The sequence below is a fragment of the Mytilus californianus genome, unplaced genomic scaffold (genome assembly GCF_021869535.1).
Source record: "Mytilus californianus isolate M0D057914Y unplaced genomic scaffold, xbMytCali1.0.p SCAF_11, whole genome shotgun sequence".
Taxonomy (NCBI): Eukaryota; Metazoa; Mollusca; class Bivalvia; order Mytilida; family Mytilidae; genus Mytilus; species Mytilus californianus.
Window position 1 is genome coordinate 1181671 of NW_026262593.1, and position 144179 is coordinate 1325849.

Here is a 144179-nt window from a genome sequence, read left to right on the forward strand (position 1 = left end):
TGCGTACTGACGTTGTTTATCATCTAAACGTGTTATAGTGTTCTTTTATTTGTCTTTATTGATATTACTTTTACTGTTAAGTCTGTTTTGTTGTGATATTCATTTGACGTGACTCTGTACTTTGAACGGCACAATTATTTTATATCTACCTGTGTGACGTCAAACGCGCGATTCTATGTCAGGGTTAATGCTAATCCAAATGAAAGTTAATGTCCTTGTTTTTCTTTCTTTTTTTAGAAACTATATAATATGAAAAGTAGATATAGAGAAAGCACAAACAGAAAGCACGATCATCAAAGTAAGTTGAAAAATGTAAATGACCAAAATCGGCAGTTTACTTATCAAGGCATAGTTGACTTTCAAAGACAATTTTAATCGATTTTTGTTATTGTTTGAGTAAACTACGGTAGACAGAGAGACTATAATGTTTACTTACCATCTGAAGCCTTTTCGTTGTTTTCGATTGAAATGTTCAAAATAATATGTCAACACAATGCACTGCAATTCTCACGGGTGTAATCTTGGATATCAAAATGATGATATCTTTCTCTAGTACACGATGAACCATTGATTTTGATGGAGTTTGCCGAAATAATTATGCCCGTAATGTTTTGTAAATAGAACCTCAACTATTCCAGTAATCATTTGATGAAAATTTAACCACAAAACGAGATTTACTATCACTTCTTCCTTACAAGATATTATCTCCCAATAGCTACGCATACATTATATACATTGTTATAAATATTAAATAGTAATACTGATTAAAGTTTCCATTTCATCACCATTACAGCTGAAATATGACTTCAAAAGAACGAGAGAATTTCCTACGGAATGCCATATTAGTTGTTGATCATTCTAAAGCTGCTCTAGTGTCTTTAGTAGAACTAGATGTGCAAAAAAAAGGTCAGACGTTTGAACAGTTTGTTAACACAAATCAACATGAAATATATCATTTATATAACCGTTCAAGGTGTTGTCAATGTCCACAGGGACATTATCCGCCCCGTACATCTCGTATTCTGCATCAATCACAAATGGAATTGTTGTTCGACCTATCATCAATAAAGTTACCATGTCATAATACAGTCAGGCGGTCAGATGACTTCTGTTGCAGCATGGCTAGGTCAGGTCTTTGCACTGATGTTCTCGATCTAACCTTAGCCAGATGTTTGTTAGTCCATTTGTGCAGCGATGTATTCTGGTTTAGCTGTCTTCAGTTACAATCCATAACATTGGAAGATTTTCTCAACCACAACAAGCATGAACTGTATCATCTATGGCAGTACAATGCACCATGTTGTCAATGTCCACCAGGGTATACATTTCCAACTAACCATTCCGTGTTGTATCAAAATGACTGGACGCAGATGTTTAATACCGTCCTGCTGCCTTGCACTAATCATAGAAAGAGATCCAGTCCAGGGAGTATGCAAAGTATCTGCTCCGTTGCAGCGGCACATGGTAGAACATTGATGAATCTTGACCCATCCGTAAGCAAAATCATATTACAGCATATCTGTACTCTACGGATGGCTGTTGAAACTTTGGTTCAGATCAGGAACCAGGACTACGGTCATGCTAAAGAAGGTATGATGTCTGATAAAGATTATAACACATCAATTATCAAGATAGAACGTTGTATTTTAGAAATTGCTAAAGTGTGTAATAAGGAAACACATTTTAAGCAGAAATTACGCGAAGCAAAAGATGGTGCACTCGATCAAACTCTTTTCACACAGTATCAAAACAATTTGATGGAAACACTTACCAGACAAGCAGACATTCATCAGGTAATTGGAAATATAATATGTATCACTTATCAATAATAATATTCCAAATATTTAAACTTATTGGATTTGTTTAACCTTGAATTGTTAGTATGATACATTAGAAAGTTTGGTTCTGTAAAAGACATATTGATTGTCACATTGAATTTCATTCTTTATTGATTTTCAATGTAGAAAGAAAAATGAAAATTTTGAAATAAAACCGGATTATGTTTACAAACAAAGAATGCATAATTTAAAGTGAATTGAAGGGTTTCCGTACCGTTAGTATGCTGTGTCTATAATTATGTCTATGAAAAAGGAAAAATATTCTGACCTACATTACAATATCGTCGTGTGAATCTTATAATAATTGATTTCCCATTTGGTAATAGTGGTAAACATTTGAATAAAAGTTTAAAAGCGCAATATCAAAAATATTTGACTGAGATATAAAGTAATCTAGAAATCAAATAGATGTACATCTAACATCTTACATCTAGAAATTGACAATGAGGGTCGGTTGAAAACAAAACTTTACGACAAAAGAGATGATTTTAGCTTCCCAATTGTGAACTTTCCATTTCTAAGTAGCAACATTCCAGCAGCGCCTGCATACGGAGTATATATCTCCCAATTGATACGATATTCCCGGGCTTGTATTTCCTATCATGATTTCCTTGATAGAGGGTTCCTGCTCACAAGAAAGCTATTAAACAAAGATTTCCAAATGGTGAAGTTGAAATCATCCCTTCGTTAATTTTACGGACGCCATCACGAGTTGGTTGACCGTTATGGAATAACCGTTTCACAGATGATATCGGATATTTTCCTTATGTCGTAATTGCAATCAACTTCCTTTTTCACCACGAATGTGACCTACCGAATTAGACTATTTACCGGATTTGTAATAACATGAGCAACACGGTGGGTGCCACATGTGGAGCAGGATCTGCTTACCCTTCCGAAGTACCTGAGATCACCCCCAGTTTTTGGTGGGGTTCGTGTTGTTTAGTCTTTAGTTTTCTATGTGGTGTCTTGTGTACCATTATTTGTCTGTTTGTCTTTTTATTTTTTAGCCATGGCGTTGTCAGTTTTTTTTCGATCTATGAGTATCTGGTATCTTTCGCCCCTCTTTTTTGAGTAACTCGTTGTATGATTTTTGTTTTAAAGAAAAGCACCTTCGATTAAGTATACCTTTTCTGGAGGTAGAACGCTGCTCAGCAAACAATGTAGATTAAAAAAACTTTATACCTACATTTCTATTGGAGAAAGACCCTGAATTGTTTTACACGGTAATATCCCCAATCCTGAATTGCTGGATTTGCTAAGAACTGCTCATAGATTGAGTTCAAACCATGCAGTCAATTTAAGCATAGTACTACAAACTAATGATAATTATGATAACAATTATTTTAAGGCAAAATTTGCTGACAAAAGTGGAGATACAACACTATAGAAATATTATTCCATGAACTAATTAGAGCTATGGTGTAGTTCTGATAAAATCGCTTAGAGTGCAGAAATCTCTTATTATACTTGATAATGAGAAAGACCATTGAATTTAATATCAAATATATAGCTATCTCGATTTTTATCAAAAGTGGACATATAAAACTATAACATTCAAACTACGATTTTTCATAAAAACATCACTTATGTATAAAAGACAATTGGTCAATAAAAACTCTCTAAATATACTATGAGACACAAATTTCAACGACGGCATTGATTTTATGAATGGATTTTTATTTAACTGCACCATTGTCATGATCAGTTCGACTTTATATTATAAATTGATTTTATAAGTCCAAATTAAATGTATAAAAACTGAAAATATTCATTTTAGAGTGTTGCAGAAATAGGACCTTGTCTCAACAAGATAGGTAAAAAAATCGCAGAAAAAGCAGGAAAATTTCCAAAACTTATGGATGAATGTGTTATGAAAGGCTATGATTATCAAGAACAACTCATGGAAAGGTTTAACCAAACGTTAGTTAAAGTCAAAAGTGAGTAGACATATTTTAACAATTGTGTCAAAGTCGGCAATGCTACCACAACCAAAATATTAAATCAAAATGCACGTGAATGTCCACAAATATTCCCGTGCAATGCCAGGTAATTACCAACCTGCTTCAGATTTTTTAATGATAATACTGTTAGGTCAACAGTAAACGCTTTCATTTTCCTGTGACATTACATGAACTTAAAGCCACATTTATCTAATCAGTCGAACAAAGCCAAAGTGTGGTTTACAATATGTAGGACAAACAGGACGGGAAGTTCTTAGACGATCACAGGAACATAACTTTATACCACTTCCGAAACCCTAAGGCATCCAAAAGTATAATTTACCAACATTTAGGTAAACACAATCAAAACATTAAATTTATAAGATTCCAATCATTGGAAACAATCCAGAAACCTTTTGCCACCATAGGCTGTTACCACGTATCGATAAACCTGAAGATCATAAACGCCACTTTCTGAAAATGAAATGTTTAAACAGAGGTATTGATTTCATCAACTAATCGAGTACATTTCATGACTCTACCATTCAAAACCTTACACCTCCCTATTTTGATAATACAGAACCACCTATGATTTTGGATACATACAAAAAACCCGACAGAAGAGTTTTTTTAATTATACGTCAGTAACATCAGACGTCAATGTAGATAATAACACTCCTCTAACTTAAGACTGTGAATCGTCGAATTTTAGATATGATCCCTATGACCATGTTATCACGGGGATCCCTATATCGTTCAAGACCGAGTGGTTAAAACCTTTTTGAAAAAAAGGTCAAAATATCGTCCTCCATCTAAAATAAATTGGAAACAGTGTCTTCAGGTCACAAAAGACGCTCTTAATTGTATTGTAAAAATTGGTGTAAACGGGGAAAAATCTGATAACAAATCTCTTGATTCTTACTTAAATAAATGTATTCATATTGTGGATATTCGAATATCACATTTTAAAAATAAAGGGTCCCTACTATGTATTGAGAGGGTATCACCAGCCCAGTAGTCAGCACTACTGTGTTGACATGAATTATCATTGATATGGTCGACCCTAACCCTAACCCTAACCCTCACTATTTACAAAACTTTGAATTTTTGAAATACTAAGGCTTTTCTACCTCAGGAATAGATTACCTTAGCTGTATTTGGCAAAACTTTTAGGAATTTTTAGTTCTTAATGCTCTTTAACTTCGTACTTTATTTGGCCTTCAACATTTTTTTATTCTAGCGTCACTGACGAGTCTTTTGTAGACAAATCGCGCGTCGGGCGTAAATATAAAATTGCAATCCTGGTATCTATGATGAGTTTATTTATTGGTTACCTAAACTACGCAAAAACCAGTCATATATCGTTTCATCTAGTCCACGAGTAAGTGTTCTAAACCAATCTTTCAGTGCTCTTAACTAGTTCCTTAACTACAATCAAAGAACTTATCTTAAACTTTTATAATAAAATATATGAAAATCGTGCAATTAACTATTTTTGGAGTGTTTTTGATGCTCCTTTTGCTTCTGTTGACAGTTTTGACTTTTCAAATGTTACAGAACCTTTTTCGTTTTAAATAAATGGTCGTTTGGTAAAGTTGAATGCAAATTTGTTTGCTGCAACTCATTTTAAGCCTTCTTCTCTCTCCAATGAGAAAGGTAAGTCGTTTGTTGAAATTGTTCATAAGTGTTTCTCGATTCTCGTTTTTTATAAAGTTTAGACCGTTTTTTTTCCTGTTTGAATTGTTTAACACTAGTCATGATTATTTACAGTTATACTTACTCGAGGTGTGGTGAGATGATTGCAGTTGTTTATTTTTTCCCTGATAATATTGACGTACGTTTTGTCAATAAAATTTATCGACAGGTTGTAGATGTTACTATGGTCACCAATTGTGCACCTTTAATAGCAGACTTGTTTCTTTACTGTTCTGTATCCCAGTGTATGTCCTAATTCGGTAAAGACTCGTCTAAATTACATTTCATTGATAAATTCAACGACACTTAACGTTGTCTCGATCATATATTTTTTTAGTTAAATAACCCAGCTTAAGAATTTTCTAAATATACTACCGAAAAGGAACTTACTTTACATAAATCAAATATAAACGGTAATAACTGTGCTTCCTAGATTTAGATAATTCAGTTTTACACGGAAGACTCTTTACTACATTTTATGACAAAAGGGACGATTTTTAGTTCCCTATTGTTAATTTTCTATTTTTGAAAGGTGATGTTTTCTGGGCACCATCTTACAGTGTTTATTTATAAACTCTCCCGCTATGCCCGTGTCTGTAGTAACGCTTGGGATTTCAACGAACGTAGTCTATGTATTACTGGTTAATTATAAAGACAGGGATTTCGTTACCACAAATTACTTAAAACTTGACTCAATTCTTCCATAGATATAACGATTTGGTTTTGAAGTTTGGTTGTACCTGAATAAAACTTGATTCAAACGGGATAGCACATCCTTATTTTTTAAGTAATGTTGTTCACCGAGTTCGAAAACTTAGAAACGATCCTTTAAATAATCTCATTCTTAAAAGATTCCCAATTCAACACTGTAATTAGATCTTTGAATATTGTTTTTATTTGCACTAATATTGATTTTGTTATCAGTATACTAAAATAAAAAAACAAAATATTATTTCATACACATATGCACATTCAAGGCTACAATATGTCGATACATGTGTCTTGGCATTGCACCAGGTCATGTATTTTCTTTGCTGTTTATGACATCTTTACATTAAATCCATTGAATGCTTGATGTGTTCTGATTGATATTTTATTGTCTTTGAACTAGCTGTCAGTAAATGCGAGTACGCGAAGATCTATACTTAGTGTCTTTTTGTTGTGGGGATGTATGAGTACCCATCCACGTCCACTCTGTGTTTTTGTTAGATTCATTTCTATTTGTATTTATCTGATGAGTTAAGCCTTTTTTAACTGATTTTTATCATTTGTTCTTATGTTGTACTGTTACACTACTATCCTAGGTTAAGGGAGGTTAGAGCCTTCAAACTAGTTTAACCCTACCACATTCTGGGTGTCCCGGTCCCAAATCAGGAGCCTGTAATTCAGTGGTTGTCGTTTGTTGCTGTGTAACCTATTATTTTTCGTTCATTATTTTGTAAATAAGTTAGGCCGTAAGTTTTTTCATTTGAATTGTTTTACATTTGTAATTTCGAGGCCTTTTATAGCTGATTGTATGGTATGTGACTTGCTCATTGTTGAAGGCCGTACGGTGACCTATTCTTGGTAATTTCTGTGTCATTTGGTCTCTTATGGAGAGTTGTCTCATCGGCAATCATACCATATCTTCTTTTTTTATACTCACAAATCTTGTGTTTGGTAAACAGTAAATGATATGATATTGAGTAATCATGGCGACAAGTGGTGCTGTCTTATGTCATTTGATGCTAGTATAGTATTTAGATCTGTAAATTGTTTCCTTTTTCCGATTGTGTCGTTTTTGCATGAGTTTGGAAATGTATGAAGATGAAGGGTGGTGCATGCTTAGCAAGATACAATTTTTCTGTATATATCGCGAGCTTGCTGATTTAAAAGTTAAAACCGAGACTATGAGATAGAAACCAGTACAGTTCCTATTTTTTGCGCGTAGTGACTTTGTGTCATGAATTAATACACTTTGCCCTTAATTTACATATAAACGTATTTGAGTATACGACATCAGTTTATATTATTTTTATAGCTATATATCAAATGATCTGTGACGTAAAAGTCAGCGAGACAATTGTCCGAGTGTATTTATATGCCGAACTGTTGAGAATAATGAATTATATTATGATGTCCTTTCTTCCATAGAAATTCATGCAAAAAAGTGACGTTTGTAGATAAGTTCTTTCGTTAAACAAATAGAGCTTTGCGGCTTGTAATGTCGCCAACGGAACATTCTCGGTATCAAGTGGGATTTGTGTGGTGTTTTCTCTGTTTTAAAAAAAGAGCTTATTCTATCAAGTAAAACATTCCTTTTATATGTTTCAACCAGTTTCTTAGAGCTAAAATCCATAGCTTTGTACAGAAGATAACTGTATGTAAGCTGTGTGTTGTACAAAACCAAACTATTTTTCTATCTATGTAGATCAAACACACATGGAAATCGATTGTCATGTGGAGGAACAAACATTTGTCGAAACTAATGCTGTCAGGAAATGTAAGGAATGGATATACAAAAAGGATGTCTTCGTCATCATTGGTAATGAAGGATCAGGGAAGTCTAGAAATGGGTTGGAAATACTTAGGCAGTTTGGTCTAATAGATGAAGACTTTGACTTATTGAAAGTAACAAATATCAAACAGGTAAAGGACATAATTACCGATAGAAGAAAAACTGCTTTATTAATAGATGATGGATTTTCGTCTAAAGAATACTCTAATACTAGATCAAATAGTTATAATATATTAGATCTGTTAAATGCAAGGAAATTTAAAGGGAATATGAAGATAGTCTTTACAGTGGACTCTACAAAAATTAATTCATTCAAATATTTTCTTGTTTCTCATAGGTTGTTTCAAAATTATTCTAAAATTGATCTTAACTCTCCCAGCTTTTGCATGAGCGAAGACGAAAAAGTGAAATTATTGTCTAATTTTTGCAAAAAACATAAGATTGATATTGCATGGTATTCATACGATGGTAACGAAGATTTTAGTTTAGACGGGAGAACAGTTTATGAAATCGCCAAAACGGACCCGTTTATAGGATATCCCAAAGTATGCTTTATGTTTACCTCGAACAAAAGATTTTTACGTTTAGGTATTAACTTTTTCACACATCCAGATCAATCCCTTATGACTGAAATAAATTCACTAAGAGATTCTACCGACACAAATCTTGAAATGAATATTTCTTATGCTTTGTTGGTATCCACACTTTTAAATACTGGTTGCTTAGAAATAGACGAAATAGACATATCAAAACTAGAGACAATCATGGAATCATGTGGAAACTGTCAACGGAAACGTTTATTCAACTGTAAAATCAAAAAAATTGCAGAGCAAATGGAAGATCACTTTTTGAAACAAAACACTCAAACATTGGTTTATCATTTCAAACATCCAATGATATATGAAGCATTAGCAATATCATATTTTGAGGTCAATCCGTCAGCTGTTATTTCAGTGTTAAAGTTTGATTTTATAATCGATTTAATACGATTAGAGAAGGATGATTGGGGACAAAAGGAGATCAGTTTGATCATTACAAAAGAATTGTTTGTATATTTAACAAAGCGACTTTTCACCATATTTGAGAAAGATTATAAAATGAGATCCGCTGAGTTTATAAAGACACTTTGTAGTTCATCAATCATACTTCAGAATAACCCAGATTTTATAGGTCCTTTATTTAAGCAATTTGACAACTGTACATCACAAGATACGATAGACATACACATTGAGGGTAGACGTGATACGATGTCATTCAACTTTCCAAGAGCCCTATTATGGTTCCTTATACAGAAACATAACGTAGATAAACCAATTGCAACAGTTCTTCATTTCATTGAAAATGACATGAAAGACGAGCAAAATATGGAAAAAGTTAAAGCGAGTAAAAGAGTAGTAGTGGCATGTTTCTATTATTTGTGTGAAACAGACAACTCAGATATGAAGTTGGAACTAATATATGGATTGATAAAGGAGTATGGAATAGAGTGTAGTTACGATTATAGCATACAAATAGCATTGAAAAATGGTAATGATACAGCCGTTAGCTTCCTTTTATGCCAGGTATCGAAAGAAATTGATATTGTGAAATTGGTTCTTGAAGTAGAACATGTAGAAGATATTAGAAGATTGTGCGAGTTAATATCAACAAATCTTTCCATAGAATGTATTGACACATATAACAAAACCGATATTCTGAATATTTTGATAAGGTCGTTCCCACAGAATTTCTTCAACTTAAGAGAATCCATCAATACTGCCTGCAGCAAACTTTGTAAGAATCTTGTAACAGGAATTTTGAGTGATGCTCGGAATTTGACATTTGATACAGGTAATATTGTAAATACAGCCTGTGAGAATGGCTGGGAGGATGCATTAAAGATTTTGTTAAACAAAAAGTTATGTAATCAGAGTGAAAAGAATCAAATCTTAACTGCTTCTTGTAAAGATGGCATGGAAACATTTCTGAAGTGGATGTTTTTAACAGTCGACACAGATGAGCTAGACGTTCAACAATTTGTCCTTCATGAGTTCAGATGCGAACATTTCGAGACTGTACAAAATTTTATTTTGAAATTACAAGACCATAAGGAAATGGAAATAATGATAAAGAATTTAGTTACACAATTCAGTTTGCCGATTTTACGTTTCATTCAATGGGTTTTAGAAGATACTGAAAAACAAATAGTTACTGGTAATAAAAACGATTTACAAAGTTTATACATAGTTCAGTGGATATATCAGAGATTCCCAAACTTACAAACAGATGTAAGAAACACTGTATATAAAACAATCAACGACACATGTGATGATTCTGATGAGATATTACAATGGTTAAATGAGAATACCAAAGTAATTGATCACCCTGTAACATCGTTACTTGAGTTTTCTTGTAAAAATGGTCTTCAGAAAATAGTCAAATGGATTCTGCAAACATTTGACCACAATACACTGAATATAAATGAAATGATAATTGCGGCATATAACGCAGGATATACCAAAATAGCTGAAGTCATCATCAGGAAAGTTGATTTGAACAAAGTTGACGTAACTTCAATGATTACTGCAATGCTTTCAACATGTCAAAGTAATAGTTCAAAAGATCTTTTTCTTTTCTTGATACAAAATTTTGACCAGACATATTGCAGGTGGATGGAGATCGTCACAATAATCATTGATTTAGAGTTGTATAATTACATTGAACTTATTTTACAACACGTAGATAATTCAAAGATTGATATGATGAAAATAGTCAAGAACAAAATGAATGTCCTTTCGGAAAAAAAATTAAAGGAGTTGATACAAAGCATCAAGCAGGAATTACTTGATATCAATTACATTGTCTGGGCTGCTTTCAAAATCGGATATCATAACATTGTAGCTTGGTCAATAATTAATGATGACCAAAATGCTTTTAATAAATCAGAACTATTTGATGCAGCTGTGTTTAATGGTAATACCGATGTTATGCGTTATCTACTAGAAAATATTGACCACAAATTGTTAGATATAGAAGAAGCTGTGGATATTGCTTGTAGACGAGGAAAGTTTGATATAGTTGAAATGTTGTTGTTGAATGTTGACGATATAGCGTTTGATGTAAAAGCGGCAATAGATAAAGTTTTTAGTGGTATCACATTCGATACGGTAAAGACCTTGTCAGATAATGATAATCTTTTAGAAATTAACATAGATAAAGTTTCAGAATGTGAACGTATTAAGGTTGTAAAGTTGATGTTAAAATCATTTGACCATGAATCGTTTGATTTGACCACAATCATAAATACAGCATATGAACAACGATGGTTTGACTTAATTAAATGGGTGATAGAGGAAGTTGATGATTCGCTGCTCGATTTAAATGAGATATTAAGTATGTCTTGTCAATTGGAACGCTTAGACATTGTCATACTATTAGCAGGGAAAATTGTAAATTCAAATGCGGATATAGGAACTGTTATGAGAACTGTGTTCATCCACGGTTCGTTCAACTTTATTAAGCTTTTAATAGCTAATATTGATATATCATTAATGGATCTGGGGGAAGCAATGAATGACGCATGCCGTGATGGTAAAAGTGAACTAGTTAGGCGGTTAATAGAAAGTGATAATGATATGACAGACTTAAATCGTCTCATAAAGATAGCTTGTGACAGAAATTGGCTTGACGTAATCAAATCTATCGGACAAGCTAAAGGAATTACAATACTTGATTTAAAGACAGCAATGAAAGAAGCCTGTCGTTATCAAAGAATGAATATTGTAAGGTGGTTGATACAACATAATGATAATACAATGTTTGGTTTTAAAACGGGTTTTGAAGATGCTTGTAGAGACAGACACATTGATATAATTGAGACATTGATACAATATGTTGATCATAATTTACTTGGAATTGATAATGTAATTTACTTTGCATGTGACTCAGATAACTTTGAGCAACTTAAATGGTTGATAGAGAATGTTGACAATAAATTATTTGTTATGAAGAAAGCAATGAATGTAGTTTGTCTTTATGGACGTCTAAACATAATGAAATGGTTGATAGAAAATATTGACAATAAATTATTTGATATGAAGAACGCAATGAATGTAGCTTGTTTTTATGGTCGTCTTGACAAAATGAAATGGTTGATAGAGAATGTTGACAATAAATTATTTGATATGAAGCAAGCAATGAATTATGCTTGTATTCAAGGAAATCTTGACACAGTGAAATGGTTGATAGAAAATATTGACAATGAATTATTTGATATGAAGCAAGCAATGAATAATGCTTGTAAGATTAGAAATCTTGACACAGTGAAATGGTTGATAGAAAATATTGACAATGAACTATTTGATATGAAGCAAGCAATAAATAATGCTTGTATGAATGGAAATCTTGACACAGTGAAATGGTTGATAGAAAATATTGACAATGAACTATTTGATATGAAGCAAGCAATGAATGAAGCTTGTAATGCAAATGAGGAGGACATGGTGAAATGGTTGTTTAAGAATGTTGACAATACATCATTTGATATAAAGCGAGTTATTAGTCATGCTTGTGAGTGGGGAGACCATGACTTAATGAAAATGTTAATAGAGAATATTGCCAAATTTGATCATACGTGTTTCCATTTACAGTCATTATTATACACGATATTTGATTGTTGTAATGACGAGGAATCAATGTGCTACAAAAGCAGTCTTCAGGAAATGTTATTGGTGATTTGTAAACAAGGACAAAAGAAAGAAATCTTTTGGACAGACGTGTTGAATAAAGCATGTGTCTTCGGATTTCTTGAAGTTGTAGAATGGCTTTTAACTAATGTCCCAAGTAATATTTTTGATTTTGATACAGCAATTGCAAATGCATTGTCGTCGAAATCGGATAGCATTATCAGATTCATTATTGAAAGGAACTGTCATACTGTTACGGATATACGATTCTTGACGAACTTGTTATGCCACCATGGGTATACCGATATAGCATTATGGCTTTTGCAAAACAATAAACATTCGTTGTTTGACTTACAAACTATGATGAACGAAGCATGTCTGCACGACGATTTGTCTTTAGTAAAGTATCTATGGGAAAAGGTCAATCACAACTTATTTGACATGAAAACAGCAATGACAAAAGCTTGTAGAGGTGAACAGAGTACCATTACAATAGAATGGTTGTGGAGAAATAACGATCAGCAGTTGTTCGACATGAACGTTTCAATGAATAATGCTTGCAGATATGGAAGACAAAACGTCGTGGAATGGCTTTGGGAAAATATTGATCAGTCAAATTTCAGATTGAATGAAGCGTTTTACAATGCATGTAGGAATGAACAATATGATGTCGTTAGATGGATGTTAGAAAAAGTGCCAAGAGAATTACTAGATATTTCGAATGCCCTACACACTGCATGTCCTGGAAATACCAAAGACGGTATTGTAAAGATTCTTTTACAAAATATAAATATTTCTAGCATAAATGTCAATTTGATCATACGTGAAGCATGTAATCATGGCAAAACATCAATTATTCAATATTTACTGAACATGACAGATGTCAAAATGATTGACATGAATCAAGCAATGACGAATATTCTTTCTATTGATGTCAATTCCGATTCATATGCAGACCAAGACAAACTGCTGATAGATGAAAAGAAACAACAATTGGCTACGACAATTATACAGAAGACCACATTGTCTATGTTAAAGACTGACGAATTGATAATAGAAATTTGCAAGAATGGTTGGCTCGAATTGCTTCAGTTGATATGGTCAAATAAGGATCATAGCAATATAAATATCGATCAATCAAAAATTGATATAGCTTGTGAATACGGAAGAGAAAACATTGTTCATTGGGCGGTTAGTAATCTTGACCCCAATATGATTAATGTAAAAGCCTTGATGACTCAATCTTGTAGTTTAGGGTGGCTTGAGATTGTGAAGAAAATATGGACAACTGAAGAAAACGGCAACTTCGATATAAAATCTGCAATGAATGAAGGCTGTTCGTATGCGCGAGTTGAAGTAGTAACATGGCTCATACAAAATGCAGACAATAACCTTTTTGACATGAATGTTGTTATGGAAATATCCTGTAGAAACGGCTGGATCGATATCATAAAGAATATTCTACCCTTGGACTTAAGTACATGTAATGCAACAGTCGCTATAACGGCGGCATGCACTACCGGTAGTGTTGAGCTTGTTCAATTATTACTAAATCAATTTGGGAAAGAAATTATTGATTTTGATCAAATATCGAAATCGATATTAACATCTTCAAAAAACGCTGATCTGGTGATTTCGTTACTGCAAAATATCGATTTTGATAAGTTTGATATTCGTAAAATTTTCACGGCTGCATGCGGGTTTGGATGGATCGATGTTCTTAAGTATATCAAAGCCAAAGCGAGTACCAACTGCAATGTCAGCGGCGGGATGATAAAAGCCTGTAATCAAGGTGAGGATAAAATCGTTACTTATTTGCTCCAAGAATTTCCACATTATCGATTTGATTTCCAATCTTCGCTACTTGCAGCTTGTACAAAGGGCTGGGATGAAATAGCAGAAATCCTCTTAGATACTGTTGACCACAATATACTACATATTGAAAATAACTTCATGAATATATGTCGAAGCGGTGAGGCTGACATTGTGAGCATAATATTAAAAAAAGTGGATCACAATCTTTTAAATTTGAACGAGACTATAAACACACTGAGTAAAGATAAGAAAAATGAACAGGTGGTACTAAACATAATAAAAAACGCACACAAAGCAAAATGGGACAAACAAAATTTGATTGAGAAAGCGAGAGAACACAGTTGGTGGAAAGTTTTAGTTTTTCTAAATATATGATTTTTACGTACCAATAGAAATATTTTAACTGTTTAGATACTTCTGTAAAAAGATTTTGATTAAATTAGGTATACCTGATCACTTACTTTTTGTTCCGAAAAAATGGACAAATTCAGCTTATTCAAAATGAAAGACGGAAAAAAATGTGTTTTAAAGAACCGTTTGTACTGACAGTACAACTTAACTGGATACACAAATAAAAAAGTACTTATAAGATATGTCAAGCAGAACGTACCATCAAACCCATAAGTCTGGCTTTCTAAGTCGTAGATGTGTTAAAAGCATTGATATTCAATTTTCCAATGTACAAATAGAGTTTTATTCTGGTATTATGTAGATAAATTACAAAAAACGCTCTGCACATATTGGTTTCGCTTTAGAAAATGTTTTTTTTTTAATTAACTCTGTAGAGATATCCCATTAAAAATTATTGAATTATTAAGGTGGCTGGGGTGTCTTCTTCAATCTTGGATTTTGAAATAGCAGATAACAATTGGTCTAGATCTTTAAGGAAATGTGCAAATTTTGAGAGTAGTATGTTATTCAAGTGTAAGACTTTTCATGTTAATAAAGAAAATTATGTGTTTTATCATATTTACGTCTGTATTTTCAAAAAAACACAATATTTTAGTTTGGTTAATTTTTTTCAACTTTGCCACATAAGGGGAGATAACTCACATAGAAGGGGAGATAACTCAGATAAATTTATTTTTATAATAGAAAGTGTTGTGAATTTACCTATTTTATTATGTAGCAAGAAAAAAAATCGGTGACCCCATTTTTTCTGTTTCTTATCTGAAAGCATGTTATAAGAGCTATCATCTCACATTTTATCTTAAAATTCTATGGTGTAGTTTTCTTTTTATCACTCAATTTTGGATTTTCCATGCATAGTCTATGCAAAAGCTGACAATTGTGCACACCCTATAGCGTGAAAAAAGTCATGTGACCCATACTTTTTATTATATTTTAGAAAAAAACATGATAAAAATTACATTTTGACAAATTATTAAAAAATTCTATGGATTTTAATAAAGACCCCCATCCACCTTAAATGAATTTACGGGTTTGTGATCTGCATGGGGTCGTTTAAAAATAAATGAAAACAAAGCTATTTTTTAATTTTGTTGATTTGAGTATATTTGTATAAGATGTTTACTTTTGCACAAACAAATTTGGAGATGCATATATTTCTTTGTATATGAGTGGTTTTTTTTTTAATTTTGTTGATTTGAGTACATTTGTGTAAGATATTTACTTTTGTATAAAGGAATTTGGAGTTGCATTTATTCCTTTATGTGTAATTTAGAATTATGAGTGCTTTTTGTGATTATCATGACCTATTTGAAGAAAAACTAAAATCAGTTTATTGCTGAAGTGTTTCTTTTTGCACGGATCCTTAAATTTATTATAAAAGTGCATGTGTTGTATAGTGATATGGACTAATTGCAGGATTGTAATTTTGTGTATCTAAATATATCAAGATATGATCAATAGTTTTTCTTATCAATATTCATACTATTTAAATTAGAATAATATTTAAACTTACTTTTTATTTTCCTAAAAGCCAAAAATAAAACGTGATTTTTCTATGCAATATGTTTTTTGGTGATTGTTTTACACTTTTGAAATCCCTGTTTTTATTTGGTCAATAAACCTTTAAACACTAAAGCTGTAAATATAGCATATATTTGAAAACTGTCCAACAGATTTTAAGAAGGTGAATTTTCAAAATGATATTACTTACTAGTACTTGATATATTCCATCATTTTGTACAATGTTTTATAAAAGAATGTTTATGGGTTTCTGTCATGTATTTTCAGGTAACACAGGATAATGTTTTTAATTCCGAGATGTGACATAGATTTAATTTTGTTTTGAATGTACTTTCTCACCCTTTTCGAGATATTTGTCATGCATCTTTATCACCTGGTATTATTTTTGATGAACAGATAAATGTGCAACTGATCAAAACACCTCTAATTTTTTTTCTAATTTTTTTTCCGTTTTTTTTTTGTACATTAATTTATTGTCAAAGAGTATATTCATCTGGGAATTTTTCTCAAGTTTACAGCAGAAATGTCATATGCATATATTTAGATGTAATTTTTTTATTGATATCTTTTTTTTAAATTTCAACCTAAGTTATGCCTTTGTATTACGTTGCATTAGTTTAACTCTTTGATTTTTGTTATAAATGCTGACAGTATTTTTAGCCATCATAATCAGTCTTCAAAAATACCGAACTCCCAGAAAAATTCTAAACGGAAATTCCCTAAGCAAATGGCACAATCAAAAGCTCATCAAGCGTATGGATAACAACTGTCATATTCCTGACTTGGTACAAGCATTTTCTTATGTAGAAAATGGTGGATTAAACCTGGTTTTATAGCTAGCTAAACCTCTCACTTGTATGACAGTCGCATAAAAATTCCATTATATTGACAATGATAAGTGAACAAAAAAACCAGACATAATAGGTAAAAATGTCAAAAATAGGGGTACAGCAGCTAATATTTTGTTATAATTTTAATTACTATAAATACAAACAAATATTTCAACAATGAAAAAGAAAAAGGCCTATAGACAAAACACTTAGGCAAAAACGAAAGACAAGAATACAATTATTTAACATAGCACAATAACACAATGCTGGGCCACGTCAAATGGATATTACTAAAAATAGACTAAACAGTAAAAGTAATAACTTACAAAGACAAATAAAATAAAAAAATAAGATAAAGTATGTATCATTATTTTCAACATTTACAATTATTTACTTCCATGTCGCTCCTTTATTTCCTGTACAAAATACATTCCAATGGAATAGATATATTTAAGTATATGATCTAATTTTACATTAAATAATTCATTATTTGCAAAATGATTTGTCCTATTCGTTCGTTCTTTGTAATTTCTTTTGAAACACATATCTTAATCTGGTCCAGGGTTGCTGAAATGTTTGTATTTAAAAGATTATGTTATCTCTTTCTATAATTCAATTTTTTATGTATAAATGTAATTAAATTCATTTATATATTGTCTTAGTTTTTTTTTTATTTGCTTTTTATTTATCTATATCAATAAAATGAACTTTTCTGTATTTCTTCTGATAATTGTTTTTTATTGTTTTTTGCTGCGCAATCTTTTGATTTTTTTTTTTGGCTGTTGTTAGTATTTTTGTTTTATTTATGTCATTTCTTGAATAATGACTGCTCCTTGGTGCGTTTTTACGTTTGTTATGTTGATCACGTAAATCAGATTTTCTTTCAGGAAACAAAAGTAACAAAGATTTGGTTCTCCTTGTCATAAAATTTTACTTTCAAATTGGTAAATCCCTCTACGGTTTGAACTATTAATACATCTTTTATTTTTCAACATTTTGGTTCTGAACAAGCCAGATGATGTTAAATACAGGAATTGGGTAGTATCCCTGCTGATGGAGTATTCATTTAATTATGCCACGTTATTGCCATTATTTGATACATATGTGAGTAGTATTCTATGTTATGGTTCTGAAATATGGGGCTTCCATAAAGCTCAAGACGCAGGAAAAATACATATTGATTTTTGTAAAAGAATTTTGATTGTTAAAACAAGTACACCGAATGTCATGGTTTATTATGAACTTGGCAGATTTCCGATGTTAGTAACCAGGAAATTGCATATATCTAAATATTGGATAACAACAATTGTATATTACTTGGTTGTTACAATTATTTATATGATATGTGTTTGAAGAATCCAAAATGACAAAAATAACTGAGTTTGTAATATACGAAAGGAATTGTTCCATTTTGGTTTAAATGATTTGTGGTATTCACAAAATTCTTTATGTAAAGATCATATTATGGTTATTAAACAAAGACTATGTGATATTGTCAAACAAGAGTTTGATGCTACTTTAGATAGTTCATCAAAATGTTTTTTGTATAGATATATGATATCAAATTTTTATTTGCAGACATATTAATGTAAACCAATACCAGAAATTTACAAAAAGTGTATTGTTAAATTTAGATTGTCATCACATAATCTAGCTATAGAGTAGGGAAGGTATTCTAATGTAAATAGAAACCTTTAAGTTAGAACCTGTATATTGTGTATTGATGATATTGAGGATGAAATGCATTTTACTTTATCATGTCCTTTAGGTGTCAGACCACCAATTACTCACTCCATTTTAGAACGTATGTAAAAGAAGCCCTACTCTGACACAAAATAGTGCTTTTGATGTCATTGTTTACTTAAACTAACCAACAAATTTGCAGAAATGAAACTTTTAGTGAAAGATAAATATATTTAGACCATTTTGAGCCAAAATTCACTTGTTTATCAGTTTGCATTAAACATTCAGGATTAATGCGCTCCATAGTTAACTAATTAAAGATTTCCAGACAAACAGGGGTTATTTTTGGAGTACCTCTGTTCGAAGGTCAGTTTTTTTCTTAGAAGGCTTTAAAGGTATATTGAAAATTGGCATGTTGAAAGCTGATACATGTACAATTCAGGATATACCTGGTTTCTATGAAGTTAAACTTAAGGTAAAATATTTAGAAAGCTGTGAAAATTGCAAAATTTGGTTGAACAGATAGCCTTTATATTCAAATTTGCGTGAATGTTTGATAAAACCATATTATTGGCGTAAGCCATCTGTTTATAAACTTTTATAATTATTAAGCACTACTAATGTAAAAGACTTGTGCAACTTATGAAAATATATACTTGGAGCACTGAAGCTCAGAAATGACTGTTTTCAGTAAGTTGATTTGTAATTCATTTGTTACATATATTTGCTCTTTGTAATATATTTATATGTACTTATTTTTATGTGAATTTAATACTTCTGTCTGTTTTGTCATGATCGTATATTTTTGTAATCTATATTTAGTATATATTAATTATACATGAAACTATATGTTGGAAAACATTTGGTTAATAAAGAATTGAATTAATTGTTGAGGATTATCACTTAAACAATACAAATGTTGTTTATTAGGAATAGACAATTATATCTTTACCACAAAATAATGTGTATGATTTCTAATGAGACCAACAATTATTCATCATTAATCAACAGACAAAGATGCAAACGAATATCTTGTTAGTTGAAGAATTTTGAATTTCAACAAAAACTATTTTGATTGAGACAAAAAGTCTTCGATGTAAATATGCAGCAATCGTTATTGTCTTTGTGGGGAAAAAAGGTGAATAAAATGATAAACAACACAACTACAAACAAAATCTATAGGATATTATACGGACTTATATCAACTATGCTAAGCTCTGAACTGGTTTAATGGACAGGCACATTGATACGTTAGCAGGTTACTGAATATCTGAGCCGTAAGCCATACCCTCCAATAATACCGAAACCGTCGATATAGCAGCAAAATATAAAATATCTAAAATGGAAAATGGAAATGGGGAATGTGTCAAAGAGACAACAACCCGACCAAAGAGCAAAAGCAGCACAAGGCAACCAACGCAGCGAGAAAATCCCGCACTCGGAGGCGGCCTTTAGCTGGCCCTAAACAAAAATGTGTAATAATTACTTTAATATACTGTTAAAAAGCGACAACAACACCTGCTTGTATTTCCTATCATCATTTCCTTGATAGAGGGTTGCTGCTCACAAGGAAACTATTAAAACCAAGAGTTCCAATTGGTGAATTTGAGATCATCCCTTCTTAAATACGGACGCCATCACGAGTTAGTTGGCCGCTATAGAATATCTATTTCACGACGGATATGTTCCAATTTTCGTAACTACAGTTTCGTCCTCTTCCCCCGAATGTGACTTACCGAATCACACATACACCGGGTTTGTACTTACGTAAGCAAAACGACAGGTGCCACATTTGCAGCAGGATCTGATTACCCTTCCGGAGCACCTGAGATTATCCCAAGTTCTGGTGGTGTTCTTGTTTTTCAGTCTTTGGTTTTCTATGTCGTTTTGTGTACTGTTGTTTATCTGTTTTGTTTATTCATTCTTTTTTAGCCTTGGCGTTGTCAGTTTATTTTTGATTTTCGACTTGGGTGGATAGTCGCTCATTGGAAATTATATCACATCACCGTATTTTTTATAATGTAACGATTGAAAAGCAGTATAATGCTAATCTTTATCATGAATTAATTAAGGGAGAAGATGACAAGGGGTAATCGACAATGAATAGTCGCCTGAACCAGAAAGAATTATTATTTGAGAGACAACTACAAGTTGTCCGTCGGTTTTGACCAAATCAACAAGGTATGTTCAACTGTGTGAATTGTTTACCGGTTACCAATACCATTTTATTAATTCTAAATATGATATACGTTGCCCTTTAGATATCTTTTGTTTATACTTATCTTTGGGTTTCTGACTCATTGACGCAAATCCCACTTTTCCTGATATTCAACGAAAAGAAAAAAATCCGCAGTAAAACCTTTTCTAAATTGGTGTGTCCGTTTGGCTTGTAGGATGTATAAATATTAACCCACGTCCGGTCGGAATGCATATATGGGGACGATAAATCAAATTCCCCGTTTAGGATTAGTACTACCCTCTCTGTAGGTTTAAATGTTCTACTGTCCGACAGGAGAAGTTTAATGATGCCAATATATCTAGATCCCATTCATCAATTGGGGTCAAATAGACGGAAGTTGTTCATGGGGTCAATATTCCTATATCCAAATCATCCATTGGGGTCAAACAGACGAAAGAAATTCGGGGGTCCATATTTTTATATCCCATTCATCCGTTGGAGTCAAATAGACGGGAGACGCTTTTGAAATAGATAACCTACAAAACGGAAATAGTAAGAGTTTAAAGATGCATTAATTTTGAGCACACATTGGTCGTAAAATTTGGACATATAAGATACACATATAACAACTAAGGAATATATTATAATGTTTTTTATTGTTCTATTTTTAAAGGTATTTCTAATTTTCTAAGTATCATAAAATTTATAATACCCCATTGTTTTATGCGTCATAAAAGTCAATTGTTTATATTAAAGGGGCATTAGCTTTCAAATTCATATTCACCGATTTGACTCAAATATTCTCATATTCGACTTATAACAAATCAAAACGTATATCCAAATTAAAAAAATATATAAAGTAAATAATTTTCTATGCATAAACTCGTTTAAATTGTTTTACATTTGTGATTTCGGCGCCTTTTAAAGCTGACTATGCGGCATGGGCTTAGTTCATTGTTGAAGGCCGTACGGTGACCTATAGCTGTTAATTTCTGTGTCATTTTGTCTCTTGTGGAGAGTTGTCTCATTGGCAATCATACCACATCTTCTTTGATATATATATCGATAGTATGTTTCCGTACATTGTATTTCATGTGTATTTTAGTCTAGACGCCATCTAATTAACAATCGAGGTGACCTTCCGAAGACTGCCGACGGTCAAATAACCAAATATAAACATAAACATAGCTATAAATAAATAACGAACTCGTGCAATTGGATTTTCTATATTATAGGTTAAAACAATATGTTAATAATCGTTTTACTTGTACACAGATATAAGAAGATGTGGTATGAGTGCCAATGAGACAACTCTCCATCCTAGTCACAATTTGTAAAAGTAAACCATTATAGGTCAGAGTACGGTATTCAACACGGAGCCTTGGCTCACACCAAACAGCAAGCTATAAAGGGCCCCAATAAATGACTAGTGTAAAACCATTCAAACAGGAAAACCAACGGTCTAATCTATATAAAAAAAACGAGAAACACTTATGAACCACATCAACAAACGACAACCACTGAACATCAGGTTCCTGACTTAGGACAGGTGCAAACAATGCAGCAGATTTAAAGGTTTTAAAAGGTACCAACCTTCACCCTTACCTGAAACAATAGTGTAACATCACAACATAGAAAGACACACTATAAAATATCAATTGAAATGGCTTAATTCAATCAAAAGACATATTAACACAAACAGGTAAACAAACATACACTGAACGAATAAATTTGATCTATGACACAATGTAAATACAAAATCAATAAAATAAGGGGTGAGATGTTAAACGATATCAGAAAGACAACCATAACCTTGGACAACATGCCGCCAAATAAAATAATATAAATAATTTTGTTGTAAGGTATACAGTAATGAAATACGGAAATATTTTTTACAAAATTAATAATTTTGTTGTTCATAGTACGAGAACAGAAGTGAAAATTTATAGTCATACCAAACACTTATCAAAGCTGGTATATATTGAAGACCGTACTATGACCTATAATGATTTACTTTTACAAATTGTGACGTGGATGGAGAGTTGTCTCATTGGCACTCGTACCACATCTTCTTATATCTATATATTAAAAACAGAGAGACGAGAATTAAATATTAAGTAAACATTAAATAATAAAAAAGCATTACAAATTGTATCAACAGGTCAAATTATCACGAAAGTACGATTAGAGAGTACTCGCAGTTACAAAAAGCTAGTTAAAAGCCAAAAACAATTAATAATAAAAAATCATGCATCAGAGACTAAAATCAACTAAAACACATCCCAGGGATTTAGTATCTAAACGTCATGGACATTCAAAGAAGACATGAAGAATAAGTTTTAGTAGTTTGAATCAACCAAATGGTTCACCCTTGTTTCACTCCCAATTTTGACATTCTTTTCCTTTTAATAGCTGAACACGCCTAGTTCATGCGTAACCCATCTCTAGCTAAGTGGTTCAATTGAAGTTCACAGGAATATACGGATTTAATGAGGTCGAATTATTCGCTTGCTAGTGAATAATTTGTTAACGATGTTTCTTTGCTTATTTTGACAAAACTGAACGAAACTGGCTTGCTAAAAGCGAATTATTATTGCACTATATCACGTTCATGTATGATTGAGAAAAAAAAATCATAATTTTATTTTTTGTTTTATTAATCGTAGCTAATGCCCCTTTAACGAAATGTATTTGCGTTTTTTATTTGATATCAGTATCGCGTTCGTCATGACCTCATTTTTTGTTACGTACTTATATATTGAGCAGTATCAAAACATCATTAAGTTATGTCAAAATCATATTACGTAATAACAAAATATCATCAAGTAATGATCAAACCACATCACGTAATGTCAGAGCACCACATAAGACAGCTGTGGCGTTCCATATAAATTGGTAAACAAACATGCAGTATCAAATACCTTTATTAAACAAATAATTGATTTTCATTTAAAAAGAACATATTCTTTGAAAAGGGAATAAAATTGAACTTTTTTTATGTAAACACATCTTCATCAGATTGTTATAAAGTGTGAGTCGATAAAATTGCATTTTCATTTATTTCAAGTTTGAAAAATTGTTTTAACCCATTCACGGACCATTAATTGAAAACATAAAGATATTTAACCAAAGGAGAATAAAAACTTAAAGATTAAAGAAAGGCAGATAAAACAACTACAAAAAAAAAAAAGGAAAAACTGACAAACAAACGTTAAAAAACAACTTAACTAAAGATTGAGCAACTTGAGCAATGACTGAAACTGTGGATGAGAGCATGTACTCCGGAAGAGTAATTTAAAAGCAGTTCATTTCCAATTACTACGCTATGGACAGAGTGTAGTAGTCTATTAAGAACCAGCTTAGAAGCTGGGCGATTTGACGTTTGTCTTCCTCAGTCTGTAGATAGTAATATAAAAAATAGTATCAGTCTGTTAGCTGGGCGATTTGAAGCTTGACATTTGTCTATAATATTGAAAATCGTATGTTGGCCTGTTAATGTCTTTCGGTTATTGTGTCATAAGGTTACTGTTAAATTTAGTAATCTTTTTCTTTATAGTTTTTTGTTCTTTCAAAATCATATAGTAAATTAAACTCTGAAATTATCACATAATAAATGACTTTTAATTTTACTATGCATTTACCATGAGTGAGATATTATAGATGGCCAATTGTCAAAATGAATATAATATGCATTAAATATTTGCCACTGTAAGTTAAATAAGGAACAATTAATCAATGATATAATATTGTCATTTGTATTATTATTGGTCTTTTTTATCTTTTTTTTTTCAATGAAGTCTGATGAAAAAAAATCAAAACAATTCTATGTTTATTGTGGAAGTCAGATTGCATATAACAACTGTAAGACGTTCCTGTCAGAAGTATCTACTAAAGTATGAAATAGCTAGAACTACAATCCTAGCCTTGTCCATATGTGTCACTTATATTGAACTAAACGTTATAGTTTGTAAGTATAAACGAGGACATTTAAAACCCTTTGTTGTATTTCCATTCATACATTATGCAAAGTCAAATGAAGACCATTCTTATTTAACGTGAATGTCATTATTCAGAACATTAGGAAGATCTATATTCAGTATATACCCTCTTTAGAGAGTTGATATTTAGAACAAAACCTCATATATATTAGTCTTTAGATTGTTTCCACAACAGATCTATTATAAACATACTATTCGCATTATAAATACCACGATCGCCCAAGACTGTAATATTTTAAGGCTTACATTTCAATCATGGGGTCAGGTGCAAGGTAAATATTTTACTGAACTAACGGAACATTGTACGCATCAGTATATGGTTAAGGTTTTCGGTTATAAAACAATCATTGGATTGATAAAAAAAAGTTTAAAAAAAATCTAACTTCCGTTAATTATATCACAATCATTTATTTTATTTATTTAAGTTATGTTCATGGCATCGTTCATAAAATAGTTTTTTTGGGGGTATAATTTGTTGATTGTTATTTGCTGCTAACAAAGTACCTTCTGCACCAAAATTTATTCCGATAAAGTAGCATGCAATTTGAAAGATTTAAGTTTATCGACTTTATACTTAACAACTCAGGAACCTGAATGTTTTACGTTTTTCGAATTGATTTCTTGAAAAGACCGGAAAGAAAATGAAAGTTTTAATGTTTAAAGATTTGAAATGTTGACAAGTCAGGAACCTGGAATTTGTTGATTAATATATAGTGAGACTTAGATAGAGAGTGTTTCCGTTGGAGGTGTACTGAATGATATCTTAGTCTCGGAGAACATGGTTTATTCTTTAGTTGAAAATGGGCGTCAAACTAGCTTTTAGTAACTTCAAGTACTCTTAGATCGGTACCTTCTATGTTCTTTCTGTTAGTTATTTGTTATATCAATTACAGTTCCTATACAATAATTGTTTGCTTTATTCACAACCTTTGAAGTCTCACGACGATTCAGAGCTTGATAAGCTGTATGAGGAGGGTGACACGGGGGTGCTCATTTCCAAAATCCCGCATTTTTTTTTTTCATTTTTTTTCCAACATCCCACTTTTAAGTTATTTGTGTCGTTATGTTACTGTTTGATTGAAGTATACACATTTCCCGCTTTTTTTGTATTTTTTTCCAACATCCCACTTTTTAGTTATTTGTGTCGTTGAGTTACTGTCTTTTGATTGACGTATACACAATATCTCCTTTTATTCATATAAACAATCGTGCGTTAAAGAAAACTACACAGCAACACAGTCACTATTCTTACTTTATTAAAAGTAAAAACAAATAATTATGTTTTCAGTAAAGGTGGTTCATATAAACTAACATATTTCAATGGGAAAGGACGAGGAGAAGTTGCCCGTCTTTGCTTTGCTGCTGCGGGGGTCAAGTATGAAGATATTCGAGTAGAGCAATCCGACTGGCCAGCATTAAAACCAAGTAAGTAAGATAAAATAATCTGACTGACCAGCATTAAAACCAAATAAGTGAAATAAATTAATCTGACTGGACGTCATTAAAAGCGGGTAAGCATAAAAGAACAGAAAAAGAGAGCTGGAAGGGATAAAACAACAAAAGCAATATGACAAAGTTGTTATTATCATACAGTTCTTTTAGCTGTTATCAATGTTATCAACCAATATATATAGACATACTTTGAGCTATTATCATTATAGTTTGACAGTCATTATCATCTCACATGATTGACACCTTAATTTAAAAATCATGTCTATCGAAATACGAATGGAAATGTTTCTAGAAACGTTTTTTTATTAATCGTACATTGCCTTTTTTTCACATGCTGTATATAATATTCTTGTAATAGCTGTACTTGTCTTTTAATTTTATTGTCTTATAAGATATCATGATACTGAACATGAAGACAATACAAGTGATTGTATTCAGGTTCAATTGTTTTAATTCTAATGTTTAATATTTGTATGTATCTCATTATTGTAATATCAATATTATCAATACGTGACACTTTAATAAAATAAATTTATCTTTTATCTCTCATTATTATACTGACTTTATCCATGATTGGTCATGTAATGGAAATATTTTTACATGATCATCACATTTTTAATATTCAGACAATACTTATCAATATGTATTTTTTTTCAATTTTAAATGTTTATTTTGAAAATTGATTATGATATTTAACTCAATATTGTTATGCTACCTTAATTTAAGACAATGTTTCGTAAGCCGATTCACTGCTTTAAGAGCAATATGATAAATATTATATAAATCCTATTAAAAGGCGTAGTACGTGTCACTACATTATTACCTCTCTGGTATTTGGTCAAGACCTCTAGTTTTACAGATCAATCAAATCATTATCTAATTTAAGATCTTTGTTTGTATTGTAATTTTATATTGATAAACATAAAGTAGAACATTAAATATATAAGTGGATGTAGATCAATAATAAAGTACGTGTTTAAAATTATTTGAAATGGGATTTAAATCGTGATCACATTCTTGTAAATCAACTGGCCCATTAAATATGAATAAACATAGGGGACACTCAAAAGTCATCGTGACTAACAATAATGCAACCGCAAGAGGTCACTAAATGGTGTCCTTTTCAATCTGAAAGCGACATAAATACATTACAAGTATATTTTTTCATTGGAATACTATCAAGCAATCTCGATTGGCTGACAACCATCGTGAGGCACCCCGATATTATACAATTATTGACTTTTGGTGAGGTTTATATAATGATTTATCAACCCCAGAGATATGATACTCATCGAAGCAAACGGCCGAGGGTGAATGTCTTATATCTGGTTTTGATAAACTATTGTATCTATTGATACCAAAAGTCAACTATTGTTTTCTTATACGACTTTTTATATTTCTCCAATTTTCTAGCTCAAAAAACTTTTAAAACTGCTAATTGTTTTAAACTAAATATATCATCTGCGTTTGCATTTGCTTACTTTTATAAGTTAAAATATTCAATAAAGGTTATTTTAAAAAAAAGAATACATTGAAAACATCATGAAAAAGAAGAGAAAAAAAAATACACCCCCCAAAAAAGAAAAGAAAATACGAAAATTTGGATGATGTCATAAACCTACGTCATTGACATTGCCTTGGAATATCTATATTTGGGTACACGTCAGCTGTTCCAAATCTTATATTATCTTCTGATGATTTTCCCGCGGTGTATATAATGTTTTATAATGTAATAATCATTCCTGCTAAGAAACTATTAAAGAGATTCATAATGCATAAAACGATATCATAGGAATCGCCAAAAATAGCGCACAGTACACCATACAACATTTTTAAATTGGATTGTCGAGCCACCGATTAACCCACTCCAATTTAGAACATATGTAAAATAAGCCCGACTCTGACAAAAAGAGTGCTTTTGATGTCATTGTTTACTTAAACTTACAAACTTACAAACAAATTTTGGAGAAATGAAACTTTTGGTGACATATATAGAAATATATAAAGACCATTTTGATCCAAAATTTACTTGTCCATGAGTTTGCAAATTTAACGGCGTGCACAAAGCTGAGTCCACAAACGTAACGTCTTCAAATTACTTAAACCATTTACGACGTCGACATTTTTTCTCCAGAAAACAAACGCGTAACAAAAACACTGGACACTTAGTTTATCACATAGCTTTAAACATAAACGTTCAACATATCACTTTTTTTCGAACAACAAAGTGCAGCAATTGCACATTCTGGAAATATAAATAAATATATGCTAAGAGCAGTGTAATGGAAATCATAAGCGACTATGTCGACTATGTCGTGGACCCTCTCAAAAAAATAGCGTTAAAACGCCATTTCTTTAAATTGTAACATAATAGTTGGACATTAAAAAAAAATCAGGTGTTCAGCCTAGACTATCGAATCATTCATATTTTGCAGATTTTTGTAAACCTCTTGTTATGCACATTTGAAATATCAAGTTATTTTGAAATAAAAAAATAGCAATTACATATCTTTTTTTACAGATTCTTCATTTTCGAATATTAATCCTTCCAAATAACTACTTCTTACACATAACGAATGACATTCCAAACTCATCCACCATGGCCGTTTCTGGGTTTTTTTGCGGTGAATTTCGTATGACGTCATAGTCCGAATCCGAAAAATTCTATTATACGAAAATGCGGGAAAATCTGTTGAATTTGTATAAATTTTAGGTAAAAAACTCGATTTTATGCTTATTTAATGTTACTAGTTTCACATATTTTTTGCCGTTCTCTCAGTGTTCGTTTCATACTTTATAGATTTAATTTTGATAACCTTACTAGTAATGTGGATTTTAATTGGTAGCATTCATAATTTTATCATAAGAAAAACTTCTTTTTTAAAAGATATTTTAATCACGATTGTATAAAACTACTTTCAAAAGCGCATTTTCTAGTTGCCGTCAACTTTGTGCACGCCGTCTGAAGGATTAATGCGCTCCATAATGTACTTATTCAAGATTTCCAGAAAAGCAGGGGTTATTTTAGTAGTAGTTGACTTCCGAATGGTCGTATTTCACTATAAGACTTTAAACATTGGTTGAAAATTGTCATGTAGAAAGGTGATTCATGTACAATTCAGGATATACCTGGTTTCTATGAAGTTTCACTTAAGGTTAAATATTAAGAAATCTGTAAAAATTGACGCATTTGGTTGATTATACAGGCTGTTTTGAATTGGTTCTGATACCTTTACACAAACACCCGACTGTAGGCACAACATGAGGAGGTATTGAACATAGACCTATATATATGTACCTAGAACAGATGTCGTAAATATATATAATATACAATAAAAAACTACAGTGCAACTAATCACTTTGAATTATGAGCTATTAGATTAGATTACAGGACATCAAATAAATGAGTGGTATTTATTTCAGAAACTCCATTAGGATTTTTACCAGTGTTAGAAGTAAATGGAAAAGAGCTGACACAGAAATTAGTCGTCGACAGATTTCTTGCAGGACAATTTGGTATGTCAATATAATTTAATATAAAATGATTTCCATCAAGTATAAACATAATGATATTAATTTTGTTTTCTAATTCGTTTCTCCCAACCTCTCTAGCCCCGAAAAATTATTTAAATAATATGTATGACCCTGGGCTGATATGCATATAACTACTTATGTTTAGATTTGTTCCGAACGGACGGATTTACGATACATGTATACTACAATAGGATATCTTAAGTAGGTTTTATGCATAATAAAGTTTCGGGAAAAAAAATAATTCCGAACGTACTTACAGTTATATTTGGGATATTACAATTATAGCTCTATTTTTATAATAAATATAGAAAAATGACTAAAAAACGCTACCGGATGCGCTTTTAAACTAATTATGCAAAAATAATCATTTAAGAATCATACAATAACGTGAAAAGAGTTCAGGTTTTGAAAATGAGTAAGACGAAACAATATTTATAGTTCATGTTATTTTTAAGGTCTTTTTGGAAGTAATGACATGGAAAAAGCTAAGATAGATGAAGTCATGACGACAATAGCAGATTTCACTGTAGATTGTACAAACCCTTTATTTATCAAGGAAGAGTCTGCGAAGGTTAGTTTAATCCCTTTATGCGATTTTTTCGCCAAAAATATAAAATTATTGAAAATTAACAACTTTAAGGATTTCTTTCAATCACAATAATGCAGCATACACTATTCAATTTTGGTCAAGTTGCACGAATGTTTGGTTCTAATTTTGATTTTGTGTAATAAACTCCTCTTATAGACGGAAACCCAGTTGAAATAAAAAGAAAAGAAAAGAAATGGAACTCTTTATTAGAGAAGGTAAAAAAAGGCCAAGTTGGTGAATTTGAATTGTTTACGTCTGTTTCTATTGGGATTAAGCTTAATGAATGTGCATAATCTAGAATTTTATGCATCATACGTATGATTTTTTCTTAAATTATGGTATGAACCTTCGAGATGTTTTAACTTAAAAATTATATTCACATTTTCACAAAAAAGGCCGATAGGGGAAGGTGCTAAGTATAAATTCAGCCGAGGAAAAAATCTAAAGAAAGAAAATAGTTTGATCTTTTAAAAGCATTAATTGTCATCTCTGCCCCGGCGACAGTTTTTTCTTCTTGATAAAAAAAAAAATTCATCGAAAAGAGAGAGTCGAGTGCATCTTTTTTTTATGTTCAGGCGTGTTGAAGTTGACTATTCTGTCTTGAAAACGTATAAAAGAAAAAAATATTTGATACATCATCTCGCTTCAGATTTTTTTTATACATTTATATATTTAGGTTGTAGGTTGATAAAATAATATTAAAAACTTACAGTTCTAAGAAATAAAATATATGGGTCAATATATCTTTCTAATGAGTCACAACAACAGAGTAGGCGTGTTCGAATAACAATTTTTACTAAAAGTACTTGACGACAGACTTTACAAGTGGATCTTAAAAATGCATAACTTAATAAAAAAAAGTCATCTTTTGTCTATGCTATCTAGGATGATAAGTCCTCAACTGTAATGCATAAAAGTACATAAAATGATGCTCAATAGCTAGTAGATACATTTGTCTTTTAAGATACCGCTTGTAAATAAGGGTCGTTATGATGCTGTGTGGATAAATTGATTGGTTTTCAATTAGCTAAATTGACAGCGCGTCATCGCTACGGTTTTCATTTCTACGATTTTTCCCCATGTTTACTGACTTTGCGCTTAGTGATTTTTTTTTAGAAAATTTTAAAAATATGATAACTATTTTAGTGTTATTATTGACATTTACAGTCAGGATTCTACTTCGTCAAAAACATCTCCCAATTACGCCAGTTAATTTTAACAATCGTAAAAATGGAAGCCATTGTAAGGATGACGCGCTGTCAATTTTGCTCTTGAAAACCGATAAAGGTATCCACATAGCAACATTATGATCCGTATACGTCAGTTGTATTCTAAAAGACTAATGTATCTACTAGCTATTGAAATTTCAGAGGTTGAAGACTATAAACCCTAGCATTTTATCCAACACAATGATTTGTGTCTTTGATCAATAGCGTATGAATAATAAGAGATATAACTTATAAGGTATAAAGACCTCATCAAAACAGTAAATCAAATACACGGGAACCAAACAAATCTCTCTTTTAGGTTGAAGCCGTTAAGTCTATAGTGAATACTAAACTGCCAGCCATAATGGCCTACCTAGAAAATACATTGGATGCCAATCTTACAAACAGTGGATTTATTGTAGGAGGGAAGGTATGTACTCAATATAAAAAAGAAGATGTGGTATTGTTGCCAATGAGACAACTCTCCACGAGAGACCAACTGACACAGAAATTAACAACTATAGGTCACCTTACGGCCTTAAACAATAAGCAAAACCCATATCCCATAGTCAGCTATAAAAGGCCCCGAAATGACAAATGTAAAACAATTCAAACGAGCAAACTAACGGCCTAATTTATGTACAAAAAATGAACGAAAAACAAATATGTAACACATCAACAAACGACAACCACTGGATTAAAGGCTCCTGACTTGGGACAGGCACATACATACAGAATGTGGCGGGGTTAAACATGTTAGCGGAATCCCAACCCTCCCCTAACCTGGGACAGTGGTGTAACACTACAACATAAGAACGAACTAATAAAATCAGTTGAAAAAGGCTTAACTCATCAGATGGATACAAACAGAAATACTACACAGAGTGGACGTGGCCGGGTACTTGTATATCTCAACAACAGAAAGACAATAAGTACATATCTGAGAGTACTCGCAGTTACTGAAAGCTAGTTCAAAGCCACTAACAACTAATTAAAAAAATCATGCATCTAAGACTAAATTATCAATCCGTACACGTCCAACATCCAATGGATTTAGTGTAAGACGGGTTTTAACATTCTAATATCAGATATGCAATAAAGCATTAAATGATCCGACTATAAATGGCGGAGCACGGAGGCCGTAATCCAGAAGCTTTTCTCAGTCAGATAAGAATAAAAATCACAGAGCACGGAGGCCGTAATCCAGGAGCTTTACTCGGTGAGAGAAGAATAGAAATCGCGGAGCACGGAGGCCGTAATCTAGTAGCTTTTCTCAGTCAGACAAAAATAGAAATCACAGAGCACGGAGGCCGTAATCCAGGAGCTTTTCTCAGTGAGATAAGAATAGAAATCGTGGAGCACGGAGGCCGTAATCTAGAAGCTTTTCTCAGTCTGATATGAATAGAAATTACAGAGCACGGAGGCCGTAATCCAGGAGCTTATCTCAGTGAGATAAGAAAAGAAATCGTGGCGCACGGAGGCCGTAATCTAGAAGCTTGTCTCAGTCTGATAGGAATAGAAATTACAGAGCACGGAGGCCGTAATCCAGGAACTTTTCTCAGTGAGATAAGAATAGAAATCGCGGAGCACGGAGGCCGTAATCTAGAAGCTTGTCTCAGTCTGATATGAATAGAAATTACAGAGCACGGAGGCCGTAATCCAGGAGCTTATCTCAGTGAGATAAGAAAAGAAATCGTGGCGCACGGAGGCCGTAATCTAGAAGCTTGTCTCAGTCTGATAGGAATAGAAATTACAGAGCACGGAGGCCGTAATCCAGGAGCTTTTCTTAGTGAGATAAGAATAGAAATCGCGGAGCACGGAGGCCGTTATCCAGAAGCTTTTCTCAGTGAGATAAGAGGTTTTTTTTAATATATCATTGTATGCAAACGAGCCTTTTTTCCTAATTGCGGATACAAATCCAGAGAAAAGTAATATCATTTGTCTTTTATTTTTCAGCTATCCGTGGCAGATTTGACAATTTTCTTCTTTGTGGACACACTCGGCAATCTCTCATCAACGGCAATAGATAAATATACAAAAATAAAAGATCTGAGTGCAAAAGTAGGTGCCATCAACAGTATAGCAACATATGTAGCTAATCGGAAGAAAACTCCATTTTAAAGACACAAACGAAAAGAAAAGTAATTAACAAGATATTAGCGGGATAAATGGACTGTGGACTTTTAGTCAGAGTACCCAATCAATAACAATTCGACAAGTGATATTGGTAAACCATTTTATTATGACTACCTCAAAAGCTCCAAACTTTGTTTAAGAAAATATGATCAACGATTTTCAAAGGGAAGTGATTTGGCAAGGCTTCCGTAAAAATCGCTTCATAGGGGAGGAGTAAAATTTAAAAAATGATAAAAAATAGTCTACTCTCAGGGCAATTATATTTCTGTTACTATTGAGTTCTAATCATTTAGGGCCATAGCTTTATAATATATTTCTGTTTTGGTTGGATTTTTTTTTTAACCTTTTTGATTGAGGTACTACAAAATTGAAACATTTCTTTAAAAATAACTTAATGTCTATAACAATATTTACGCGTGAATATGTGCATAACGATACGTGTCGATGTTTTGAATACGTGTATATATGAGAGTGCGTGAGAGGGAGAGAAGATGGAAAATTTTATTTGTATTGAAAATGATTATATCGTTTAAAAATGTATTTATATTTATTAAATAACTTAAAAACAAGTTTTTGATTTTACCATTGTCTTAATATGTTCTGCACCAAAAAAGGGGTATACTGTTTTACCCCCATGAAATTACCGTCGCCTTTTGTCATGCTGGAACTATAAATCAGAGCGTCCTGAAATTTGCTATCATACTTTATTTGAACATGTTAAACTGTGTGATGCGTTTAAAATTCACCACTCATCAACTTCCTAATAATTGAACACCTATGTATTCTAACATATAGTAGCCGTGTATGAAATTTTAGTCGATTTTCTTTAGAGAACCACAAGTAAAGACTGACCTTCAAATGTTTATGAGGTAACATGTGAGTATGGGTTGTTGAAGGCCGTACAGTTGCCTATAATTGCTGATATCCACTTTTTTTTAACTAGCTAGTTGTTATACGACCGCAAAAAATTTTGCGGTCGTATATTGGTATCACGACGACGACGTGGCTTTGGGGGGGGGGGGGGGGGGGGGGTTATGGCTCAAACCGTTTAGGAATTAGGGGCAAAAAAGGGGGAAAACAAGGGTGTCCTGGTTAATGGACAATTACTTAAGTACAGAACATAATTTAAAAGCAGTGTAAGGGAAGTAATTCAAACACAACATTTTCAATTACCTCCCTTACTCTGCTTTTAAATTATGTATAAAGAAATGTTGTATTGTCTTGAGGTGATTAGCTGTCATTTTATTTTTAGAAGTTACTATTTTAAAAATGCTGATGAAGGTAATTTAATTTTAGCCATGATTATGTATGTCATTTTCTATTTTAAGACTTTTATGATGTATTTAAATGGGTTATTATGGTTGCAAACTCCATTGGGAATTTGAATTGAGATTATGACCATATTCTGAGGGAAAGAATTTTTTTTTGGAAAAGGGGGGAGGGGGGTGGGGACAATTTGTTCTCAAGATTTCAGAAATTAAAAAGAAAATTTCTTCAAATATTTTTTTTTTTTTGGCAAAAGAAGGGGGGGGGGGTAAAAACTATTTTTTGGGGGAGGGGGTCAATTCGCAACAGCATAGTGTATTGCACAAAAGCAAAAAAAAAAATGAATACAAATTCAAATCACATAACCAATTCAAGTTCTTTGACTACAGTTATTCTGTGTCAGAAACCTATTATGTGTCAAATATTTAATTACAATCCAAATGCAGACCTGTACCAGTTGCGAATATTGTGTCCATTTTTGCCCCAACTGTTTAGGGTTGGACCTCTGCGGTCGTATCCTGCTGCGTTCGGCGAAGCAATTTATCTCATAATCATATTCATACCACATCTCCTTATTTTTATGAAGAGGGCATTATGTCTTACCCTTGTTCGCTATTACGTCCGCCCGTAGGTCCATATGTACCCACGTACTAACATTAGTTTCCGTACTCTAACTTTAGTTTGCCTCAACCAAATGTTATGATCCTTATACACAATGCTAATTACCTGAAAACTCAGACCAAGTTCAAATTTTGGTGGCGTCACTTTTACAGTTCTCTAGTTATGTCCCTTTATAACGTTATTTGCAAGCAGGGGCATCATCTCTATCCATGGACACATTCTCCGTTTATTTTTATATGCGATATACCATGTAATGCATTTTCATATCCACTGCTCTTGAACTTCCTGTTTATCGAATTCTTAAAGCCGGGAGTATAAGTGAACAACTATGGACGCGTTTTAGCGCCACACATTTTTTTTTATATTTCTTCCTATGTTTGCGTTATAAAGCAAACAATTGCGAAATAACGCAAACTTTTGCGTTACAATGCAAGCATACAGGAAGAAATAAAGAAAAAAATGTGTGGCGCTTATACGCTTCCGTAAACAACATCAGAATACAAATAATTTTTGAATTATTTGTCTGTTACATCATACGTAAGTAGAAGTTTTTTTTCTATATGACCACCTCAATATTGTCGAAGAACGATTGGTTAAAAACATTCTAAAAATTAAAATAAAGCGACGTTTTTTCGTCCTATTGTAAAAATTAGCGTAAACGGGAGAATTCAGATAAAAAAATTTCTTGACCGTTATGGAATAACCGTTTCACAGATGATATCGGATATGTTCATTATGTCGTAACTACAATAACCTTCCCTTTTCACGAATATGACCTACCGAATTAGACTATTTACCGGATTTGTAACAACATAAGCAACACGACGGGTGCCACATGTGGAGCAGGATCTGCTTACCCTTCCAGAGCACCTAAGATCACCCCCAGTTTTAGAGGGGATTCGTGTTGCTTAGTCTTTAGTTTTCTATGTTGTGTCATCTGTACTATTATTTATCTGTTTGTCTTTTTATTTTTGGCCATGGCGTTGTCAGTTTGTTTTCGATCTACGAGTTTGACTGTCCCTCTGGTATCTTTCGTCCCTCTTTTAATTGAAAAAAATGTATAAATATTGTTTACATATGCACATTTTAAAAATGATTTAGCAATTATAAGAGGATTACTTATTGACACCACTAGAATATCAGAAACACACTAAACGTACTCGTAAATACGTTTGTGTTCGTACCGGCCGACAAAGCAGTCAACTATGTGATAGAGGTATGACGAAAATACTTTATGAAAGTACTTAAGAATGAACCTATAAGTGTTTTTACGTCAAAGGCCGTGCGATCAACAGTAAGTCGTATAGTGAACAGTCATTATTATTACCACATTTTAAATCACGAAGATTTATATGTTCGTATTACGAATTAGTCTTCTTCACAATACTAGATTGCAATTTTTTTTTACTGTAATTCATATAAAACCTTTTCCCTAATGAAAAGGTAAATATGCTAGATATCTTCTATTATCTGACCTCCTATACATTTCTAGGAATATGATTGATTAAAAGCAACCGCGTGGAGACCGTGTATATTCCATATATGAGGTTAGTAGGCGGGGCTTATTTCAATACACGGTTAGTAGTGGTGTTACGCCTCTTTATAAAAACAACACGTTGATGAGGAAAATTTTTAAAGGTTTCAACAGACGAAAAATTTGATGATAAACGATTGAAATAAATTTATAAAACACATTTAAAGTTAACAAGTTGTTATTGTTGGCATTTGTTTTTGTATAGACCAATGGAAGTAGGTTCTTAATACTAACGGTATTGCAAGCTTGATCACTTTGATAAGCCACTAGTCTAAATACCACATGTTAAGATAGTTGGTAAGATAAATTCGTTACATAGTTTGCTAGTGACCTAATACGATATATATGGAATTTACTGACCCCATATATATCGTGATAGGTCACTAGCACACTATGTAACTAATAATACTGAGACGATTTTGTCGATGTTCTTTCAGCAATGGCGTTATCGGCATATTGTTGGTATTCTTATGGACACCACTAGCGGTCCTTCAAAAACAGACTTGTTCCTGTTATGAATCACTGTTTTGACCAAACCCGCTAAAGATCCGTCTCAAGTTCGTTTATTTGATAAATTCAACAAGACTTACTGTATCATCGTAACCTTGAAGATAGTTTTGCGTTCAATAATCAATAAGTTTTTAATTAAACTGCGAACTAATTGTACTCAAGGACTAATTTTAAATAAATTTTATATAAACAACAATTTTCCTATTCTGGATTTGGTTATTTCATTGTCATACTGGAAACTTTATTTAAAAAATTTCCCCAAAAGACGATTTTTGTTTTTGTTTCCTATTGTTAATATTCCTCTTTTGTGTCTCTCATATTTGTTTTTCTTTCATTGTTGTTCTTAATAATTTATGGTGTTGGTTTTTCTCGCTTGAATTTATAAAAACTTGGCACAGTACGAAGCCTTTTATAGCCTACCATTCGTTTTGTGTTTTGCACATTGTTGAAGGCCGAACAACGACTATAGTTTTTTACGTCCACATCCTTTGGTCTCTGGTAGATAGTTGTTCCATCGGTAATCATACCAAATCTTCTTATTTTCAAATAGAATCAATGTCAGCTCTATCTTAGAATGCGACAAAAATCGTGTTTTAATGTCATACGATGTATTTTAAAAATATTTCTTTTTCCGGAAGCGGAGAGGTTAGTTTAGTTGTTCTAGTGTGTAGTATTTTTGGTTGTAACTGCGAATTGCAGAGGTGTTTTGTCAACAAAGAACAATGAAATAAAAAAACTGCGAGTCATGAATTAGTATATATAAAAGACAAATTTAACATTCATGATAACACGTGCGATCACAGATATACCCAGTGTGTCTGTCACTAGGGGGGAATATCCTCTGACATGACCATAGCTCCTCGTCAGCTGTCCACCATTCTGTCATACCATATTTTAAAATTTCCGTAATTTGAGGGTACTTTTAACAGAATACATTTTAGTATAGCAAAGCAAAAAATGGACATGTAATTATATGCTAGGAACTCTTATAAACTACAACTTACAGGTACTCACCACGAAGGACAAAATGATACAAAAAAGCAAAAATAGTAATCAAAGCATCGTCGGTGCTGTGATCCAGCCAATATCTTAGCTAGTTCGACATTTTTTCTGATCTCAATTTCTATATTTGTTTTCTTTAACTCACTCCTGCAAGACATTTCATGACAACCATCAGAACTTGGAATAACTGATTTATGCACAAAGTACTTTGTGTCCAAACACATTTTTTAGATAGACGATACATGCATGGGACAATCCTAAATCATAAAGATGATACTACACAAGGATTGAAACGTAGAACGCATTTTAAGTATTATTTCACTACAACATTACCATACATGACATTTCCTTTTTAAGGTGGTACCCAAAACCTTGACTAATATTAATTTGGCTCGTTTAATTTTCATAAAATTTTGACAAAATGTTTACTTTAACCCTTTGACAAAAATATAAAAATTTCAAAAAATTTGAACCAACCACTTTATCAGAAAAATTTCTTTGGTTATATAGCAGTTTGACAAACACTAATTTTGATCATTGAGAAGCTTAATATTTCCTGAACAATACAACGTAATTAAAACGTTTAGCTGATTTTTACAGAGTTATCTCCCTGTAGTGTTAGGTACCACCTTAAAATCATTCCTTTCAGGTAAGGTGGTAAACAAGAAGAATATTGATATATCCCTATTGCATTATTAGAAAGATACTCTTTTAATTTTAGTTGATAAAACAAGATTCCATAAAATTACTATTAGTTGCTTTTAAAATTATTTCTATGTCCAAACATAGGTTTACTATTTTTCGTACCCATCTTAGGATGTTTTATTGATTTTTGATTGATATTGATATATGACACCGAAAATGAATGTTTTATAGGGTTATTTTCACTTCCATTGTCTAACTATAAAGTTTTTATTCTAATGCCCATAGATGGAGAATTTTTTAATACTGATGCAAATTTTTGTTTTTTGTTTTAGAAGCTTAAGGTGCACACATTTTAAACATATACTTTTTAAATTGTTTTTCTTCAATTCAATGATTTTGATATGGAATGAAATAGGAATCTTCAGAGGAAGGTGTAGTTTACTTTTCATTGAAGTACATGTAACATGCATGCACAACAACAAAGTTCACGAAAGAGGCGATATAATTGGGAGTAAATAAATAAATTGTATTTAGTTTCATAAAATATTTTTTTTTTTATCAAATAACATAAAAAATATTCGATTAATATTGATGGGTGCCACATGCGGAGCAGGATCTGCTTGCCCTTCCGGAGCACCTGAGATGTATGGAATAAAATAAAAAGTTTATACAAGTACAAAGTAAGCTTTTAAATATGTAGCTTTGAGTGTTCCTGGGCATAGTAAAGACAAGAAAAGCGCTTTGGACAAATACGATTTATAATTTATAAAGTGGTATTTTAATTTTGCACAGAGAATAAACTAATAAGTTCATCACCAAACGAGAGGTTTCGTCGATGTTAACAGCCACATATTATTGACTGCAAGGGGGAGTTTGATTCCCGTCACGTTAAATAATTTGTAAAAGACCAAGATAAGTCTTAAATTAACTCCATTTGTGAACAGAAATCACTACATTACAGTTCAAACTTGATCAAATTGAACGAATAAACAAACAATTGAATGTAGTTGTTGACAATATTTCAACTACCTTTTTGGAGTGTTCTTTGTTAATCAATAGGCCGACGTCATTGCAATATGGCAAATCTTCAGCTGTTCCTAATACAATTAATAGAAACATCCTTTTAACGTTCTAGCGATTCCCTTAGCGTTTGTTTCTTACCTAGATTAGTCTCTTCAATCGATGATCTATAATCTTTTGTCGCCTTAATGCATGTACTCCCTTTTTCTTAAGGTGAACGTTTTGTTTTAGATACCTGGTCTTTTTGTAGACATAGATTGACAATCAACACTTTTTCTTGTTGTCCGTAATTTTATATTCATACAGGTATGACCAATGTACATATAGTGTCATTGGCATATTTATTGGATGCATGGTGATTTCCATGATTAAACATAATTATATTAATTGGTCAAATGAAGTACGAATTGATGAACAAATGAATAAATGTCAGCTTATTATGAACCTTCAAAGTCCATGTATTTTATTATTATTATTTGTTGTTTGTTTATCTATTTTATATTTTCATACAAATTTGTATTTTTCAACCCTTAAGTGGAAACAAAAACATTCGATATTCAAATGCAGTTCAACAAGTCCTAAATGCAAACAAAATGTCATCCCTATCCGAAATATCACAGAATTGCGTATACCTTTGCCTTAAAAGTATCACACTCTCATGACATGCCATGTAATCCTTTTTGCAGCGTTGACATTGTGGATATTAAATAAATATATATTCAATCTTTCATAGTTACATTACATTTACAATGTAGCAGATGAAGGTATATATCATTAAAATGACAAATTAAACGCAAAATTAACATTACCAAATGTGAATAATCATGAAACCTCTTTTTTTTTTTTTTTTTTTTTTTTTTTTAACTGATCACCTAAGTGCTCAATAAGTAGTGCATCTCGTCCGGATATCTTATCAATTTTCTTACAGATCTTCAACAAATAATCTCGTCTTCAAAAAAAAAATCGCATCACGTGACAAAACAGCTGACACATCACTATCAGTCAAGCAAAAGTGTCCTAACACAGATCGAACAGGTTGTTGTTACACAGATTATCACACAACAAATCCTTGATTATACTATTAATTTCCTCTAGATAGCCAAAAATTAAAATATATCCATTTATTTTCATAATTTTTCTCTTTCCTTATATAAGGACCAGATTTCAAGTTCAATTAATCTAAGGATTGAATGGTTTATAGAAATATGGTCATCCCTGGACTTGAACCGACCGGAAGTAAAACTCATCTGGGGTCGTCCCTTTGGCTGTGCGTGTCGAAAAAGAATCACGTTTCTGCACGTTAAAGGTCCCCTGTAACAACTCTAGGGGTCCACTGTTAGTATGATGCAAGGTAAAATTTTAACCCCTTATATCCACGTTTTCTAGTGACAGTCGATCTTTCCGGTCGCCCTAACTTGAAATCATCAGGCGGTTGAAGAAAGCCTTCAATTGCACGAACTTTGGTATTTTCATCTTTGTTTTATACAGCTGAATAAGTTTGCCTTTCGTGTTTAAAGTTGGAGGAAAAGTCCTTATCACATGTACGATGCAATTAATGTGTTGTAAAAATTTAAATGTTTTGTACCAAAATTTCATGGTAGCACCACTTCTTTGTGCAAAAGGACAAACAATCAGTTTAATGAAGTCAGAAGTGTGCAGTACGAGGATATATTATTGGTATGATAATTATCATGCAATAATGATAAGTATTATAATTATCTTCCTTCCCTTTGCTTATATTACCCTTCTCAATAGCTTTGAGACGTGAGCAGACTTTATCAGCGACGTCACTATGCCTAGGGAGACGTTATCAAGCTTACTTTCGTAAAGCGTATAAATGTCTAAGGAAGGAAGAAAGACCTTTATAGAACGATAAACAGATTATCGGGTTTTCTACGTATAAATATCGTAAAATATCAATCGGTCGACACTGCTCTCACTCGCCAAATATATTCACATTGTGACTCACGGTTGATATTACACTCTATCAATGTGTAGAAAAATCCGATAATCTATACTTAAAATAATAATAATGATAATAATTATAATATTAATGATAAAAATAATAATAATAATAATAATAATATAAAAAAACGGGTTATGTTCTTCTCATATATTTTATGATGGTATAATACTAAACCCCTAACAGGAGGGATTGTGCCTGATATTCAAATGATGAAGACACGATCTTTCCATCAGTTTAATTGAAGTCTGGAGCTGGTATGTCAGTAACTGCTAGTAGTCTGTTGTTATTTATGTATTATTGTCATTTTGTTTATTTTCTTTTGTTTCCTATTCTGACATCGGACTCGGACTTCTCTTAAACTGAGTTTTACTGTGCGTACTGTTGTACGTTTGTTTTTTCTACATTGGCTAGAGGTATAGGGGGAGGGTTGAGATCTCAAAAAACATGTTTAACCCCGCCCGCATGTTTGCGCCTGTCCCAAGTCAGGAGCCTCTGGCCTTTGCTAGTCTTGTATCATTTTTAATTTTAGTTTCTTGTGTATAATTTGGAGTTTAGTATGACGTCCATAATCACTGAACTAGCATACATATTTGTTTAGGGGCCAACTGAAGGACGCCTCCGGGTGCGGGAGTTTCTCGCTGCATTGAAGACCCATTGGTGGTCTTCGGCTGTTGTCTGCTCTATGGTCGGGTTGTTGTCTCTTTGACACATTCCCCATTTCCATTCTCAATTTTATCGAAATCTGTTTAATATATTTTTTTTTTTACAATTACTAATTTTTAGTAACCGGTACACAATTATCTTAAAACACGTTTACTATGTGTGAGACATGAAGCAAAGAAGGGATGACAAACACACTTTTTATACCTGAATTCAATTTCATTTTTTTCTTTTGTGAAAAAAATAGATGTCCCGTCACATGAAAGCTTCGTCAAATAACTGTTTAATGACTAGAAAGTTCTGATGCATTTATATGTACTTATTCACCAAGTGTAATGACCTTCTGTAACACTTACCATACCGACATGCGATGTGCATGGACAGTACATGATTTTGTTACTTGTAGCATAGAATATATTTATCAATACTATCCTACTGACTACGCAATATTTTCAGTACATCATGATATATAACGAGATGAAATATTGTATATATATATTGTTTTACGATGACACATTTATAACCAGATTGACATATATTTCTGTGTTCCATAGACATTTGAACAGTTTTGATGCATTGTTTTAATTCATAACTTCGTGCAAAATCGTAAAATGCGCAAATAAATATTTCAAAGGTTTAGTCAATCGTTCCATATTTGTGAAAGGATCATAAAATATATGGTGTTCTAAAAATGTACAGAAATTGTTTTCCTGGCCCGTAAAAATTAATCATGTATATGCATTGTACTTTTACATGATTCGGGTTATGGTAAAAACAAGACAAATTGAACTTTAGAATTTCTACGATTACTGTTCACCGCCTACTGTGTTTGAAAAAAATAAATTGAGACTAATGGAAAATATTGGAGACTGTGAATTGGTTGACCTCGATATCACAGGCCCAATAGATAAAACGCAAATCTTTTATAACCATTAAAATAAACTAATATTTATACATTTATAAAGCACCAAAATATACTAATATAAACAGATGTGGGGTAAACTTCAATGAAACAATAAATAAAATAATCAATATCAAAAGACATCAACATTAAGTCTTTAACATAAGCCAGTTGTTTACTCATACAATATGTAAAGTTTTAAATCGTCACAAAAGTTTTAAATATACAAATAATCTGTCAAAGACCTGCTATCACCACCAAATATTCTCAAAAAAGCAAATTGAGATGAACTTTTGGATTTCTTCCATTATTGTTCACCCCCTGCTGTAAAACGTTTCTTTTAAATATTGAGACTAATGGACAATATTGGAGACTATGTGAATTGGTGGACCTCAATATCACAGGCTTAATAAATAAAACGCATCTCAGTTATACCCACCAAAGGTGTTATTGGCGCGATGAATGTTACGTACATTCAGATACAACCGCATCATAAACACCCACAAGCATATCTTTATTGGAAATTATATCAGAGCATTATTCTTCAATATTTTAGCTTACGTGATACCTCATGTTCAAACTGTTTTTATTGATTGGGCTGGAAGTGTGCACGATTCTCATGTTTTAAAGAACTCAAAGTTATGAGCGGAAGGTGAAAATATTTACGGAAAAAATCATATAGCAGGGGATGGTGCTTATCCTCTCAAGCAACGGTTGTTAACACCCTACTGAGACAATGGTAATCTAAACGCCGACACAAAAGCGATTTAATTACATCCATCCAACTACAAGAACAGTAATTCAACGTAGTTTTAGAATTTTGAAAGGATGTTTTTGTAAATTATTACTTTTAAACCAGCAACATCCGATCAGGCTGATCGGTAAGACATGCGCAATTAAGATTTGACAGATAAGGTGATGTAGGAGGTACAAGTTGTATATAAACAGCAGCTGATAAATGTAAACAAAACAAATGCACATGCTTGAGGAATTTGTAGCAGACGATTCAATTATCTTATCCACTGTGGTCAAAATAGTTATGGTTTGTAGTAGATATAATAACAAAAATAAAGAAAACAAATATTTACTTACAATTATGTTTTAATGATTTGACTTTAAAAATTGTGAGATAAAATATCATAAATCCAAGTAAATTTGAACTAACTGATCCCAGATTTCAGACCACATGTTGTAAGATTTCCTTTTCAAAATTTTTACTTGTACTTGTCTTCGTGGGTTTTTTGCATCTTGAACAGTTTTTAATGATGTGGTTTGCCTATTTACATGTTCATTCCAATCCAATACAGCTAGATTTGTCCGAAGAATATAAACTTGTTTGGAGAAGTTAATTCTCTTGTCATGATATTGAAGAATGGCATTATTGAAACTTTCCACATAATAACTGTCCATACAATGAACATAATCAGTTGGCGATTTATATACCTGGGTGTTCATTAGAGCCCGACCTAATAACATCTCTGCTTTTGGATCCTTGATTAAATATTTAGTTGGTTCATAATTCGAATCAGTTTTACACCTTGATAATTCACTACAGTGTTCGTGATTGTTCTTATAATGTTCAACTATATTCAATAGACTTAGTTTAAGTTTCACTGGATCCTTATTGCAATTTTTCATTGCCCAATAAAGATGAGTTTTTATACTTGCTGCTTTGTCCGATAACTCAGGGTGCCACGTTTGTCCTTCCTTGTATCTAGGTCCAGAACAAATGGTCTTGATTTCTTTGGCTATGTTTTTGGTGGCATGCCATGTATCATTTGTTGATTCTGTGTCAATTCCATTAATACGGATAAATTTGTTAACACTGGTATTTCTGTCATGACAGTGAACGCGAATTTTCACCTCGTACTCATCTCTGAGATTTTTAAAATATTCGTAAATCCTCTCTGTTCCTATAAGTTCATGTTTTTGTGCACTTGTACAATCCACTTTTGAAATTGTTTCAACACGTAAAACTTTGTGTGTTCTGGCACCAAGGCAAACTACGTCTGTGTACATTGAGTTTTTTCTGGTACCATGTCTTGCATCAGTTACAATATCGATACCTTCTTGAAGTTCTTCATAAGAAGCAATTTCCTCCAAAAGAGCAGTTTCATATGACTCTTTCACCAGCTGTGACACTACCGGGGCGTATTTCTGGAAAATACTATTCAGCGTAGTCTCCCCAATAGTACCAATGTTAGATGCCTGACAAAATCTGGAATATTGGTTTGGAAGTATTCCTGACACATAAAATCCGTGAGACATTCTTAAATTACATAGATATTTGTCTCCCATATACGGTGAGCTTGACCACAGTAGTTCATGTTTTTCCTCACATTTAAGTTTGCATACTCCAACATGACCCTTAATATCAGTTGAGTAAAGATACAACTGACTTTTACAAACTTTTCCATGGTTTATCACTCTTTTAATAAGGTTCTCGATTGATGTTTCGGCAGTGACAAAAAGTTTCTGTGTTGATTTTTCCTCATTACATGATGTAAAAGAACAGTCCAAAAATGGTATATTGTTTTCCTCAGCCATATGTTGATCTTCATGTAGTTGTGTTATATTGTTTTTAATGTAGAATGTCATTACTTCAAATAACATGTCTTTATTTGTAGTCCTGTTTGGGTTCCCACCACCCATTGCCTTTTTAATGTCATTGGTCATTTCATATATCAAATTCTTCTCATCAATAGATCCAGAAGAAAAATTTATTTTTCCTTCAATAGGTTTTGGTTTTTCTTTCCTCATATCATTCCTTCTTTTAACACTCTCAACTTTATCTTTCAAATATTTTCTTTTTTCTGCAGGTTGAATATTTTCATTCATATTTACAGCAAGTGCTTCCATGATTATGAAAAATTCAATTTCTAAATTTCCCTCCAAAATTTGATAGCTACTGATGTTGGACATTCCAATTTTTCACTCAAAGCAGGGGTGAATGAAAACTAAGTTTTATTCTTAAAACAGATATATGTTTCTATACTTTTTCTTGAGGGTTTTTGGAAGATATTATTTAATATTTTTGAGATTTTATTTGTATTTGTAATGCAATTATTGAAAATTTTCCCTCAAAAATAAGTTACATGTGGGTTTCCCCCCACTGTCAAAATGCTAGACTTCACTATTTATCTGGGGTGAACTTGGGAAACAAGAGCAGAATATATATATTTGATAAAATATTGTGTCAATTCAGCAGCTTTTACATTTATCTTAGGTATATAAATCACAGGTTATAACACTAATGTGTTTCGTGTAAAGATAAAAAAAAACACTTAATTGGACATTAAAAATTTTAACGATCCCCAAACCCCCATCAAAAGTGTGCAAAGTGATACTGGCACACCTAAAACTGTTACACATGACATTTTTGAAATCTATAGTAAAATGGAAAACCAAAATAATCAAAATATTCTTTCTTTGGCTGTAACAGAGGAACAGAAACTTGCAATTCAGGCATTTTTTAGCCACAATGATTGGGACTTTAATGAGATAGCACCATCAAGTTCTTCTTCTAACCTTCATTTAGAAGATAATGCAGAAACCAATATTAGTGCAACTGATGAAATTGAGCACCCTGGTCAAAGTGGGTCAGATCAACAAAGTGCTGGAAATGATACCAATGATGAAGATATGTGTCAGGATTGTTTTTGTAGTCCTTGTGTTACACAAAACAGACAAAATTGGTTAGGTGTAGGACAGAGGGCACATGCTAGGAATAGTGGAATTAGAAAACTGAAATATAAATTATTCTGGAGAATGATGCAGGATAGAGGAGCATGGAGCAGTCCTCAATATCTCAGGAAAAAATGCAGGCTTTTGAATAGGGATAGGGTTGATGAAACTGTTGTTATCGTCAGAAGAGAGGTTATCCCCGATTGTGTGTTAAATCTTGTGAGGGAATTGTACCCAAACCCTAAATCTAAACCATACATGGGACATAGATGGCACTAATTCATGATATACTTTTTTTATTTCAACCTGTAGTGACTGATATAATTAAACCCTTTTGACCTTTTTTTATTACTTTGCACTCAATGTTTATATACAATTTAACTTATTGGATTAATTAACAAAATAAGTTTTCTGGAAGGAAAGTTTGTTTAATGTTTCAAAGGGATTTAAACATTGGATATCTCTGCAAATTAGGTAGGTGCTGTCTTTATTATGCATGAACATTATTTTCCATGTGCATTTGTTTACAAACAGAATCAGCTGTTGTCAGGCTCCGCCTTCAAAATTCAAATTTGAACTAAACATCTGTTCACTTCAGATTTTTAAACATGGAATATTTAAAAGATAGAAGGATTTTTTATTTTTTTTTTCACATAATATGTTGAAAATTCTTGAAAGAACATATGTAACAAAAATCATAATAAATTACAAGTGATAATAAAAGTTATTCATAAAACATTGTCTCTGATTTGAACCCTGTCAATTATTTACAGATTTTAAGAATTCAAGGGATGCAACCCTTTTATACTCATGTTGCTGGTTTAATAACGTCTTTTCTGTTATATTCGTGTGTTATGGTAAAGATAATTAATCCCCCCCTTCATTTATTAGATTTTAGTTTGGTTCAACGAAATTTATACGATATATTTGGTTTACAGTTTGATTCAGAAGAAACACTGACATAGCTAGATAATACAATTAATTATCTAATTACTACCACAATTTGATATTAATAGTATTGTAATTTTCATTGTTATTAATAAATGTAATGTCAGTATTACAGATCTAGTCTTGAATCAATCCTAATTCTGTCTTAATTTTGGGAAATATTCTTACAAATTCAAATGTGACGTCTCTTTGTGTGTTTTTTTAGAATTTCAAATGTGACGTCACTTTGTGCGTTGAGGCCTTGGCTAACTCGGCTGTGTATTTTTATGTGTTGGATTAAGTTGTTTTATGTAATGTATCCGTTTTTATTCTGTAGTTAGTCCCCACTTCGGTTTTATCATGTATATCTATTATATAGTCATTTTATAAAATTTAGTGTTTGCAAAAGTATATATTATTCTAAATAATAAGGATGTTTTTGTCCCAGGCAGAAAACCCTGGCCGTGTTAGGCGCAACTTTTTGGAAGTTTTGGTCCTCGGTGCTCCTCAGCTTTGTACTTGTTTTGGCTTTCAAACTTTTTTCATCTGAGCGTCACTGGTTAGTCTTGTGTGGACGAGACGCACGTCTGGCGTATTAAATTCTAAACCTAGTACCTTTTGTTAGCTATTATTCGTGTGTTTCTTTGTCCTATATGTTCTCCCATTTATTTGTATTGTAGTCATGTCATGTAATGTTGTCATTTTAATGTTATATTTAACATTGCCACAAAACCAGGTTTAACCCACCATTTTTTTCTTAAAATGTCCTGTACCAAGTCAGGAAAATGGCCATTGTTATATTATAGTTCGTTTCTGTGTGTGTTACATTTTAATGTTGTGTTTTTGTTGTGTCGTTGTTCTCCTCTTATATTTGATGCGTTTCCCTCAGTTTTAGTTCGTAACCCGGATTTGTTTTTATCTCTATCGATTATTGAGTTTCGAACAGCGGTATACTACTGTTGCCTTTATTTTACTGTTTGTAATTTTGGTAATATTCATTTGACGTGGCTCGGTACATCCCGTCATTGTGTTATTGTGCTATAGTAAATTTGTGTATTCCTGTCTTCCGTTTTTGCTGATGTGCTTTGTCTATATGCCTTTTTGATTTTCTTTGTTGACATAATTGTTTGTTTTTATAGTAATTAAGATTATAACACAATGTTGACTGCTGTACCCCTATTTATGACATTTTAACCTATTATGTCTGTTTGTTTTGTTCACACATTGTTGTCAATATAATGGAGTTTTAGGCGACTGTCATACAAGTGAGAGGTTCAGCTAGCTATAAAACCAGGTTTAATCCACCAATTTCTACATAAGGAAATGCCTTTTACAAGTCAGGAATATGACAGTTGTTATCTATTCGTTTGATGTGATTGAGCTTTTGATTTTCCCATTTGATTAGGGACTTTCCGTTTTGAATATTTCTCGGAGTTCGGTATTTTTGTTATTTTACTTTGGCAGACTGCATTTATTTGAACCAAGAAAATGTAAACATTCTGTGATATTTGCGTTTCAGATTGTTTGTATCAAATTATCTTGTAAATGTCAACAACAAAAAACAACACACATTTGTGAAACCAAATAAATGACATAATTCCAATTATCATTCAACACAACACATACGTGTAAAAGAAAAGAAAGGATATGGGATATCCATCCATGACAAAAATCATGAAATGCCCAGCGAAAAACACAAAAAGCAGAGGAACAGCGCTTTTATTGGTGTTCTTCATCTCAAAGTCACAGTGAGGCCTTCAGCACGCATCAAAAACTATCACCTCACTGCAAGTTTAAGACGGCCTCTAGCACTGTTCAAGCGGAATTCTTTTCAAACTGATGAACACGCCATAGTTGTGAATTGAAGACAAAGCCATTTTAAATTATTTAGTGAGAGAACATCATCCATATAGCGGAATGTAAAGTTAAAGGATACTGCTAACTTCTTTTTTTCTTCTTAAGAAGTTCCTGTATAAAGTCAGCCTCATAAGAATAAAGGAACAAGTCGGCAAGAAGACGGGCACAGTTGGTTCCCATGGGAATGCCGATAGTTTGTTGAAAAACGAAACAAATATGTTGTCAATCAAGAAGTCAAGCATCTTGATAATGTCAGTTTCAGAGACTTTTTTGTTTGAATCAGTGATTTTTTACAAAGTAGGATTTATCCCTCCCTAAGACAAGATACTTGTATCTACGTTGGCTATTCTTTTTTATGAAACAAAGCAATACCAACTGTTCAATTTGTCTTTAAGTTTGGAATGGGGAATACTTGTGTGAAGTGTATAAAAGTCAAATGTTTTAATACTAATGCAAGATGAAAGAGTCTTAGATTGTATGTACTCTAAAAGATCTTTGGAATTTTTTAGTATCAAGATCTGATTCACGCCACCTCTAGGAATAGGCAGTTTCACAATAACTTTGAAGCCCGACTTTGATTGCTGATAAAATTGATGTTGATAATTTAGAAAGAGGTTTCGCGGAGCACTTGGAAGACCCAGCAATATACCGTTGTTTGAAAGGACACTTATGTAGTTAAGGTATCCAGTACAGTGATGGAAGATCCAGTTCTTCATCTTTGGTTGAAATTCCAAAGGAACATAGAACAGACCTATGATTATCCAGGATTTCCTGTTTAGTAAAAGTGTCGTGGAGGTATATGTTGAGTTTCCAAGTGAATTGTCAATACCTAATTTATTTATCAAGCAGTTAATGTAATGTGATTTACACACAAAGACGATGTTGTTTGGGGCTTTATCTGCAGGGACAACAAAATATTTGTCATGGAGGTAGGACAAGTGTTTTGCAACATGTGGGTCTTTAAAGATTGATGTAGCATGGGTATTGATAAACCCATTCAGTTTCTTAATTCTGATTTGTATTAACGACCTCACAGCCTTATTCTATTCGGAAAGAGTATCTACGTCTTCTTTCTCGCGTTTAACCCATTGCCTGGCATAATCCTAGACTGAATCCATCAGTTTTTGGAAGTTGTGTTTCCAATTGATGGATTTAGGCTCACGATATTTCGGACCTTTGGATAACACATTTCGCAGGGAAGTGTTATTTGCAATGTTGGAGTCACCGGTAATAACGTGTAATTGAGTTTTATCTTAAAAATTCATTTTGATCTTAACATCAATATCATCTTCAAGTCTGAAAAAATATTAAGTCATGTTCAGACTTATCCACTGCGGTAAACTCAGTACTGTTCAATCTATTCGCTTGTAAGAGTTGTTCAGATCAATTATACAGTTTCAGATCAAAATAAGTTTACTAGCGTGAGTCTATGACATTGCAAGCCTGCTGGTATTGTGCTGCTAGTTGCAAAGACAAATGGAATCTCAGTAATCTGTTATACGATCAACATAGATACACATTATGCTAAATGTAAATCTGTTATTCAATCGACATAGATACACATGCTGTTAAATCTGTTATACAATCAACATAGATACACATGATGTTAAATATGTTAATCAACATAGATACACATGACGCCAAATGTTAAATCTGTTATTCAATCAACACAGATACACATGACGCCAATACTTCCAACTTGTGCGGGGATCAAGAAGCAATAAAACATGATCATTAATATGAAAACTATTCGCCAATGTTACATTCATATATAGTGATGTGTATTGTCTGATTATCATCTAATATCTAACACCAAATTTTGAGATATTCCTAAAATATTCATTAGCTGGCAAAAACAGCATTATTTTATCAAAATTCTCACCATTTAAAGCAAGTGTAATCCTGCAAAAATAAAAGATAGAATAAATGATTGGAGATTTTCTAAATCAATATTTGTATATGAAAACAGATCTGATGTCAATACAATAGTAACATTTTAAGTGTTCTATAATATGTTCTATTTTCCATTATCGGAAATGGCAGTTGTTTTCCAATTGTTCCGTTGATTGATAGGGTTTGATTTTGTCAGTTTTTAATTTTTAATTTGCCTTGGAGTTCGGTATTTTTTTTTTTAACTTTTGTACATGATCGAAGACCACCTATTGTAAACGTGTGCATACTTTTATTTTATCTCTTTTAAAACTCTTATATTTATTTGCTTGTTCATCTCTTTTATAAGTTCTCTAAACATATTCATTTTTATCTTGCATTCTTGCCTTTTCATTTTTTTCTTTTTCTCTTTCCTTTTATTTTTGTTAATCCATGTATTGTTTACAAAATCGACTTCTTTAGCGGAAGAATAACTTTTGCGCTTCATTTTTTTTTAGTTTAAGAACTTGATCTGCTTCGTTGTCATTGTTATTTGATAAGGACTTAGACTGATCATTTGCCTCTCTTTTATTTTATGCATTTTACTAGTAAATTATAGTACCAGATTTAGTGGTTGGTTTTATGGTAGGATTCCCACTTAATTCAGGCAGAAAAGCACATAATTTCGTATTGGACCCTGATCTGTTGTGATGGTCTTTTGTTCGTTTCAGAGCAGTTACTAAGGTGTTCCATTTACCCTTTACATGTTCTTAGGTGAACTATCTATAAGTATCTAATTGTTCTGATGTACTAATCCACATTCTCTTTTTTATATTTTCCCCCCTTTTGAGTGGCATCATCACTTTTTATTTCAGCAAGCAAAATTTGTGTTGCCTGTTCATTCCAAAACTTCCCAAGAAGAATCTTTAGTAGAGTATTCTGTTGAAAGTGTCTCGCTTTCAATTTTCTGCAAAAAAAATGAAATAATTAGGAAAATGATCATTATATCGTATTTGACAGACAACAGATGGACATTTTAATATAACATTGAGTGTTTATTAAGCCCTTTAAAAGCTATAATTTTATTGAAATCAGACATGAAGTGTTTATTAGGCCCTTTAACAGCTACAATTTCATTAAAATCAGACATGGAGTGTTTATTACGCACTTTTACAGCTACAATGTCATTGAAATCAAACACGGAGTGTTTATTACGCACTGTTACAGCTATAATTTCATTGAAATCAGACATGTAGTGTTTATTAGGCCCTTTAACAGCTACAATTTCATCAGACATGGATAGAAAATAATTTTACATACATTTTGTTCCTGTTGTTTTGAGTATGAAATCTTTAATTAACACTCTGTTTTGGCCAAGGGTGTGTTTATAAAATCCTGTTATTAGACCCCTTAACAACTATAATCAAAGAAATCAGAAGGGTTAGCTGGATATAATACCGAGTTTAACCCACCATTTTCTTCAAAAAATGCTTGTACTATAACTAAGACGAGTGCAGACCAACAAAAAACTTGCAGAAGACTTCAATATGGAGGTTATATGGAGCCAATTATCCCAAAAGTGTCCATGTATTTTCATTTAAAGAAGGTGTATTCAATATGAAAACAAAATGTAGTCAAGAGATACAGATGCGCCCAATATCCCCTACATATTGTAGACAGGAAACGCATTAGTTATTTCGAAAGGAAAGATTGGGAAACCTATTTTTTAACGGAAAATGCTGTAAGATCGATATATCCTAGGGATCATAGATTTATTCTTACGAGCAAGCTCAGAGCATGCTCAGAGGATGCTTGGAGCTTTTTAAGTAGGCTCTTCTCAGCAGTTTTAAAATTATTTTCTTTCTGTGAAGACTTAATACCATGCATTGTACAGTAATATTGAATTTCTCATCTATTTTATAGATTTGTTTGAATAGACCAGATGTTTATACAGGTGTTAATGGAGCTTCCTCTATAATGCTCTACTTTCCTTATTATAAAAGTGCTATAGATTTGATTGACATCTTAATGGATCATGATTATTATTGTCACATAAACTGCTGAGAAGAGCCTACTTAAAAAGCTCCAAGCATCCTCCGAGCATGCTTGGAGCTTCCTCGTAAGAATAAATCTATGATCCCCTATGCAACTTTATTTTTGTAACCCGGAGGCCTCCAGTCGAGGTACTGTTTACAGTATCCAGGGCCATAATTCTCTCCAACAAATAAGAAATATTAGGAAATTATCAAAATCGAACAGTTCAGTTACTAAAAAAAATTAATAACCATTTATATTATAGCGAGAATGTAATTGAAAAAATGTGTGCCTGTTTTAACATGGATTAGCAAATATCACCGTATTAGTAATGTCCGATCATATTTATAAAGTAATATTATGAGAAAAAGAAATGTTTTATTTTAGCAGACAACTGTCAGGAGTACTCATTATAATAAATTAACAACAAAAAAGTCAATAATGGAAAAAGAAACAGATCATCAACAAGGTCATTAACAAGGTCACTGACTAGGTCAACTTAAAACACAAGTACATACATAAATAAGATAAATTACTGTCGTCTGACGCTAAAAAGTTTAAAATAAGACATTAAATTTGATTTTTCGTGGCATGTGAGACATACTGGATAACATTTCATTTGATTTCTGGTGAAGAGTTGTCTCATTGGACATCATACCACATCTTTTTTTTATTTTTATGAATAATAGCGACACTATCAACTATAACATTTAAGGTTAAAGCACAAACCGTTGGTTTTCCCGTTTGAATGGTTTTACACTAGTCATTTTGGGGCCCTTTATAGCTTGCTGTTCGATGTCATCCAAGGCTCCGTGTTGGAGACCGTACTTTGACCCTATAGTGGTTTACTTTTACAAATTGCGACTTGGATGGAGAGTTGTCTCATACCACATCTTCTTATATCTACATAAAGCAGTTTAAAAACGGAAACGGCAAATATATTAAGTTTTGCGTTTGTTCTGTCTGTCCGTCAGTGTATATTTGGAACTTATCCAAATCTGTCTTTTTGTTTCTGTTATTTAATTGTTCGATGCCTATCTGACAATTAATTCACATCTTCTATTCGTTTTGATTCTTTTAAAGATTCTGAAATATCTAATTATGTATTTTGGTTTTTATTTTTTGCCTGTTTTAAATTACTGTTGAATATAAACCAAAAATTGAACACTGACTAAACAAATGGTGTACACAAGAAAGTACAGACGATTGTCGATTGAGCAACTTATTACAAAGTTCATAATTTAAGAGTGATGGTTGATAAAAACTATCATAATACGGCGACCTATGAAACACCAATATTGTATCTGATCCTTCTAGTAGTGGAAGTGCATGATGAGATTTAAATCGTTTCTTTTTCGATAGTGATCCCTTTACTCAGATTATAGATCTATCTTAATTAGTTTTGTTTTATTGCATAACTGCCTTCCTTTGAATCTAAAGTTGCTGACTTGTAGTAATATAAATTTTACATAATATATGGAAAAAGCAAGAAAAAAAAAGAATTTCTTTTGATTATTTTAAAGAGGCAAACATAATGTGATTGATCTGCATGTTCAAATAAACATTTGTTAAAAACGCACGCACACATAGACTGCTCTCTCTCTCTCTCTCTCTCTCTCTCCCGCTCTCCCGCTCTCTCTCTCTCTCTCTCTCTCTCTCTCTCTCTCTCTCTCTCTCTCTCTCTCTCTCTCTTTTATTATGAATCTAGTAAATCAATACATTCATTCATTCATATCTTTAATTCCTCATGAATGATGAGATTAAATGAACATACAATTAGTGAATATAAGTAAAAGTCATGATAACAAACGAAATATTAGTATGAGAGCAAAAAAGAAAAAATGTAATGATTATTAACCGTTTGCCTTGTGGTCTTTTAGTTTAACACAAAGTCATGCATCTATTATTTCATACAAATATGAACGATGAAACAGGTACATTTGTTTTATTTCAATTTCTTTTATAAAATAATTAATATTTGGGGGATTGATCATATGAATGACAACAAAGGTCAAAGGTGATGCAATTATGATGCATGATTATAAATGAATCGACTATGTGGTATGTAATCAGTCATTTTTCAGTATAAAAACAGGAACATTTTACGGATTCAGCATAGGTTATATCCAGCTCCTATCTTAAGGTAAGTTTTCTGATGTCTTACAAAAGTAGCTATATAGGCTGCTGTGAATTTGAGATCTTATATTATTTCTGCTTGTTTGTGTGTCTTTTGTGTTTTATAGGATATTTTTAATTTACGGTAAATAAAGTATTTGAAATTTATCAAACACTTTTATTAGTGAAACAATGTCTTTTTATTTAAAAGTTCTTGTTTCTTAATGAAAACTTGCTATGCTAGTCAGTTGCCTATTTCTTCCATTATAGATCATGTGCACAGTCCCCTTATTAGTTGGTAGATATATAAAAATAGATTTTTTATTCATTTTGTTTTGATCTTCACCGTGTTTTTCACTTTCAGAAGTTTTTTGGGTTTTTCTTTTTTGTACATTAATAGCAGAATTTCCCGGACCTTGAAAGAGAATAGAGATTCAATATTGAAAAAGGGCCCGGGGAAGAATTCACGAAAATGGCATTTTCTATTTTAATTAACTTTATATGTTGTTGTTCTTAAGATTTATATCCGAAATGTTTCAAACATGCAACATAAATAAATGAATATTTTACCACTCTACAAGGAAGCCGTGTCGATTTTAGCTTTACATATTGCATAAATATTTGTCTACCGATATAAACTGTATAAAAAATATGGTACGACTGCCAACGAGACAATTACCATAAGAGTTCTAATAACGTGAATATAATTAATTATAGGTCACCGTACGACCTTCAACAATGAAAAACACTCATAAGTATCGTAAAGCCAGCTATAAAAGGTCTCGACATGAAAAATGTTAAACGATTCAAACAAGAAAACTAACGGCCTTATTTGTAACAAACCAGTTTTAAAAAACGCAAATATGATAGACATGGACCAACAACAACCACTGATAAACAGGCTGCTGACTTTATTCAAGCTCATATAGAATGTGGCGGATTAAACATGTCTGTGAGCCCTCATCCCCACCCCTTATGCTGGGACAGTTGTAAAAGAATACACCGTAAGAACAATCAGTAAAAATCAGTTGCACATGGCTTTATGAATAATAATAGATTCACACGAAGCACATTCAAATACAAACAACAACAAACATAAACACAATAGACACAAAACACCGAAAAAGGAGTACTCGCAGTTCATGAAAGCAAATTTAAAGCCAGTTAGATATAAATAGATAAATCATGTGTACCTCTTGTTGTCTTATCATTTGTGTCGTGGGGTTGCTGTTTTGTTTTATATATCTACGTCACGTTTTCTTTATACAAAATTGAAATATACCGAATAAATTTCTTTTCTTTTTTATTTTCCAATCCTTTTTGCTATTTAATGTTTTGAATTAGCACATTTTAGGCAAATCTTTGGGGTTTCTTTTCTTCTAGTTATTGACTTTAAAGTAACTTAGTATACATGTTCTCATATGCTGCAGTACGCGTACGCTAATTAGACATCAAATTATCTGTTGTTAAATTTTTTGCCACAACTATAAATGTATCTTCCTCTGATTTCTTTACAGTACAGACGATCCGTACCAAAATGTATTTCACTTTCGCTGTCGTTTTGCTGACAGTCTTCAGTTCTGCCTACAGCTCTGGAAAAGATTCATATGGATATGGAAGCGGGTATGGTTCTGGGTATGGATCTGGAGTTAGTTCTGGAGTGCTTCTAGGAGGTGTTGGAAGTGGATATGGTGGATATGGAATCGGAGCTGGTGTAGGTTCTTTAGCTGTTATAGGAGGTGTATCCGGTGCTGGATATGGACCAGTAGGTAAAGGCGGATACGGTCCAGGACCAGTTCTTGTCAGTAGTGGATACGGCTCTGGATATGGCTCTGGGTATGGATCTGGAGTTAGTTCTGGAGTGCTTCTAGGAGGTGTTGGAAGTGGATATGGTGGATATGGAATCGGATCCGGTGTAGGTTCTTTAGCTGTTCTAGGATCCGGTGCTGGATATGGACCAGTTTCTGTAGGTAAAGGAGGATACGGACCACGACCAGTTCTTGTTAGTGGTGGATACGGCTCTGGATATGGGTCTGGGTATGGATCCGGGGCTGGTTCTGCAGTCCTTCTAGGAGTTGGCGGAAGCGGATATGGACCAGTTTCCGGAGGTTATGGCTCAGGAATCGGTTTGGGTTCAATTATTGTAGGAAGCGGATCTGGTGTCGGATATGGACCAGTCAAAGGTGGTAGTGGGTACGGTCCAGGACCAGTTGTTGTTAGTGGTGGTTACGGCGCTGGATATGGACCAGTCTCCGTCGGAGCAGGATACGGACCAGTTTCAGTTGGTGCAGGATATGGACTAGTATCAGCTGGTATCGGAGGTGGTTATGGTTACGGAAAAGGATCAAAATACTAGGTTTGTATCCGTATGAAAACACAATTCATAATTAAATATATTCAGTTATAGTTTCAATGATGAATAATATGATGTGAGACAGGTCCGTCCCAATCTCTATGATATATAATATGAAAAGTTTTACTTAGGCTATAACTGTAAAGGTATTTTTAACAATGCGAACGACTTTCATTCAAATCTAAGAAGTCACTGCAGAATGAGCAAATCGAATCAGGCTATGGAATTGACCATTCTATATAAATGTTAAAGGAACATTGTCACCAATAAAACGTTGCAAAACAATATTAAGGAAAAAGTCGTCTTTTTTATAAATAATGGTAGGATATTACCGTGAGAAAATCTAGTTTTGTAAATTGAAAAACATGTCATATTATTATCTTTTATGTTTTGTATTTGCAGGTGAAGTGATTATTAACAAGATCCCCGAAGATGATGAATCCATAGCATTTTAAAATTCAGACAACAGTCCTTGATCCGAGTTACTTCCTTTCCCTTTTATTCATATACATAATTATATAGATGAAGTTCATTAATAAAGATTTGCCTCCGAAACAATTATAGATTGGGAACTTATTTATTTTCAAAAAAGGTTCCAAGTGGTAAAGTTGAAGTCATGCATTTGAAAATTTTACAAACAACATCTCGAGTTGGTTGACTATTATGGAAAATACGTTTCACAGATGACGATCGATATGTTCCAATTCTAGAAACCGCAATCCTATTATCTTGTCCTCGAATATGACATAACCATATTCGGTATGCATTGGCAACACGAGGGCTTCAACATTTAAAGCAGGATCTGCTTATTATTCGGGAGCACCTGTGATCTCTCCTCCCCCGGTTTTTGTGGGGTTCGTGTTATTTGTTTTCTTTCCTGTTATGTTTGTAGGCTGTTGTTTGTCTTTCGTATTTGGCAATGGCGTTGTCAGTTTGTATTCGAATTATGAGTTATCATTTTCCTTTTTTCACCTCTCTTTTATCACTTATCGTATTTATCATAAAAAAGGTGGTGTTAGGTAAACGTGCCATAACAGCATGAAAAAAAAGATATATATAGGTACCATACTATAGTATCTACAAATAGTCAGTGTTTAACCATATAATATGGAAGTCATAAATCCACCATATCTAGATATAAAAAGATAGTTAGATACTACAGTCTTCTACACATAGTCAGTGTTTAACCCTAAAATATGGAGCTCATAAATCCACCATATCGAGATATAAAAAGATGGTAAGATACTGCAGTAGTTAGATACTACAGTCCTCTACAAATAGTCAATGTCTGACCCTATAATTTGGAGCTCATACATCAACCATATCTAGATACTGCAGTATCTACAAATAGTCAGTGTTTGATTCTATAATATGGAGCTCATAAATCAACCATATCTAGATACAAAAAGATAGTAAGATACTGCAGTATCTACAAATAGTCAGTATGTATCCCTATAATATGGATCTCATGAATCTACCATATCTAGATATAAAAAGATAGTAAGATACTTCAGTATCTACAAATAGTCAGTGTTTAACCCTATAATATGGAAGTCATAAATCCACCATATCTAGATATAAAAAGATAGTTAGATACTACAGTCTTCTACACATAGTCAGTGTTTAACCCTAAAATATGGAGCTCATAAATCCACCATAGCGAGATATAAAAAGATGGTAAGATACTGCAGTAGTTAGATACTACAGTCTTCTACAAAATGTCAGTGTTTGACCCTTTAATATGGAGCTCATACATCAACCATATCTAGATACTGCAGTATCTACAAATAGTCAGTGTTTGACCCTATAATATGGATCTCATGAATCTACCATATCTAGATATAAAAAACATAGTAAGATACTTCAGTCTTCTACAAATAGTCAGTGTTTGACCCTATGATATGGAGCTCATAACTCCACCATATCTAGATAAAAAACGACAGTAAGAAGTACGAAAGGAAAAATAAAAGTTTCCAATGAATCAAAAGAGTCTTGCCACCTAATTGTAACAGAAAGCAAAACCAATAAGTATTTGTTTTACATTTCAACTCAAATAATTTAGTGGTGAAAATAGGGTGAATTTTTGTCAAACAGATACATTTTAAATGAAATAGTTATTTGACATTAACAAAATCTGAAAAGTCTGAACAATACAGTTCAGTCGTGTGCAGTCAATCAGTATATTTTTTCAGACTAATTCACTGCGTTGAATTCAGTACTGTTCATATTTTTCGCTAGCAGTCAATTAAGTACTATTTAGAAGCTTTTCAAAAATTCAAAATGATGTTGATGTGAACTGGTAAATACTAACTACTGAACAGTCTGAACATAGACTGAACAGATCGTTATTGACTGCAAGCAAATTGTCTGAACAGTACGGCATGGGTTTTACTCATTGTTGAAGGCCGTCCAGTGACCAATTGTTGCATAAATCAGCTTCCTTCGGACTCTGTTGTATAGCTGTCTAATTGGTGATCATACAACATATCTTTATTTTACGTGAGTCATTGCGGAACGTTGCAAATGAAACATCCAAGCAGTTGTGTGTTTCTTTTCACTAAGTATAAATATATAAAAACACATATACCAAACTTTGGGTTTGGGAAACAAGTAGTTTTATGCAGAAGTGAAAAAAAGAATAGTTGTTATGTTATTTGGTCTCGGATGGAGAGTTGTTTCATTGGCAATTATACGCTATGTGCTTAAAATATTCAGCAAGCATACGGTCATGTAAGATCATTACTTTTTACTTGTGTAAATGCTATGATTGGATTGTTTTTTTTAGATTTTTTAAGACTAGTAGCTTTTACGCAAATATCCTGTCATAATTCTCATTATGAAAATAAGGAGATTTAATGGGATTGTCTATGAGCTAAATACCCACAGAAGACTAAACAATATAGATGGTATATGGTCAATATTGGTAAATTCATTTAACCATCCTGTTTCAATAACTGTGATGTCGAAGTACTCTGCGTTATTAATTAATATATATTTTACATGTCAGTAATAATTGTTCTGGTGCGAGTTACTTTCCAGTGTCTACATAAATTTACGTTCAAAAATGTCATTGAAGAGAAACCCAACAACTGTCAAATCAAATCAAAAATATTTTACTAGTTGAATCGTGAAAACTGTTGTCGCCATTTAAGATCATCAATATAGTGGATATACGATAAACCTTTCATGCGACGCAATATACTAATAACAGCTATGGTAAATTGAGGTACATCTGTAGCTTCTTCTAATAAAAAGCACAATTTGATCGTGAATTCAAAATTATTTTATTTCCTTGTCCAAGTTCATGGTCATTCACATGGTTACTGGACTGTGCCTGTAGGTTTTTAAAAGCACATTTTACTTGTAAATATGGACAAAGCACATCAACAAAAACGAAAAACTAGAATACAAAAATTACCATAGTACAATAAACCAATGACGGGATGTATAAGTACCGAGCCACGTCAAGTGGATATTATCAAAAATAGACTAATCAGTAAAAGTAATCATTTACAAATTCAAACAAAAAGACTCTTTAACACATAATTAAGATGATAACCAACGTCAGTACTTAGAATCTATACTTCAAAACCATCTTGTATTATTTGTGAAGTTGATACAGAATATTTATCAACAAGGTCTTGGTACTTCCTATGAACTTGTTTTAGAAAAAGGACAGGACGTTCTTTGACATAACCCTGGTTCGTCAACTTTCTGTTTATACACTGGTGACGTTTTACAAAGACTGAGTAGCAGCTGCAGGCTCTTGAATGTCGAATGAGTTAGGAAATGTATATCCCATATGCAGGTGAAATTGGTATATTGCTTCTAAGGTGAAATTAATAATTTTAAAATTGAAATCGTCTCCAGCTCGTTTGTCATAGATTCAGGTACTGAGATGACCGCTGATTTTAAATTCGAGATATAAGTCTAAAAATGAGGCAGAGGAAGCCGTGTCTGTTGCTTTTTTAATTTCTAGTTCTGATGGATATATTAATGAAACCCAATAAAAAAAGTTTGGATTGTTAATGGAAAGAACATCATCAATATATCTGAATGTGAAATTAAATGATCCGGCTTCTTTTACCTTTTTGTTTATAGCAAGTGTTTGAAGGAACTCCGACTCATATAGAAATAAGAATAGGTCGGCAAGGAGAGGCGCACAGATCGTTCCCATAGGAATGCCACCTATTTGTTGAAAAAGTCTTTCTAAAAATTCAACAGATATGTTGTCAATAAGAAACTCCAGCATACTGATCACGTGTTCCTCTATGTAGGATGTTTAATTTTTTGTTCACTATTAACAAGATATGGTATCCCAAATTAAGAAATGGATAGCGTATGCTTCCATTTCTATGTTGAAAAGCATTGTGGATTATTTCTTTTAGACGCATTTCGTACTTCTACATGATACAGTCTAACTTTTGATTTTGGAGGTCAGTGTTTCTGTTAATACGCAGTGAGCATGAATTAAATAAGACATTGTTTTGTAGATTTCCAATTTTTAAATCTTGTAAACGTTCTAAAAGTAAACTGACAATTCGTTTGGATATAATGGCTTCACATATATATCCTCTGCGCGAACGTTGTCACACTATACGAACTTCAAAAACGCAGTCTGTGCTCCTTATTAAAAAACACCTGGTTCACACAAACTTTGCGAGTAAGAACAATTACAATCGACCACACCATCACAAATACGTTGAAATATACAAATGTGGTCGTGTATCAACGCATTAACGACATGTTTTGATAGTCCTAGGTCTGTAGATACCATATTTTTTGTCTGATCTGTAAATTAAGCGGTTGTGTCCTATTCCCAATTATGACATTATGACTGCATGAGCAGAGGGTACAGTCCCTCATAATTTTTACTTTATTTGTATCTTCTGAATGAAAACATATAATTTGAACATCGGTAAACTACTGTTGTCTCTAACTAATATAGTAACGACTTTTCTGTATATATATAACTTAGATGTGGTATGAGTGCCAATGAGACAACTTTCCATCCAAGTCACAATGTATAAAACGTTAACATTTATAGATCAAAGTACGGCCTTAAACAATAAGCCTTGGATCACACTAAACAGCAAGTTATAAAGAGCCCCAAAATGACTAGTGTAAAACAATTCAAACAGGGAAACCAACGGTCTAACCTATATAAAAATCGAGAACGAAACACATATGAAACACACCAGCAAACGACAACCACTGAAAAACAGTGTTTTATTATATACTCAGTTTTAATATTGAGCGTACCGGTGGAGGATATTCAACATATTAATCAAATATTTGACAAAAACAGAATTGTACATATTATCATTTTACGTTTCCTTCAAATCGTTAGGAGAAACAATGTTCTAAAACGAATAAACGAATATACCTTGCTAATGATTTGGTACGCCAAGACTCTTCAGTGGCGCACGAATCGATACAGTTCAAATGTCAACTAAAATACGAACTTCAAATTGATAATCATTAATGACAGAAATACACCCCTTTTATGTTATAGGAGTGTGGAATAGTTATTCATCTGTTGATATATATATAATGTGATCGTATTGTGAATCGTTTAGTATAATTATTATTTTTGCGAAATAGGTGCTCATAATTACGGTCCTTCCAATTGCCTATATCATCCTTCTCAATAACTATGTAATTCTAGTATCACGGTTTTGAGACGTGAGCAGACATTATAAGCGACGTCAGAATGCTGAGGGAAAGTCATCAAGTTTACTGTGGTATTGCGTATAAATGTCTAAGGGAGATAATTATAATTATGATAATGATAGTAATAATGATAATAATAAAAATAATAATAATAATTATAATAATACTAATAATGATGATAATGATAATATTAATAATAATAATGATGATAATAATAATAATAATAACAATAATAATAATAATAATAATAATAATAATACAAATAATAATAATGATAATAATAATGATAATAATAATAATAATGAATATAAAAAAAAATAATAATAATATGGATTATTATAATAATAATGATAATAATAATCTTACATAGTGAATATTTTTTTAAATACATTTATTTTTTACGAAAAAATATATTTTTTAGTACCCGATACACAACTTTCCTAAAAAAATACTATAACTATGCAGCAAAGAAAAGGAAGACAAACAGACGGTTAATATCCAAATTTTATTTCAATTTTTTATTTGTGAAAAAAAATAGATGTCCCTTCACATTAAAGCTTCGTCAAATAACCGTTTAATGACTAGAAAGTTTTGATGCATTTATATGTACTTAATCACCAAGAGTGATGACCTTCTGTAACACTTACCATACAGACATGCACTGTGCATGGGCTGTACGTGATTTTGTTGCTTGTATCATCACTAACATACTGACTACGCAATATTTTCAGTACATTATAATATATAACGAGGGTTAATATTGTATATTTATTGTTTTACGTTGACACGTTTATAACCAGATTGACTTATATTTCTGTGTTCCAAACACATTTCCATAGGTTCAAAAGGATTAAGAAATTTATGGTTTCCAAAAAAAAAGTACTTTTATTGTTTTGTGGTCTCGTAAAAATTAATCATCTATATACTTTGTACTTTTACATGATTAAGGTTATTGTTCAAGCTAGAAATAATGAACTTTTGAATTTCTACGATTATTGTTCACCCCTTGCAGTAAAAAAAAATTAAAAAAAATATTGAGACTAATTGAAAATATTAATGATTTTGTATATTGGTAGACCCCAATATCACAGGCTGAATAAATACAATGCAAATCCTTTATAACCACCAAAATATACTAATACATGTATACATACATAACGAGATGTGGGGTAACCTTTAATAAGAAAATAAAATAAAACAAAACAAAACAAAACAAAAGCACAAATGATAGTTCCTAATGAATTGTAAATTATTAATAAGACATGTGCTAGTTAAATGCTACCAATGCAAGGTCGTCTACCATGATTGATGTAGCAGATAACGAATCCTTCAGTAAGGATTAAAATTGTAATTAAAGTATTCAAAATATCAATATAAGATATTTTCTACTTTTATGAATTCTGTTTTGATATTAAAATCTTTGAAATTGATCATAGGTTTTTGTTTTCAATTGTTGCGAACTTATTTGCTCATCATCTTATAATGGCAAGTCATTATGCAAATATGATCCAAATCCACCAAAAAATAAAAGAGGAGTTGCCTGCACCAGATTTGTGAGGGACAGACGGAAGCCAACTCAAGGCTTAAATGTAAACCATCGTTGGCTATGCATGACATATAATTTCTGATGACAAACCCAATTGTTGCAAGATCATGTTTATTCCTTATTATGTGAGCTATACATTTGGAGATGAAATGCTATTTTTTTTTTTTAAATTTCTGTAAAAAAAATCATATTTTTTTTTATCTCGTAGCTAATGCTCCTTTAAACAAAACAAATGTAATTCTAATTATTACTCAACACATACACGAACACATCATAACAAAAATAAAAAAAATATGTTATGATTGCCAATGAGACACCTCTGCACAAGAGACCAAATATCACAGTAATTAACAATTATAGGTCATCGTACGGCCTTCAACAATGAGCAAATACCACACCGGATAGTCAGTAATAAAAGGCCCAAAAATTACAAATGTTAAACATTTCAAACGAGAAAATTTACGGTCTAATTAATGTACAAAATAATGAACGAAAAACAAAAATGCTACACAGCAGCAAACGACAACCATAGAAATACAGGTTCATGACTTAGGACAGGCTCGTTTGAAGGCGTCAACCCTTCCCTAACCTTGGACAGTGGTGTAACAGTACAACATAAGAACAAACTATACAAATTAGTTGAAAAATGCTTAACTTCTCAGATGGATACAAATAGAAATACATCGCACTTAAACACAGAGTTGACGTTGACAGGTACTTATACATCCACACAACAGAAAGACACTAAGTACAGATCTGAGAGCCAATAACAACTAAGGAAACAATTATGCATCTAAGACTAAAATATCAATCAGTACACATCCAACCTCCAATAGATTAAGGGTAAAGACGTCAGAAACAGTCAAAGAGAAAACATGACATTGTAGTCTATATGCAACAATTGTTTAGTCCAAGTTACACAAAATTAAACATTATGTTAAGCATTTGGAATAGACGAAAAATGATTACAATGTCAATGCACGGCTATTAACTGTTTTAAACAAAAAAACATTGTAAAAAAAAAGGTGTTTTGTCTATGAACAATTACATATTCAAAACACCAAATAAGCAATCAATGTTATTTTTCCCTAATAATTTGTCACCAGTAAACGAATATTTGTCTTAAATAGTCATTTTGATCTTTAACATCGATATCATCTGTAAAATCTGAGAAATATTTTTTTTTAACCATGTTCAGTATTTCGGCAACTTTCAGGCATATCAAAGGCGGTAAATTCAGTACTGTTCATACTATTCAATTGCAACAGTTGTTCAGATCAAATTGACAATTTCAGATAAAAATAAGTTTACTAGTGTGTGTCTATGATATTGCAAGCCCGCTGGTAATGGGACTAGTTGCAAAGACAAATGGAAAGAAAACATTAAATCTATATTACAATCAACACAGATACTCATTAGGCCAAATGCATCTAAATATAACAGATATAAATTTCTCAAAGTATCTCAAAACGGAACTCATCATCGCGTTTTTAAGTGAAAAATAAAAATAGATCAGCTTCGACAGTGATTGTATATTTATTATAATAAGTTTTTGTTAAAGTTAGATTGAGCACTTTTAAAGCTTAGTAAGTTTTGAATGAATGATTTATCTGACAATAGACAATCTCTCAATCTAAAACAGATTAATGAATAGCATTTACAAGGCCATAAATAAGTTCCAATACGTTCAACTTGTGTGTGAATCTGATAAGAAGCAATACACCATGTTCATTAGTATGAAACTATCCCTCAATGTTACATTCATTTACATAGAAATCTCCGGGTGCGGGAATTTCTCGCTACATTGAAGACCTGTTGGTGACCTTCTGCTGTTGTCTGTTCTATGGTCGGGTTGTTGTCTCTTTGACACATTCCCCATTTCCATTCTCAATTTTAAATGTTGTCATTTATCATCAAAAAGTTCAGATTTTGACAATTAAACAAGAAAGAGACAAGATAGTACAGCGATTCAAAGTGTCATGTAAAAGCAGTGATAAGATATCAATTTGATGACAGAAAAACAATCGCAATTAGGATGCCATTCCAAATCCAACTTCAAAACATATTCTGAAAGTGTTACTGCGTCTGGAAAATTTAAAATAATTACACTTTTCCTGTTTTATCAAAGTTAATTGTTCTTTTTAGAACAAAAGAAATGATAGCATATTTATTTATTACTTCTATGAAAATCCGATGTAATCCTCTCATATCTGCCCCTAAGGCTTACATAAAATACATATAGTTATGTGTGTTGTATGATTATCATCAAAAATCAAAATCTTCAACGAAAGAACCACCTCTGCGCTACATTTGTTCTAGTTAATGATGACTCTGGCTGATCGGATTCATCTGCCTCTCTGTTGTTATGGCATGAATTTAAACGATTGTACCTGGCATAGCGGTTAAACTTATGGTAGGATTTCCAACCAGAATTTTCACGCTGAAAGCATATGATTCTGATCTGTTATTATGGTATTATGTTGGGTTCAAGGCAGCTACTAAGTTGATCCATTTACCGATGAACTTGTATCCATGGGTATCTAGTTGTCTTGATATACCATGTCACATTTTCATCTCTGTGATTTCCCCCTTTTTAGTGGCATCATCTCTTTTTTTTAAATTTCAACAAGCAGAACTTGTGGTCTCTGTTCATTCAAAAGCTCTGGTTATGTTTTCAAAAGAGACACAGACGGTTTAGCAGATTATTCTGTTTTAAAGTGTCTCGCTTTCAATTCATGAAAAACAAATACTGAAATAATTAGGAAAATACTCTTTAAATAGTTTATGATAACAACAGCTTGACAATGTATACAATTTCATTGAAATTAGACATGGGTAGACAGTGATTTCATTGAAACAACACATGGGTAGAAAATGATATCATTTAAAAACAAGAAATGGGTAGAAAATGATTTCATTTAAACAAGACATGGGTAGAAAATGATTTCATTGAAACAAGACATGGGTAGAAAATGATTTCATTGAAACAAGACATGGATAGAAAATGATTTCATTGAAACAAGACATGGGTAAAAGATTATTTTGATTTCATTGAAATCAGACTGGGAAGACAACGATTTCATTGATTTTTTATATGAATTTCATGTGAGATTGATGTAGAATTCACGTGAGCAAAATTTGCCTGTGTAGACTCTCTCTCTCTCAGGGAATCACTTGAATTCTGAAAGGAGGAAGACTGTTCGTAGATAGCTGCTATCCATGCATTATCTTTTAAGCTAAGCTAAACTAAATTGTAATGATTCTTAACAGTTTGCCTGGTTGTCTTTTAATTGAACACAAAGTCATGCAAGCTTTTATTTCATACAACTATGAATGATGCAACAGGCACATTTATTTTATTTTATGGTTTCTTCCAAATTCTTTTATGAAATTAATAAATAGTTGGAGAATTGATCATATGAATGACAAAAAAGGTCAAAGGTGATGCAATTATGATGCATGATTATAAATGGCACGACTATGTGGAATGTAATCAGTTTTTTTTCAGTATAAAAGCCGGAACATTTTATGGATTCAGCATAGGTCATAACCAGATCCTATCTTAAGGTAAATTTTTTTTATATCTTACAAAAAAAGTCTGTTGTGAATTGAAATATTATATAATTTCTGTGTGTATATGCGTCTTTGATGTTTTGTGAAAGGAGCTTTTTAATCTACGTTAAATAAAGTATTTGAAATCTATCACACACTTTTATCAGTAAAACATTGTCTTTTCATTTGAAAGTACTTGTTTTTTTTAATGAAAAATAGCTTTGATAGTCAATCGCCATGTTTCCATTAGTAATTATGTGCAGAGTCCCCCCTATTAGATGGTAGAGATCTAAAAATGGGTTTTATTCTTTTATACTTTGTTGATTTGATCTTCCGCGTGTTTATCACTTTGACTTGTTTTTTTTTTTTTGGAGGGGGGTTCTTTTGTACATTTATAACAGGATTTCCCGGACTTTGATGGATAATAATAATTCAATATTTTAAAAGGGCCCGGAGAAGAATATTCGAAGAGGGCATTTCCTATTCTTATTAACTTTATATGTTATAGCTCTTTAGATTTAAATTCGATACGTTTGTATCATGCAGCATATATCAATATATATTTTACACCTCAAATTTATTTCAAAAAAGAAGCTGTGTCGATTTTGAACTTGAAATATTGCATAAACATTTGTCAATCGATATAATATAACTAAAAGAAGTGATGTGGTATGATTGCCAATGAGACAAATATTTTCCAGAGTTGAAGTGACATTGATAACATCAGTTATAGGCCACTGTACGGCCATCAACATTGTGAAAACCCATATCGTATCGTAAAGCCAGCTTTAAAAGGTCTCCACATGAAAAATGTGAAACGATTCAAACAAGAAAACTAAATAACTAATTTGTAATAAAAACGCAATTATGAACGACATGACACAACGATAACCACTGAATTACAGGCAGCTGACTTAAGACAAGCACGTATAGAATGTGGTGGGGTTAAGCATGATTGTGAGCTCTTAACATTCCTCGTCAGCAGGGACAGTGGTGTAACAGCGCAACATAAGAACACACAATAAAAATCAATTGCAAATGGTTCTATTAACAACTCAATAGATACTATAACACTATAAAACCAGGTTTATTTCACTTTTGTTTATAAGGAAATGCCTATTCCAAGGCAGGTATTGATAGTTGTTTTCCATTGGTTTGATGTGTTTGAGCTTTTGATTTTGCCATTTGATAAAGGACTTTCCAAATTTGAATTTTCCGTGGAGTTCGGTATTTTTGTTACAGTATTTCCTTTTTACACAAAGCACAGAAAAACAACAGCCAATATAAACACAATAGACACAAAGCATCGAAATACGAGTACTCGCAGTTCCTGTAAGCTAGTTCAGAGCCAATTATAACTAATAAATAATTCATGTGAACCTTGCTGTCTTATCATTTTTGTAATGGGGTTGCTGTCTATTTTGACGTATCTACGTTACCTTTTCAACATACAATTGCAAGGTACCGAAATTTATTTTATTCATTATGGTCTAATTGACCTATCGGGTTTGCAAAACAAGGATTTTGATTTTAGTTTACCTATCCGTTTTTTATATCCCATGTTTTGCATTAGCACATGTCTGAGAGTAGGCAAAACCTTCTTTATTTATTTATCTATTTATTGTATTTTTCAACTAACTAAGTAAACTGGTCCTCGTATACACTAGTACGTTAATTAGAAATAATATTATCTGTTGTTTTTTTTTTTTTTTTTTTTTTTTCTACAACTATATTATAATAATATATGCCTCTGTTTTTATTGCAGTACAGAAAACCGTACCAAAATGTATTTCACTTTTGCCATTATTTTACTGACTGCCTTCAGTTCTGCCTATAGTTCTGGCAAAGGTTCATATGGATATGGGAGCGGATATGGCTCTGGATATGGAATCGGACCCGGCGTAGGTTCTTTAGGTGTACTAGGAGGTGGGTCCGGCGTTGGTTCTTCAGTCCTTCTAAGAGGTGGCGGCAGTGGATATGGACTAGTTTCTGTAGGTAAGGGGGGATACGGTCAAGGACAAGTTCTTGTTAGTGGTGGATATGGCTTAGGATATGGATCAGGAGTTGATTCTGCAGTCCTTCTAGGAGGTGGCGGAAGTGTATATGGTGGATATGGAATCGGATCCGGTGTAGGTTCTTTAGCTGTTGTAGGAAGCGGATCCGGTGCTGGATATGGACCAGTAAATGTTGGTAAAGGAGGATACGGATCAGGACCAGTTGTTGTAAGTGGTGGATATGGCTTAGGATATGGATCCGGGCTTGGTTCTGCAGTCCTTCTAGGAGGTGTCGGAGGTGGATATGGACCAGTTTCCGGAGGACTTAGTGTAGGTGGTTATGGCTCTGGAATCGGTTTGGGTTCAATTATTGTAGGAAGCGGATCTGGTGCTGGATATGGACCAGTCAAAGGTGGACTAGGGTATGGTTTAGGACCAGTTGTTGTTAGCGGTGGTTACGGCTCAGGAAACGGACCAGTTTCAGTAGGAGCAGGCCCAGTTTCAGTCGGAGCTGCCGGTATTAGAGGTGGTTATGGTTACGGTAAAGGATCACAATATTAAGGTATGTATCCGTATAAAACATAATACAAAACTAAGACTGACCATCATAGTCTCAAAAATTAGTAATATGACGTGAGACTGGTCCATCCTAGTTTCAATGATAAATGATATGATGTGAGACTGGTCCGTCCTAGTCTCGGTGATTTACCAATGATTTTACTTAAGCTATGGCTGTAAATGTATTTCTAACCATGCAAAAGGACGTTGAAAACTAAGAAGTCACTGCAAAATGAGCAAATTGAACCACGCTTAGGAATTGACCATTCTATATGGATGTTAAAGGAACATTGTCATCAATAAAACGTTACAAAACAATATCAAATAAAAAGTCGTCCATTTTGTCATTACCGTTAGGATATTATCGTGAGAAAATCTAATATTGTAAATTGTATTAAACACGTTAATTGCGACGATTTGAACCTGTTCGTTGTCGGAAGGGAAGAACAAAACAAAATGTATTCTAATGAAATATGGATTGTAACCTATTTTTAATTGGATGACGGCTGTTGTCTATTTCTTCCATGGTTGAAGGTCATAATTAGAAAAAAAAATTGTGCAATTGCAGTTGAGGTTTCAAATGTTTTATTTGAAAAAAAATACGAAAATTGCATAAGAATTGGAATAAAATATTGTAATTGCATACAATCAAAGACATGTCATATTTATATCTATTATATTTTGTATTTTCAGGTGAAATGATTATTAACAAGATCCCTGAAGATGATGAATCCATAGCATTTTCAATTTCAGACTTCAGTCCTTGATCCGTGTAATCTTCACATCAGTCAAGGGCTGTACTACATATACAGAATTATATAGATGAAGTTCATTAATAAAGATTTGCCTCCGAAACAATTATTGATTAAGATCTTATTTACTTTTATCGAAGGTTCCAAGTGGTAAAGTTGAAAGTTTTACGGACACAATCACGAGTTGGTTGACCGTTATGGAATATTTGTTTCACAGATGACTACATATATGTTCCATTTATAGTAACCGCAATCCCGTTCTCTTGTCCTCGAATTTGACCTCACTGAAAAAGATTTATTGCCGAATTTGAAGCAACACGAGCAAAACGACGGATGTTACGTTTGTAGAAGAATTTGAAGCACCTGCGATCACCCCTGGTTTTTTTGTGGAGTTCGTGTTATTCAATCTGTTTTTATGTTGTGTTTTGTAGATTGTTGTTTGTCTTTTCGTCGTTTTTCGTTTTTACCATATCGTTTCCAACTATGATATCGTTTCGGTATCTTCCGCCTCACTTTTATCACTTATCGTATGTATCATGAAAAAAGGAAATGTTAGTTAAACGTAACAAAACAATAAACACTACAAAAAAGACATTTAGAGGTACCATACTGCAGTCTTCTGCCAATAATGACCCTATAATACCAAGCTCTTAACTCCACCGAATCTAGATTTCAAATGATAGTAAACAGTAGGAAAGGGGGAAATCAAAGTTTTCAATAAATTAAAAAGAGTCTACTGCAGTCACTATATTATAAGGGATAGCAAAAACATAAAGTAAATTTTTTTTACATTGTTTATGCAGTATGGTACCTATGAATGCCGTTTGTGTATTGTGTACACTTCTGTTATCCTAATGCATCAAACAGAAAAATAAGATGGAGTTGTGTGACGTCACAAATGAACGTACTTGTCATTGAGATACAAATACGTAACCAATATTATTATGTATGACCGTTGTGTAGTCTGACATTTCAACCTCCCAGACCCTTTTGTATTTCGTGAATTCGTGATTCGGTCCTAGTGCTTAAAATCCCTCGATCCTTTATGGGTTGATTTGGCAAACATAAATAAAATACAAAAAAATGGTAAGCAATGAACGAGGTTGTTAAATGTGATATATGCTTTTTTGTGCTTCTTTGTTAAATATTTGTTTGTTTTTGTTGTGATTAAGATTGTGACACAGTGTTGACTGATGTACCCCTATTTTGACTTTTTTACCTTTTATGTCTGTTTGTTTTATTCACGCATCGTTGTCAATATAATGGAATTTGATGCGACTGTCATACAAGTGAGAGGTTTAGCGCTACTAAACCAGGTTCAATCCACCATTTTCTACATAATGCCTGTACCAAGTCAGGAATATGACAGTTGTTGTCCATTCGTTTAATGTGTTTTTGCTTTTGATTTTGCCATTTGATTAGGGACTTTCCGTTTTTAAATTTCCGTTCAGTATTTTTGTGATTTAACTTTTTAGTATTCACTGATAATAAAAAAAATAATAAACAGATTATCTCAATACGATGTCATTGCTATTAGAATTGTCTTCGTTTTCTCAGCCCCGTACAAAAAAATTGAAGACTTTTTTTCCAACAAATGGTCATTTTTAACCAGACGCCCTCAATTACCTGGCTATTTTCGTTTGATTTATGTGTTACCGATAAATAAGTTAGATACAAGTCTACTTCTTACAGTCCTTGAATAGTGTAGCTTTCATCTAATGATATACATTATGACATCAAACACCATACATCATTACACCGTACAACTTTCATCATGCATAAGTACACCATACACCGTTACACAATACACCATACACCGTTACACAATACACCATACACCGTTACATAATACACCATCATAACAACACCAATACACCATTCTCCATTCCCCATGTACCATACACTATATACCTTGCCTCTAACCCATTTGAGTTATACACGAACGCACAATTCAAAAGTACCAACAATGAAACTTTTTTGAGGAAATTGCTAATTTTAACATATCTTTTAAAAAAGAGGCGGACTATACCAAAGGGACAACATCGATATAAAACGAACTGATTTTAGAAAAACAATCATCATTTCACATGCACGAAACACTATTTCCCATTGCACCATACATTATTACACCCATACCTGCCAACATTCTATGGCTGAAAAGTAGGAGAGCTCTCTCTTTGCAGCCCAGCTAAGGAAAGGGAAATTATGCGGGACGACCTGTTTTCGTTCAAACAGTGTAATAAGATATGAAGTATTTTGATAATTTAACGCAAACAGATAAAATTTGATTAATTATACATAGATTTAATTAGTTAAAACATCATTTTTAATGACCTAGTATGTCTGTCTACTATGAAAATAAACATTGATTTTAGAACAGAGTAAAAAGCATACAAAGAAAATGCTAATGAACAGAGATGAAAATATGGTGACTTTTTGTCAAAGAGATAAATCTTATCTCCCTTGATTATGACAGGTCAAAGGAGGTTGTTTAGAAATAAAAAAAAACTGGTGTGTTTGCCGTTATGAACATTGTAACATCATACAGGGATTTATTTTATTTTTATTGCGCACAATGTTCTATTTCAATATACTTGAAAAGCTTACATTTGAATATAAAACAAAATATGTTTAATATTTGGTCATCTTGAGGTGATTAATCCTGATTAGTTATTAATTATGTCAAATGGTTCTAAAATCGTAAAGAGCCCAGGGCATAAATGCAAGTGAACTGCGAATATTGAAGTCTGAACGATTTCCTTAATGATTGGTGATTGCTTAAATAAATCAGTTAAATTAGATTAAATTAAGTAAATAACACTACAAACCAGTAAAAGTCTGAAATGGCCTATATCTGTACTCGACTGTACTGATTTTTACTCGACCAGTCTGAATTGGTCTGAAATTTACTTGATAATACTCGACTGTAGTCTGAACCATACTTAACAGTCTGAACTTGTACTCGACCCTTACTCGACCAGTACTTAACCATTTTATACGCGTCTAAACCATGCTCGACTTAGTCTGAACCATGCTCGACCTAGTCTGAACCATACTCGACCTAGTCTGAACCATACTCGACCTAGTCTGAACCATACTCGACCAAGTCTTAAACAACCTAGACCTATTTTTTGTATCTATCATCTATTGTATTTCATCAATTTAGGAACTGTTTTTAACAACAGCTATTTCCCCTGGCAAGAAATTTGAACAACAATTTAAAAGTTAAAAATGTATTAAATATAGCATTGAAACCAAAATTTCACAATAAACATAATATAACTTCATCACCATATTCATCAACACTTATATACATACATATATATCACCTTCAAAATAAAAATAAAATAAGCTGATCAAATAATCCCAAAACTGGATTGTGACTAATATTTTCAATGTTATTCAAATTTTTTTGAATGTTTCAGATATATTTTATGGTTACTGGACAATTTTCACCATTAATTAAGCCTCGTTTAGATTTATGGTGTCAGTTGAGTTTAGTTTATAATGCAGTGAACATTTTTTTTTATTAAAATATATATAAAATAGCATATAAAGCAACTTAATAAATTTAAAAAATTACACCTTTGTTTTGTTAAACTAAGAATTTAGTATAATCATGATAATAGAATTTCCATAGTAATCCTGTGATAAACTTTTAAAAAAGGAAATGTGTTCCAAAGTTACAGTAAAAATTTATTTCAATTAAATTTAAATAATTTTTGTCAAAATTAAAGACATGGCATACATGAAGCATTTTAATAAGGTTTAATTTTCTCAGTACATGTGTGTTTTACAGGTAAAAAGAAAGCCCTATTTTTCTTAAACTCGTGTATTACTAATCTAGTGAATTCAAAAGGCCTTGCGATTTAAGTTTCACAGGATGTTGCAATTTTGAATGAATGTAATTTATAATTTAATACTCTCTGACCAGGTGTGATCTTTTTCATGAGTTTGCACCAAGCAGGAGGTATTACTTTATAATTCAAAACTAATAAGAAGAACAATTTTATTAATTTCTTTAATTTTTATCCCTTTTTGATATATATTGTATATAATATATCCCAAATTATAATAATAGATATATTTCTAAAATAAGGTAAAACAATTTCAATGATTTTGTTGGCTGTTGTTACCTCATTAAACAGATAATTATATAACTATTGTACATTTTTTGTATGTAACCATGAAACCTGTAGTTTTCATTTAGGAATTAAGGAAAATTGATTAAAAAAAAAAACATGCCAAACAAGAAGCACCTTAATAAGGTTTAATTACCCTCAGTATAGGTGTGGTTTTTAGGTAAAAGAAAATCTTTTTTTAACAAAACTCTAAAACTTTAAAATTAATATAATTAAATTATTATATAAGATAATTTGATTTAACTATCTCTATTCGATAAATCTGAGAATCATGTAAGAATGTAAAAATCTGTTTTTATAATATATCTTTATTTTATTGTGGCTGTTGTCATGTCAGTTAAAAAGAAACTTATTTTAACAGTTAAAATTTAGAAAAAGTAGAGGTTATTTGGTCAAATATGGTTCAGACTGGTCGAGTATTGTTCAGACCTTTGGTCGAGTATGGTTTAGACTGAAAAAAATAGGTCGAGTACAGGTGAAGAATGGGTTAAGACTGTTTCAGACTGGTCGAGTAATAGTTCAGACTATTTTCAATGGCAAAAATTAGGGTCAAGTACAAATCTGTACAGTCGAGTATGGTTAGGACTGGGGTCGAGTAATGTCGAGTAAAATTCAGACCAATTCAGACTGGTCGAGTAAAAATCAGTACAGTCGAGTACAGATATAGGCCATTTTAGACTTTTACTGGTTTGTAGTTTAATGGATTTGTACTGATTGGTAGTCTAGCAGAATTTGGTTTATTTATTCACTGTTATTGGATTTGAACTAACTTTCAGTAACTTCAAGTACTCTCAGGTCAGCACTTTGTGTCTTTGTACTAGTTAATGAATTTAAGTCTGAAACGTTTAATTTGATCTTAACATCATGCAAAAAGTCTGAACAATACATTTCACAAATAAAGACGCTTATAGGAACCTTCGTACGTCTTCATAACATTTGTGTAATTAGATATTCACGTGGCATGATGTACTTGAAACTTGTTCTGATTGTTAATTTAACCATGTTTGCATGTTGTTCTACGTGGCACGTAAACACAAAAGAAACGGCAATGCATAGTCCGACAGTATTGTCTGACATAGCATGTGCTCACAGGTGTTCAGGCACAATGCTGCTTCGCTAGTTATGAAGTTGAAATACATTAAATGAATGTCTGCTTAATTCATGTTGTAATCCAGAAATACAGCCCTCAGAAAATGGCACATTCATACAGAAAAAAGTAGGTTATAGAAAAAGAAGTTTTTATTTTATAACGGTTTCTAAAACAAGTCCCTTTTTAATAAATATATATACATATGAATAGGACAGAAAGTAAATAAAAAACAATACATGTGTTCGACACATCAGTGTGAATGGTGACAATTTTAGTCTTTCCATAAACATTTTACATAAACGTATGCCTATTTTAAGGGCTTATTTGTTTTTTTGTAGTCTATTTTGTTATTGTTTTATTGGAAAACTTTAAAGTTTATAGAATGCATATTCAACCTAGTACTTTACTTAGATTTGTTAACATTTTTATTCGAGCATCACTGATGGTCGTTTTACAGTTTGTTTATACTAAGTGTACTTTTACACCACTGTCCCATGTTATGGAGAGGGTTTGGCACCAGCAAACACGTTTAACCCCGCTACCTTCTGTATGTGCCTGTTCCAAGTCAGGAGCCTGTAATACAGTGCTTGTCGTTTGTTGCAATATATGATATTTGTTTTTCGGTGGGTTTTTTTTTTGTACATAAATCAGGCTGTGAGTGTTTTCGTTTGAATTGTTTTGAATTTGTCATTTCGGGGCCTTTTACAGCTTACTATGAGATTTGAAGTTTGTTCAATTTTGAAGGTCGTACGGTGACCTATAGTAGTGAATTTCTGCTTCAGTTCTTCTCTGCAGGAGAGTTGTCTCATTGGCAATCATACCACATCTTCTTATTTTTATAGTTCAATAGTAGTAAATCATCAAAGATTTGACTTATCTATTGTAAGTGAGTGAAAATAATGTTGTTGGTTTTTATAATAAAGTTTGCTGATTTAACTTTATTCAATACTAACAGTATTTTTAACGCTTCTTGACATTTAAATATTTATATCTGCTGTTTCATCTTCATTTTAAGTATTTCTTGTCTTAATACAGTAGAAATGAAAGTATACCTCTCTAAATGTATTTTCGAGTGCTATTTCCATCGCATAACTCTGCAGTTTTATGATTTGTAATATGATCAACAATGTTCACAATTACTGAATGATTAATACTGAAATAATGCCTATTCTTTCTGTTTTCTTAGAAACAAACGTTTTTGTAACTAACCAACTGAGTCAACGTGGTCATATATTGTATGTATTGGTTTAAATTTTCATCTGCAATGTCTAATTAATTTTTTGAACTATTTTTTATCAGGATTAGTAACGTAGCCATTCCGAATCAAACCTTTTTGTCAATGATAGTGCTCTGCAGCATCCCCAATCAAGTCACTACCTCACAAACTAATTCAGTTAATCGAGCATAGAGTTATTGAGTTTGGTATGATTATTTGAAAAGACTTATTATTTGATGGTAAAGAGTATCCTTTACAGTGTGTGTACACAATTTACTGTTTCCGCCTGTGGAAGGAATCTTCCAAAGTTTAGATTCATGCTTTGCTGTTAAAGTCTGCCAGTAGTTGTAGCATATTGCTACTTGATGTCATAATGATCGACCGTAGTTAAACTGAAAATTCTATCAAATTCGTCGTCTATGAGCATTGGCTTTTCCCTTTGAAGTCTATCATTAAAGGTATTTCCACCATTGATTATGTTGTTTTACTGGTATTGGCTCGGAAAGTGACTGTTAATGTATACCTGATGTTTAGATAAGCAAGTATAAACGTTCCAGGTGAAGATATAAATCTAGAAAAAGCGATTTGGACGCACTAAATGTATTAAGTGGTACTTTTTTTTCGAGCACTAGGTCGATACCGCAGTAGGGAGGCTACTAGTCCCCGAGGATATCATCAGCTAAGTAATCAGTGCTTCGATATTGACATGATTTATATACTAAGAATTTACTTATCCCAGGCATAGATTACCTTAGCCGAATTTGGCACTTTTTGGAATTTTGGGTCCTCAATGCTCTTCAACTTTATACTTGTTTGGCTTTTCAACTATTTTGATCTGAGCGTCACTGATGAGTCTTATATAGACGAAACGCTCGTCTGGTGTATAAAAATTATAAGCCTGGTACCTTTGATTACTAATTATAACATAACTTAATTTAATCAGGGGCACATGAGATAACCCCCGGGTTTTAGTGGGGTTCGTGTTTCTCGCTCTTGATTTCTCTATGTTCTGTTTCCTATACTGCTGTTTGTCTTTTGTTTGTTTGTTTTGTTTGTTTTTTTTTTTCGTTTTTGCCATGGCGTTGTAAGTTTGTTTTCGATTTATGAGTATGAATGCCTCTTTGGTATTTTTTACCTCTCATTTTTTACAAAAAACGAAATAATTTAAACAAAAAGTCACTTTTTGTCATATAACCCATCAGATATTTGTAGATCATTTGAATTTCATAGTTGGAGTGTAAGCGTTCATTGTGAAAAAAGTAAAATAACAAAACATACCGAACTCCAAGGAAAATTCAAAACGGAAAGTCCTTTGTCAAAAGACAAACTCAAGGTTCAAACACATCAAACGAATGGAAAACAACTGTCATATTCCTGATTTGGTACAAGCATTTCCTTATGTAGAAAATGGTGGCTTAAACCTGGTTTAGAGTAAATAAAAGTGTTGTTTTTTTAATATTCTATAATTTAGTAACTCAATGTTTTGTTACTGTTTATTGCAATTGTGTCAGTGATATTTAGCGCGATTTGAGACGACGATATTTAGCGCGATTTGAGACGGTGATATTTAGCGCGATTTGAGACGCTTACGTTGTGTTTGTATACATTCATATGAACTACCTTGAAGATGAATACTATTTTTGTATTTATTTATTAAATTTTCAAGTCAACAAATTTATATCGGTAAAACAATTTCATCAAAGTAAACAAAAGTCTCCACGGCATTATATGAAATCATTTCTTTCAAGTCATTACAGAAAGTTAGATTAGGGAAAATGCTGTATGTACGATAACATACAAATGATACCGGTGTTTTGCTAGAAAACATTTTTTTCAAAAGAACACTGCCAAACCTTGACACTTATTTAAATGTTATTGACGATCATCTGACGACTAAGCATCTTGCAGCTGCACCACGTGTGTCTAAACTGTTTATGCTGATCACGATGAAATGTGATACGATTTTTATTGTCATATCACTCCAATATTTAAGAAGTTCCAATATTTTCTTTTCATTATCAAAACTCACTACTGTATCCTTAAGGTACTCGTACAACCGTGGTACAACACTATTCGCATTACTAGCACATGCAACTTTCATAAGACTATTGATCACGTCGTCAATCTTCGTTTGATCCTCTGATCGATCTCCAATGATACTTTCCTCATGTTTTTGCCAAAAATATATTAATTACTCTGCGTATTTGTTTGCATTTTTACCGGCAAGATTTGTCATTACGTCATGAATGATGAAATATTGTTTACCGATGATTTTAACAGCCATTCAAATCTGTATCTATGTATTCAAAATAATCCCAAGACATTGTGCATGACAAATAAGTGAATTTAACTTTTCATCCTATCGCCAAGCTTTGTCATTACTCATTTCATTGTCTTAAGTGTTTTATTACTTAGATATATTCCTAATAATTGCACAAATAATGATAACTATAACATGTAAATCTTACCTCTACTGTATCGTTCCAAGCCCTTTTTCATTGCATGTTCATTTTATATCAATTCTTTTATATTCATCGGACAGTTATATAAATACCAGGACATGTGTAGTATTATCTAAAAGACAGCAACACACCGACCAAACAACCAAAACAAGGAGAGTTTTCAATTAAAGACAGGTATCTAAACAAAAAATGTTCCAAGCAAAAATCATCCCAAGTCTATGAAAGTTTTCGATAATAAATCAAACAGAAAATGAATATTATAGATCTGCCATGAACCATGAATGTTTTAATTTTAGATATGACATTATTAGGACACATGAGGGTCTGGATTTGGTAATGGGCAAAAACAAATAGGAAAAAATGGGGAAAACAAACTACAGAGAATAAAAGGATGCTAAGATATAAAGAATAGAAAACCAGTAACAACAAAAATAAGGAGTAGAGAAACATTTAAAATATCAAACATAACAGAAGGCGCACCCTAGAAAAAAAAAATCCTTACATATGGCTTAGACGTGCTGTTTCAGGAAATTGTATGTAGCTTTGTTATGATTCAGGGGCTTGAAATATCAAACACACATTTATAATTCCTTTAAACGATTCAAATTGCTTTAAGTATATCGAAAATTTAATAAAACTGGAATTGTCGATTGTAGAAATACGAGAACTCCTCTCAAGTCCAGATTAGGAAAAAGAAATCCGCGGAGAGAATTCTGCCTTGATGTCCTAGTGATTTTGTCCTTCAAACATTAGGTATTTGTATCAGATTCTTAAGGAGACGAATTTATACTTACTTTTCCAGGTGATGGTCATATATGACTTTCACCAAACATTTTTCGGTCGTCTTATCAATAAATGTCCATACTTTATTCAAGAAATGGGAAGCAGTTCCTGTATGAGGTTCGATATTGTAAACTGCTTATCTCTGAATCAAAAGATATGTTTGCTTACATTGCTTTTATTATTATACACATTAAAATGTAACCAAACATATGGTTAGTACCTAATTGTTTGAAGCGTTAAATTCTAAACTTAGTTATTTTGATTTGGAAAAACAAAGAATACATAATATGTACTACTTTGGTTTTTGCTTTCTTTGATATAAGCATAAAGACTTATAGATGTTAACGTCTATGTCAATTGGTCTCTGATGGAAAATTGTCTCATTGGCAATCATACCACATCTTCTTATTTTTATATAAAGGTAACCATAAAATTAGTACCTGATTTTAGTACAGTGTACAGAAATATATCAGATTCTCTTGAATTAAAGTCTTTGAAAAGTTATGTTTTTTTTTCTCGAGATGCTTTTCCATACAAGGTCGTGGAAGAAATGTCGAGTCTTTGTATTTGACCTGTGAGGTCTTTTTCAATACCTCTACAAACAGTTCAATACTAATCAGTTCAACGATAGAACGACTGGAAGTATAACACACATGCAATCTCTAATATGTCATGTTTAAGGTTAGATAGATATGAACCAGGTTGAAGTCTAACTAAATTTTTCAAATCATTGGTCGATTTATAAACCGCTTGAATACTTGTTGAACTCAAGTTTTTTCAAGGCTGGACACCATTTTGCACTTGGCACATGCTTTGTTGCCTGTGTTTTGTCTGCTAATTCTTTTTATTTTTCTCATTCATATGGTGATGTTTGTTTGTTTTAAGATATTCATTTTGTTTTCCTCTCTCTTTTTCTCCTCCTTAAATTTACGTACATAAGATATATTCATTGACCTATTCCACATATTTAAATTGGTTGTATATCTGGAATTATAAAAGCTCCATGTATAATTTTTCCAAAGTTCAGATGCAGTTTAACGAGTCCTAAGTCAGGAATCTGATGTTCAGTAGTTGTCGTTTGTTGATGTGGTTCATAAGTGTTTCTCGTTTCTCGTTTTTTATATAGATTAGACTGTTGGTTTTCCCGTTTGAATGGTTTTACTAGTAATTTTTGGGGCCTTTTATATCTTACTGTTCGGTGTGAGCCAAGGCTCCGTGTTGAAGACCGTACTTTGACCTATAATGGTTTAATTTTATAAATTTTGACTTGGATGGAGTGTTGTCTCATTGGCACTCATACCACATCTTCTTATATCTACTAAATGCATACAAAACATTATCAAAATCTGATATATCACCGAATTGTGTATATTTTGCCTTAAAAGTATCACACTCTCATGACATGACATGACATGTAGTCATTTTGCAGCGTTAACATTGTGGCTATTATATAGACAATGTGTGTATATATATTTATTATTTCATAGTTACATTATATTTACAATGTAGGAGATGAAGGTTTAATATTTAAAATGATAAATTAAACGCAAAATTAACATTACCAAATGTGAATAATCATGATACCTGTTTTTTTTCCCTTTTTTTAATAGATCACATAATTGCTCAGTAAGTAGTGCATTTCGTTTAATACTTTGTCAATTTTCTTACAGATCTTCAACAAATAATCTCGTCTTCAAAAATAAAATCGCATCACTGGAAAAATATAAACAACTGACACATCGCCATCAGTCAAGCAAAAGTGTCCTACAGATTATCACACAATAAATCCTGGATTATATTATCAATTTCTTCTAGATAGTCAAAAATTTAAATCTATCCATTTATTTTCATAAATTTTCCTTTAGAAATAAAATTACATGAGGATCAGACTTCAAGTTCAATTACTGCAAGGGTTGACTGGTGTATAGAAATATGGTCATCCCTGGAATTGAACCGACCGGAAGTAAATCTCATCCAAATCTGGGGCCGTCCGTTTGGCTGTGCCAGATGTATAAATTCACAGCCATGTCCAGTCGTATTGAGAAGTTAAGTCCGATGTCACGTGTAGGGTAAGAATCACGTTTCTACACGTTAAAGGTTCCCTGTAGAGGGTCCACCGTTGGTATGATGCAAGGCAAAATTTTAACCCCTTAAACATTTCCAACATACCAACTTTTTCTAGTAACAGTCGAGTAAACCGTCGTTCTTTCTGGTCGCCCTATCTTGAAGATCATTGGGCGGTTGAAGAAAGCCTTCAACTGCATGAACTTTGATATTTTGATCTTTGTATTATACAACTGAATAACTTTGCTTTTCCTTTTCAAAGTTGGGGAAAAATTCCTTGTTACATGTACGATGCAATTAATCTTTTGTAAAAACTCAAATGTTTTGTACTAATATTGCATGGTAGCACCACTTCTTCGTGCAAAAGGTAACATAACAGTTTAAGGATGTCATGCAAAAGTGCGATATACTAGGATATATTGTTGTTATGATAATTATCATGCAATAATGATAAGTATCATAGTTATCTTCCTTCCCTTTGCTTATATTACCCTTATCAATAGCTTTGTTATTCTCGTATCACGGCTTTGTTTTCTGCTAATTTCTCCGTGAAAGCGTGTTGTATTCAAGAATTACTCAGCCGTCAGATTGACCTGTACGGTCTTGTTGAGTCTGTGTGTTTTAATATCATATATATGGCCTCGTTACCAAAATAATAGCCACTGAAAATACAAGGAAGATAATCGTAACTCCAAAAAGAGGATAATCGTAACTTGTGGACAAATAACTGGAAAGATAATCGTAACTGTAGAATATTTCAATGATAATAGTAACTGATTTTTTTTATTAGTAGCCTCTGCATACGGAATATGTGATAAAAAGATTGCGTCATAAAAACAACGAACGCGATAGAGCTATATCAATTTTTTGCTCACCAACATATCTTAATGAACGACTATAAAACGGCATGAAGCTATTATGCACACAAGTTTACCAATCTTTCCAACGATGATGTTGATCTCTTTGAATTTAGAATTTACAAATATATGTATAGAAATGAATCAGAAACTGATAGTTGTTTAACTTTCAAAATAAAAAAGGAAGATATTGTATGATTGGCAAGGAGACAACTATCCACTAGAGACCAACAGACGCATATGTAAGCAACTACGGGTCATTGTACGACCTTCAACAATGTGCAAAACAAAATAGAGAAAGCTAACGATAACCACTGAATTACATGCGTCTGACTTGCGAGAGGCGCGTACAGAATGTATTACGGTCAAACAGGCTTGAGAGCGCTCTCCTCCCCTGATCTGGGACAGTGGTGTTACAGCAAAATATAAGAACAAACTATAAAAATCAGTTGAAAAAGGCTCAACTCATCAGATCGATACAAAGCACAAAAGACACCAAGTACAGATCTGGTTGTACTCGCAATTACTGAAAGCTACTTCAAAGCCAATTATAAACTAATAAAAGAAAATCATGTATCTAGGACATATCAATCAATACACATCCAACATCCGGTTGATTTAGTGTAAAGACGTCATTAATAGTCAGAGAAAACATGACCTTGTGCAATGCCAAATTACATGTGTCGACAGATTGTTGAACAGTAAATGTGCATAAGTATACAACAATAATATTTAGTTTGGTTTCAATTTACTGATAACAAAATCAATATTTACACCAATAAAAACAATATTCAAAGATCTTATTACAGTGTTGAATTTAGGTCTTTTTTATCAAAGATTGCTACTTAGGTACTGGCATTAGAATACGGATATTTTTTCATTGATGATATACAATTTGAGAAATCATGTAAATAAAGGTATATATCTTCCACTTGCCAAGCTCCGATTTCTTGTCAGGATTCGGGTATATTTAAGGTCCTCCTATCATTTTATCAACTCTGCAACGTTTGTATTAATTTTTGGAATTTCAAGGTTTTTGGCCTCAAGCATCATTGAAAGGACATCAGTTGTTGAAATACACATCTTGTGCAATAACATCTGACTGTACAGTCATTGCTATGTTTACCAACTTCAGTACTGGCATTTCAATACGGATATTGTTTGATTGAAATGTGTTGTTATGAAATTTTGATAGTCATTTTGAATTAAGGAATATATCTCCCTTATGCAAGGCTACGATTGCTTGTACGAAATTTGGGTTTCCCTTTTTGGTGTTATCGGCTCTTTAACGTTTGTATTAGATATTGGTTGACTGTTAGTCGCCGAGGGTATCACCAGCCACGTAGCTGGTACTTCGTTACTGGGATGCAAATACGGATATTGATTGATTCAAAGTTGCTGTTATAGAATTTGAAAAATCTTTTAAATTAAGTAATGTATCTTCTTCTACTTCTTTAAGTTTACAATATACCATCAACATTTACCGTAAATTGTAACTTGTAAAATAAATAGACTACATCCACAAAGCAAACAGTAAATTAGTTTAAATCAACCAATTATTCACACTTTATTCTGGTAACACTAAACAAGATTTAGATATAGTCGCCGTCCCATTCAACATATCAAGTAACGATTATCACTGATAAGTTACTATTGTCGTGACCAAAGTACGACTATCTGATAGTCCAGTTACGATTATCATATCAAACACATTTCATTGAGTTACGATCATCTTCCTTAAATTTTCAGTGGCTATTATTTCGGTAACGAGGCTGTATATGATATCAAGAACACACACACACAACAAAACCGTACAGATCAACCTTGCGGCTGAGTAATTCTTGAAAACAACACGTTTACACTGAGTAAGTAGCAGAAAACGATTTTGCCTATTTCTACCCCCGCCATGTTGGAGTCGTGGTAACTGCAGTTACCGCGATCAATTAAACACCAGTGACATATAGATATCGTCAATTACTATACCTCATTATGTTTTTCTATATAAAAAAGAATGAAATATTTGTGCTATTTCATTCCACATACTATTTGCCAGTCAATAGTTTCAAAAACTATTACCCCGGTCAATAGTTTTATGAACATATTTCCCGGACTTTTTCATATTAATTTTTCATTGGACAACAATGACGTCATTGGCTATTCTGTTTGGATTTGTGCGCTTGGCAACATTAAACTCTGAAATATCGAAAACGGAATAATCTGTATGTCGTTTAATTTTCAAATTAATATATTACTTACAGAAGCAATTAAAAATAAAGAAAATTTACGCGACATATTTTCAGAACTAAAACATAACAAATGTATGGTATGGGTCTGTCGTCGTCTTCATAGTCTTTGATTGCTTTGGTGTACGGTAATATATTTGGCTAGAAAGGTTTGATGCATTTATATGTACTTATTCACCAAGTGTAATGACCTTCTGTAACACTAACCACACCGACATGCAATGTGCATGGACTGATTTTTTTTAAATTGTAGCATAGAATACATCATCACTGACCTGCTGACAACGCAATATGTTCAGTACATCATAATATATAACGAGGGGACATATTGTATATACTGTTTTACGATGACATCTTTATAACCAGATTGACATATTTGAGGGCGTGGATGGGGGTTTACAGACTAGAGAATAATTGGAAAAAAATATACAGAAAAGAGAAATATGGACCAAAAAATTAGAGAATAGAAAATAATGAGTTGCTAAAATATAAAGAATAGAAAATAATGGGCAAAAAGTATAAAGAATAGAAAAATGTAGGACCCCACATCCAGACCTTCATACTTTTCTGTGTTGCAAAGACATTTGAAAAGTTTTGATGCATTGTTTAATTCATTACTTCGTGCAAAATCATAAAATGCCCAAATAAATATTTCTAAGGTTGAGTTAATCATTCCATAGATGTAAAAGGATTAAAATATACATTTTTTTATATGTATGTTTAAAAGTACACAAATGGTTTTACACTAGTAATTTTTGAATGGTTTTACACTAGTAATTTTTTGGGGCCCTTTATACCTTGCTGTTTGGTGTGAGCCAATGCTCCGTGTTGAAGGCCGTACCTTGACCTATAATGGTTTACTTTTATAAATTGTAACTTGGATGGAGAGTTGTCTCATTTACACTCATACCACATCTTCCTATATCTATATAATTTGTTTTCCTGGCCTGTAGAAATTATCTCATGTTCAAACTTTTACCTATCACAGCAGTATTCTCTAATATTTTCGCCTATCAGATACCTCATCTTCAAATTGTTACCTATCACAGCAGTATATTCCAATATTTTAGCCTACAAGATACCTCATGTTCAAACTGTTACCTATAACAGCAGTATTCTTCAATATTTTAGCCTACAAGATACCTCATGTTCAAACTGTTACCTATCAGAGCAGTATTCTCTAATATTTTCGCCTATCAGATACCTCATGTTCAAACTGTTACCTATCACAACAGTATATTCCAATATTTTAGCCTACAAGATACCTCATGTTCAAACTGTTACCTATCACAGCAGTATTCTCCAATATTTTAGCCTATCAGATACCTCATGTTCAAACTGTTACCTATAACAGCAGTATTCTCCAATATTTTAGCCTATCAGATACCTCATGTTCAAACTGTTACCTATCACAGAAGTATCTTCAATATTATAGCCTACAAGATACCTCATGTTCAAACTGTTACCTATCACAGCAGTATCTCCAATATTATAGCCTACAAGATACCTCATGTTCAAACTGTTTCCTATCACAGCAGTATGTCCAATATTTTAGCCTACAAGATACCTCATGTTCAAACTGTTACCTATCACAGTAGTATCTCCAATATTATAGCCTACAAGATATCTCATGTTCAAACTGTTTAATACCTATCACAGCAGTATCTCCAATATTATAGCCTACAAGATACCTCATGTTCAAACTGTTACCTATCATAGCAGTATTCTCCAATATTATAGCCTGCAAGATACCTCATGTTCAAACTGTTACCTATCACAGCAGTATCTCTAATATTTTAGCCTACAAGATACCTCATGTTCAAACTGTTACCTATCATAGCAGTATTCTTCAATATTATAGCCTACAAGATACATCATGTTCAAACTGTTACCTATCACAGCAGTATTCTTCAATATTATAGCCTACAAGATACCTCATGTTCAAACTGTTACCTATCACAGCAGTATCTCTAATATTTTAGCCTACAAGATACCTCATGTTCAAACTGTTACCTTTCATAGCAGTATTCTCTAATATTTTAGCCTATCAGATACCTCATGTTCAAACTGTTACCTTTCACAGCAGTATTCTCCAATATTTTAGCCTATCAGATACCTCATGTTCAAACTGTTACCTATCATAGCAGTATTCTCCAATATTATAGCCTACAAGACACCTCATGTTCAAACTGTTACCTTTCAAAGCAGTATTCTCCATATTATAGCCTACAAGATACCTCATGTTCAAACTGTTTCCTATCACAGCAGTATCTCCAATATTATAGCCTACAAGATACCTCATGTTCAAACTGTTTCCTATCACAGCAGTATCTCCAATATTTTAGCCTACAAGATACATGTACCTCATGTTCAAACTGTTTCCTATCACAGCAGTATCTCCAATATTACAGCCTACAAGATACCTCATGTTCAAACTATTTCCTATCACAGCAGTATTCTCCAATATTATAGCCTACAAGATACCTCATGTTCAAACTGTTACCTATCACAGCAGTATCTCCAATATTTTAGCCTACAAGTTACCTCATGTTCAAACTGTTTCCTATCACAGCAGTATCTCCAATATTATATAAAATTGAGAATGGAAATGGGGAATGTGTCAAAGAGACAACAACCCGACCATAGAGCAGACAACAGCCGAAGGCCACCAATGGGTCTTCAATGCAGCGAGAAACTCCCGCACCCGGAGGCGTCCTTCAGCTGGCCCCTAAACAAATATGTATACTAGTTCAGTGATAGCCTACAAGATACCTCATGTTCAAACTATTTCCTATCACAGCAGTATTCTCCAATATTATAGCCTACAAGATACCTCATGTTCAAACTGTTACCTATCACAGCAGTATCTCCAATATTCTAGCCTACAAGATACCTCATGTTCAAACTGTTACCTTTCATAGCAGTATTCTCCAATATTTTAGCCTACAAGATACCTTATGTTCAAACTGTTATCTATCTCAGCAGAATTCTCCAATATAATAGCTTACCAGAGACCTCATGCTAAAATTGTTTCCATTGGTTGGTTATTCTTTGATATTTTAGCTTACCAGATACCTCATGTTCAAACTGTTTTCATTGGTTGGTTATTTTTCAATATTTCAGCTTACAAGATACCTCATTTTCAAACTGTTTTCATTGGTTGGACTGGAAGTGTGCAATATTCTCGTGGTTTAAAGAACTCAGAACAGTTTTTAGATACATTGGGACCACATTTTTTTAAAGGTAGAGACATCAAACTTAGCAATAATATACCTCTAGGGATAGGTAAAACTATGCAAACAAAATTATATTTTATATAGCTCACTTGGTTTGGCAATACGGGTGAAAACGGTGTAGAAAATCCTACAGGATATTGTTTTTTTCCATAAGATATTTAAAAAAATCTTACAGGATATGTAATCCCTTAGGATAATAAAAATATCCTACCGGATATACTTTCTCCTTTAGGCCTACAGGATATTTTTTTTATTTTTTTCTCCTATAGGATACCTTTTCTACTATAATATATTTTTTCATATGAAATAATCTTGTAGGATAAAACATTTCCGATAGGATTAATAAAAATCCCAAGGTATTTCATTAAAGAAAAAATATCCTGTAGGAGAAAAAAAATCCTAATGATTAAAAAAAAAAATCCTAAGGGAGAACAAAATTCATATGGGAGAACAAAAATCATAGAGATTATGACAAATCCCAAGGAAGAAAAAGATCCTAAAGGAGATAAAAGATCCTATTGAAGGAAAAAAATCCTTTCGGAGAAAAAAAACCTGAGAAAGAGAATATTTTGTATATGTTCTGTTACTTAGTAAAACAATTATTTTTTTGACCAATTATTCTTAGATTTCATGGTTCAATAAATGCAAACAGCCACTTCATTTGAACTTTGGTGGATTGTTGTCTCATTGGCAATAATACCTCATCTTCTTGTTTTTTATATTTACCACCTTTTATACAAAATTCCGACAATAGTACAACATTTAATATTAAATTGTTTTGAGTCTTTGGGGCTCGTATTTTTTTTTACCAAATACTTGTATCCAAAATCAGGGGCAGCTAGTAGAGCAGTAATTTTCAACTCTTCTGAGCACTCGTACTAAACCCTCTATAAACTGACAAAACCAAAAAACATCAACATCAACATTGACCATTGAACCATAAAAAATGTGGCCAAGGTCGTATGAAAACTGCCAGACATGTACACCTTACAATCATTCCATACATTAAATATAGACCTACTGCTCATAATATTTGAGATACAGACTTGACCACGTAAACTTAACCTTAATTCATGAAATGAGGTCGTGGTCAGATTAACCCTGATATAGTTATCCTATTACTTATAATAAGTGAGTATTTCACTTGACTAAGAAAACTATTTTTCAAGCAGTCAATGAACCATGAAAATGTATAAGAAGATTGCATATAGCCCCCACTGCTATAGTGTGTGTGTGGGGGGAGGGGGGGGGGGTGATTAATTTTTACAACCAACAAGGTAGTTGTATGGTGACACATATAAACATAAGAAGGTTAAGTTTAAACATATTTAATAATGAAATAAATTATCCTATATAAAAACAAAACGTAACAGTCTTTTTTTTAGAATGATTTATCAAAACTGACTTGCGTCACTAAATTATAACACCAGTTTCTTAAACACTGTCACATTTCTTATTTACACAGTTTCTTAAAAAATAATGCATCTTTAAGTAGTTCTCTGTACATATCTAATATATATTTAAAGAGATAGCCTTTTAAATAAAGAAGGACCATAATTAAATTTTAATGGAAAATAACAAGTTGTCAATTTGTGGTTTCTATAATTTATATGATCATGACTTTTGTAATTGATCTCAATATTTTTTTAACAAGAATTCTTCAAAGAAAGAACACTTATAATTAATAAAAATGTAGTACTGTAAAACATGTGCAACATAGGTTCAATCTACAATTACACAAAAATAAAATATTTGAAACTCCAATATAAGTTTTTATTAGTATGTATATGTATAGCCGAAGAGTTTTATCTTTTTACTTGATTCAATTCCTGTGCGCTGGTTCATATTTTGGACGCCAGTCTTTGCTCCTTTCAATTGGAACAGCTGAAGACCACCTCTAGTTGCGGGAATTTCTCGCTGTGTTGAAGACCCTTTGGTGGCCTTGGGTTGTTTTCTGCTCTTTGGTCGGGTTGCTGTCCCTTTGCCGCATTTCCCGTTTCTATTCTCAATTTTATAAGTTTTTTTTTATAGTATGTAGCATTCCATGAAGTTTCATTTTAGGTGAGTATATGTATGACTAGATTTTGCAGTTACTATATTTCTTCAAATTTGGCTCCGTTGTCCAAATTATGCATGAAGTATTTTCAACTGGACATTAACATTAACAACATTCAACCCTCCAGCAGATTTTCATAATATTCCAAAAAATATAGACTAGAGACTCTAAAGGGCGTGTGTCGCTCACCTATGTCTATGCACAACTTCATCAATAGACAAGCTCCAACATGTTAGACTAGAATATTATTCATGACTAAAATCTCTTTTTTGTTAAAATTGTATTGCTGATCATTTTTTCTTTACATTTTCTTTTTTCTATTGTTTTTGCCCAAAACACTACAAAGTGTCAAAATCGTCATTTAAGGGCAAAGTAAAATAACAAAAATACCGAACTCGAAGGAAAATGCAAAACGGAAAGTCCCTTAAAAAATGGCAAACTCAAAAGCTCAAACACATCAAACGAATGGAAAAAAAACCTGTCATATTCCTGACTTGGTACAGGCATTTCCTTATGAAGTAAATGGTGGATTAAAGCTGGTTTTAATAACTCATCTAATGAGACAACTGACAACTGACCGTCCACACGTTAGCTGACCAATATGCAGATGTTGTCTTGCTGATTACTTTTGCTACATAAAGTTTATGTCTATCTATAATCATTTTCAAGATGATAGGTAAAAAATGATTTGTTTAGGGTAAAATTCGTTATTTAATGGCAATAACTCCTACAGGAAGTTTTCTGACAGTGTAAATGTTCACAGAAAGAAGGTAGATATCATCAATCTGACCATTTTTGCCCCTGTCAAATTTTCTTTATAGTGGTTTGCAAGATAATAGACAAAACTTGCATTTTACCCCTGTTCTCTTTTAGCTATGTCGGCCATGTTGGTTGGGAGGCGTGGTCATCGAACACATTTTAAACAAGATACCCCAATGATGATGTGATCAAGTAGTTTCCGAGAAGATGATCATTGACAAGTTAACGGCCCTTTTGGTCAGGTGAGGTAAAAGTGATGATCGACTGCATGCATTTTTAGATTTATATTCCTAACACAGAATTATTTTTCATGGTCTTATTCTTTGACAAATGATTCATCGTTCAGGACTGCAGTTACAACAGCATCATACCATTTCACGTCATTTGAAAAATATGCAGAAAGCTTTTCTCCTTTAGTAAAGACCTAAAATATAGAATTCATTACAAATATTTTCACAGATATTTTTTTAATGATTATTTTAGTAGTAATTTGGAAAGTAAACTTTGATATTAATTGTTTTGATGTATTTGTGTATCACATCATAGAAGTTATGTTGTGTCTAAATATTGTTATTCTTTTCAGAGTATCAGAGTTATAAAACAACGCTGATCTTTCTGGGTATGTTAGATATGTTAGCAAGTGTACATTGATTGGCATTGATTACTAAAATAGTCTTCTAAATTATTTTTTAAAGACTAACACGTGTTGTTATTTACGTATGTAAGTAATCCATTAGCGTTACTGATCTTTGGAGACGAAAAATATAGGAAGAGTCGTCTAACAAAATAGACAATTTAATATTAAAAATGGAAAAATGATAGTTCCTAGTCATCAGCGAAATAACTATTGAATAGTTAGATTTTTTGAACAATAATAACCTTGTACAAACGTAAAGTAATTTTCACATGTTTTTTCAAACTTTGACTGGTGTAGGGCCCCCTTTCCAATATCCTAGATCCGCATCTGAACATGAAAAATGGGGGGAGGGGAGGAGGAAGTCAAAAATTCGGGAAGAGGGAGAGTAAAAAAGGGATACACGGAAAAAATTTTGTACGGTTTTTGTCTGGGAGTAAGGGAGACGGAAATATGAGTGGGAATCAAGGCCCTCCCTGCCCACCCCTCTGATTTGGGACGTGCTGATATATGTCCTGTTGTTGGGGAAGTGGGAATCAGGGACCTCCTGTCAACCCCCTCTGATTTGGGACGTTCTGCAAGTGTCCTATGTTTGTCTTTTTATTTCTTAATTGATATGCCCTAAAGGACCCTTTAATTAGGAAACATTGATTTGATTTGTTGGTTCTGCCTTGTTTACAAACTACTAGAACACACGAGCGACATCGCGTGTCCGTGACTGAATTAAAGTACCTATGCCTTATTTTTAGCCTGGAATTTTAGTATTCGTATTGTCATCTGATCAAGTCATGCTGATTATAAGGTGAACAGTTTTCTATGCCTTCAAAATATTTCTGTTTGAACCCGTCCTGGTTTTCTTACTACAATAAACTTACTATAAACTGATCAGTTTAATTGAGGTCTTGAGCTGGCATGTCAGTAACTGCTAGTAGTCCCTTATTATTTTATGTTGATCATTGTTATTTTGCCGAGTTTCTTCTGTTACCTATTCTAACATCGGACTCGGACTTCTTTTAAACTGAGTTTTACTGTGCGTATTGCTGTGTGTTTTTTATTCTACATAGGCTAGAGTTATAGTGGGAAGGTTGAGATTTCACAAAACATGTTTAAGTCCCAAGTCAGGAACCTCTGGCCTTTGTTAGTCTTGTATGCTTTTTTTTTAATTTTGGTTCATTTATATGTTTCGGAGTTTAGTGTGACGTCCATTTTCCCTGAACCAGTATACATTTTTAGGGGCCAGTTAAAGCTTGCCTCCGGGTGTGGGATTTCTCGCTGTGTTAAAGACCCATTGGTGGCCTTAAGCTGTTTTCTGCTCTTTGTTCGAGTTGTTGTCTTTTTGACACATTTCCCCGTTTCCATTCTCAATTTTATTAGATACATTATTTTTATTAGTTATTTGCTTTCAACATGCGTTCAGCAATTACGGGTACTATCGGATCGATACTTTTAATTGTGTGGAGTCTTTATGATAGATTTTTTTTCTATTGTTTCGATTATGTGTTTGTTTTCTTTTGTATATGTACTTTATGATCTGATGTGTCATTGCATTTTCGAATAATTTTATAGTTTTCTCTTTCATTGTGCTGTTACAACCTTGTCCCAAGTTAGGGAAAGGATTCTGATATTTAATGTGCCTGTCCCAAGTCATGCCAGTAATGCATTGATTGTTGTTTGTTGCTGAATATCATATTTGTTGTTGTTTTGTTTATTGTTTTGTTCATAAATCAGGCTGTTGGTATTCTGGTTTAAATTGTTTTACATATTTCATGTCGCTGCTTTTTATAATTGCAATGTGGTAAGGGTTTTGTTCATTATTGAAGGCCGTTCGGTGACCTATAGTTGTTACTTTTACGTCTTTTGTTTCTGGTTGAAAGTTGTCTCATTGGCAATCAGACCACACGTTCTTATTTTATACTAAAAATAAGAGCCAAATTCATCAAAGATCAACTTTGTCTAAAGGCGTTGAACCATGACTGGACAAGATTTGCTGTTGAAATTCACCTGCTGTTTGCATTTTAGAGGAAAATACAATTAAAAGGGGCCCATGTGTGTATATATATATATGCTGACAAATCCATTACATTTATTAAATAGCAAGAATTATGTCTTTTAATCATATCTTTAAGGTTATATATTTGTCGCAAACGTAATCAATTTCTAAATATATCCATTGTATTACAGAATAATTTTATTCATTTAATTAAATTTAATTAACTACCTTGTATTATTGCAAAATCAAAATGCACACTGTCAACGAGATTCCAGGAAGGTCTGTAAGGAAGTTGATTCTAGACTTTCTGTTTGCCAAACTAATTAAGTTTTGTCGACAGCTTTATATCTGTGTAAAAAATGACCTTCAAAAATCTCTTCTTCGGGCTGAAAGAAAAACTAACAATTATCAAAAATATATTCTCAACTTGTCTTCATCACCATATAAAACAAGTGGAGCATGCACAGGACCTGCAATCCCTTCAGGAGCATTTATGATCTACCTGAGTTTTGGTGGAGTTTGTGTTGCTCAGTTTCTATTTATTATTTTTTTTTTAACTGTTTTCTTGTTTCTTTTTTTCTTTTTTGTCATTGTTCTGTTGGTTCTCTTTGTCTTATCAAGTTTGGTCTCTGCTGTCTTTTTTTTTTTGTAAACAAAGAACCGACTGTATATCCGGTTTATGTGATAGCTTGTTTGTAAATTTTAATAAATAGTAATAATATAATCCGTAGTTCAGAAATGTCAATATATATATAATACTATGTTTTATCAAAAATCATTTTGGACAAGGGGCCTCGGTGGCCGAGTGGTCTAAGTAGTTACTACTGTAATCACTAGCCAGTCAACACTGAGGTTGTGAGTTCGAACCCCGCTCGTGCGGGTGCACTCGACTCCAATCTTAATTGACTAGGGTTGTCAGTTTTCCTATCGAAGGTCGGTGGTTTTCTCCGGGCACTCCGGCTTCCTCCACCAATAAAAACTGACCGCCACGAAATAGCCCAAAAGCGGTGCTTGAAAGTGGCGTTAAAACACAAAAAAATCAAAAAAATCAAATCATTTTTGACAAAAACAAAATATCTATAAAAATGTTCTTTCTTTATGAAAGTCTAGTCAACTAGAGCACCAATACTTCCATACCTGTATCTCATGTGGTTGCAATAGCCGTTGTGCTATCAGTCAGAGAAACGATAACTACATATTTTTTATCATATCTAAATCTATTTTACTGGTTTCTTAGTGTGCAACGTATTTTGTACAATTAACTAAGTTTACTATATAGTCCCTATCTCTTGCATCTAGAAAATAGGTAACTACTAATTTTTAACCTTTATATAAAAATAACGATATGAGGTATGATTGCCAATGAGACAACTACAAATGTATCCTCCAAAGTTCAAATAAAGTGGATGTACGCAATTAGAGGCAACCGTACGGCCTTCAACAATTAGAAAAACCTAAACAGTATATTCGGCTATAAAAGGCCCCGAAATGAAAAATATGAAACAATTCAATTGAGAAAACTAACGGCCTAATTTATAACAAAACAATTAACGAAAAAAAAATATGACAGACATGAACCAACGACAACCACTGAACTACAGTCTCCTGACTTGGGACTTTTTAAGGTTAAATCTTCTATCTTAAAAGCATACAAAACTCAGATTTTGAAAATTAGATTTTATGCTATTAAAATTTTAGATTTTTCATCACTCAAACATGAGATTTCCCACGCGATATAGAAAACCCTATCAATTGGTCAAGACAATGAGAAACATTTGCATAATAAATCGTCGATAATAATTATTGATAATCTTGAAGATGCCGTAATATTATGCATATCGTTACCGATTTTGGAACGTGTACACGATTTTGTAAATCTTTAACTTACCAATTTAATGCAAGTACTTGATAAAAATAAAATATTGTTTTTCGTATGAAATGACTTTTTCCCCCATTAAATAAACAATTGTATGTCTTTTGTGCTCTAACTAAACTCTTTTGTGGTCATTTGTGTTACATTGTACTCCCTTTTTTCTCATTCGTTAGATTTTTTTGAGCTTTTGATTTTGCCATTTGATAAAGGACTTTCCGTTTTGAATTTTCCTTGGAGTTCGGTATTTTTGTTATTTACTTTTTTTTAAATGTAAGCCAGTACCCATTGATACAATACTCTGCTAGGGATTTAACAAAATCACTAGTTATTTCAGGGATTGTACAAATTCACTGTAACATATATATCTTTAAAAATCGGAAGAGACCACCCCCCCCCCACCCCACCCCAACCCCCCACTTTCCCTGTGTTATTTAATCCGACGTCAATCATTGAGATGATAATATTCTTCGAAGACATTTGTAATTATATATGTCTGTTCCTATATTTGTTTTGTATTTCTGTATAGTATAAATTGTTTTAGGGAATTCAATAGAAAAAATACGTGTCCATAGAAAAAACCATTGCCCTTCCCTTTACACAAAATACTCAGGGGTTAAGGGTTGGGCACAACGATCCTTTTTTTTGATAGGTTGAGCATCTGACCATTTTCATATAATTTGAATAACAAAATGCATAACCTATTATATTTTTTTTGACAAAAATAAAATCTACAGCTATTAGGATTACGCTATTTTATGGAGAGATAAATAGACTTGACAAATATCTGCTACATTTACGACAATGGTTTTAATTGCATTATGAAAAAAAATCGCAATAATACAAGAGTTTCGAAGTGTGTATTTTGATAGTTTCATAATGGGTTTGTTTAAAACAAAATGATGGTTTCTAAAATTCATAGTTAATAGAAAAATGACAATTGATTTCTCATTTAAATACACTCATTTCTCAGAGACATATAATTTCAGTGTGACATGTATATGAGGTGGAAATCATTTGATTAACAAGTAAATCACAATATGTTCCATTTAAATTGACACCTTGTTCACAGGATGTTGAATGATTACTACACCGCAGGAGTACAAACTGTTTGAAAAAAATTAAAACTCCTAATATGAAATAAAACATAATTTGTATCGTATAAATAATAAGGTTTTATTAAACATAGCTATTATTCAGTATAACTTGTTTCATTAATGAAAATAAATTTTATAGAAGAAAAAAATAATCATGTAAGAAAAAACCAATTTGTTGGACAGAAAGTGGCAGAACAAAAGATGATATTATTTTTTTTAATTGCTACTTTGATATTATTAATTTGCCATTTAAGAACCAAACACTGTTTTTTCAAATTTATGCAAGGCCTAGTCTGACAAATATCTGAGGACTGTGCATTTGTCAATAAGAAACATATACACTCAATCTTTATCTTTGGTTGGGGTCATAAGAATTTTTTCTTATGACAAACACCTTCTCTTACTTTACTACATGTTTATTAAGATGCTGTACACTGAATCCCCCCGATACTCAACCAGAGACACACATAATGTGTCTCTGATTAAACACAATGAATTTTTTTTTCCAACTCAATGACATTTGTTTTTCTCTTGTTTTCAACAATTTAAACAATCGTAAAAAAATATATTTTTCACGTCGAGGACAACCCTTCTGAAATAATTTTTTTCACGAAGAAATTTAGAATTAGATAATTAATTTTTAAAAGAAACACTCACAAAAGATGAATAATCTGCGCCCAAATGATCAAATTTGATATATAATTCTTATAAAGAGATCATTGAGTTTAATCAGAGATATATAATACAAGAAAACTGATGTAATCACATATTAGATTATATTTATATATTATAATTCTATTTTGATATAAACAAAGGAATCTCAACTTAAATGATATTTTATCCAATGTTGTTTTTTAGAAAATGATCCACAGCACATAAAGAACTGGGCCCGTATGCATAAAAACATCTTAACTTAAGAGTTCCTTAAACTTAGATTTCACTAAGAATTCCCTTAGTTAAGTAAAATTCTTAAGTAGTATGCATAAAATAACTTAAGTCTTCACTTAACTAAGGAATACTTAAATCGGAACCTTTCTCTAATTACCGTATGATATATATTAGCTCATCGCATGTACTCATCCGTGTAAAAGTTTGTTTACATTGATTGATCAATACATACGTTTATTAAGAGCTGGGGTTAAGTGATGTTGGTATGTAAAACAATTCAATAGTAAGTAAAAAAGTAAAATGTTGCAACCGATGACAAATTGGCGCATAAGAGAAGAGGTTGACGTTTTGATGGATGAGCATGGGAAACAAATTATTTGTAATCCAAAACTTTCCCTACTTAATCTTTTATTCATCTTTCATGGGTGTTGCTGGATGGAGGGGCATGTTTTTTTTTTCTGGAGACAACACTATATTTTTAACTCTAACAATACATGATAAAGGTTTCGATGGCGTAGCACCAGTGTAGTATTGTAAGCATGTGCTTACAAATAATTTTATAAAACATTTTTTTTCAATAAGACTTTTAATATAATAGTTCAGCTCTTGGAAGGCTGCCGCCCCCCCCCCCCCCCCCCCTTTTCAGATCACCTGCAATTTCTTTTTGGGTTTTAAAAAATATATTTCGATTTGAAATAAACTTTTTATATCACTTCCCTTTTACTGACCAATAAAAATTGGGTAGGATAAATTTTTCATGAACTCATATAAAAACAAGGGCATTTTTCAAAAGTCCTACAATCTTGACTAAAACACACATTATTAGATTCATATGTTTACGGTAAGGTATTATCAACATCTTAGCGTACTTCCGAATATTTCACTGGAAAGTTATCAATGCCTAAGGATGATTCAAAACTACATACATTCTTGCTAGATTTTAGACAAGTTTTTGCAATTATCCAAAAATGGCGAGAAGGGCAATTATATTGGAAGTGATTACTGGATTTTCTTTCAGATACAATAATTATTTTAGGTTAAAGTCTTCTCTCTATGCAAAATTTGAAATTTGCAATTTTTTTGTCCCAGTCAATTGAAGTGAAACAAATTCAGGGGAAATTTGCCCTACATCTTTAGAATAAAACTAGATAATTGAAAATTCAACCGATAAAGGAAACTCCGCCCTTTTTACCTAAGTCGTATGCATAAAAAATCTTAAACTAAGTATTTCCTTAGTACAATCTTAGTTGGTTTAAGTCACGCCCACAAATCTTAAGTGGTATGCATAAAACCCCTTAAACTAAGAAAACGCCTAAGATTATACTTAAGTATAAGGTACCTATAGAGCTCCCTTAACTTTTCTAAAATATATAAAATCAGTCGAATGTATGCGTTTTTCGCAGAACATGGATAGATTAGATCCCATGCATTTAATTGAATAATAATTATATTCAGTAATATTCGTTTGTTTATTGCTAAATATTAACGATCATTGTAATTTTCGTAAATTCACCTATAATTAACAAATTCAAGAGATAACAGAGGGTAGTTCTATAATTTCATTCTACCCTTATTTCTCAATCTCGTTAGTGTGTATTCCGAAAAGTACTAACAGTTTTTACACGCATGGATTTCATGCAATTATATTTCTTTTGATTTGTTCGTGCCTGCTTACACAAGTATTGGGTGGACATCGGTTTAATTTTCAATTATATTGGGTTTTTTTCTACATATATTGGACAAATTTCCCCTGAATTTGTTTTGTTTCACTAACTGGGACAAAATCAAAACGTTTTAAGACCAACTCCGTGGAATTCGAAGTCTTTATATATGATAATGGATAATTGTTTAATTTTTATCTAAAACCTACCATAAATACATGCAGTTTTGAGTCATCTTTCGGCGTGATAACTGTCAAGTCAAGCGAAATATTCGGAAATACGCAAAGATGTTGAATATACCTCACATTAATCATATGAATCTAACAATGTGTGTTTTAGTAAAAGATTGAAGGAATTTTGAAAAATGTCCCTGTTTTGATATGAATTCATGGAAAATCAACATACCCCCTGTTTTATTGTTGTAAAAGGGAAGTGATAAAACAGTTTATTTTAAATCAAAAATTAAAAAAAAAATCTTTATCATCTATTGTTAGAGTTAAAAAAATATATTGTTGTCTCTTGAAAATAAACATATTGCCCTTCCATCCAGCATCTCCCATGAAAGATGAATGGTCGGTGCCTTAGAGATGGTACAAATCTGTTTTATAGATATGATGGCGTGGGTTTATCTTTTAATTAAGATTTAACTAGCATATACCATTATTAGGATGGATGGTTTGATACAAGATAATGATGAGTTTTCATCAAGCGACTCCTCTGGTGATTGAAGTTTTGTTTTCCAAAAAGAATAAATTGCAAGTGGATAACTCGGAATCTTTTGATATTCTACATTTATCACGTCATACATAAATTGTCCCACTTCTTTTGTATCTCTTAAGAATCTCTCCCGAGGGATTTGTTTTTCTACTTATTATATAGTTATATATTTTTTTTTTCACCCTAAGGGTGAGTGGCGACCAGAAATACGGTATTTGGTCTATTTCAGACCAGCAGTAAAACTCTTGCCAAAACGGGACGTTCGTTTGGCTGTGCTTGATGTATAAGTACGCAACTACGTCCGGTCAGAATAGGGAGTTAAATCCTATGCCTCGTGTGTAGAGAGAGTGCCACACACTCTGAACTTTAAGAACACCTACAACAACTCTTTGGGGTCCGTAGGTGACCCGTTGCAGGGAAGAATTCTGTCCCTATCCGATATATCTTCATTTTCCGGTAATAGTCCAAATTTTCTTGACCTTCATGCCGGAAAGCGTCTATTACAAGATCCACTTATTTTAATGTTTTCTCGTCCTGAACATGCATGACATATTTGCCACTGGACTAAGCAAACATCGATAAATCAATCAATTTCCTTCCAATCCCCTTTAGTAACAGTAGAGGGAAGTTTTGCATTATAAATATTTTGTTCTTCCCACGCTCGTCCACCAAAACAACCTTTTCTCTTATGCGCCAATTTGTTTGGTTATTTATGTTGGTTACGTATTTGTTAATTGTTTTACACAGCAACATCAATTTAACCCCAGTGCTTTATACAATTATATATTGTTCAATCAAATTATAAATGTAAATAATCAAAACAAACTTTTACACGGATGAGTACATGCGATGAGCTTATATATATCATACGGTAATTAGAGAAAGGTTCCGATTTAAGTATTCCTGAATTAAGTGAAGACTTAAGTAATTTTATGCATACGACTTAAGAATTTTACTTAACTAAGGGAATTCTTAGTGAAATCTAAGTTTAAGGAACACTTAAGTTAAGATGTTTTATGCATACGGGTCCTGCAGGAGTTTAAATGTTATGTTAAAGTTGGACTTTGGACTTTGCATTGCCGTAAGGGTAAAATAATATGTAGACTATATATATAATGGATCATAATGATATAACGGTAGATCGAACGTGTACCAAGTTAACACCTTGTTCATTACAATTAGCTCAGAAGTCTTATTGCATTAACGATGAAAGTGAAATACACAGTTTGGACAGCGACTCTTCAATGATAGCAAAGCATTTTCTTAATATTGGTTCATCTGAACATTTAGTTGAAGATTCAGTCATAAATTATGAACAATTGCCTAATGAAAATGAAACAATTTTCCAACGCATCGAAATGAATGTAGTAATCTACCAAGAGACTCCTTTATCTCATGTTTATGCAATATTTGCAACAATAACCCCGACTTACTAGAACAATTGAGAATGCAATATTTTATAAAAGCAAAAGGTAGAGCAGACTTTCCTTTTGCTTCTGCAGTCTTAAAAAAGCGTATTCAACCAAAATCAAAAAATGGTGAACCTCTGGTACAAAAGCTTGGACGAGATAGTTTTATTCTCAGGCTTGCCTCAGTCGGAGAGTACTGCGATGAATTGAAAAAATCCTTAAACAGCAAATCCTCTGGTAGAAATAATTCATACCTGGATGTAAACGTGGTTTCGTCTTCTCCTGTAGAAATACCTGATTTGTGTATGCGAGAAACTATTATTAAAATCGAAAGTTCTATTATAGAAATGAAATTGACACATCAAAAAACTACGAAGGGGACAAACGAAAAACTAGACAAACTTGAAACAGAAAATAGATCAATGAATAGCAAAATAAACAAGCAGAATGAAAGGTTAATTAACATTCAAAGCAGCTCAATTTATCAAGATCTACTATTTCACGATTGAAGGACAAAAATCCTATCTGGAAAAGACGGTTACCGATATGTCGGAAAAACTATGTCAGAGTTCAAAAATACACGAAACAAACAAAAACGCCATTATGGAACTAACCAATAAAGTGAAGTCCTTACAATTGGAAAGTTCCACAGAAAAAGTTCAAGACGAGAAAAGCAAGTCAAATCTTGAGGCAGCATTAAAATTGTGTAATGAAACCAAGTCAAGACTCGACTCTGAATGTATCCGAATTACAAAAATATCTGACTCAAAAGCCTCCGGTGTAAATTCATTGTGTAACAAAATTCAGATTTTAAGTGAGCAACTTAAAGACATTATAACCAGCATAGAAAAATATGACTTGTCATCATCCTCACTTACCTCATCAATAACTGATATTAGGAAACGTAACAACACAGTTGAATGGAATGCAAAAACGAATGAGACCAACATACAAAAATCATATGCCAAAATTGTATCTGAAATGCAATCTGACGAATTTCTACGCTCGAACATAGGCAAATCAAAAACACACGAATCAGTCTCAGATGTATTGCAAAAATCACCGCAAATAAATGAACCCGTAGTTGAAGCGTCATTTGTTAAATAGACAAAACTTGCACCAAAGAACCCTGAAAACGAAAACGACTCTACACACAAGATTGATGTACACTTTCCAAGATCCGTATGTAATCCTCCAACTTCCGAATTTAGAGGTGTATCAAGAAACAAGAAGAGAATATCCCGATTTTATGTTGGCGGAATCGATAAACGAGCTTCATCCGAAAATGCAATGCGTTCTTTTTTAGATAGTCGGAACATAAAGGTGACTTTCCTACGATATTTTGACAAACACTACAGACGGAGTGCATCTGCTCACCTGAATGTCGCAGCTGAAGATGAAGCTCTGATTAAGAATCCTGAATTCTGGCCAAAGGGCATTTTTGTTAAACCAAGGTTGCCATGGGAGCAATTTGCAGCAGAACATTCAATTTCGGTACCTGACAACAACAATCATGGATACGAATAGTTTAAATTTCATGTGTTGGAATTGCAGAGGAATCTTTTCTAGCATTCACTATCTCTCAGAAGTCTTATGTTATAATAATATTGACATTTGTGCTCTGTCTGAGCATTGGCTCCGATCATATCAATTGCATATACTTGACCCAATAGATAGTAGTTTTGTGTCTATCTCGAAAGGCACGAGTTAATGATAGATCAGGAGTAGCATTCTTAGTCTCGAAAGTCATTTATCCGTATACATCGGTGATAGACTGTAACAACTCTAGATTCCTTGGAATTGAAGTTAATATTCAAAATTGTGAAACATTTTTTGCGTTTTGTGCGTACTTACCTGCATCTTCTCACTCAATTGAATTCTTTCGTGAACATGTAGAATATATGTTTGAACTATATGCTACTTATCAGGAAATTGGGACAGTAGTTTTATTGGGCGACTTTAATACGAAAATCAATGGACCAAGATACATGTTTTCAGCAGACCAAAGGAGTGATTTTTTCCGTTCACTTATGATTGAACATAACCTAGTGTCTGTAAATATGGAGTCGATTTGCACTGGACCCGTTTGTACGTTTCAGTCGCATCATGGAGGTCCGGCTACCGGAATAGATCATATTATAATTAACTTTGACAAAATTGAAAACATTCGGAAAGCGAGTGTCTTAGACAACCATACTTTTTGTGTCTCTGATCACCACCCAGTACTATATACGTTTGAATTTCGTGGAAAGAGAGCTAACTTACAACCTCCAGTGTTTGTAAATCGTCCAAAAGTGGCATTGGACCGTGTGCGAAATAAAGGCACAATAACAGACTATTCGTATGCAGTATCTCAAAGTCTGTGGACTTTAGAGTATCCTAGTGGACAAATTAACGAAACAACGATTGAAAGTTATTACGATGAGATTATCAATTCTATAAAAACTGCTGAGACTGAAACTTTACCACATATCATTTATAAAGGTTACATGAAACCATACTAGAACAACAACCTGACTCTTTTACGTAACAACATGAGATCCGCTCGAAAAGAATGGATAAATCAATGTCATTGCCATGAAAGCAATTGTGATGCATTTGTGACATATAAAAATACAAAAAAGACTTTTTCGTGCTGCACTTCGTGAAGCATTTGATGAATTTGAAAGTTAAACTGCACGCAAGTTAGAAAAAGAAATCGATATAGATCAAAAACATGCATGGAATATTTTAAACAGACGAAAGAAGAAGTCTTTCGGATGCATGGCGCTTAAGAAAGATGACATTCTCTACACCGATCCTGACGATATATGTGATATTTGGTATGAACATTTTTGCACTGTTTTTTCGCCTACAAACTACAAAGATTGTAATCGTCAAAATGAAATTTCTGAGAAGGAGAAAGCTATCAGAAATACAGCTACTAAAGACACTTCATCAAATTGGATGACTTTTGAATTTTCGGAAGTACATGACATATGTTATAAGCTAGAATGCAACAAAGCATGTGGTCATGATGACATTGCTTACGAACACCTGCGTTTCGGTGGCAAACTGTTAATGAAGCACTTGTGTTATTTATTCAATCTGATTCTGCGATATGCCTACGTACCAAAGGAATGGCACAAAAGTATGATTATCCTCCTGTATAAAGGTGATAAAAAAAGCCAAACTGATACAAATTCTTATCGGGGAATTTCGTTAGTACCAAGTATTACAAAAGTGTTCGAAAAACTTACCGACATCAAGCTCTCCAGCATACTTACAGATTTTCCAAACGGACAGCAAGTAGCGTATCAAAAGCTCTTAAGCAGCCTCAATGCGTCTTTTAATCTTCAAGAAGTCACCCTTCATCATATTGAAAAGAATGGACTATTTATATTGTTTTACTCGACAGCACGAAAGTTTTCGATACTGTTCCGCATGATGGACTTCGTCTAAAACTGCACGAGTACGGAGCTCATGGTAAACTTTGGCTTTTGCTTGACAGTATGTACACTAATCTGTATGGTGCCGTGTCATCAAATGGTAAATTGTCTAAATGGTTTGAACTAAAGCGAGATATTCGTCAGGGAAGTTCTTTGTCAGCTAAACTGTACTTGATCTTAATAAATGACCTTATAAACGAACTAGAATCTTCAAAAGAAGGTGCATTCTTTCATGATCTTAATGCTAGCTCTCCAGTTCAGGCAGCTCTTATTTCTACAAACTGCGTTTCGACACAACGGATGGTAACAATATGTGAGAACTATAGTAACATGTGGGGTTTCACGTTTTCACCAGCAAAAAAGCAAATTATTACAATTCGGTAAACGCAGAACTTCTACTCCAACATATCTATACCAAGAACCGATCAACTATGTAACTTCTGCTCGACATATTGGTATTCAACTAGATACATCTTTAAAAACAATGGACATAACTCTTAAAGCTTGTCGCACCTTGCTCTCGACGACGACATCAGTTATACGCCTTGGAATACACCCAGCCATTGAAAATCCTATTGTATGCGTAAAGATTATCCGTCAGCTCTGCTATCCGAAAGCACTATACGGTTGTGAACTCTGGGGAAAACTTACCTGCACTGAAACACTGATGCTTGAAAGAACTCACCACTATATTTATAAATTTATACAAGGTTTACCAAGAAGAACAAGAAGCGACATGTGCTTGTTATTATTAGGATGGCTTTCAATTGAAAGTTTTATATGTGAACGAAAACTGTTGTTCTTTGGAAGAACATGTCGCCTTCCATACTCAGCTGTCTCATTCCGTATTCTTCTCCGTAGACTCATTGATGCTAGATATAATCAATATGACAACAGATTAGGTTTCGCTTCTGACATTATTGAAATACTCACAAAATATGGTTTATCGAAATATGTTGATCAGTTTCTCAATGATGGACAATTTCCAAGTTCTGCAACTTTGAAATCGATAGTCAAGTCGTCAATTTATCAGGTTGAAGTAGTAGAGTGGCATCATCGTATGGCAGTGGATCCCGATTTTGTTGTTTTTAAAGACATTCACTCATTTTGTGTACCGCATGCGGCGTGGAGAGAAGCACTACGTCACCCACTGATGCGCAGGCAGGCCCATTTTGCAACATCAACGTGCTGTCTTATACGTGAAAACTTACAAAACAACAGAATATTTAAATGTTGTAAACGTTTTAATGATCCTTGTACCCATGCAATACTATCATGTGATTATACAGTTGATGCTCGAGATCAATTTTGGAGGAGTGTTATAGACATAAACACCGATTTCATTTAGTGTTCACTTAGGAAATATGACTGACAATAAATTGCTAAATTGTATTCTTGCCTGTGACACCGATTTTGATCTAGAGAATGAGGAACGTAAACATTTTAACTTTGTGTGTGTAAATTTTATTTACAATTCTTGTAAATTGTTACAGAACTGCAACTGCTACTAGTAGTACACAAATTATCTTTGAAAAACTTTAAAGCACATATGTAAATAATTGAACTTTTCGTCGTGATCATGTCTTTATTAACTGTCTCTGTGTAAATCATAACTCGTGTTGTTTGTATATGATTAATTGTCATTGTATTTGCTTTGTTATATACTCTCCAATAGGAGGCTAATAAAAAAAAATATCAAATAATCCGTTTCTAATTATGTTGGCGTTTGTTTTTGTAGCAGTTCAGTATTTCTGTTGTGTCTTTGTTTTCCTCTTATAGTTGATGTGTTTCCCTCGGTTTTGGTTTGTGACCAAGGATTTGTTTTCGCTTAATCGATTGATGACTATTGTCGGCGGTATACTACTGTTGACTTTATTTATACTTACACTATATTATGTCCCAGATTCAACTCGGACCGTTTTAAATGAAACTCAGACAAACGGTATTAAAAAAGTGTTTGTGCCATTTGAATGAATTTAAATTAGTAAATCTAATACTGCCAATAAAAGAATCATTTAAATGCCGCTTAATTTGAAAAACTTTATCAAAAAAATTTGTTAAAATGTGAATCCAAATTTCTTCTTATCTTCATTAATGTGTTATAAAACTTAAATTAAAGCAAACATAATCTATGATAATAATTTGATAAAAAATTGAATTGAATTAAACATTCATTATCAAGAATTTGTTTTATTCTTTTTGACACTTAGACTTATAAAATTTAAAAGAAGTTCTTATCTCATCACCATCAGGTGAAATTTACACATTGGTCGGCTCCACTTCACCATCAGAAAGTTCAAGCACGGGGAACAGACCAGGTTTGTTGGTGCAGGCGAACATCAATGTGTTGTTTTCTGAATCACTGGTGAACCACCAAAAATAAAGGCGCTTTGCTACTGCCTGAAGTCATAATTTGAGTAATATTGATTATATATAACATATATATAAATTATATATATATATAAGGTGTGAAATTATGAACACGGACAGTAAAAACATGTCTTAAAATCAGAAAATAATTACCTGATTAGTTGATTTACCAATAAGGTATAAAGCAATACGCTTGATTTCAATCGTTATCTTTCCGTCAAAGTGTTTGGTTTTAGGTGACGTTAATTGACGTCATTTGTTTGTTGGGCATAAAATCTACGTCAGTACGTTGAGCTGAGGGATGAATATTCTAATGGGGATAAATTCCATATGATTGCTTCGATAACTGTTTTTGAATGATTAAACTAATATATTTCTTTAAACAGTGTTGGATTACGTACACAAGAATAAAGACGGGTGTTTGAAAAATGTCAAGCAGTTGCAATTACTTTATCAGTTTAAAGATACAGGGATCCAGTTAGCCCATAAAACGTTTAATAAAATGAGAAATCAGCGTATAGTAAAAGAGTATTTCTGGTAATGGAAATGATACGAATCAAACGTATTATTAGACGTGGTCATTGTAAATATTTATTTATCTATTTATTTGAAAGTACAAAGATATATAACGATTCTTTAATATCTTTAATATGGAAAGAATGTCCTTCTGGTCATCCCTAACAACAAAAAGGATAATAAATACAAATCTAAGAGTACTCGCAGCTACTGACAGCTAGTTCATAGCCATTAACAACTAATAAAAAAAAATCATGTATTTTAGACTAAAATATCAATCAGTACACATCCAAGATCCAAAGGATTTTGTGTAAAGACGTCACTAACAGTCAGAAAAATATGACCTTGTGTAATGCCAAAATAAAGGTATCGACAGATTGTAGTACCGCTGTTAAAAGAGAGGCGAACGATACCAGAGGGACATTCAAACTCATAAGTCGAAAATAAACTGACAACGCCATGGCTAAAAAAAAAAGACAAACAGACAAACAATAGTACACAAAACACAACATAGAAAAGTAAAGACTGAGCAACACGAATCCCAACAAAAACTGGGTGTGATCTCAGGTGCTCTGGAAGGGTAAGCAGATCCTGCTCCACATGTGGCACCCGTCGTGTTGCTCATGTTAGTACAAAAAAACCGGTAATAAGTCCAATTCGGTACGGGATTGTAGTTACGACATTAGGAACATATCCGCTATCATCAGTAAAACTGATATTCCATAACGGTCAACCAACTCGTGATGGCGTCCGTAAAACTTACGTAGGAATGTTTTCAACTTCACCACTTGTAACTCTTTGTTTAATAGCTTCCTAAGCTTGTGATCAGCAACCCTCTAACAAGAAAATCATGATAGGAAATATAAGCCCTGCAATATCGTATTAACTGGAAGATATTTACCCCGTATGCAGGAGCTGCTGGAACGTTGCTACATAGAAATGGAAAGTTCTTTCACAATTGAAAGATGAAATCATTTCTTTTGTCGTAAAGTTTTGTTTTCAACCGACCCTCATTGTCAATTTCTAGATGTAAGTCAAGATATGAGACAGACTTAACTGTATCTGCTGTATCCTTTATCTCAAGTTAGATTGGATAGATGCGTTCAACATGGTCACCAAAGTTTGAATTATTTAGTGAGAGAACATCGTCTATATAGCGGAAAGGAAAGTTAAAGGATACTGCTAACTTCTTTTCCTTCTTCCTAAGAAGTTCCTGTATGAAGTCAGCCTCATATGAATAAAGGAACAAGTCGGCAAGAAGAGGGGACAATTTGTTCCCATGGAAATGCCGATTGTTTGTTGAAAAACACGTCCTCCAAGCGTAACAAATATGTTGTCAATCAAGAAATCAAGCATCTTGATAATGTCAGTTTCAGAGAACCTTTTGTTGGAATCTAAGTGATTTTTTACAAATTAGAATTTAACCATCCCTAAGACAAGATACTTGTATCTACGTTGGCCATTCGTTTTTATGAAACAAAGCAGGACCAACTCTTTCAATTTGTCATTTAGTTTGGAATGGGGAATATTTGTGTAAAGTGTAGAAAAGTCAAATGTTTTAGTACTATTGCAAGATGAAAGAGTCTTAGATTGTATGTACTCTTAAAGATCTTTGGAATTTTTTAGTATCCGCATCTGATTCACGCCACCTCTAGAATAGGTAGTTTCACAATAACTTTGAAGACCGGCTTTAATTGCTGATAAAATTAATGTTAATAATTTAGAAAGAGGTTTCGGGGAGGACGAAAATGCATATGTGTATAACAAAACTATAAGTATGATTTTAACTTACTGATAACAAAATCAATATTTATATCAATAAAACAATATTTAAAGATCTAATTACAGTGTTGAATTTATAACCTTTAAGAGTAAGTTAATTTAAAGTATTGATAAGTTTGCCCAGATCGTATATACATTTAGTAAAGGTTTTAAGTAATTTGTGATAACGAAATCCCTGACTTTATAATTTACCAGTAATATATGAATTACGCTCATTGAAATCAAAAACGTCACTACAGACACGGGAATAACGAACGAGTTGGAATATAAAAACACCGTAAGATAGTGCCAGAGGAACATTACCGTCCAAAAAAGGAAAATTAACAATAGGGAAAGACAAATCATCCCTTTTGTCGTAAATTTTTGTGTAGAGTTTCTGGTGTAAAACTGAAATATCTAAATATTGGAAAGGACAACTTTGTTTATCATCAAATAATTAAATACTTATACAATACCGATTTTCAAATAATTTTCAAATGACCTTTTCCCTACATGAACAAAATTGGACAACATTTCCTAACATATTTTATACTTTTTATTACTTATATATATATACGTCTCTGACTAAATCGAAATATTTAAAATTTGGTAAGAAATATCCTTTTATTTCGATAATGAGGGAACATGAAGATATCTGTCGACATGATTAACGAATAGAATCTAATTCTGTATCCTTGTGAGTTTTTTTCGTTTAAGACTCATTTAATCCCCTTTGAAAACTAGATAGATTTTTGAATTTTATATTAGAATAATTTTGATAAAGTCATATGAGAAAAATATACTTCTACTAGAAGGTATTTAACGACCTTGACTACACATAAGGGTCAGGCACTGTCGATCTTGACTTCCGCCTCTTTGGGCATTCAAATAATTATAAAACAATATAAAATAAATTTGTACATTAGGGAATAAAAGCAAAATGAAAAAAAATGTGATTAGTAAACAAAATAATTATGATTCCTGATACTTAATATAATTCCATGTACCCAAATGGGGAATGGGGAGAAGACATATGGTCACTTTGGGTCTTTTCTGACCGGCATTTAAACCCTTACAAAAGGGGGGCTTCCATTTGGTTGTGCGGGATGTATAAGTACGCATCAAGTCTGGTCAGAATGGGGACTATAATTACGATGCCTCATGTGGAGTGACTGCCGCGCTCTCTGCACGTTACCAACCTTTGCCACAACCCTTAGAGTGGTCCGTGGGTGATCTATTACAAGGCTAAACTGTCTCTATCCAATATCTGATTTTCCAGTGATAGTCCAAATTTTTTCCCTTTATTCTGGTCGAACCCTATTACAGGACCTATCTTTTGTATTTATTGTTAATTTGTTATCGTCCTAAATATGCATGAAATATTAAAAGCTGCATTGTCTTAACAAAAGTCTAATCATTTAAAGCAAGTGTAATACTGTAAAAACAAAAGATAAAATAAATGATTGAAAATTTCCAATTTTTTATTTTATCTTTTATTTTTACACGACAGTGGGAAAGCCACACGTCAGTTCTGCGCCTCCTTCCATATGACGTAACGGACAAGAATTCAAGGGCGACAATCGCGATTTTTACATAGACGGCGACAGTATCGCACCATCTCGGTAATTTGTTTACATCGTGTACGTTTGATTTTTCAAGAAATTTATTATTAAAGACAATTAAACTTGCATCATTTCATCATCAATTAGTTATATAGGTAAGTTTAACAGGTGACCATGCTATTTTTTCTTCTAAGGAGATTTTATTTTACAAGAAACAAACATCTGAAAATGGCAAGTAACGTTGTTGTTTTGGAAGATAAAAATATGGCGGGTGTTTTCCCCTTCTGAAAATAACTGACACATTTGCATCCTAATGGCTATTTAAATATAAAATGACCAAAAATAGTATCTATGATGATGGGAGTCCCTAAATATTTGCATAATTACCCATCACTCCGTGTCAAATTGCAACTGAGGCTGCGAAAGGGAAGCACATAAATCGACGCCATTTTTCAACAGATCCACATGAATAGTAGGTTTCTGTGCTCACAAAATCCTAGTAATATTCTTTTAATGGTTAGTAGAAAGATATGAACAATATCCATAACAAAATTTTATTGATCAGATCGGTTTATGCCAAATTATGGCTATATATTTGCCCCTTTTTCGATGCTGAAATTTCCACAGACCACATGTAAATAAACGCCCCTTTCCCAGCGTGAGACTTCAATTTTAAATAAAACTTTAATTTTGGCCTGTCAATGATAGCATTTATATTTTAGTTTAATTATTACGGTTGTGTAAAGCATTTGTGATCATTTGTTTGATTCTCTCGAATAGTAAAAAGGTTAGTTCAATGAGTGTGTGACAAAAAAAAATAACAACAGAATAGAGTACTATGGCTAAAAGTATAAAGAATAGAGAAAAATTGACTAAAAAATATAAGGAAACGAGAATAATGTTGTGCTAATTTATTGAGAAAAGAGAATGATGGGCAAAAAGTATAAAGAATAGAGACAAATGACTTTAAAGATTTAATAATATAGAAATGGAGGACACCCCATCCAGACCCTTGTTTTAATATGTGAACAACAGTACCATTTTTTTATTAAATAATGCATATATGGTCATGAAAAATATTTTGAACAGATTTCAGGTATATGAAATATTAATCAGGAGGAAAGTATCAGTTCTGCCCCTCCTTCCATGCTAAAAAAAACACACAAATTATATGTGATTGATTGTTGATTTTTAACGCCACAGTATTGGCAAGGTATGTGTTGTGGCCAGGTTTTATTGGTGGTGGATGCCTGATTGCTCATATACTTTATAGTACAGCCCAAATAATGCCCTCAGATTTGAGGGAATCTCAAATTTCACAACTGATTAGCTTCACAGTTTGAAGTCCTTGTAATTTATATATCACTCTTCCCAATAAACCATGGAAATATTATATTGACATGAATAAACTGACCACAGATGTTACACATAGGTTATCTGATAAGAAAGTCAACATTTCACCATTTTCTGTCTTTACTTGAAATATAAATATAAATATTCTTCATAAGATTTTGACAATCTAGTCAGTGTTTTTTTTTCATTAATCATGTTCAGATACAGTTAAAGGAATGTAATATGAAGTTATGATTTTTTTTTATTAATTTTCCATTTTTTTTAAATTTAGAATAGACCCATAATCTGTTGTCATTTTGAAGATTAATTTTCATTAGAAATGAATATTCTTAGTAATTTTCACATTTATTTTGATAAAATGTCATTTAATGATAAAAGGAAATTTCCTAAATATTTAAAAGAAATTCTTAATAGAATATTCATTAGGCAAAGACAATTTGGAAAAAGAACCCTCCTTTTTATACGCCCGTTTATGAGAGGTACAAATGTATTATGGTATACCGTTGTCCATCTGTCTGTCCGTCCGTCATAGATAACCACAGACCTTTGATTACAGCAATCCTAGTTCAGATAACTTGCACAAGGAGAGTTTGAATTCTCAACCTGAATGCAGACTTACTTGTGCATTTACTTTATATTTTTGCTCTCATACTGATATTTTGTTTGTAATTATGACGTTTACTTACATTTAATATCATAAAATATATATTAATATCTATTAAACAGATTGATATGTTATTATAGTGATGAATTTAACTTTAACATGTTAAGATACTGAAGTAAATGAATAAATAAATAGAAAAATTTCTTTGAACATATGTTGCTGTATATGATTATGACCTTTTCTTATCAGACATATCATATAAAGTCATTAAAATAAATTATTTATTTACATCAAAAGTCTAAATTTTTTTGTTTTTTTTTATTGAAGCTTATATACATACTTTTGATTATTTAAGATTAAAATAAGAATAATTTCAATTTCAAAAAAATCCGGTATACATTATGGGATTTTCTCATGATTGAAGGCTTTAGTGTAGCATAAAATTGCTTTTATCCACTCCATTTGATTTTTTGGGGATAGTTGTCTCATTGGCAATTATTTCACATCTGATTAGTTTTACATTAGTGAAATTAGAAACATTCAATTTAAATTAAAACTTGGACCACATAAGAATCAGTAGACAATTAAAATGTAAATTATAATTTCATATGACAACTCTAGAGAAGTTGGGAAATTATTTTCATTTAATATCATATGCATAAATTATATATTTACAGATACATATAACAATAGAAATAAGGAATAAAGAAGAGCAGGAAACATTTCCATTTTGAGGATTTATAGAACAGAGGACTTTTTGACTTGTTTTTACTTTAACTTAGACTTTTTAACAATAATAATGCTTCTTAAATTTTAAACTTTATTGTTATGTGTTTGTTTTTTTTTAACTTTCAAAGTATTTAAGTTGTATTAAATTTTGTCTATTTGATTGAAGCTTATTTACTTAAAATTATTTAAGATATTATTTACATATGTTTCATTTGAACATTATTTTTATGCATTTGTATTTATTTATCTTTTAATAAACTTTTTTTTTCTTAACATTTTTATATTTTTATATATAGAAAGTGAAACACCATAATCATTTTATATTGATGACATGGGGTAGATGTACATGAGACAATGCTGCTGCTGCAATACAATACAACATTCATAGATGCAAAGCAAGCACATTAGCCATATACATGTATGTACTGTAGTATTTGAGACATAAAAAAATATCAAAGATGTAAAAGGTCTACTTTAATGATTTATTAGGTGTGAAGGACTTAAACGGAGTGGTTTTAGAATCGTTCACTTCTCCCAGAGGTATCCTTGATGTCTCTCTAGTGGCCTCTCATGACATCGACTTTTCAATGTTATATGCTTCCAGGGAGATTTTGAAGTGTGGTGACCCCTGCACCTAAATAAATCATTTTCAGCAGATACATATCTCTGTTTTCAGACTATTTGATGAAAAGTTTAAACTAATATTCAAATTAGAAAAATGAAAACTGAGCAACTTGAACCCACAAAATACAGATGATCTCAGGTGCTCCGGAAGAGTAAGCAGATCCTGCTCCATGTGTAGTATTTAGAATGAGATGCCTAGGTGCCCTTTTCCTATATGTAATCACATGATTTTGCAAATTATTGTGTGCTTTTATTATTGCAAATTTGAAGAATGGAATAAAATGTGTAAAAAGTATTGCTTTTGCAGAAAAATCAGCACACAGATATAGGAATGGTATATATGTATCTGATTTAAGTATAGATCCTGTGTCCAAGCTTTGTTTTCTTGTAATAAGCTTGGACATAGGATTTGCATTTTAATCAGATTAAAAGGTATCAGAATGCAATTTATTATTTTGATACTCACCCACTCACATTATTGCAGTAATAAAAACTTTGCTATCCTTTCTGAATTTACAGTACCTAAAATTTCCATCATGATAGACCTCGAAAAAGATTAGTGTGAAATAAAAGTTGTGGGTCGAAAAATTAATATCAACGCAACAAAACAGGATCACCAAAAATCAGAGTGAGACATTCATATGCCATCTTCAAAGCAGACCTCAGAAGCAATATAGCTTTTTTTAATGCTCTTATTGGTCATATAGCTCTCACTTGTATTAAGACTTGTATGTACTAGGCATTGAGCATACCTGTTGACGGTTAATCCAGGAAAGCCCTTGGATGCATTCAATTTAAAATATTTTTTTTTCATTTTCAATGAAGGAATAGTGTAATAAATGAATGCTATATTTGAAAAATACCATTGTTAATGTTAATTTCTTCAGGAGCAGCATATCTGGGTTGAACTATTTTTTTGGGGAAAAAGTTGTTTTTAAAAGAAACCTATAATGACATGATTGACAATTGATAGAGGATGATAATTATAGGAGGTAACAGTTTTAGCCTTCAACAATTTGCAAACCAATTTGTCAAGTATAAAGGACCTTATAAAACAGCATGTGAGAAAAATTCTAAATCCAGAACTAATGATAAAATAAATACAGCTACTATATATATATGGAAGAACAACAAATTTGATGAATGGCCACTAAACTTTTTCAAAACATTTCTTTAAGAACATGCACACACTTTGAAAACACAATGACAAATATTTGTTACCAGGGCCCAGACACACTTAAACATGAATGGTTAGTGTACAACAGGTTCCTTGATAAGGACAGGCAAAATACAAATGTTTGTGTGTTAACTTCCCACTTGCATAGTAGTTTTATTTATACAATAAGAACAAAGACAAAAAATCAAGTGAAAATTATTGAATCATCAGATTTTCATGTCACAGTGGCAGGCAGGCAATATTTGTTGATTGATACTTTTAATATTTTTAAAATTTACAAGATGACACCAGAGATATATAAATACATGTCTCTGTTGACACATTTCAGGTAAATATTTACAGAAACAAAGAATGACTGTAATCATTAGACTAAAAAAAATGGCTTAAAACAGACATTAGCTGAGTGTTTACACTTTGCATTTGTGCAAGCTTTTCATTCAGACAATATTTTTTGCCCAACTGAAATTTCTTGAAAGTGGGGAAAAGGGGGGGGGGGGGGGGGGGCTTCCAGACAACTGAAGTCATTTATATGGAAAAATTCATTCATAGAATAAACCAGTTTCAATGTTCTACATAAATCTGTTATACACTGCAGCATTATTAAACAAATAATTAAATAAATGCAGAAAATTATTGAAACAAGGAGTCTGAGCAACATGAAAAAAATCAACAAATGACGGAGTAAAGCCTTCAACCTATCAACATTTTTATGTTAAACATATTAAAATTCCAGGAAACATCATCACACTTCATTGTCTGAATCAATTTCGTGGTTAAAAACTGGTAAAATTGACATCATTTGCTCCATTTTGCAATGAAATAACGCCAAAAACGTTAGAAAAATGTTGAATTTTGACCTCCGGTTGAGGTATTTATTATGTAAACAAGACTCGAAGTGACGGGGAATTCTTTACATAGTCATGTGCCCATGTGTTTCTGGGTCACATTTATTTATATCTAAACCAATGAAAAGCTTTAGGATGCAATTGTGTCAGTTATTTTCAGACGGGGGTATTACCCGCGGTTTTTTGGAAACCAACGGAGGCAGTCTTTTGATTTATCATATTTCAATAACGAAGCACTTATTTTAATATATTTTTGGCAGTCGTGTGACAAAATCTATTCTGATGAAGATTAAACCGCAAATACTGTTGGATGATAAGTCGTTTTGATAAATTTATTGTCTGAATCATATGCTACGTTTTTGTTTACACGCTGATTACAGCGCCACCTCGAAATTTTTAGATTATGTCCCCTTTCCCGCGTGACCACCGGAACGAACTCTTCAATGTCACTGGCTTTCCCACTGCGATTACACTTGCTTTAAATAATTAGAGATTTTCTAAATCAACATTTGTATATAAAACAAAATTTGATGCTAATACAATAGTAATAGTTTAAGTGTTCTGTAATATGTTCTATTTTCTATCATGGGAAATGGTAGTTGTTTTCCACTTGTTCCGTAGACTGATAGGGTTTGATTTTGTCAGTTTTTAATGACATCCATTTTCTCTAATTTGCCTTGGAGTTCGGTATTTTTTTTTAACTTTTTATTATTTTCTTAAAATGTCCTGTAAAAAGTCAGGAATATGGCAATTGTTATCACATAGTCCGTTTTTATGCAGATTGGCGTTTGTTTTTGTAGCAGTTCAGTGTTTCTGTTGTTCTGTTTTGTTTCCTCTTGTAGTTGATGTGTTTGTGACCCGGATTTGTTTCAGTTAAATCGATTTATGACTATTGAACAACGGTAAACTACTATTGGCGTATTGCCTTTATTTATACATGATAGAAGTTCACCTATTGTAAATATGTGCACACTTTTGTTTTTTCTCCTTTTAAACTTTTATATATATTTGCTTGTTCATCTCTTTTAATAAGTTCCCTAAACAAATTCATTTTTCATCTTGCATTCTTGTCTTTACATTTTTTTTCTTTTATTTTTTGTAAATCCATGTATTGTTTACAAAATCACTTCTTTAGCGGAGGAATCGCTTTTGCGCTTCATTTTTTTTTAGTTTAAGAACTTGATCTGCTACGTTGTCATTGTCATTTGATAAGAACTTAGACTGATCGTCTGCCTCTCTTTAATTATATGCATTTTAAATTATAGTACCAGATTTAATTGTTGGTTTTATGGTAGGATTCCCACTTAATTCAAGCTGAAAAGCACATAATTTCGTACCGGATCCTGATCTGTTGTGATGGTCTTTTGTTCGTTTCAGAGCAGTTACTTAGGTTTTCCATTTACCCTTTACATGTTCTTAGGTGAACTATCTATAAGTATCTAATTGTTCTGATATACTAATCCACATTCTCTTTTTTATATTCCCCCCCCCACCCCCCCTTTTGAGTGGCATCATCACTTTTTATTTCAGCAAGCAGAATGTGTGTTGCCTGTTCGTTCCATACTTCCCAAGAAGATATATACGGCATGGAATCTTTAGTAGAGTATTCTGTTGAAAGTGTCTCGCTTTCAATTCCTGCAAAAAATTAAAATAATTAAGAAAATGATCATTATATCGTATTTGACAGGCAACAGATGGACATTTGAGTGTTTATTAGGCCCTTTAACAGCTACAATTTTATTGGAATCAGACATAAAGTGTTTATTAGGCCCTTTAACAACATCAATAACTCAGACATGGGTAGAAAATAATTTCACTAACATATTATAACACAGAGTGTTTATTAGGCCCTTTAACAGCTACAATTTCATTGAAAGCAGACACTGAGTGTTTATTAGGCCCTTTAACAGCAATCATCAGCTCAGTAGTCAGTACTTCTGTACTGACATGATTTATAACATACCTTTCTAAAACTGTCCGTTTATCAATTTTGAAATTAAAAGAAACTTACGTTTCAAATCCCTCAGACAAAATTGACCTTAGATAAATTTGGCTATTTTTAGGGGTTTTTTTTTGGTCATATAGCTCTTCAACTGATTAGGTTATTATACATTCTTGGCTTTCAAATATTCCGCTTTGAACGTTCCTGATTATGGTAAATCCAGAGAAGCGCTTCGGACGCATGAATTTTATACCGTGTTGTTTTCATTTTTTCTACAATTTCATAGAAATCAGACATGGAGTGTTTATTAGGCCTTTAAACAGCTTCAATTTCATTGAAATCAGGCATGGGTAGAAAATAATTTCACTTACATATTATAACATGGAGTGTTTATCAGGCCCTTTAACAGCTATAATTTCATTAAAATCAGAGATGGAGTGTTTATTTAGCCCTTTAACAGCTACAATTTAATCAAACATGGGTAGAAACTGATTTCATTAAAATCAGACATGGATAGAAAATGATTTCACATACATATTTTTTCCTTGTTATTTTAAGTATGGATTCTTTAATTAACACTCTGTTTTGGCCAAGGGAGTGTTTATAAGATCCTGTTATGAGACCCTTTAACAGCTATAATCAACGAAATCAGAAGGGTTAGCTAGATATAATACCAGGTTAAACCCACAATTTTCTTCAGCGAATGCTTGTACTACAACTAAGACGAGTACAGACCAACAATAAACTTGCAAAAGACTTCATATGGAGGTGTCGATGCATTTTCGTTTAAAGAAGGCTTATTAGAAATAAAAACTAAAATGTAGCCAAGAGACACAGATACGGCCCTTATCCCTTACATACTGCAGACAGGAAACTCATTAGTTATTTCGAAAGGAAAGATTGGGAAACCTAGTTTTTAACAGTAAATGCTGTTAGATCCTATCCAACTATATTTTTGGAACCCGGAGGCCTCCAGTCGAGGTACTGTTTGCAGTATCCAGGGCCATAACTTCTCTCCAACAAATAAGAAATGTAAGGAAATTATTAAAATCGAACAGTGCAGTTTCTAAAAAAAATAATAACCACTTATTTGAGCGAGAATGTAATTGAAAGACTGTGTGGCTGTTTCAGCATGGATTAGCAAATATCACCGTATTCAATAGAAAATAATTTCACTAACATATTATTACATGGAGTGTTTATCAGGCCCTTAACAGCTATAATTTCATTAAAATCAGACATGGAGTGTTTATTTAGCCCTTTAACAGCTACAATTTAATCAAACATGGGTAGAAACTGATTTCATTAAAATCAGACATGGATAGAAAATGATTTCACATACATATTTTTTCCCTGTTATTTTAAGTATGGAATCTTTAATTAACACTCTGTTTTGGCCAAGGGAGTGTTTATAAGATCCTGTTATTAGACCCTTTAACAGCTATAATCAACGAAATTAGAAGGGTTAGCTAGATATAATACCAGGTTAAACCCACAATTTTCTACAACTAAGACGAGTACAGACCAACAATAAACTTGCAAAAGACTTCATATGGAGGTGTCGATGCATTTTCGTTTAAAGAAGGCTTATTAGAAATAAAAACTAAAATGTAGCCAAGAGACACAGATACGGCCCTTATCCCTTACATACTGCAGACAGAAAACGCATTAGTTATTTCGAAAGGAAAGATTGGGAAACCTAGTTTTTAACAGTAAATGTTGTTAGATCCTATCCAACTATATTTTTGGAACCCGGAGGCCTCCAGTCGAGGTACTGTTTGCAGTATCCAGGGCCATAACTTCTCTCCAACAAATAAGAAATGTAAGGAAATTATTAAAATCGAACAGTGCAGTTACTAAAAAAAATAATAACCACTTATTTGAGCGAGAATGTAATTGAAAAACTGTGTGGCTGTTTTAGCATGGATTAGCAAATATCACCGTATTGGTAATGTCCGATCAGACCATATTCATAAAGTAATATTATTAAGCAGACAACTGTCAGGAGTACACAATTTAAAAAATAACTACAAAAAAATCAATAATGGAAAAAGAAACAGATCATCAACAAGGTCATTAACATGGTGACTGACTAGGTCAACTTAAAACACAAGTACATACATAAATAAGATAAAAGAGGGACGAAAGATACCAAAGAGACAGTCAAACTCATAGATCGAAAACAAACTGACAACGCCATGGCCAAAAATAAAAAAACAAACAGACAAATAATAGTACAGATGACACAACATAGAAAACCAAAGACTAAGCAACACGAACCCCACCAAAAATTGGGGGTGATCTTAGGTGCTCCGGAAATTACTGTCGTGTGACGCCAAAAAGTTTAAAATAAGACATTAAATTTTCTTTTTCGTGACATATGAGACATACTGGATAACACTTCATTTAATCTCTGGTGGAGAGTTGTCTCATTGGCAATCAAACCATATTTTTTTTTTTTTTAAATTTTTGAATACCAGCGACACTATCATCTATAACATTTAATATTAAGGCACTAATAGCAAATATATCAATTTTTACGTTTGTTCTGTCTGTCCGTCAATGTATATTTTTATCCAAATCTGTCTTTGTGTTTCTGTTATTTAATTGCTTGCTGTCTACTTGTATCTAAAGATTTATTCACATCTTCTATTCGTAATAATTCTTTTTAAATTTCTGAAGTATCTTATGATGTATTTTTGCTTTTTTTATGCCTGTTTGAAATTATTTTTGAATATGAACCAAAAATTGCACACTGACTGAAAAATTGTCTACACAAGAAAGTTCAGACAATTATTGATTCGGCTACTAATAACAAAGTTCATAATTTGAGAGTGATGGTTGATAAAAACTGTTATATATAATGACCCTGTTGACTAAACCGGAAACAAATTACTAGAATTACGTCGTCTGAAATGCTTAGCAACCTTTATAAACGGCGACTTATTGATGACAAATATTGTATCTGACACAATATAAATTTTACATGAGTTATGGAAAAAAATTAGAAATACAAAGCTCTCTCACTCTATCTCACGCTCTGACGCTCGCTCGCTCTCTCTCTCTCTCTCTCTCTCTCTCTCTCTCTCTCTCTCTCTCTCTCTCATTTTGGATCTAGTTAATCAATAAAAGGAACAACACCGGGTTCGAAGATAGGGCAAGCGTCGTCTCCTGCTATGCATGCACTATATTTTAAGCTAAACTCAACTCAAACGTAATAATTCTTAACCGTTTGCCTGGCTGTCTTTTAATTTAACACATAGTCATGCATAATACTATTTCATACAAATATGAATGACGCAACAGCATTTTAAATGGTTTCTTTTAAATTGTTCTTTCAAAATTTTTAATTAGTAGTTAGAGAATTGATAATATGAATGACAACAAAGGTCAAAGATGATGCAATCATGATGCATTATTATAAATGGCTCGACTATGAGGTATGTAATCAGTCGTTTTTCGGTATAAAAGCTGGAACATTTTACGGTATAAAAGCCGGAACATTTTACGTTATAAAAACCCATTTTGTTTTAGTTTTGAGGTAGACTTTTTCAACAAATTGTCGGCATTCCTACGGGAACGAACTGTGCGCCTCTTCTTGCCAAATCCTTCTTATTTTCATACGAGTCAGAGTTCCTTAGGACACTTGTCAAAAACAAGAAGATAAAAAAAGCAAGATTATTTAATTTTACTTTCAGATATAATGATGATGTTTTTTCCATTAACAATCCAAACTTTTCTGATTGGTTTCCATCCTCCAGAACTAGAAATTAAAGAAACAACAGACACGGCTTCCTCCGTCTCATTTTTAGACTTATATCTCGAATTTGACATAAGTGGTCATCTCAGTACCAGAATCGAATGACAAACGAAACGATTTTAATTTTGAAATTATCAATTTCCCTCACCTTAGTAGCAATATACCAAATTCACCTACATATAGGATATTCATTTCCCAACTCATTCGGTATTCAACAGCTTGCAACTGCTACTCAGACTTTATAAAACGTCTCCAGTGTCTGAGCAGAAAGTTGATGAGCCAAGGTTATGTAAAAAAACGTCTCATCCTTTTTGCTACATAAGTACATCGGAAGTTACCAAGACCTTGTTGATAAATATTCCGTATCAACTTCACAAATAATACATGATGGTCTTGAAGTATAGATTCTAAATACTGACGTTGTTTATCCTCTTAATGACGGGTTATAGTGTTCTTTAATTTTTCTTTGTAAATTATCAACCTTTACTGTTTAGTCCATTTTTGGAAATATCCTTTTTGCGTGGCTCGGTACTTATAGATCCCATCCTTGTGTTATTGTGCTATGGTAATTTTTTGTATTGCTGTCTTTCATTTTTGCTAATGTGCTTTGTCTATATGCCATTTTGTTTTCTTTCTTGACATATTTTTTTGTTTTTATAGTGATTGAGAGTGTGGCATTTTTGCCTATTATGTCTGTTTGCTTTGTTCGCACATTGTTGTCAATATAATGGAATTTTATGCGACTGTCATACAAATGAGAGGTTTAGCTAGTTATAAAATCAGGTTTAATCCATAATTTTCTAGATAAGAAAATGCCTGTACCAAGTCAGGAATATGACAGTTGTTTTCCATGCGTTTGATGTGTTTGAGTTTTTATTTTGCCATTTGACAAGGGACTTTCCGATTGAATTTTCCTTGGAGTTCAGTATTTTTGTTATTCTACCTTTCATAATTGTTATAACAGCAGTCCCTTCCTCTTTTCAGTAATTGTGACATCCCCGAATTGAATTTTTATTGAGTTTGTATTTTTCATAAACAACTTGTCGAGAACAGTTGCGGAGCCTCTCACCTCTCTGCAAGTTTAAAACGGCCCGGCCCCTAGCACTATATTGAGCGGAATTCTTTGCAAAATAATCCGGATAGACTTTGTAAGATGTAACACCACCAAATGTGACCCATTTAAAAAGAACAAATTGGAAAGTAGAACAAATTCTAAACAAATTAGTACCCACGCATGTTTTGTCTCGTTTCCGCATCAAGGTTATACCTGATAACAAAAGTAACATATGAGGTTTATCTTAGCAATGAACTGTCGGAAGCAAAATTCAAACAAAGTAAACGACTAAAATTTCAAGAAAAGGAAATGAAGAAGTCATTTACGATGGCAACAAAGAACATAACCACATCAACAAATAACACAAAAACAACTAAGTTACAATTTTGTGTTGAATGCGATGATAGTTTTCTGATGTCTTGTCGCGAAAATCAGAGAGACATGTTGTCTTACACTAAACTGTTGAATGCGATAAAATTTGGTTAGTTTTCTAACGTCTCACATAAAGTGTTGAATGCGATGAAACTGAGATAATTTTCTGACGTCTTACCACTCAAATCAGAGGGACATCCAAATACCTCTCTCGAAATATCGTCTACTTTGAAAGTACTTTCATTCGTATTATTATTTGATGAATATTGTCAGTAATGAAAGGCATACAAGTAAGTATAAAGGAACACCTTTTTTTGCAATGTCCCAATTTTTTTTTCTTCAGAAAACTAAAATCCATGAATTTAAGTACCCACGAACATGTAACTTTCGCTCAATCCACGAAAATTGATATCCACACGAGTGAAATTATAAATAAAAATCACAGTATATTGCTTGATCTTGAACATATCGTCTATATTACTTGAATTTGAACATACTGTGGATTCATTTATTTTCGTTGGTACCAATTTTCGTGGATTGATGAAAACCTGCATTTTCGTGGATATTTGATTTCGTGGTTTTGCCAAAATCTGCATACAACGCTAAAGAAAACTTGCAATTCGTTGAACATTTGATTTCGTGGTTCACCTGTACCGAAATTCACGAAAATTGGTACCCAACGAATAATAATGAATCCACAGTATCGTCTTTATAACTTGACTTTGAAGATACTCATAACGGATTTAAAAAAACAGTATATTCAACGAACGATACGTTATAGTTGTACTTTTTGTTAATTTCAGCATTTTTCAGATGTGGTACCTGTTGACAAATTTATTATTGTTACAATTCCTATTTTAGTTCCTTGCTAATGACAAATTGCCCATATCTGTTATTCATTTTAACATTATTTTTTTTAAATAATGTTTTGTTAAGATAACCAAACACTACACACTCGAGTCATGGCATATAATAGAAAATTATTCATTTTACAGTTAAGAAACACGCATTGACAGTAAGGGAATATTCCAAGTGGTAATTGGTCAATTATGTTTTCAAAGAGACGTATTGTGATACTTATGTTGATAAATCCGGAAACAAAATACAAATGTATCAGCATTTACTTATCTATATATTTTGCTGGTATAAAGCAATGTCCTATCTATAACGGTTTGCCTGGCTGAGTTTCAACTTAATAAGAAATCATGCAAGGTCTTGTTTCATGTAAACACAAATGATGCAACCAGCATAATTATTATATGTCATAGTTTCTTAAGTATTTCTTAATCAAATTCCGTAATAGTTGGAGAATAGATCATGTGAATGACAACATAGGTCAAAGGTGATGCAATCATGATGCATTATTATGAATGGATTGACTTTGTGGTTTGTAATCAGTCTTTTTTCGATTGAAACTTTAAGTATAAAAGAAAGAATAGTTTACAGACTCAGTTCATATTCACCTCCTTACGTAAGGTAAGTTTTTTCCGACTCTAAAAGAAATATTTGTGTACTATTGTAAGTTAAAAAATTAGATATTATTTTGCATGTAGGTATTGTTTTTTATGATTTTTAAAAGGATTTGTTAATTAAATTGTATATGAAATATTTGAAATCTCTGAAATACTGTAGTTACTGAACAACAGCGTTTAAAACATTGTGTATATATTAACGGGCCCTGAACAGTCTATTCAACTATATGCATTCTCTTTGTTCAATTTTAAATTTGATAATACTTTGAACGACAAACGACAAATTTATTTTACTCGCGTAGTGGTATTAACCATATGTGGATTCTTAAAAATTCTAAAGAACTTCTGGACAATTTTAAATCTCGGTCTATTTCTGAAATTAGTTCTAACATAATCTTTGATTTTTAACCCTGTATACCAACATTCCCCATGTGAAATCATAAAATTGTTTTGAATAAACATTGAACGACAAAATTTCTTCTTATGTGACGTCAGACACGCGAAGCAATGAATGTGGTTTTTAATTTGATAGATGCTTTTGTGCTTTTTTGTAAATGATTGTTTGTTTTGATATTGTAACACAGTGATGACTGCTGTACCCATATTTTGACTATTTTATTTATTATGTCTGTCTTGTTCACACATCGTTGTAAATATAACGGAATTTGATGAGACTGTCGTACAAGTGAGAGGTTTAGCGCTATAAAACCAGGTTCAATCCACCATTTTCTACATATGAAAATGCCTGTACCAAGTCAGGATTATGACAGTTGTTGTCCATTCGTTTGATGTGTTTTGTCATTTGATTTTGCCATGTGATTAGGGACTTTCCGATTGAATTTTCCTCCGAGTTCAGTATTTTTGTGATTATATTTTTTAGAACTCTTGAAATTGCTTGAAAGTTTATTTTAACAATTTTCATAATGCACTCGCAGCCTTTAAGTATCACAGAACGTTTTCACACGAATGCGTAATACGCATTGATGAAACTGATTTTGTATAAACACTGATTTAGACAGATATCTCCCCAAACGTATGCTAGCCCCTGAAAGTAAACACTTAACGACACGTATAAGGACTGTGACGAGATTTCTGCACCTAAAATATCACTAGCCATGACTACTAACGGAGGAAGTTTTACGACTACCAATAATATGAACGGTACCAATTTTATTGCTAAGATTTAATCATATAAATCTTGATGCTTTACATATAATCCGAAAAGATATTAACAAACAATGAACATGTTTTTCTTATCTTGAATCATGTTCATGTTTAAATATCTTGGTAACAATATGTAGTTTAGTATTTTTTTGGTGACAATCAACGGAAAATACCGGTTAAAGTCGTCAAAAAATGCAGAGTGATGACAGATTTTTTTTTTTTTTTTTTTTTGTTCTGTTATTTTTATTCACAATTTTTATTTACTCGGAACATTTGACTTATTGTATAGATACTTTTATATTGTTGATAAGTGTGTTACTATAGATGTCTTTGGGTTTATTTTGTCATGATGTTGCTGTCTCATTGACGTAAATTCGAGATCTCTTAGTTTTTAGGTTTTTCCAATGTCGTTTACAGTTCCTCTTGATCATTCTTGAGTTTTTCCAATGACCTTGTCAGTTCCTTTCGAGCAGTCTTTAGGTTTTTCCAATGACATTGTCAGTTCCTCTCGATCAATCTTTATTTTTTCCAATAGCAATGTCAATTCCTCTCATTCAGTTTTTAGGATTTTCAAATGGCGTTGTCAGTTCATCTCGATCAGTCTTTAGGTTTTTCCAATGGCTTTGTCAGCTTCTTATCAGTTACCCCCTTTGTATTATCTTCTATAGATATTACAAACTTAAAACTATCTATGATACTCAGTCACCAATTGTTCTATTGATGATCATTTGCAAAGAACCCCTAGTTATTCAATATATTAAAGGAAATTATTTTACAATATTTCTCATTTTCACTGAGTTTTTGTTAGGGACGGGTGTCGCTTGTCTTCCAAGAACGTTTGTGATTTGCTATAAGATAGATTGAGAAAGAGAAAAAACAATTAACTTTGATAAAACATTATATATTTTTATTATATATTTAGTAGTAAAAACTAGTAAATAATATTTTTAATGCAGGTAAGGCTATCGATCTCAGTCACGGTTGGAACGGCTTGATCAGACCCCGAAGTATATGATAAAGTATATATGATATAGCCTTTCAATATCACAGTGTATCAACCATAAAAAGCGACATTGATTTATGCAGAGGTCGGGTGATTTCGAAATTGACATATCGTTTTAACATTTGTCTGTTGTTAAAGACAGCATGTTAATATCTTCATGTCTTATTCTATTTTTCGTTTCGTTGCTGTCTCATTAATTTTCTACGCCTCTTTTCATCATAACAAATGCAAGATACCTAAATTGATGCAATGCGTTTTAAATGATATAGTATGATGCATCGGTATTTGCAGAACAAGATTTTTATAACGGAACAATCCGTTTTACTATTTCATGCTTTGGGTGTATCATTTGTTTAGTACAAGGCAATACATTTATTTACTTTTTCATATTATTGACTTTCCATTAACTTAGAAAGCGGGGAGCAGATATGAAATAAACTGTTGTAAAGTCTTTTCTGCACAACTAAATACATTAATAACCAACGATGTTTTTTTCCTTTGCAGTACAGAAAATCCGTATCAAAATGTATTTCACTTTCGCCGTCATTTTGCTGACTGCCTTCAGTTCTGCCTATAGTTCTGGCAAAGGTTCATATGGATATGGAAACGGATATGGCTCTGGGTATGGATCCGGACTTGGCTCTGCAATTCTTGTAGGAGGTGTTGGAAGTGGATATGGTGGATATGGAATCGGATCCGGTCTAGGTTCTTTAGCTGTTCTAGGAGGTGGATCCGGTGCTGGATATGGACTAGTAGGTAAAGGCGGATACGGTCCAGGACCACTTATTGTTGGTGGTGGATACGGCTCTGGATACGGTCTTGGTTCTGGACTCCTTCTAGAAGGTGGTGGTAGTGGATATGGTGGATATGGAATCGGATCCGGTGTAGGTACTTTAGCTGTTGTAGGAAGCGGATCCGGTGTTGGATATGGACCAGTAGGTAAAGGAGGATACGGTCCAGGACCACTTCTTGCTAGTGGTGGATATGGCCTTGGATATGGATCTGGGTATGGATCTGGAGTTGGTTCTGCAGTCCTTGTTGGAAGTGGATATGGACCAGTTTCTGGAGGTTATGGCTCTGGAATCGGTTTAGGTTCAGTTGTTGTAGGAAGCAGATCTGGTGCTGGATATGGACCAGTCAAAGGAGGAATTGGGTACGGTCCAGGACCAGTTGTTGTTAGCGGTGGTTACGGCGGTGGTTACGGCACTGGATACGGACCAGTTTCAGTCGGAGCAGTCCCAGTTTCAGTTGGATCTGTCGGTGTTAGAGGTGGTTACGGTTATGGAAAAGGATCAGCATACTAAGGTATGCATCCTTATAAAAACACAATACAAAATCATACAATTGTGACTTAGTCTCAATGATTAACAATATGATGTACGTCTTTACTATGCTATGGTCAATGATTGACATTACGATGTAAAACTGTAACGTCCATTCTCTTAATGGTTGACAATATTATAAATGTAAACTTCAGTAACAGTTTTAAAAAATTAATGGTGCAAAAATATGGTTTGTTTTTTCTTAAAATCATATCAAAATGGGTAACTATTACCGTGAAAAAAATATTATCTTGTAAATTGCATTGAACACGTTAGTTGCAACGATTTGCAAATGTCAATTGTCAAAAGGAGAGAAAAAAAAATCTGTAATGACTCTATTTCTGATTAGATAGTGTCTGTCTTTTATTAATTCCATATTGACGGTCGTCGCACAGTCGAGCGTTTAAAGCTATTTCAAATGTCTGACTTAGGATATCGGATATACATTTCCCAACTCAGTATTCATGAGCTTGCAGCTACTACTCAGACTTCAAAGAACGTCACCAGTATCTGCACAGAAAGTTGATGAGCCAGGGTTATGTCAAAGAACGTCTCGTCCTTTTTTCTAAAACAGTTCATTGAAAAATACCAAGACTTTGTTGATAAATATTCCGTATCAACTTCACAAATAATTCATGATGATCTTGAAGTATATATTCTAGTTACTAACGTTGTTTATCATCTTAATTACGTATTATACTGTTCTTTTTTTTTTGTTTTGTTTTGTCCTTGTACATTCTAACCTTTACTGTTTAGTTTAATGTTTAGTCTATTTTTTGGTTATATACTTTTGGCGTTGCTCGGTACTTATAAATCCCGCCATTGCGTTATTGTTCTATGATCAGTAATGTATTCTCGTCTTTCATCTTTGCTTATGGTCTTTGTCTATAGAGTGTCTATATGCCATTTTGTTTTTTTCATTGTTGAAATAGTTATTTCTTTTTATCATGATTAAGATTGCATTACAATGTTGACGGCTGTACCCCAAATTTTTACATTTTTACCTATGTCTGTTTGTTTTGCTCACACATTGTTGTCAATATAACGGAATTTTACTTTATTAAAAAAATTTTCGTTTTGAATTTTCATTTGAGTGCGGTATTTTTGTCATTTACGTTTTAAAACATTTTACAAGTACTCAGTAATATAATGGACAGAAATACGGTAATGTCAATACATACAAACAAAGACCTTTCATATTTAATATTATTGTGTTTTGTATTTTCAGGTGAAGTGAATATTAACAAAGTCCCCGAAGATGATGAATCCATAGCATTATTAAATTCAGACTACGGTCCTTGATTTGTGTAAACTACCCTCATACAGTAGTCAAGGCTGTGTCACATATACATACTTATATAGATAAAGGTCATTAATAAAGATTTGCCCCGCAACAATTATATTTTTTTTATCTCTTTTATATTTATTAATTATAGTATTTAGCATTAATTAAAAGAGATGTTAAAAGGTCTCCACAGCACTACAAAAACACAAAAGACATTTAGTTGTTAAAAGTGCGGTCTTCAACTAGTGATAAACTTTAAGATCTTATGTTAAGATCTAAATCGCTCCATAGTTTATTTTAATAGAGTAAAAATGTATGAATATTTTCAAAGGAAATCAAAGTTTCGAATAATTTTAACAGAGTCTATTTAAAAAAATATCAAGCTGATAAGCTGATAAAACAAATAGGCATAGAAGGTATAGCCAAAACCAGTACAAGGAATTTAATCAGAATAATTTCGAAAGCAAGTTGGACATTTCACTGGTTTTAAGCACAACACTACCAATAAATTGATCTGTGTCTCAACTCACTACTACATGTATTAACGTTATAATATCTTTACATACCAGTCATCCTATCTATACATCTACCGATAATGTCATACGATCGATTGTGACATTTTGAATGAATGTGTATTTGCATGGTGGATGATGCGTGTATAGCAAGACACGGTCACAATACCAAGGTCTCGCTCCCGTTCTCCTTCCTTTTTTTTGAAGTACATACTATTTCCGTCTGTATTTTGATTTTGTATGTTCGTACGAGGTTACAAAATATGTACATCTTTACCATCTGTTGACCAAACTATACACATTTTAGAATAAATTCAACTTATCTACGTATCAATGAACATAACTTGAAGAGCCTGTTGTTATAGATAAACATGAATCCATCTTTTGAAAGATTTTGGCAATATGTTTTTGTGGGATTTACATCTATTGTCAACTTCTCTGCATCAGACATCGTTAAACGGAAGAATATTTTAATTGTTGATGGATGTCAAACTAATCCGCGAACTTTTTAAAACTGCATCCAGACAAACTGTCTTCATCTAAATTCGGCTCCTCATCTTTATCAAAAGCATTCAAATGATTAACTTCCGATATTTGTCAATGCCATTTCAATTATATTTCTATTTTTTATGTGTTCATTTAAATTCCTAACTAGTATAATTTTGATTAAATGCCTTTGAAACGAGTTTGGATCATAATTGCAGTTATCAATCTAAGACACAAAACCTGGTCTTCATGAAATTTTCGGGTAATTTGTATTTTTGTTTTTTGAAAGGGGGCAAGAGGGGTTTGTATTTTTCTTTTAGATTTGATGAAGTTTTTGTTTTGTTTTAAAACTGCTGATTCTGATTTCGTTATGTTCTACTCCTACATCATCATTTTATCTGCCAAATGAAGTTTTTTCTCATAAAATCTGTTTTGATCATGCTGTTTATCATAAGGTAAATGATCAGTAATACCCGGGCTCATGATTTAAAGTACACAAGCCTTCATGGAAACTTCGTCCGTTTCATCTAGCGACAGGTTTTCGCAGTCTTAGATCTTTCGAAAGCAGTATGATAGTCTGTTTTGTTATTTTATTGATTGTGTTCTAATTAATTTTTAAAGTTTGACACTTATTATTGCGGGTTCGTATGACGGGTGACGCACACATAGCGGACTCTTACTCTGTCGACATACTTTTTCCTTTGGAGTTCATGCGGTTTCTTCTAGTTTTTGTTTACCTTGGTTTATCTCTTTCTAATCGATGTACGAGATTTGAACACCCGTAAAATAATGTTTCCTTATGTTTGTACCGTTCAAAATACTTCACCACTGATGTCGTCTATGAAATGTCTTATTTTCTCATCCGTATCATAATTTTGCAACTAGGCTTCCATTTTCTGCATAAATTACTACAATTTATTAAAAAAGAGACGTAATGATTGTATTAAATTGAAGAACTCGTCCGTCTGTTCGTATTGGTATATATTTTAAAACAAATCAAATTTAGGTAAATAAAACCCTATTCGATGAAAATTAAAGTAACACAAATACCGAACTCACATGGAAATTCAAAACGGGAAGTCCCAAATGGCAAAACAAAATCTCAAACACATCAAAAGAATTGGTAACATAGTACAGGCATCTCCTTATGTAGAAAATGGTGGATTAAACCTTGTTTGAAACTTGGCTGAATCTCTCACTTGTATGACAGTCGCATAGAATTCCATTATATTGACAACAATGTGTGAGCAAAACCAACAAATATTATAGGTAAAAAATGTCAAAAATTGGGGTACAGCAGTCAACATTGTGTTATAATCTTGATAACTATAAAAACAAACAACTATGTCAATAACAAAAAACATAACGGCATATAGGCACCCAATAGACAAAGAACATAAGCAAAAATGAAAGACCAGAATACAAAAACTGTCCATAACACAATAACATAATGGCGGGATGTATAGATAAAGATCTAGGTACTTTGAATAGCAACTGTCTGAGTTGGTCATTGTTTATGTCTTTCAAATACTCAGCTTTTACCGTTCCTGATGAAGGTAAATCTAGAAAAGCGCTTCAGATGCATAAAATATATAAGGTGCTGTTTTTATTTTTGATGATGCCAATCTCTCCAGTTATTACATTAAATAAAGGCAACAGTAGTATACCGGTGGTCAAAAGTCATAAATCGATTGAGAGAAAACAAATCCGGGTTACAAACCAAAACCGAGGGAAACACATCAAGTATAAGAGGAAAACAAAGGAAAAACAGGAACACCTAAGTGCAACAAAAACACACTCTAACACACATAGAAACGAACTATTTGATAACAACTGCCATATTCCTGACTTGGTACATTAAACGTATAATAGAAAGTACGATAGAAATTTCAGTGCTCACAAAACGTATTTTAGGAATGATGATCATCATGTTGCTTTACGATAAAAGCAAAGGTAACCGATATACATTACACATTTTACATGTAAATAGTTTTACAAAAATAGGTCGATACATTGTTATGCATATCAAAAACGTAACAAAAACATTTGGTCTTCAATTTTACATAAGTTTCTATCAAGAAAGTTTGATATTCCATGATATACGGTGCTGGAAAATGTTATAAATTATTAGAGAAGATCTAAGCTAGCTTCCTTTGTTTAGTAATGTACTAAAACTGTCATGTACTGTTATTCATGTGAATGAAAAGGTTAAAAGTCCAACAGATTAGGTTTTCAAAAGATCAAGCGGGTAAAATCCTTTCTGAAGTTGTATATATAATGGTTCATAGTGCGATTCCTGATATTCGATGTATTCTCTAGATTATATGCCCGTAGCCGTGTAGTCAAACCTACATTGGAATCTTTCCATGTCTTGATTTGGACAACAGTTTTAAAAGTACTTTCACATTATTAACTCTTTTTTCGATGTGACGTCAAACTATATTGGCTAGTATTATTTTAGACACAACAATTACAGCTGTTATTAAGGCATACGATACAATTTTAATCCCAAGATGAATTTTTGACAAAAATTTGTATATAAGCTATTTTGCTCCTAGTCGATTCAAATAGGAAATAAAAATATACCTTCATTTGCTTCTTTTACTGATAAATGGGGTCGAACTTTTAGACAGTTACTAAAAATTTCGATTTCTTGGACATTTCAATCAATCCTTTGGACAGACATAACTAAGTTTTTTGTTTCGAAAGATAAACACTAGTAAATTTTCGGAAAAAAACATTTGGAATATCTTCTTTACATAAATATGCTCTAAATTTGCGCAATATCTTTTTGGAAATGATTCATTTTATTCACATCTCATGAATTTAGGAAAAACCGGGTGTTTTTTGTTCTATATTTATCTAGTTTATTGGTGATTTGATGATAAAAATAGGTACAAATAATCTTTTTACATAATATAGACAAATGTCATTTTCAAAAAGAGGGGGCAATCTATTCGTTTTCAAGCTCTTGAATAAAATCAGCCAAAAATGCATCTTTTTCTGATATGTCACTGTTTGAGGTCACGAAAAATAGCATGTAACGATAGCAACGTCATTACCCCACTGTAATTGTATCGTATGCCCTTAAATAGTTATCAAAGGTATCAGGATTATAAATTAATACGACAGACGCGCGTTTCGTCTTCCTTAGACTAATCAGTGACGCTCAGATCTTAATAGTTATAAAGCCAAACTAGTACAAAGTTGAAGAGCATTGAGGACCCAAAATTCCAAAAAGTTGTGCCAAATACGGCTAAGGTAATCTATTCCTGGGATAAGAACATCCTTAGATTTACGAAAAATTTAAAGTATTGTCAACAGTAAAATTTACTTAAATGACCATATAATTGATATTCATGTCAACACCGAAGTGCTGACTACTGAGCCTGTGATACCCTCGGGGACGAAACGTCCACCAGCAGTGGCATCGAACAAGTGGTATAAATAGTTATCAAAGGTACCAAGGGTGTTTTGCACATTCACATTAAAAACAAAGGTCATGATACTTAATATACTCGATTATTAGTAGGCAATCTTAAAATGATGTGCTTCTTTTGCTTTAAACAACAGTATGAAAAAATTCTCGACATATCTCTACTTAGCGCAGTCTCATAGATGGCTGTTACAAGTTTCCTCCCACGGTTATCCACATGTATCGTTAGCTATGTGCAAACACTCTATAGACTTTGCTGTGATCAAATTGAAATTGAAAAAATCCTATAAAACTGTTATACTAAATTAGACATCACCGGCTATATACTAACATAAGCAACACGACGAGTGCCACATGTGAAGTGATCTGATTACCCTTTCGGAGCACCTGATGTTCCTTTATGGGCAAAAACATTACCATCGGGCTAGGTAAAAAAGTCTGCCAAATCTAGATCGCCTGGGAGCTTTGATGACCTTCTTTCATATCTTCATCATCCGCTAGAGTTACATTACATTAGAACTATTCTTTTTTCACTGTCTGTTAATTTTCTTAAATGTTTGAGAGATTATGCTCTTGACAAAGGATGCATCAATACATTTTCTCCAATATACAGACTTGTCAGTATAATTTGTGATGTAGCTCTTTTCCGTCTTTTCAAACCAGTAAGATCGGAACCTTTACATGAGGAAAAGAGGAAATTCCTGCCAGGTCACTTTACGAATAGAGGAATTGATGCAATCAACATCTGCAATGTTCTACATCACAAGGAGGTAACATCTAAAATTCCTATTTATTTTCAAAATCAGTCTGTTCCTATTGTATCCTACAGTTACACCAAAACTATTGCACCCAAAATATTATCTATAAACAAGCATGCATGACCTTGATTTAGAACAATATCTAAAAACCCTTTGACATGTGACTGTTCCTACTCGCCTTATAATTACAGCCCCTCTGGCCATGTTATTACTGGGGGTCTAACATAATTCAACATGAAAATCTCCGAAAGGTGATTTCTCATGGTCCTAAGATTAGAGAACCCCAACACATCAATTGGAACCATAACTTCAAAATAATTATGGATTCAATTGAGGACTACGCCAGTGCATGGGCTAAACGAGAAGAAGTTGAACTGGACACTTTGTCAGAATGTGTCAAAACAATCAGGTCTGTGATCAAACGTTGCATTCATAAGTTGAAAAACTGTCTATCTATCATCTCTTCAAGTATGTCGTTGTTCCTGCGGACAAAGCTTCAAATAATATTGTCTTTCTATGTAAATCGTATTACTACGAATGACTTGTAAAAGAATTAGGAATAAATGAGCACTCAGGTAATCCCACATACACAGACATATCATTTGACCAGGGTGAGATTTTGGCGAATCATACGTCCTTCATGGTTTCAATGAACATTACATTGAACAACAAATCAGAGGACTTACCTTGTTTGTATTGGATACCTAAGCTTCACAAAATTCGGTACGAAAAACGGTACATTGCCGGCTTATCTGCATGTTCCTACAAACGAATTGTCCATTAGATTGACTAAAATACTGTCCGCAGTGAAAGAGGTTCTTCAGAAATACTTATACTGTGAAACTGTTTACTCGCGTAGTGGTATTAATCATATGTAGATTCTTATAAATTCTAAAGAACTTCTGGATAATTTTAAATCTCGGTCTTTTTCTGAAATTAGTCCTATCAAAACTTTTGATTTTTCAACCCTGTATACCACCATTCCCCATGTGAAATTGAAAAATCGCCTAAAAGAAATAATCCACAATGCCTTTCAAAATAAAATGGTAGAATACGCTATAAATTCTAACTTTGGGATACCATAAGGCATATTTTGTTAATAGCGAACAAAAGGGTAACACATGCTTCACAGAGGAACAAGTGATCAGTATGCTGGAGTTTCTTATCAACACCATTTTTGTTGAATTTGGAGGTAGACTTTTTCAACAAATTGTCAGCATTCCTTTTGGGACGAACTGTGCGCATCTCCTTGCCGACCTCTTATTATTTTCATATGAATCGGAGTTCCTTCAGACACATGTCAAAAACAAGAAGATCAAAGAAGCCAGATTATTTAATTTCACTTTCAGATATATTGATGATGTTCTTTAAATTAACAATCCGAACTTTTCTGATTGGGTTCCATTAACATATCCCCAGAACTAGAAATTTCCTCCGCCTCATTATAAGACTTATACCTCGAATTTCACATGCACAGTCATCTCAGTACCAGAATCTATGACAAACGAGACGATTTTAGTTTAAAAATTATCAATTTCCCCCACCTTAGTAGCAATATACCAACTTCACCTGCATATGGGATATACATTTCCCAACTTTTTCGGTATGCAAGAGCTTGTGGCTCCTACTCAGACTTTGTAAAACGTCACCAGTGTCTGAGCAGAAAGAAAGTTGATGAATCAGAGGTATGTCAAAGAACGTCTCGTCCTTTTTCTAAAAAAAGTTCATCGGAAGGTACCAAGACCTTGTTGATAAATATTCCGTATCAACTTCACAAATAATACATGATGGTGTTGAAGTATAGATTTTACGTTCTGACGCTGTTTATTATCTTAATAACGTGTTAAATGTTTTTATGTGCTGATCTAGGTTTTTTACGTATTCATTTTTATTCTGTAGTTAGTCACCACTTCGGTCTTAACATCTATTATATAGTCATTTTTATAAATTTACTGTTTGCAAAAGTATGAATTATTCTAAATACTAAGGATTTTCTTATCCCAGGCATATAACCTAGGCCGTATTTGGCACAACTTTTTGGAACTTTTGGTCCTCAATGCTTTTCAACTTTGTACTTGTTTTGGCTTTCGAACTTTTTTAATCTGAGCGTCATTGATGGGTCTTATGTAGACGAAACGCGCGTCTGGCGTATTAAATTATAAGTCTGGTAACTTTTGATAGCTATTATTTGTGTGTGTCTCTGTCTTGTATGTTCTCCCATTAATTTGTATTGTAGTCCTGTCATGTAATCTTGTCATTTTAATGTTATATTTAACATTGCCATAAAAGCGGGAGGTTTGGCTAGCCACAAAACCAGGTTCAGCCAACCATTTATTCTTAAAATGTCCTGTACCAAGTCAGGAAAATGGCCATTGTTATATTACAGTTCGTTTCTGTGTGTGTTGCAATTAAGTGTTGTGTATCTGTTGTGTCGTTGTTCTCCTCTTATATTTGATGTGTTTCCCGCAGTTTTAGTTTGTAACCAGGATTTGTTTTTTTCTCAATCGATTTATGAATTTCGAATAGCGGTATACTAATGTTGCCTTGATTAAAGTGTTTTTTTACAATTTGCCAAAGCATAACTTGTAATCTCTTACTCACCATTCTCACAATAGTTTGGATGATATTCTGTTGTGTAATTTCGTCGTTGAAAGACGAAATGAGGTTCCAACTTCCCCAGGCAATGATCACCCCCATAAATATGGCAGTTTTTATGTCACTTTTGGTCATATATTTTCTACGAATCTATACATCCATTTATTTAACACAAAACCTCCTCAAAGATAACTTCATACAGGAATTTAGCCGTTTAATCTTTTGAGAACCAAACTGTTCGACTTTTAACCTTTTTATTCACATGAATGACAGTACATGACAGTTTTACTACATTACTAAACAAAGGAAGCTAGCTTAGATTTTCTCTAATAATTCATAACATTTTTCAGCACCCTATATCATGGAATGTCAAACCTTCTTGATAGAAACTTATGTAAATTGAAGACCAAATGTTGTTTTTACGTTTTTGATATGCATAACAATTTATGGACCTATTTTTGTAAAATTATTTACATGTAAGATATTTAATGTATATCGGTTACCTTGCTTTTTATCGTCGAGCAACATGATGATCATCATTCCTAAAATACGTTTTGTGAGCACTGAAATTTCTATCTTACTTTCTATTATACGTTTAATGTACAAAGTCAGGAATATGGCAGTTGTTATCAAATAGTTCGTTTCTATGTGTGTTAGCGTTTGTTTTTGTTGCACTTAGGTGTTCCTGTTGTTCCTTTGTTTTCCTCTTATACTTGATGTGTTTCCCTCGGTTTTGGTTTGTAACCCGGGTTTGTTTTCTCTCAATCGATTTATGACTTTTGAACACCGGTACACTACTGTTGCCTTTATTTAATGTGATAATTGGAGAGATTGGCATCATCAAAAATGAAAACAACACCTTATATATTTCATGCATCTGAAGCGCTTTTCTAGATTTACCTTCATCAGGAACGGTAAAAGCTGAGTATTTGAAAGACATAAACAATGACCAACTCAGACAGTTGCTATTCAAAGTACCTAGATCTGTATCTATACATCCCGTCATTATGTTATTGTGTTATGGACTGATTTTGTATTCTGGTCTTTCATTTTTGCTTATGTGCTTTGTCTATTGGGTGCCTATATGGCATTATGTTTTTTTGTTGACATAGTTTTTTTTTTTTTTTTTTTATAGTTATCAAGTTTATAACACAATGTTAACTGCTGTACCCCAATTTCTGACATTTTTTACCTTTTATGTTTGTTGGTTTTGTTCAACCACTGTTGTCAATATAATGGAATTCTATGCGACTGTCATACAAGTGAGAGATTCAGCCTGCTATAAAACAAGGTTTAATCCACCATTTTCTACATAAGGAAATGCCTGTACCAAGTTAGGAATATGTCAGTTGTTTTCTATTCTTTTGATGTGATTGAGATTTTGATTTTGCCATTTGATAAGGGACTTCCCGTTTTGAATTTCATTGTGAGTTCGGTATTTGTGTTACTTTAATTTTCATCGAATAGGGTTTTATTTGCCTAAATTTGATTTGTTTTAAAATATATACCAATACGAACAGACAGACAAGTTGTTCAATTTAATACAATCATTACGTCTTTTTTTTAATAAATTTAGAACTCTTGCACTGAATTGTAGTAATTCATGCAGAAAATGGAAGCCTAGTTGCAAAATTATGATACGGATGAGAAAATAAGACATTTCATAGACGACATCAGTGGTGAAGCATTTTGAACGGTACAAACATAATGAAACATTATTTTACGGGTGTTAAAATCTCGTACATCGATTAGAAAGAGATAAACTAAGGTAAAAAAAAACTGAGATAAACCGCAGAAATTCCAAAGGAAAAAGTATGTCGACAGAGTAAGAGTCCGCTATGTGTGCGTCACCCGTCATACGAACCCGCAATAATAAGTGTCAAACTTTAAAATTTAATCAGAACACAATCAATAAAATAACAAAACAGACTACCATACTGCTTTCTAAAAATCTAAGACTGCGAAAACCTGTCGCTAGATGAAACGGACGAAGTTTCCATGAAGGTTTGTGTACTTTAAATCATGGGCTCGGGCATTACTGATCATTTACCATGTGTAAACAGCTTGATCAAAACAGAATTTATGAGAACAAACTTCATGTGGCAGATAAAATGATGGAGTAGGAGTAGAACATAACGAAATCAGAATCAGCAGTTTTCAAACAAAACAAAAGCGACATCAAATCTAAGGAAAATACAAACCCCTCTTGCCCACTTCTAAAAAACAAAAATATAAATAACCCGAAAATTTCATGAAGACCAGGTTTTGTTTCTTAGATTGATAACTGCAATTATGATCCAAACTCGTCTCAAAGGCATTTTATCAAAATTATTCTAATTAGGAATTTAAATGAACGCATAAAACAAATAAAAATGAAAATTGATTTTCGAAATGGCATTGATAAATATCGGGAGTCAATCATTTGAATGCTTTTGATAAAGCTGAGGAGCCGGATTTAGATGAAAACAGATTTTTCTGGATGCAGTTTTAAAAAGTTCGCGGAATAGTTTTGACATCCATCAACAATTAAAATATTCTTCCGTTTAACGACGTCTGATGCTGAAAAGTTGACAATAGAAGTAAATCCCATAAAAAAAAATTGCAAAAATCTTGCAAAAATGGATTCATGGTTATCTATAACTACAGGCTCTTCAAGTTATGTTCATTGATACAAAGATAAGTTGAATTTATTCTAAAACGTGTATAGTTTCGGCAACAGATGGTAAAGATGTTCATATGTAACCTCGTACGAACATACAAAATCAAAATACAGACGGAAATAGTATGTACTTCAAAAAAAAGGAAGGAGAACGGGAGCGAGACCTTGGTATTGTGAGCGTCTCTTGCTATGCACGCATCATCCACCGTGCAAATACACACTTTTTTAAAATGTCACAATTGATCGTATGACATAATTGGTAGATGTATAGGTAGGATGACTCGTATGTAAAGATATTATAACGTAAATACATGTCGAAGTGAGTTGAGACACATATCAATCTATTGGTAGTGTTGTGCTTAAAACCTGTGAAGTGTCCAATTTGCTTTCGAAATTATTCGGATTAACTTCGTTGTGCTGGTTTTGGCTATACCTTCTATGCTTTTTTGTTTTATCACCTTATCAGCTTGATATTTTTTTTTAATAGACTCTGTTATGATTATTCGAAACTTTGATTTCCTTTTGAAATATTCATTTATTGTTACTCTATTAAAATAAACTATAGAGCGATTTAGATCTTTACATAAGATCTTAAAGTTTATCACTAGTTGAAGACCGCACTTTAAACAACTAAATGTCTTTTATGTTTTTGTAGTGCTGTAGAGGCTTTTTAACATCTCTTTTTATTAATGCTAAATACTATTAGTAATAAATATAAAAGAGATAAAAAAGAAATATAATTGTTGCGGGGCAAATCTTTATTAATGAACTTTATCTGTATAATTATGTATATGTGACACAGCCTTGACTAGTGTATGAGGGTAGTTTACAAAAATCACGGACCGTAGTCTGAATTTAATAATGCTATGGATTCATCATCTTCGGGGACTTTGTTAATATTCACTTCACCTGAAAATACAAAACACAATAATATTAAATATGAAACGTCTTTGTTTGTATGCATTGACATTACCGTATTTCTGTCCATTATATTACTGAGTACTTGTAAAATGTTCTAAAACGTAAATGACAAAAATACCGAACTCCAATGACAATTCAAAACGAAAAGTTTTTTATAAAGTAAAATTCCGTTATATTGACAACAATGTGCGAGGAAAACAAACAGACATATGTAAAAATGTAAAAATTTGGGGTACAGCCGTCAACATTGTAATGCAATCTTA

At 32.7% G+C, this 144179-nt stretch overlaps 6 protein-coding genes across 6 annotated transcripts in view; 5 read left to right on the forward strand and 1 right to left on the reverse strand.

Annotated features, from left to right (window-relative positions):
• The first annotated feature begins 275 nt into the window (after positions 1 to 275).
• Positions 276 to 17931, forward strand: LOC127719334 (uncharacterized). Its single transcript, XM_052225393.1, has 4 exons — positions 276 to 298; positions 794 to 1793; positions 3619 to 3778; positions 7887 to 17931. The coding sequence occupies exons 2-4, from the start codon at positions 801 to 803 to the stop codon at positions 14825 to 14827; spliced, it is 8094 nt and encodes a 2697-aa protein (XP_052081353.1). The 5' UTR covers positions 276 to 298; positions 794 to 800; the 3' UTR covers positions 14828 to 17931.
• A 7359-nt stretch (positions 17932 to 25290) lies between these two features.
• Positions 25291 to 34575, forward strand: LOC127719340 (glutathione S-transferase 1-like). The gene is made up of 6 exons (XM_052225408.1): positions 25291 to 25346; positions 26363 to 26499; positions 29950 to 30042; positions 30516 to 30631; positions 32177 to 32287; positions 33814 to 34575. The coding sequence occupies exons 1-6, from the start codon at positions 25330 to 25332 to the stop codon at positions 33976 to 33978; spliced, it is 639 nt and encodes a 212-aa protein (XP_052081368.1). The 5' UTR covers positions 25291 to 25329; the 3' UTR covers positions 33979 to 34575.
• Positions 34576 to 58141: 23566 nt separating this feature from the next.
• On the forward strand, positions 58142 to 59505 carry LOC127720931 (keratin-associated protein 6-2-like). The gene is made up of 2 exons (XM_052227666.1): positions 58142 to 58960; positions 59360 to 59505. Exon 1 carries the CDS (start codon positions 58142 to 58144, stop codon positions 58958 to 58960), a length of 819 nt encoding a protein of 272 aa, XP_052083626.1. The 3' UTR covers positions 59360 to 59505.
• A 12007-nt stretch (positions 59506 to 71512) lies between these two features.
• On the forward strand, positions 71513 to 73047 carry LOC127720746 (uncharacterized). The gene is made up of 2 exons (XM_052227501.1): positions 71513 to 72263; positions 72974 to 73047. Exons 1-2 carry the CDS (start codon positions 71513 to 71515, stop codon positions 73045 to 73047), a joined length of 825 nt encoding a protein of 274 aa, XP_052083461.1.
• A 57414-nt stretch (positions 73048 to 130461) lies between these two features.
• Positions 130462 to 132647, forward strand: LOC127720932 (keratin-associated protein 6-2-like). Its single transcript, XM_052227667.1, has 2 exons — positions 130462 to 131247; positions 132493 to 132647. The coding sequence occupies exon 1, from the start codon at positions 130467 to 130469 to the stop codon at positions 131244 to 131246; it is 780 nt and encodes a 259-aa protein (XP_052083627.1). The 5' UTR covers positions 130462 to 130466; the 3' UTR covers position 131247; positions 132493 to 132647.
• Positions 132648 to 143747: 11100 nt separating this feature from the next.
• The window catches only part of LOC127720933 (keratin-associated protein 6-2-like), a 4523-nt gene continuing 4091 nt past the window's right edge, over positions 143748 to 144179 (reverse strand). The window contains exon 3 of the mRNA XM_052227668.1: positions 143748 to 143904. The gene's annotated coding sequence lies outside the window, so the exon portion shown is untranslated. The remainder of the gene's footprint in view (positions 143905 to 144179) is intronic.

Bases quoted from the DNA above. Each gene is read 5' to 3' on its own strand.
- LOC127719334 (XM_052225393.1), top strand. From the start codon at position 801: ATGACTTCAAAAGAACGAGAGAATTTCCTACGGAATGCCATATTAGTT. The intron at 1,794-3,618 runs GTAATTGGAAAT...TATTCATTTTAG, and splicing joins GACAAGCAGACATTCATCAG to AGTGTTGCAGAAATAGGACC. The intron at 3,779-7,886 runs GTGAGTAGACAT...CTATCTATGTAG, and splicing joins AACGTTAGTTAAAGTCAAAA to ATCAAACACACATGGAAATC.
- LOC127719340 (XM_052225408.1), top strand. The intron at 26,500-29,949 runs GTAAGTAAGATA...TATTTATTTCAG, and splicing joins CTGGCCAGCATTAAAACCAA to AAACTCCATTAGGATTTTTA. The intron at 32,288-33,813 runs GTATGTACTCAA...TTTATTTTTCAG, and splicing joins GATTTATTGTAGGAGGGAAG to CTATCCGTGGCAGATTTGAC.
- LOC127720931 (XM_052227666.1), top strand. From the start codon at position 58,142: ATGTATTTCACTTTCGCTGTCGTTTTGCTGACAGTCTTCAGTTCTGCC.
- LOC127720746 (XM_052227501.1), top strand. From the start codon at position 71,513: ATGTATTTCACTTTTGCCATTATTTTACTGACTGCCTTCAGTTCTGCC. The intron at 72,264-72,973 runs GTAAAGGATCAC...TTGTATTTTCAG, and splicing joins TAGAGGTGGTTATGGTTACG to GTGAAATGATTATTAACAAG.
- LOC127720932 (XM_052227667.1), top strand. From the start codon at position 130,467: ATGTATTTCACTTTCGCCGTCATTTTGCTGACTGCCTTCAGTTCTGCC.